Here is a 121,866-nt window from a genome sequence, read left to right as displayed (position 1 = left end):
GATCGAAATCCTATTTCTGAAGGTGTAATCATGCAAAATTCAATTGTGTGATTTTTGACCATGTGAGATGTGTTCAGTGTTTAGAAATTTTATTATAGGTATAATATTGTAGGTATAATATTGATATTTGAGTATCTCATTATCGCCAAGGTCCAAATAAAATATTTCTCTCAAGTCATGAGTAGCATTGCTTAGGAGAGCAATCCTCAATTCTGGGAGATTCCTGGACAATTAAGGAGGGCTGCCAATTCTAGATGAAGCAGAAAGAAAAGTAGGATTTTTTGTGGGCTTTATGCTTATCAAGCCTAATCAATGCAGATTAGAAATCAAAAAATTTTGAGTTATGTACAAACCACTAGAATACAATGTCAGAGGAGATAGTGATCAAACTCCCCAGTCCCAGACTGCACTTTGAATCTTGCGTTCAGTTCTGGTTGCCAAGAAACATGAGAAACATTTAAAAACAGTGATTGATGTCCAGTACCCGGGGTATGAGTTGTGACGAAAACCTCATCAAGGTTCTGCAGACTGGAAAGAAGGTGTCTGAGATGGTCTTCTTAAAGGCCTATAAGCTTATTCTGGGAATGGAAAACATAAATCCAGAATATTACTTTAAAATGCAGATGTAGAAGAGGAGGACGCAGGTTCAAAATAGTAAATAGCCATTTTATAACTGAGACAGGGAATTCTTTGCACTAAGTTTATGTGGTAAACTCCCAGATGGAATAGCGAAGGAAAAACCTGGAATCATTTAAAAACAAAGGTTGCCACAGTAGGAGAACATTTCTGCATAGGTGAATTAATCTGGGTCAAATGAGCCCTTCTTGTTTTGTAATTAATTATTCTGACAGTGGTCAGTGGACCTCAGTGTTCTGCCTCTTCCAAAAGGTAGGTTGAATTTGTCCTTTGCTCAGAATCCTCACATTATGGGATGGACAGAGGAAAGGTTGACTCCTTGTAATGGACTCCTGGGTAATCTGTTTCTATAAAGGTTTTCATGGAGAACTAATGAACTGCTCTTTTGTGCTGCTCCCATGAGAGGGACCATGCTCTGATATATGTTCAAGAGCTTCCCCACTCATACTAGTCAGTAAGTGTCCAGGGAAGAACAGAACTCATGGAATCATAATCGTCCAAAATTCTTAGAAGAGTTTCAACTGAAAATCTTTTAGTCCCTTCAAGATGCTGTCCATGCACTTTCTGTCTTGTTGACAATCACCACTCCAGATGGATGTTCATGAAGATCTATAGTATTTCACTCAGTGATTCCACATTGACTTTATTTGCTTGTTGGGCCTCTCCTGATGTAAGGGAATGTTTGCAGTTGCCACGTCCTCACAGTTGCCCTGCAATGATGGGGTACTTAACAGGGGAACATAGAACATAAGAACTAGGAGCAGGAGTAGGCCATCTGGCACCTCGAGCCTGCTCTGCCATTCAATGAGATCATGCAGGTTGTGCCCTTGCTCCACATCCATGCTGATTGTTGTGGAAATCCACTGCACACGGCCCTTTGTCCATCGGAGCTCCACCTTATCCTGCCATTATAATTCAAAGTGGATGACTCTGAGCGGGCCCAACTCCAAGCCACTTGTCAAACATTTTAGGAAAGGCCAAACAGAACCTTGAAATTTATGTGATGCTCCACCAGCATCCTTCCTTGAAACCAGCTGAGATCCAGCCAGGGAGATACTTCTTACAGCTCCTTTGTTTTATTAGGCTATATTTTCAAAGCTACTCTTTTATCACTCGGTGCTACAGTTGGTAAATAAGTCTTAAGAACTTCTGAGAAGTGCCTGTTACACGAGGAAGAGTAAATAGTTTGCCATTTTAGTAATTTGACATCCATGTGTTCAATGTCACATCACATGTGAATCACCACCTTCACCATATGCACTCCCTGGGCTGCGGAGCACAAGGGAGAAACTGAATGACAGACTGGTCATTACTGTTATCTAACCGGCACTTCCAAGGTGTTACTGTTCAACCATATTTTCTGCTGTCTCCCAACCGCTATTGTCTCCAGATCCTGTTCTTGGAATTAATCAGGATTCATAGAATTTATAATATATGGTTTTATGTCAGGAGACAAGGACATTTGGTTGTGAAATTTCATTGTACTAACATGTTAGGTGTTTCATGTTATATAATGTATAAGTGCTGCCAAGTGACTTGGCATCAGGAACAAGGATATAGAGTCATGCAATCCCCTCAAGGGCGATACATGATGATTGTTCTCGGGACTATGAATGCACCTCTTTGTGACGCAGTGAGCTGCCCTGCCATCCATTTGGAAACAAGCCACACCCATCCCTCTTCAAATGGCTCTTGGTGCTGCATATGATGAGTTTCACCTGAATATCCCCTTAATTTCATTTCTCTGTTCCTTAATTTGACATACCAGCATTTCCTTCTCAAAGGTAGAAGCTCCCTTTCTTCTTTGTTAACTCTAACCATTTTGGTCCCTCTTTCCAAGAACCTTTAAACCCAGGCATCTCATAGAATATGCAGGTTGTGCCCTTGCTCCACATCCATGCTGATTTTTGTGGAAATCTACTGCACACAGCCCTTTGCCAGTCGGAGCTCCATCTTATCCTGCCACTATAATTCAAAGTGGATGACCCTGATTTCACTGGGCATAGGCCCCACTGATATACTGATGCAAATGGGGTAGCACCCTAGGAATTTCCATGCCTGTCTACTTAATACAGATATGAACAAACACTGACACAAACCCATCCACACATACTCCCAGGAAACAATGGGCCTCTGTTTAAAAATAAGGGTTGCCTAAAAGGCAGAAATGAGGAAAACTTATTTAGTGTTTAGCACAGGGCTAAATCGCTGGCTTTGAAAACAGACCAAGCAGGCCAGCAGCACAGGTCGATTCCTGTAACAGCCTCCCCGAACAGGCGCCGGAATGTGGCGACTAGGGGCTTTTCACAGTTACTTCATTTGAAGGCTACTCGTGACAATAAGCGATTTTCATTTCATTTCATTTCATCTCATTCTCAAAACGGGGTGGAAGCAGAGTCTTTGAATATTTTTAAGGCAGAGGTTGATAGCTTCTTGATAAGTAAGGGGGTAAAAGCTCACCAAGGGTAGGAAGGAATATGGGGTTTTGGGTAAAATCAGATCGCCAGCCATGATCTTATTGAAAGTGGAGCAGAATGGCTTACTCCTGCTCCTTAATGCATATGTCCATATGTTGAGAAACTGTAGATCCCAAGGATTGATTGCACTAATTTATATGACAGAAAATCAGGATCTCTAGCTCCATCATTTTTCAACCAGGTTCTCTGTGATCATCATTTTTCGTCGGGAGTGTCTAATCAGGGAATCTATCCAAAGTTCAAGAAAGTAGCAATTATTTGCAAGATTTAAAAAGAGGAAGTAAAATAGCAGCTTGCAACCTCACTTCCTTTGTCAAATATAACTTAATTATCAAATGAAGATGATATCAGGAGCTGTACTTAGCCTCCTAAAGAATAAAATAACTTAGAACTTAGAACTTAGAACAGTACAGCACAGAACAGGCCCTTCGGCCCTCGATGTTGTGCCGAGCAATGATCACCTTACTCAAGCCAACGTATCCACCCTATACCAGTAACCCAACAACCCCCCCATTAACCTTATTTTTTAGGACACTAAGGGCAATTTTGCATGGCCAATTCACCTAACCCGCACATCTTTGGACTGTGGGAGGAACACGGAGCACCCGGAGGAAACCCACGCAGACACGGGGAGAATGTGCAGACTCCGCACAGGCACCTTGGATTAAAATTGTTCAAGGATATTTCTGAAATGTTTTGAATGCATTCTGAAATTCTGTCCTTAAACTTTAACTCAGTAGAACAACTACCTTTCTTGTGCACAAAAGGTGACTAATAATATACCACAGATTGCTCCTCTTATATTATAGCTTATCTTAATTCCGTGCCATTGTGTCGAGCTGATTTTCCCAGTGTATGTCTACATTAGCAAATTATGAAACTTCAACAGGAGCTTGTCTTTGGCTTGTTTATTCAGCAGGTTTCAGCCGTGGTGCAACTTCAAAAGAAGAAATTTGCTGTAGTCTTGATATTTTCCTGTGCATAATATTTACAGAATGATCGGTGAGTCATTTATGTTTCACATGATGGAAATGGTTTTGAGTCTAGTTCAGACTAATGTTTTAAAGGTCCCTTACTCTATAACTATTTGTAGTTCATACCACAAGCTGTAACATGTTATTGGGAAAAAAAAGCCAAAATCTAGGTGCGACTGAGGTACAATCTCTTATCCCTGAACTGTACCTATCAAGAATGTTCCAGTATTAGACCATTAGACCACAAGACATAGGAGCAGAATTAGGTCACTTGGCCCTTCGAGTCAGCTCCGCCATTCAATCATGGCTGATATTTTTCTCATTCCCATTCTCCTGCCTTCTCCCCATAACCCCTGATCACCTTATTAATCAAGACCTATCTATCGCTATCTATTTTTAAAATTTAGAGTACCCAATTATTTTTTCCAATTAAAGGGCAATTTAGCCTGGCCAATCCACCTACCCTGCACATCTTTTTGGGTTGTGGGGGTGAATCCCACGCAGACATGGGGAGAATGTGCAAACTCCACACGGACAGTTACCCAGGGCCGGGATTCGAACCTGGGTCCTCAGCGCCGTAGGCAGCAATGCTAACCACTGTGCCACCATGCTGCCCTTCTATTGCTATCTTAAAGATACTCAGTGATTTGACCTCCACAGCCTTCTACGCCAAAGAGTTCCATAGATTCACCACCCTCTGGCTGGAGAAGTTCCTCCTCATCTCTGTTTTAAAGGGTCGTCCTTTCAGTCTGGGGCTGTACCCCTGGTTCTACTTTTTTCTACTAGTGGAAACATCCTATCCACGTCCATTCTATACAGGCATTTCAGTTTCCTGTAAGTTTCAATAAGATCTCCCTCATCCTTCTAAACTCTTACGAGTGCAGACCCAGAGTCCTCAACCGCTCCTCATATGACAAGCTCTTCATTCCAGGGATCATTCTTGTGAACCTCCTCTGGACCCTTTCCAAGGCCAGCACATCCTTCCTTAGATCCAGGGCCCAAAACTGCTCACAATACTCCAAAAGGGGTCTGACCAGAGCCTTATAACAGTCTCAGAAGTACATTCCTGCTCTTATATTCCAAGTCTCTCGAAATGAATGCTAACATTGCATTTACCTTCCTAACTGCTGACTGAACTTGCACGTTAACCTTAAGAGAATATTGAACTAGGACTCTCAAGTCCCTTTTTGGTTCTGATTTCCTAAGCATTTTCCCATTTAGAAAATAGTCTATGCCTCCATTCTTCGTGCATAACCTGACACATTTCCACATTGTATTCCATCTGCCAATTCTTTGCCCACTCTCCCAGCCCATCCAAGTGCTTCTGCAGTTCCCGTGCATCCTCAATGTTACCTGTCTCTCTGCATATCTTTGTATTATCTGCAAACTTGGCAACAGTGCCCTCAGTTCCTTCTTCCAGATTGTTAATGTATATTGTGAAAAGTTGTGGTCCCAACACCGACTCCTGAGGAACACCACTGCCATGCTGAAAAATACCCCTTTATCCCCACTCTCTGCCTTCTGCCAGTCAGCCCATCATCTATCCATGCCAGTATCGTACCCTTAACACCATGGGCTCTTAACTTATTTACCAGCTCCTATACGGCACATTGTCAAAGGTCCCAGACTGTGCTGAGTTAGTCAATTGCAGTAAAGTTTTGGGTGCTACAAATGGCCTCAGGAGAGTAGATTCCTTGCTTCTGATTGCTGTGTGATGATACCAAGTGTATATATGTGGAGAAGAAAATAGACTGCCAAATAATGGCCGATTACCCCAAAAGGTAATGACCACCCATGGAACCACGTCCCTGGGAGAGAATCACTACCTTCAGGGTAAGGAGAAAGGGAATAGGAGCAGGAGTAAGCCGGTTCTTCAAGCCTGCTCCACCATTGAAAAATATCATTGCTGATTTTCTACTTCAACTCCACCTTCCTACACTACCCAAAAACCTTTAATTCAGTTAGTAACAAAAAAAATTGAACTCAATGACCATCCATAGCTCTTTGAGGTAGAGAACTGCAAAAATTCACAACCCTTTGAGTGAAGAAAGTGCTCCACGTCTCAGACTAAATAACTGACCCCTTATTCTCAGGTTGTGACCCCATATTCTACATTCCCCAGTGGAAGCCCCTTAAGAAATGTATATGTTTCAATTAGATTATCTTTCATTCCTTTAAACTCCACAGATTATGGACCTAGTCTACTCAATCTCCCCTCATCCCAAGAACCAGTCCAGTGAACCTCTGCAGCACTCTCTCTCAGGCAAATGAAAATGAAAATTGCTTATTGTCACGAGTAGGCTTCAATGAAGTTACCGTGAAAAGCCCCTAGTCGCCACATTCCGGCACCTGTCCGGGGAGGCTGGTACGGGAATCGAACCGTGCTGCTGGCCTGCTTGGTCGGCTTTAAAAGCCAGCGATTTAGCCTGGTGAGCTAAACCAGCCAAACCAGCTAATCCAGAATATCTGCCCTTAGGTAAGTAGGCCCAAACTGCACACAGTACAGGAGGTGTCACCTCACCAATACTTTGTATAATTGGGAGTAAGACTTATTTACTCTTATACTTGGTATCTTTGTAACAAAATCTAACATACCATTTGCCCAAGTCTGTTGTTGCCTACATGGCTCAGCCATTGGGGAACATTCGGAATGGTTCTTTACAAATAGGAATTTAACGACTAGTTCAAATTCAGATTTACAAAGGCAAATTTTTTCTTCCTCCTATGCACTTTTTGAATTTTACCAGACAGCAGCAAAATATTATTTTAAGGAACAAAGTTAATTATTTTGTTTAGAAAGAAACAGATTTTGAGGCAAGTACCAAGACTGGTTGATAGCTAAATTTGAGCATTACCAAAGATTATTTAAAATGCAAGTTGCTGACAAACCATCAAGCTTATCAATAAACGTACCATTCAATGAGGAGATTAATGACATAGAAAAATGTATTTCCTACTTACGGCGAACCAAAGGAGTTATGCTGAGCATTTATTTTCGACCATACAAAGGATGGTTAACATTGTGGATTTAAAAAAAAAACATTAACAATAATTAAAAATGCATGTCTTAGTGTAATCTGATTCTCCGCAAGTTAAAAGACACCTACTTATGACAAGTGCAGCTGTACCTTTCTTAGAGTTTTTTCTCCACAACACCTAACTGACAAAATGTAATCACCTATTGTAAATATTTTACTTTACATTTTGTTCTGAGATAATTGCGCTTTAGAACTTTCTTTGAAACAGTAAGATTTTCTTTTCAGTTTGAAGCATTTTTTGGGTTAGTTGTTCATTGAGGAAGAACCACCAACAACTGCATTACTGTAGACTATAACAAACAAATAAAATAAAAATATCAGATGGGTAATATTTTTAACTGGAGGCATTATCAAAATTTTAAAAATCTTCGCGCCAAAACAGAATTTCAGTTTACGTAACCAATCTGGAAAAATGATACAATTTGCTGTCTTATATATGGCCACTAGGGGAAGGAAATGAATGACCATCCTGCAGGTAACAATACATCAATTACCTAGGTCTTTAAAATATCTATTTGTAAATCAGTTGATAGGAGTTTTTTTTTAACAAAAAAGATCAAATAAAAAATACAGCTGAATTGATTAATCATCGTGGCTCACATCAATCCTTGCATTCAAGTATAAAAAAATATATATTTTAATTCCATAGCCAGAATTTGCTGTAAAAGTGTCAAGGTAGATATCAGTATTCATTGCTGTTAGCATTAAATTGGACAGCAATTTACAGCTCTGTATAAATGCCGTTAGGCTCAAAAACTAAGTCGCACCTCAACTGATTGCTGCAAGGCCGAGTGCTTACCGGGAAATTGGTAAATGGGGGAATTTGGTGCAGTGGTGCAGGGAATGCTGTTCTGGTCTTTTACATAGAGGAGTGTTCCGAGGTAGGAAACCAGAGACGGTGAGACCTGAGAGCTGAAGCCTGAGGCATTAATTAGATGAGCCGGTAGGTGATTGGCTGGTGAGCTCTAATTTTTTTTCTAACTGAACTGCATAACGCAACTATGCATAATGGTTGAATGATATTTCTGAATTTGATTCACAGCCGAACTCATGTGGGATTATGGGATTATCTACTTTTGACTCCAGTGGTTGTAATCAATCATGATTGCATTCTCTTTTTCTTTAAATTTAGAGTACCCAATTCATTTTTTCCAATTAAGGGCCAATGTAGCGTGGCCAATCCACCTACCCTGCATATCTTTTGGGTTGTGGGGGCGAAACCCATGCAACATGGGGAGAATGTGTAAACTCCACAAAGACAGTGACCCAGGGCCAGGATCGAACCAGGGACCTCGGCGCCTTGAGACAGCAATGCTAACCACTGCGCTATCGTGCTGCCCCTATAATTACATTCTCAAACAGAATATTCAGAGATAATATCTGATTTCCAAAATAAATGCTTTTTCACATAAATCATATCATAGGTAATTCAAAGTCCAAAGGCGCGATTCTGCAGACTTCAAGCTCAGTCTGCTGTCGGGTGCATTGAGTGGGGTGTTTCTCAGAGACTGCAGCGGCGAGAAACAGCCCACTATCCAATGGCACTTTGCTGTTTATTTTGGCCTCGGGAGATTCCGCATTTCGAGGGATTTTCTGCTGGTGAGCTGAACTTGCCAGCAGGAACAGCTGTTCACAGATCGGGGCACCATTTTAATCAGCAGCCCCGATCTCTCGCTCCCCCCCCACCCCCCCCCCCCCCCCCCCCCCCCCCCAATTCAGGCCCACCTCCCTTTATCGACCGCCCCTTCAACCCTCAACCTTGAGGAGGGCCCTGGAACCTCCCCTTAATCCCCCCTCCAAGTGGCAAGGCCCCCCCCCCTCCCCGGACCTGACCACTGGCAGTGCTAACCTGGCAGCCAAGTACCTTGTCACTGTAGGCCTAGCATGTGGCAGTGCCCCGGCACCCTGCAGTGCAGTCCAGTCATCCTGAATCACGCTCCAAACATTTTTTGTGTTAATGCTTAGAGGATTATAAAAACATTTAATAATCCTGTTTCTAAACTGCCAACACTGGGGAGCACATTCAAAAGAATTTATCAATGTCAGATGCATCGTTTCAACAAGAGCTCGAATTGTAGAAATATAGAATGATTACAGCACAGACATCGGCCTTTCGGACTGTTGAGCCCACTCACTGCATAGGAATCTTTTCCTCTTGTTAGCCTCAAGCCCTACCATGGTCATCCTAGCCAATCTGCCTATCAAGCAGGAGCAGGAACAGCCCCAGTTTTCAGTTAAGCTGGGAGTATCAACAGAAGAAGTTGATAAATACAAGCATAAATACATTGGCAAGAAGACAGTTGATTTGAGGAGCACAATGGCACCAGTTGTGCACAGGGGACAAGAACATTGGCAGACGGTCAGCACAGGCTGCTTTGAATTGTGTGGTATAGGAGGTACTCAAGCTGTGCATCAGCTGGTCGTTTATGAGGAAGATTATGAATAATTATCAATAATTGATGCTTTATTTTCTTCTGAACTTGAGTAAAGGAACAACTTTTCAACAAAGGTTAGGGTTAACATTTTAGGAACCATAAGTTAATGAGCATATGAAATGAAATGAAATGAAAATCGCTTATTGTCACAAGTAGGCTTCAATGAAGTTACTGTGAAAAGCCCCTAGTCGCCACATTCCGGCACCTGTCCGGGGAGGCTGGTACGGGAATCGAACCGTGCTGCTGGCCTGCTTGGTCTGCTTTAAAAGCCAGCGATTTAGCCTGGTGAGCGAAACCAGCCTCATAAACACATTGGTAAACGCATCCACATGTGCATTGATATTAAGGTGGACTGCCGTACATACACCACCCTATAATACAGTCAGTCGAAATTTCTTATGCTTTTATTGCAATCACAAATACAATCAACAATAGCATTCTTCCAGAGCTCAATGAATCTACCCAGTGGAAAGAAGGATCAGGATTTGATGCCTGGCATGAGTTGATTCAGTTGATCTAAGCCATGCTACTGCAGTTAGCCCCAGTGTTTCAGGTTATGGGTGCAAAATCAACTTGGGACTCCATCACCTGATCACATAATAATAATAATAATCATTATTGTCACAAGTAGGCTTACATTAACACTGCAATAAAGTTACTGTGAAAATCCCCTAGTTGCCACATTCCAGCGCCTGTTCGGGTACACAGAGGGAGAATTCAGAATGTCTAATTCACCTAACAAATGTCTTTCGGGGCTTGTGGGAGGAAACTGGAGCACTCGGAGGAAACCACGCAGACAACGTGCAGATTCCGCACAGACAGTGACTCAAGCCAGGAATCGAACCTGGGAACCTGGAGTTGTGAAGCAACTGCGCTGACCACTGTGCTACCGTGCTGCCAAGATAGTTCCACACAGACAGTGACCCAACCCGGGAATTAAACCCGGGTCCATGATGCTGTGAGGCAGCAGTGCTAACCACTGTGCCACCACGCCGTCGAGTGATAGGTGCAAGTGTGAATACAGCATAAGAACAAGATGTTATGCAGATTGACTATCCAACCTCTCAAACGCCCTACACAGCAAAAGTCACCAGAAAGCAATCAGGACTCTGGACACTGCCTTATTTTCCCTTCCTTAGTCTAGCAGCATCGCTCCCAACTTTACAGCATCTCCTGTTGCCCGCCTGAGATCAGCAAAAGAAAAGCATTGAGGGAGCCATTCCCTCCTTCCCATCTCCTGAGTAATGCTAAATTCATAACCTGGCTTTTCGCCAGAACCTCATTTTGTCATTGAAAATGCAATTCGGATTGTGAACTTGGATCGGTTTGAATTTCACATTTGGGCCTCATCCCTAACACTGATGCATACTTCAAATCATTTCATGTCTATGCTAACATTATTTTGTTCCCCTCAGCACCACCCTTAAAGATTCAGTATACATTTCCAGAAACATACATGTTTACACAATACGGCTTTTCAAATAGTGGGCTAAAAGATGCAGGTACATCCTATAGCAATATTCTATCACTGCTTTATATTGCAGGATACATTTAATCTTTTTTCTTCTGTACTGTTTATTGGCTTTCCAACTTTCACATAATAGTCATTTCACTGGAACCTTGCTGTAGATGAGAATGCCAGGCATTGTTGTCTCTACTTGTATTGACACCTTCTGCTCACAGACAGGCGGTAACAGGAAATCAGTGCAGTTTGACTGTCTCTCTCCTGTTAAATCTGGCCCGGCTAGTAGACCAAATGATGGATGATTTTCGGAGATGGGACGTGCTACCGTTGTCATTAGCTGGGAAGGTGCAGACGGTGAACCTCCCGAGATTCCTGTTCGTGTTTCAATGTCTCCCCATCTTTATTCCGTGGTCCTTTTTTAAAAGAGTCAACAAAGTCTGGCTTTGTTTGGGCGGGCAAGACCCCACGGGTAATGAAAGTAATGTTTGAGCAGAGTCGGGAGAGGGCGGGCTGGCGTTGCCAAATTTTAGTAACCATTACTGGGTAGCGAATATAGCCATGATCAGGAAGTGGGTGGTGGGGGAGGGGGCAGCATGGAAGCGTACGGAGGCGGCTTCATGCAAGGGCACCAGTTTGGGGGCGCTGGTAACTGCGCATCTGCCGTTCCCGCTGGCACGGTACTCCACCAACCCTGTGGTGGTGGCGGCCCTGAGAGCCTGGGGGCAATGGAGGAGACATGTGGGAGCAGAGGGAGCATCGGTCTGGTCGCCAATCTGTAATAATCATCTGTTTGCCCCGGGACATACGGATGGGGAGTTCCAGATATGGCGGAGAGCAGGGATTGAGAGGATGGGGGATATGTCTATAGAGGGGAGCTTTCCGAGTATGAGGGCGCTGGAGAAGAAGCTTGGGTTGGCGAGGGGAAACAAATTCAGGTATCTGCAGGTGCGGGACTTCCTACATAAACAGGTGTCAACCTTCCCGATCCTACCGCTAAGGGGGATTCAGGACAGGGTAGTTTCCAGAGGGTGGGTAGGAGAAGGGAGCGTCTCAGACATTTACAAGGAACTTATGGGGTCAGAGGAGACCAGACCGAGGAGCTGAAGCGCAAGTGGGAGGAGGAGCTGGGAGGAGAGATAGAGGATGGTCTATGGGTGGATGCGTTGAATAGAGTCAACGCATTCGCAACATGTGCCAGGCTCAGCCTGATTCAAGGTCGTTCACCGGGCTCTCATGACAGTGGCCCGGCTAAGCAGATTCTTTGGGGTGGAAGACAGGTGTGCAAAATGTGCGGGAGGACCAGCGAACCATGTCCACATGTTCTGGACATGTCCGAAGCTTAGGGGATTTTGGCAGGGGTTTGCAGATGTCATGTCCACAGTGTTAAAAACAAGGGTGGCACTGAGTCCAGAGGTGGCGATTTTCGGAGTGTCGGAAGACCCGGGAATCCAGGAGGAGAAAGAGGCAGACATTCTGGCCTTTGCTTCCCTGGTAGTCCGGAGACGGATACTATTAGCTTGGAGGGACTCAAAGCCCCCGAAGTCAGAGACCTGGCTATTAGACATGGCTGGCTTTCTCTGTTTGGAGAAAATCAAGTGCGCCTTGAGAGGGTCACTGTTTGGGTTCACCCGGAGGTGGCAACCGTTCGTCGACTTCTTCGCGGAAAATTAATCATCAGCATAAGGGGTGGGGTTAGCGTAGCTTAGAGTAGGGGGTTAATAATGGTGGGACCTGTAAGGGAGGGAGATGACTTTTGCACTATGTTTATAGTTTCATGTACATTGTTTGTTGTGTTGTTATAATACCAAAAATACCTCAATAAAATGTTTACTAAAAAAAAACCAAGCTTCTAAAAAAAAATTGGTATTCAAGGCTTTCCAACAAAAATGTAAATATACAAAATATCCAAAGAACATCACACCAACTCAATGAACAACCACAGCCGTCCAGCCGCCCGACAACTATCCCCAGTCACGCCTCTCCTTCTTCCCCCTTACTCCCCTCCTGAAAGCACCCCCCCCCCCCCCCCCCACCCTGTTGACCTCTCAGTTCTCCTTGAACAAATCAATAAATGATTTCCACCTCCTGGTGAGCCCTTCTACCAACTCCCGCAGATCAAACTTAATCTTCGCCAACCTGAGGAATTCTTCCATGTTGCTCACCCACACCCTTGCCTTCAGCTCTGAGTCCCGACACAACAAAATCCGTCTCCGGACTACGACACCGTGGGCTAATGCACAATCAATTCCAGCCTCACTGCCCCGGAGTCACAACACAATTGAATTAACCAATAATTATTATAAAAATACCCGATGTCTGTGGCCCTTGGCTGCCCAATAATCACAGTCACCAGGTTTGCAAATGTAAACATGATTACTGTTTATTTATAACAAGAACTTTTATGAAATATGCAGTAAATACAACTGGTTAATGACAAGCTAATACCTCATACTTTAACTTGCTCCCACTGTCTACACACACACAAGACAGACAAACACAGAGGGGTGGAAAGGGGTAAAAATCATAAGTGGAGGGAAGAAGGAGTCTTTGTTCCAGATGATAGTCTTCAGCACACCTTTCCTCACAGCCAGCTGCCAGATTAATGTCTTTGGTTTGTAGCCAGTAATAGTCTTTTTTGCAGATTCATTTATTTAGGCTTTCTGTAGTTTAAAAGGGCATTACTGGGCAGCACGGTAGCGCAGTGGGTTAGCCCTGCTGCCTCACGGCGCCGAGGTCCCAGGTTCGATCCGGGCCCTGGGTCACTGTCTATGTGGAGTTTGCACATTCTTCCCGTGTCTGTGTAGGTTTCGCCCCCACAACGCAAAGATGTGCAGGGTAGGTGGATTGGCCACGCTAAATTGACCCTTAATTGGAAAAAATGAATTGGGTACTCTAAATTTTTTTTAAAAGGCACTACTCACAGCTTTTTCCAGAGGGACATCTTGGGCTGAATTCTCCGGTCGCCGATGCCGAAATCGCGTTCTGCGAACGGCTGGAGAATCACATTTCCTGACTGAGCCGGGGGCTGCGCCGCTTCTGCGATTCTCCGCCCCTTCCAAAATGGCGTACTCTCCAAGTACACCGCGCCACATATTGTCGGCCTCAGGCCATTGCCTGAGGCCCTCCCCCGATGCGCCGGCAGTGGCCGCTGACGTCACTGCCGGCGCATGCGCGATGTGGGGTTCTCTTCCGCCATGGCGGTCGTGGAAGAAAATAGTGCACCCAGGGCACTGGCCCGGAGTCTGAGCGGGAGGCCCCGATCGCGGGCCAGGCCACCGTGGGGGCACCCCCCGGGGTTCGATCGCCCCCAGCACCCCCAGGACCCCGGGGCCCGCTCGCGCCGCTGATCCCGCCGTTCCAGAGGTGGTTTAAACCTCGGCGGCAGGAGAGGCCTCCCAGCGGCGGGATGGGCCGGGGAATCACCGCAGGGGCCTCTCCGATCGGAGTGGCGAGATTCCTGCCACCGCCAATTCCCGGGTGGCGGAGAATCTCTGCCACGGCGGGGGTGGGATTTTCGGCGGCCCCAGACGATTCTCCGACCCTGCTGGGGGTCGGAGAATTTCACCCCTCGTCTTTTCTGAGTGATCAAGATTATTTTTTAAAAACAAGTCACACTTTATAGTTACGTGAATAAAGTTTGCAACACTGATGCCAATTAAATGGCTTATTGAGAATTGTTAAAGGCTCATTCTTGTAGATGCAGTTTAACTGATTCCCACTGTAGTAATCACCTGACCAGAAAAATATATGAAAAGCAGCTTTTTCAGCAGGCTGGAAATAATCAGGAAAGTCACAATCCTGGGGGACCTTGTTTACAGCTGTCAAATAATAATACTCGAACACATATCTCAACAATTCATTAAAACATTTCTGCAAATCCCTGATGCTTCCACGAATTAAGCTTGGTGTCTTAGGATGACTCTTTATGTGCAGTTCCAAGTCCAGCGAGCGTTCTATGGGGTTCAGTGAATAAAATGGTTGTAGCCATGTTATTCTTCTAGATTAATCCTACCTTCAAGCTGTTTTGTTAAGCACCAGCAATTGGGAATGATCCCTCCTTATGTAAAATGGCCAAGTTAATCAAGATTTATTGCAGCAACTGATTTGTAATTGCTCAGCTAATGTAAATTTCAATACTTTGAAGACTGTTACAAATGTCTTATTGCAACATAAAAACACAACATTTAAATATAATATAATAATAACTGAATAACATTATTGAAGTAAAGAAAAATATACTAATATACAACATAAAACAAAAAAAAACTGATAAGTGTATTTTACAAATCTTGTTATCATGCCCTGAAACACATTTATGAATTTCTAGAGACAGCTAAAAGCTTGTGGCGGAGGGCACATTTCCCATTCTAACACTTATGGCAAGGTCAGAACCATCTCCAAGGTAACAGCATTTTATGACACCTCAGAAAGTTAGCAAGGAGACACCATTGTGACTTATCAAGATCGGATGGGGCTACTTCATTGCATACCAAGGTTACTGCATTTTGTGATACCTCAGAAAGTTAGCAAAGGGACATCAAAGAGACATCATTGTGTGGTTATCAAGATTGTAATTTACACGTCAAAAACAGAATAGACAGAACAACCATTATTCCCTTTCTTAACTTTTACAGTCAGAAACTAAGATTTAGAGTGTTAGCAATTACTTTATGTATTAAACTATACACAAATCATCGATGAATGCATTCTTCCGGCACTGATCCACTGTCCTAGGCACGACATTGATTGCTGTGCGAACTGCCATAATCTGCTTCCAAGCCATAGACTGAAGTTTTCATGGAGGTTTAGATTTTCCATGCCATGGAACATTAACTTGCCCCTCCTCAACCTCATTCAATACGGTACCCAACTCACCTTCTGTAAAGTTTTGACTTCTCTTCTTCATGAGGTTCATCGAGAGCTTCCAGGTTCTGAGAACAAAGAGAGAACCTTTTTCAAAAACTACAATTTAAAAAACAACTGCTCCTCTGAGTTGATGGATTCTACAGAGCTATATAAATGAACAATCTTTTTAAAAAAAAATTTAGAGTACCCAATTATTTTTTCCAATTAAGGGGCAATTTAGAGTAGCCAATCTACCTATCCTGCACATCTTTTGGGTTGTGGGGGTGAAACCCACGCAGACACGGGGAGAATGTGCAAACTCCACATGGACAGTGACCCAGGGCCGGGATTCGAACCCGGGTCCTCAGCGCCGTAAGCAGCAATGCTAACCACTGTGCAACCGTGCTGCCCTTAAATGAACAATCTTAGTACGCCCTTTGAAACTGTTTGGTCTGTCAATCAGAAAGATTATAAAGATAATCGTCTGTGAAAGTGAATGTAAATAATGCAGTTGTTTAGATTTAAAAAATAAATTTAGATTACCCAAATCTTTTTTCCAAAGTAGCCAATCTCCAATTAAGGGGCAATTTAGCGAGGCCAATTCACCTACTCTGCACATCTTTGGTTTGTGGGGTTGTGACCCACGCAGACATGGGGAGGATGTGCAAACTCCACACTGACAGTGAGCCGGGGCTAGGACTGAACGCGGATCCTCGGTGCAGTGAGGCAGCAGTGCCAACCACTGCGCCACTGTGCCGTCCTTCGCCTTTAAACTTTTAAGCATACAATCAGGCTCGAAAAAGTTAAAGGGCAATGAAATGGACTGTGAAAATATAGCACTTCAAAGGTTTCCACCACATTAAAGGGAATAATTTTACCCTAATCTTACAGATCTTTGAACTTGACAGACTGTTTAAAGGGTTCAGGGGTCAGAATGGAACACTTTCACTTTATTATCAACAAATTGTATTTTTGCGATACTGGGGGAACTTCTCTGCCTTGCGACACCATAAACGTGAACTGTGATCGGGCAGCGAATTGAGAAACCAGGCAAAATCAAGATCAGTGCCCGGCAATGTTTCGGGAGCCATATTCCAATCCCTCCCTGGTGGTAATAATGGGGTTTGCACTCGAGGCCTGCGGGATCATGCAAAACCGGCATTTGCATGCATATAAATATATTTAGCGTTTTTGATCCACTATGCTCCTGGCCTCCGCGATGCTTCCCCTCTCATACAGAAGTCACGCGGGCACGATCTACTACAGGTATTTACAAATGGGGACTGTGTCCAATGGAGCAGAGAAGGTAAGCAAAGTTTGAAAGACGGTTAAAAATGATAGCGCTTACTGGGGAGTGGCTGCCAGGGCTGGGGGGAGGGGGGGAGTAGCGGGGAGCGACTTGGTGACAGCTCCCAAATCGGGATGTCCCCTCAGGATCGGGCTGGCCTGGCTCAGGCTGCCATTGCTGCAGTATTTGTTTTAAATGTACCCATTGTGTACAAGTTACAGGCCCCTGGTTGCTCACTCTGCTGACTGCTCACTGTGTCCTTTTAATGTTCTCAGAACCTCTGGTCATTTTGAAGCCCCCCCCCCCCCCCCCCCCCCCCCCCCCCCCCCGGGCCCCCGGGGGAAACCCTCAGATCAACTGACCATCAATGGTCAGTGCTTAAACTTAATTAGTGGCCCACCAGGTGCTGGAAATCCTCAGACCCACTACAGGGAATAGCAGAGCTCAACCCAAACAACGGACACATGCACCATGGAATTTGCCACCCTCCTTGGCATACTGCCCCTCTCAAGGCAGAGGCCTCAACAGTTACACTATCAGCTAGCCCACTCTTCTGGACCACCAACTGGCTCCAAACCCTGCCTGTCCACTGTGCCCCTGCTTCCATCCATCTTCGCCCCGGACAGGTTGTCACGACATGTGTGTCCACCCAAGACCCACATCACACTGCAGCTGGGGTCCCAGCAGGCGCACACATCCCTGCCTCTCCCCCATCTGGAGGACCTGCCCACACACAAGCCTCTCAGCATGGAGGCGATGTGCCACCCTGCTGGCGGGATAACACGCAGCCCACCCAATGAGGACATACACAGTAGATCCCACTGGGGAAACAGGACAGGGCCACAGAACCTGACACGGGTTGCAGCAGCCACTGATACACCTGTTGACAGGGCAGGGTGGTGAGGATAGAGGCTCTTCGGTGCCACTCACTAATGGGGTGAGGGGTACAGTTTTGAAGACAACTTGCTAGAGGGAACGGCTGAGGGATGGGGGTGGGTTGGGGGGGACATGCGGAAGGTGCAGCTGAAGTGCAACTCAGGGTCACCATGTAGTCTGTTGGATTTGGATGGGCAAGGGAATACTCATCTTGCTAACTGGTCTTCTCTTTTCCCCTCCTGCAGAGTGAATTTCGGCGTACAACCAGCAATGCTCGCTATCTACCTGGCCATGGCTGCCATTGCGGATGCACGGAGGCTGGAGGCACAGAGCCTTCTCTGGGAGGACCATTCCTCAGAAGAGCAGGGGCCAGCCAGTAAGGCTCGACAGTCAACCATCCAACGGGCCAACAGGAGGTGAGGAGGAGATGCCACTTCAGGCCATTGTATACCGTCAGAACCTGTCCTTCAAGAAGCTATCAGACCACCTGTGTTGCCAAAGACTTTGGCTAACCGGCGAGACCGTGCGCCACTTGTGCCAAATGATGGTGCACCTGGCATCGCAGGGGGTATGGAGGAGGATACCTGCTCTGGGTGGCCATCAAGTTGACAGTCGCTCTGAACTTTTATGCCTCTGGATCGTTCCAGGGGACCAGTCTTGGATCTCTGAGACATCCACACACAGACGCATCTGAACTTTGATGAATGCCCTATACAAGCGGGCAGCATACGATATAAACTGCAGTCTGGACCAGGCACACCAGAATGCCTGGACAGCAGGATTTGCTGCCATCGTTGGCGTGCCCAGGGTCCAGGGGGTGATCAATGGAGCATTTGTCTCCTTATGAGCACAGGCTTGTAAGGGGTGCCACCCATCAATAGGAAGGGGTTCCAGTCCCTGAATGTGCATTTGATGTGCAACCCAATACCCAGGCAGCAAATGCAGAGAAAGTGAGACGATGTTGGGAGGGGGCACATTGGGTCAGGTTAGAGGAGTCTTACAAGCATATGAGCCTGAGGGAACTAGTGGCAGCCCCGCTGCTATTCACCCCGAGGAAGTACACAAGGAATCCGGTCGTGGAATCGTCTATAAGAAAAACTGGAACCAGTTGAGGAGGCACTTTAAACTGGGTCACATGTTGATGATGACTCCACTGTGTGGGAACCACAGGTTTACGCCGGGGGTGGTGGATGGGAGATGGATGGAGGAGGGGTTAGAGAGAGTCAGTGACATGTTTTCGGAGGGGGCAGTTTGCTGGGCTAGAGGAGGTTCAGGAGAGGTTTGAGCTACCAAGGGGGAGTGAGTTTAGATACTGACAGGTGCGGGACTTTGTGCGAAAGGAGCTCCCTACAAAATGTCTGCCACCATGCCATGGCTTGCCGGTCACGAGGACACGGCCGCTGGTTGCCCTGTGGCTTACGGCCACAGGCCACTGACGCACCGGTGAGGAGGACGTAGTTGACTGCCCGTTGGATGCAGAAAGTGACCAGGGGTTAGGCTGACTGCGTGTCAGCAACGCGACCAGGCCACCGGGACACACAGGTATCCCGTGGCAGGCGGCTGCCGAGGTGTAGACTAACCTCCGTCTAACATGTCCCGTTTCTCTGCCCCCCACCACCCTTCTGTAGGTTAGCACAATGTCTGTGAACAGAACGCCTATGTTCTGCGCAGTGGTTCGCGCCGCTGCACTGCATTTGGCGATGCAGCAGCATCCACAGCCACAACCCGCAGTGGATGCAGGGCCAGCTGCAGCAGCAGAGGGAAGGGCCGAGGAGTTGCCAGTCGTCGAGCAGCATGGGGGGGAGGAGGAGGAGGAGGGGGAGGAGGAGAGAGTGAGGGTGCAGCCACGGCGCCAGAGGCGACGACCAAGGCCGAGGGTGTACCGTGTCCGGATCCCTTTCCCAACAATGACGGACATCACCTGCAGGAGGAGACTCCGGCTGAGTAGGGGGTGTGTGACACATATCTGTCACCTCATGGCGCACCTCGCCCCGCGTGGAACGGGGGGAGGACACGCGATCCCGGTTGCCATCAAGGTGACGGTTGCTCTTAACGTCTATGCGACCGGCTCCTTCCAGTCTCCGAGCGGGGACCTCTCCGGGATCTCCCAGTCATCGGTGCACAGGTGCATCCGGGATGTGTCCGACGCCCTCTATGCCATCGCCGATCGCTACGTCACCTTTCCCGAGGACCAAGCAAGTCAAGACTCACGAGCTCGTGGATTTGCCAGCGTGGCCGGGATACCGAGGGTGCAGGGGGCAATCGATTGTGTTCACGTCCCCATGCGCCCGCCCGCAGGGGACAGGGAGGTCTTCACAAACAGGAGGGGGACATACTCCATGAATATCCAGGTGGTATGCGACCCCCACATGACGTTCATGAACGTCTGTGCAAGGTTCCCAGGGAGTGTGCATGACTCCTACATACTGGCGCAGTCGTTCATCCCTGCGATGTTTGAGGGACGTCCCCCCCCGGCTGAGGGGCTGGTTGCTGGGCGACAGGGGTTATCCGCTGAGGTCTTGGCTGATGACGACTATACGGAGGCCTCAGACCAATGCGGAAACACGATACAACGAGGCCCATGCAGCAACCAGGGGTGTGGTGGAGCGCTGCCTTGGGCTCCTGAAGATGAGATTCAGGTGCCTGGACCGCTCCGGAGGGGCCCTGCAGTACCAGCCCGACAGGGTCGCTCGCATCGTTGTGGTCTGCTGTGCGCTGAACAACATCGCGATGCAGAGGTGAGATGACCTGCTGCAGGAGGCGGAGGGAGAAGCCAGTGGCAGTGGTGCCAGCACAGAGGAGGAGGAGGAGGGGGAGGAGGAGGAGGAGGAGGCTGGCGGAGTGGCGGGCGCAGCACGCAGACGCGACCCAGGTGCTGGTGATGCCCAGGAGGCGGCACGACGGACCCGGCGAGGACGGCGGGCACACGACGCCTTGGTGGCAGCACGGTTCACGCGTCGCATGCGACGTCCCCGCTGAACACCAAACCACCACCTGCATCGCTAGTCGCGCAGAGGGTCAACACACAACTGCCACCCCCCCACCCCCCCCCACACCCCCTCTCCGTGTACACTGCTCCACTTCGACACCACCCTTACCACTGCGGCACAACGGTATGGCACAACATTGATGTGTCAGCGGGTGTGATCAGTGCCATGTGGAATGATGACAGCCCGCTCTGCGAAGAGCTGTGAGCTCAGAATCGTTAGAGAGAGTCTGACCCACGGCAATAGCTGAACCATCCACGTTGGTGGCCGCTGAGTTCATCACGGACACTCCATCACGTGCCCGCGTGGGCTAGCTGTGGGAGGGGGTGGGGGGGGGGGGGGGGGACTACACACCCGGCACCGAAGTTTCACCGCTCGTCAACCCTAGCGACACTCGGTCACCATCACGATCCCTGTGGCTGTGGAACAATCACACGGTATTACAAGTGAGGTGGAACAGTGCGTTTAATGTTAACAATAATTTACAGATGCCCTAGCCGCTACAACTAGACTGTGCCCTTCACCCGTGCCAACTTACTCTGTGTCTCTCTTTGTTGCCTTACGGGCCCTACCACTATGTCTAAGTGATTCCCCAGATGATACAGCAGGAGTGGAGGAGGATTGCTGCGAATCGCCCCCTTCGACTTGTTTCTCCTTCGGCGAGCGTTTCCTGGGGCGACCCGGCCTTGATGGGCCAGGCTGCTCCGCGGGCGTCTCGGGTGACGTTGTGCCACCCTGCTCTGCCCGCTGCCCACCCGATGCACCAGGGATGGGACGGGGGGAGGCCGAGAATTCCGGGACGTCCCGTGATGGCCTTAATGGGACTCACCCCGAAACCTCCTCCTCCCTCGGGGAGCCCGGTGGCCCCCGGTGCTAACTTTGGGACAGAGGTGCGAGCGGGGAGGTGCCCCGCCGCGCCACCGACACCTGGCGCTGCCAGTCTTGGAGGCCTGCAACGGTATCCACCAGGATCCGAAGTTTGTCCGAAGAGTCCAGGGAGTTAGACATTCCCGCCAGGGACTGTGCGATCTCAACCTGTGAGTGCACGACGCCATCCAGCACATGTGTCAGGCGGTTGATGCTCTCCGCGACTGACTGCTAGGACTGTGCCATGGCGTGCTGCGACTGGGCCATGACCTGCTGAGACTCGGCCAAGGCCCGCAGCGCGCCAGCAATGTCGTGTTGGCTCTGGCGCATTGCTGTCTGTGAGAGGGCAACCCTTTCCAGGGCCGAGGATGACGCATGCACATTAAGCCCAACGCCTTGCAGAACCTGACCCATTGCCTCCACTGCGGATGCCACCCGTGTGGTGTCGGCCTGGGTGGCTGCGATGAGCGGCACCATTCCCTGCTCCTGGACGCGGTTCGACTCCTCTAACAGCGTCTGCAGCTGCTGGAAGACGGCCCTCATCCCGTCATTGTGTCCCTGGGTTTCTTGATGCATCGACTGTGCGGGTGGGTTGAGTAACTCCAGGAACTCGGAAAACGTCTGGGAGCCAGCTGCATGCTGGGCCTGGCCTGCCCTCCGCCAGTCCGGGCCCTCGGCAGCTCCGACCTCCACCTGCTGTACCTGCTCAGCTGTGATGTGCGACCCAGACTGTGACCCAGGAGCCTCATCACTAAATAGCCCAACCGGGGTGAGTGTCTCCGGGATGGTGGATGGTGTGGGAGATAGCTGTGCCGCAAGCTCGAGGTCGTCTTGGGTTGACGCCTCCTCTATGTCATCGGCCCACTGAGAGGCCGCAGGGCGTTCGCGGGCCATTTCTCTCTCTTGCTGTGTCGCCGCCCTCTGGGCGTCCTGCTCCACAGATTCGGTTGGGGAGGATGGGACTCCCCGCCGATCGGGCACCCTCTGTCGTGCGGCCCTGGGTGCGGTGGGGGCAGATGCCTGTCTCCGCCTGGAGGCAGAATGCCCTGGTCGTACGGCATCACGTCCTAGGGAAGAGAATGAAACGGGTTATTTAGAGACGCTCGGCCGGGCGCTGGACGGTCCCAGTGGGCAAAGTGTGAAGGGACAGAGGATGGGGGAGGTGTCCAAGTGGGCAGGGTGTGAAGGGACAGAGGATGGGGGAGGTGTCCCAGTGGGCAGAGTGTGAAGGGACAGAGGATGGGGTGGGGGGGGGGGGTGTTTGTCCTGCAGGGTTGTCTCACTTGGTGCAGCTCCGCCAACCTCGCATTGCGCGACCTCCCGGGTGGCAGATCCCCCAACAAGGTCCAGTGCCCTCTGCTCGAACGTGGTGAGGGGGTGTAGAATGGACGAACCCCCTCCAGTCTTGTTCCGCTCACGGTTGTTGTGAGCGGTCTTGTCCTGTTGGGGGAGGGGGCATAGGTAGATCATTACAATACGGCAGGTATCAGCAGGCCGTTCAGATACTGGCACAGGTTGGGGGTCAAGTTGTAACAAGACCATTGCATCTCTCCAGGGGGGCCAGAGTGCTGGGTCTGTGACTACTCAGTGAACCACCTTCCACTCACTCTGCCCCAATCCCCCTCCACCCCCCGTGCCAGGGGGGGAGGTGGGTGATTAAGTAAAGGGGGAGGGAGGGATGGTTGTGACCCGGGGGCACCCTCTTGGCACTTACCCTGGCAGCCCTGGTGTGGTCGTGCATCTTTTTGCGGCACTGCTCCCCAGAGCGAGGGGTCTGCCCCACAGCACTCACAGCAGCAGCCACCTCTCACCAGGCCTGGCGCACCACGCCTGCAGGGTGGCGATGCCCTCTTCTCGGGCGGAAGATGCCCCTCCTCTGTTCAACTTCATCGAGCAGCGCCTCGACGTCAGCCTCTGTGAACCTCGGGGCTGCCCTCCGTGGCTCCGACACCTCTGGCCTCCTGTTGCTGTGCTCGCCCGCGCCTTGTTACGACATCGGGCGGCATTACATGGACGTGTTCGTGGCGTCATCTGGCACGTAATTGCTGCGGCCCCGTTCCTAGCCCATTTCCCGGGCGTGAATACCTCGGGAACGGGGCCGTGTCGGGCCGTCGGCAAAGTCGGCCGTTTTCACAGCGGACTTCGCGATTTTCCGCGGGTGTGGAGAATTGCGCCCAGGAACTAGGAGCAGGAGTAGGCCATATGGCCCCTCGAGACTACTCCGCCATTCATTGAGATCATGGCTGACCTTTTGTGGACTCAGCTCCACTTTCCGGCCTGAACACCATAACCCTTAGTCCCTTTATTCTTCAAAAAACTATCTATCTTTATCTTAAAAACATTTAATGAAGGAGCCTCAACTGCTTCACTGGGCAAGGAATTCCATAGATTCACAACCCTTTGGGTGAAGAAGTTCCTCCTAAACTCAGTCCGAAATCTACTTCCCCTTATTTTGAGGCTATGCCCCCTAGTTCTGCTTTCACCCGCCAGTGGAAACAACCTGCCCGCATCTATCCTATCTATTCCCTTCATAATGTTATATGTTTCTATAAGATCTGCCCTCATCCTTCTAAATTCCAATGAGTACAGTCCCAGTCTACTCAACCTCTCCTCGTAATCCAACCCCTTCAGGTCTGGGATTAACCTAGTGAATCTCCTCTGCACACCCTCCAGCGCCAGTACGTCCTTTCTCAGGTAAGGAGACCAAAGCTGAACACAATACTCCAGGTGTGGCCTCACTAACACCTTATACAATTGCAGCATAACCTCCCTAGTCTTAAACTCATCCCTCTAGCAATGAAGGACAAAATTCCATTCGCTTTCTTAATCACCTGTTGCACCTGTAAACCAACTTTTTGCGACTCATGCACGAGCACACCCAGGTCTCTATGCACATCAGCATGTTTTAATATTTTATCATTTAAATAATAATCCCTTTTGCTGTTATTCCTACCAAAATGGATAATCTCACATTTGTCAACGTTGTATTCCATCTGCCATACCCTAGCCCATTCATTTAACCTATCCAAATCCCTCTGCAGACTTCCGGTATCCTCTGCACTTTTTGCTTTACCACTCATCTTAGTGTCGTCTGCAAACTTGGATACATTGCCCTTGGTCCCGAACTCCAAATCACCTATGTAAATTGTGACAATTGTGGGCCCAAGACTGATCCCTGAGGGACACCACTAGCTACTGATTGCCAACCAGTGAAACACCCATTAATCCCCACTCTGCTTTCCATTAATTAACCAATCCTCTATCCATGCTACTACTTTAACCTTAATGCCATGCATCTTTATCTGATGCAGCAACCTTTTGTTTGCCACCTTGTCAAAGGCTTTCTGGAAATCCAGATATACCACATCCATTGGCTCCCCGTTATCTACTGCACTGGTAATGTCCTCAAAACATTCTACTAAATTTGTTAGGCACGACCTGCCCTTTATGAACCCATGCTGCATCTGCCCAATGGGACAATTTCCATCCAGATGCCTCGCTATTTCTTCTTTGATGATAGATTCCAGCATCTTCCCTACTACCTAAGTTAAGCTCACTGGCCTATAATTACCCGCTTTCAGCCTACTTCCTTTTTTAAACAGTGGTGTCACGTTTGCTAATTTCCAATCCGCCGACAGGAACCAAGTCCCGAAAGTGCGTGATGAACAAACCCCAAAAATTGTAGAACCCCTCCTTCACCCCCCTCAGCTCAAATTTCACCATTTCCAGGGTCAAAAGCTCCAGCAGGTCCCCCATCACGCAGAGGCACAGGGCGGAGAAGCTGACCTCCACCCCAATAAGACCCGCCTACAAGCAATCAGCGAGGTGAAGGCTAAGACATCCAATCCCCCCCATCTGCAGCTTGGGCCGGTCCCACACTCCGAATATGGCTTATGGGGGACTGAGCTCCACAACCACATGTAAGACCCCTGAGATTGAACTAAACACCGTCCTCCAAAACCTTTCCAGCTTCAGGCAGGACCAAAACATATGAACATGGTCCATGTGGCTCTTCCCACATCGTTCACAGACATCCTCCACCCCTTTGAACAGCTGGCTCATCCTTGATTTTGTGAGGTGCGCCCTGTACACAACCTTCAGCTGTACCAGCCCCAACCTCGCACATGAGGTTGAGACATTCACCCAACGTAGCACCTCCACAGTCCCTCTTCCAGCGCCATCCTCAGCTCTTCCTCTCACTTCACCTAAATCCCCTCCATGGACACCATATCCTCCTTCAGAATCCACCTGTAGATCACCGAGACGACGCCCTCTCCAAACACCACCCCCCCACCCCCCCAACTGCTGACAGCACTGCCTCCAGCAACGAGGAGGCCTGCGCTATCGGGAAGGTTGGGAAAGCCGTCCTCCCGATGTCCTGCACCTCCATATAGCTGTTTGGGAACTTATTGAGGATTGTACAGGATGAGGTGAAGCCGGACTCTGTGGTGGTTGTGTTGTTCCTCGTGTCTTAATAAAGTTCGTAGTCTCAAATGTGGAGAAGATGCTTTATTGTGAATTCGTTCTCTCTTCACAGCTTAACTTACGGCTGCCTCAAATGCTGCCTGCCTGTGTGTCTGTGTCCTGCTACGAGTTCTGCCTTCCGTGAAGTGTGTCGTCACTTCCTGTCCCTGTGTATATATAGCTCTCCCGTGCTCCCTCTAGTGCTTGCTCAGTTGTATTGCATCTAGTCAGATCTACAATCACCACATCCCCCCTTTTTTCTTTACATATTTTCTGTACATCGTTAAAGAAAATTGTACAAAACAGTTAGATTACTTACGGTATGTGTATCTATACAAGAGATGGTGCTATTGCATATTTTACAAAGCCAATTTATATTTATGAATCCAATCTTAATAAAAACATTCATGAGTCCAAACGTGATGAATTTGTTCACTGAGTTTTTTCTTTTGTTGTTGTTGACGTGGTGAATGTTGTCGGTGTTCTTGTTAATTTAAGTAACCAATGCGTCACCCCGAGGTGTTTGCATGGTCGAACCACTGATGTTGACTGACATGGACTTTTTTCTGTGCTTGTGGTATCGATTTATTATGTCATCTGCCTTGAAAGCTGGTATGCTTGCTTGTTCTGGAGCAGATGTGAGTTTGTGCGATTCGTTGTCATCCCATGGTATGTTTGTAGTCTTGTCATTGTTTTGCAGTGTGCCGTGGCATTGTCCTTCATGTGCATAGTTGTACCATTTTGTACAAGTCGTTGTTTCATTGCTGTTGTTTCTGTCGTTCCTGTCTTTGTTGTTTTCATTGCTGTTCTTGTTGCTGTTTTTGTCATTTCTGTCTTTATTGTTGTCACTATCTTTGTTATGCTTCTTGTTGGTTTTGTTGTTCTTATTGTAGTTTTTGTCGTTGTGCTTGTAGTTTTTGTTGGTGCTGTTGTTCTTGTTTCTGCAGTGCTTCTTGCGATTTTTGTTGTTCTTGTCGCGCTTCATGTTGCTTTTGTTCTTGCTGTTGTTGTTCTCGTTTCTGCTGTGCTTCTTTTGGCTTTTGTTTTTCTTGTTATGCTGAATGAGTGTCCCGTGTGGATAATTTGAGTCATTGAACGTTTCGTCTCGAGAATGGTGAGAATGATCTGATGTTGCATCGATGCTGGTGACATCAGCATTTGTGGTGGATTTGATTCCTCGTCTTTGCTTTCTTGGTGCTCCTCTTCTGGAGTCAAATTCTTCGCGATTTCATTTGACGCGGTCTCTCTGGATTCTTGGTGCTCCTCTTCCAGAGTCAAAATCTTCATGACTACAATTGACGTGGTCTCTCTGGACTCTTGGCGCTCCTCTTCCGAAGTCAAAATCTGCATGATTTCATTTGACGTGGTCTCTCTGGACTCTTGACGCTCCTCTTCTGGAGTCAAAATCTGCATGGTTTCTGTTGGTGTGGTCTCACTGGACTCTTGGTGCTCCTCTTCTGGAGTCAAAATCTGCATGGTTTCTATTGGCGTTGTCTCTCTGGACTCTTGGGTGGCCCAACTCTGTGCTTCTGTACAGACAAGCTGAGAACTGTCAGTCTCGCTGTGATCCTGTATGTCGAGTGTAATCACCTTGTCACTGTTTTCGCATGCAGTGGGTGGATGTACATTGTCTTTTTCTTGTTTATGTGAGCTTGGTAGACTTTCATAGTCTGCTTGCGGTTGCTCAGATACGGCGGGTTGACCTTCATGGTCTTGTTCATGCATGGTGTTCGCCAGGGAGCGTTTGCGTGCTTCCCTTTTGGAGTCTTTCATCACTCGCACTGTGGAGCCTGTCATCGCTCGCTCTGTGGAGTCTTTCTGTGCTCTCTGTGTGGCGCCGTCTTCTTCTTGGGTATTGCTGTCATCCAATGTATCGACGATCTGCCATGGCACCATGGTGTTGGATTCATCTATCACAAGTAGATTCGTGTTGAGCTTTGCGACCGTGTCGCTGATGCTGTGATCAGCATATCCGAATAACTCAGCTATGTCTGAGTAGTATTCTTCAAAAACCAAATCATCTTGGTTGGATTCATCTACCACGAGTAGATTCGTGTTGAACTTTGCGACCGTGTCGCTGATGCTGTGATCAGCATATCCGAATAACTCAGCCATGTCTGAGTAGTAATCTTCGAAAAACAAATCATCTTTTGTTGTTTTTGATTTATTTTTGTTCTCTTCACTTTGGGTGGTGCAGACTGCTTTTTCCAGGGTGTTCTGCGAGTTGTTTTTAACTGCTCGTTTAAGTTCAGGCTTTTTTTTGTCTTCTGAGGCAAGAAAGTTTGGTTTTACCGCTTTAAGTATCTTGTTTTCAATTTGCGGGCATTTCCCTTTTAAGTAGGCGTGGTCCGGATGTTCAGACGTCATGACGCTCGTGACATCATGCGTAGGAATCAATTGCGCATGCGCAAATCGGCCTTCCTTTACTGTCTGGTTTTGTGCCCATTGCACATGCGCGGCTTGCGCATGCGCATAACGATCTGCGACCAAAACGTTTTGATACTGCGCATGCGCGCCTTGCGCATGCGCAGAACGCAAAATGGGTGATTGTAACTGCGCATGCGCGGCTTCCGTTCCCTGCCCATGCGCAGACGCAGTTTGTAGTTCTTTGTCTGCCCGAGACTGTAAAATGTGGTCGGACGCCATTTTATCGCGGATTTCAGCGTTTTTTCTTTCTGAAAGTTGTAAATTACCTTTTCCTTTCGATCTGGACTGGATTTCAGCATTGTGGCTGTGTGAAAAATTCAAGTTATTTCTTCTTTTTGATCTGTACTTTTCACTCGCGATTTCTTGTTCTTTTAGTGATTGTTTGAGTTTTGCATCACTCAGTTTCTGTGCAGTTTGGCCTCTGAGCATACCGTGCTGTTCAAATTCCTTACAGTACTCTTCAAATTTGTTTAGTATTGTTTGTAAGCTGTTGCTGTCTTCATCTTTTGAGTATTTAAATCCATTATATACTTTCCTAGCTTCATGTCCTGCGATGAGCATTGCTATTTTAATTTTGTCTGAGGCTGCTGCTGCATCATTAGCTATGATATATAATCGAACATTTGTTTAAACATTTTCCAGACATTTCTTACATTGCCAGTCGTGTCCAGCTGAGGTGGGTATCCAATCAACATCCTCGAATTAGCGATGTCTTCCCAAGTCGAATGTCCAGTAGGAGATTTCCATGCCATTTTGTTCTTTCTGTATCTGCAGCTGAGTTGTCCTGTAGTAAGCGTCTGAAGCCACTCTTGGTACCATGTGTTGTTCCTCGTGACTTAATAAAGCCCGTAGTCTCAAATGTGGAGAAGATGCTTTATTGTGAATTTGTTCTCTCTTCAGAGCTTAACTTACGGCTACCACAAATGCTGCCTGCTTGTGTCTCTGTGTCCTGCTACGAGTTCTGCCTTCCGTGAAGTGTGTCGTCACTTCCTGTCCCTGTGTATATATAGCTCTCCCCTGCTCCCTCTAGTGCTTGCTCAGTTGTATTGCATCTAGTCAGATCTACAATCACTACAGTGGTGATCTTTGGGGTGTCAGAGATGCCTGCTGGGGGGAAGGAGGCCAAAGTCATGGCGTTTGCCTCTCTATTTGCCCACCGATGGCTACTTTTTAATTGGAGGTCGGCCACGCCATCGGGGGTTGCGGCATGTTTGGGAGACTTGTACGAGCTTCTCAGGTTGGAGAAAATCAAATTTTCCCTAAGGGGTTCGGAGGTGGGCTTTGAAGTAGGGTGGAGGCCATTCATGGCTTTATTTGAGGAGCTGTTTGTTGCGGGGAAGGGGGTGGAAGTAAATAGGGATAAAATGTACAAACTGTATACTCGGTTAGATGTTAAGTAGCGTTATTATGTTGAATATGTTTGGAATATAATTTTTTTTAAAAAGAACAGATTAATCTAGCATCATGATCATAACTTAATTTCTTACTAGTATCAAAATAAATTCTCACCATTACGAGTGTGTTTTGATTTGTAACATGCAACATAAACAGGTTTAAAGTATTATTTGTCCGTCTTCCTAAGTTAAGGTGAATTACAGCTTTAATGTAGGTTAAATATACAGGTGCACAGTCAGAGTTAGATCTTTAACATGCCATCTCTGCTTTAAAATGTGACACTGTTACCATATTTTAGACAATCATTCTGCATCTGGTAAAATAACTATAAGCACTTGATCATTTTAAAAATGTGGTGCAAATCAACGCTTTGGATGGTGTGTTGCACATGGCACAGAAAAGATTCTGACCAGAATTATCTGGCCTTTCCGATTCAAGTGCACCCCTGCCAGCGGGTTTCGTGACGGAGCAGGGTGATTGCAATGGGAAATCCCAATGGGAAGACTGAACGGCGCGCGGCTGAGGAACACGCGGCTGGCGGACCGGAGAATCACGGCAGTTCCCTGACATAGGCAAATTCCAAATCTGTTCCTGGAATATGCAGTTTGTTTTAGGACTAAGTGTGTGTATTGTTTGGTGATTATTGGACATCTCAGTTAAGGTTGATTATAATTACAAACAGAGCATTCTCAGCCAGAGTTTCACTGTTGGTAGTTTCAGGTAGTTGAGACAAAATAAAATCCTTACTTTCTTTGAAGCATTTTATCTAACATCCATAATAATGTTTCCAAATACAGACAGTAAGAATCATGAACACAGTCCAGTCCACCACGTAAACCCGCCTCCCATCCATTGACTTGGGAACGCGGGCAGCATTATCAAAGACCCCTCCCACCTGGGTTATTCTCTCTTCCATCCTCTTCCATTGAGCAGAAGATGCAAAAGTCTGAGAACACGCACTAACAGATTCAAAAACAGCTTCTTCCCCACTTTTACCAGACTCCTGAATGACCCTCTTATGGATTGAACTGATCTCTGTATGCATCTTCTCTATAGTTTTAGCATTATATTCCATATGCTTTGCCCTGTATCTGTGTCTATGTATTTACATCGTGTATCTATCGTATGTCCTACGTTTTTCATGTATGGAACAATTTGCCTGGACTGTACACAGAACAATACTTTTCACTGTACTTCAGCATACATGACAATAAATCTAAATCTAAATTAGAAAACTGGAGGGTAAGCTACAAGGCTGTCAGCACGCAGGGAAATGCTGGGGGTATAAATCTGAATCCTTTCACCCCTGTCTTGGAATAGCAAAGTATTACCAACTGGATATTCAATTTTTAAACATCCAATCTTTACAGTAGTCTGAAAATGTAGCTTTCAAGATGATTGAAGCCTTTGGCGGCACAATGGCCCAGTGATTAGCACTGCTGCCTCACAGCGCCAGGGATCCGTGTTTAATTCCGGCATTGGGTGACTGTGCAGAGTCTGCATGTTCTCCCCATGTCTGCATGGGTTTCCTCCGGTGCTCCGGTTTCCTCCCAGAGATGTGAAGATTAGGTGGATTGGTCATGCTAAATTGCCCCTTAGTGTCCAAAGGTTAGATGGGGGTTACTGGGATAGGGCAGAGGAGTGGGCCTGGGTTAGGGTGCTCTATTGGAGGGTCAGTGCAGACTCGATGGGCTGAATGGCTTCCTTCTGCACTGTAGGAATTCTATGATTCTATAATTTGTGTAACATTCATTTCTGTAAAGTGACGAACATTGCTTTTCATAGGGCATGCAATAACTTTGCGTTTTATATTGCTATATAATAGTTATAAACAGGTGACAGACTTTAGATCTCAAAGTATTTTGCATTTTAAATATCCTGGCATTGTATATATCCACTATCTGTCAAGTGGGGTAATCCAAACATTTAGGGCTGGTTTCTCCGGTGGCGGGATTCTCTGTTTTTCCGGCGCTGGGGGGTTTCCACAATGGGAAACCCCATTGACCAGCTGGTGTAATTGAGAATCCCGCCGGTGGGTCGATTCAGAAATGTGGCACTGCGGGGCGGAGAATCCAGCCCGTAGTATTTTGAATAACAATATTTTCTTAATGCTGTATATTCTTGAATTAATTTAACATTGCCCCTTGCAGCAAAGAGCACCAGTTGTTAGCACTGCTGCCTCACGGCGCCGAGGACCCGGTTTGATCCCAGCCCTGGGTCACCGTCCGTGTGTAGTTTGCACATTCCCCCCCGTGTCTGCATGGGTCTTACCTCCACAACCCAAAAAGATGTGCAGGAAGTGAATTGTCCGCGCTAAAATTGCCTCTTAATTGGGGGGAAAAAATTGGGTTCTCTAAACTTTTTAAAAAAATTACAATTCACCAATTTAAATTTTATGTTTTCTTTTCTACTTCTTTGACTTATTTTGCTGTATAATTGTGTTCTGATGGAATCTATCTCACTTATCAGTTTAGTCCTCAGCAGGACGTGAAAATGTGTGATGTAGAAGATGCTTTTTAAGGACTGAACAAAATGCAGCAGGCAAGAGGAACAGGTAACAAAAGTCAGGATTTAAATCACAAAGCAGGGGTTAACATGCTTAATATTAAATCAATGGATATTGCCCGAGTGGGTGCGTGTTTGCCAGCATTTTCTGTTTTTATTTCAGATTTCCAGCATCTGCAGTACTTTACCTTTGCTTCAGTTAATATGTTGAATAGTCCTGGATTGGGATTTTCTAAAAAGCTGGAAAGAGATGGAAAAGTGCTGAATAATGTACAAAGGTGATACCAGGCAGTGAAAACACAATATAGAGACACTGTCCTTGACCTGGAAGTGCTAGTTTGCCCCTTTGTGTTCACTTTCTAACACCTTTGCAGAGACTCATCAGTATGTATTCATAGAATTTACAGTGCAGAAGGAGGCCATTCTGCCCATCGAGTCTGCACCGGCTCTTGGAAAGAGCACCCTACCCAAGGTCAACACCTCCACCCTATCCCCATAACCCAGTAACCCCACCCAACACAAAGAGTAATTTTGGACACTAAGGGCAATTTAACATGGCCAATTCACCTAACCTGCACATCTTTGGACTGTGGGAAGAAACCGGAGCACCCAGAGGAAACCCATGGACACACGGGGAGAACGTGCAGACTCCGCACAAACAGTGACCCAAGCTGGGATTCGAACCTAGGACCCTGGAACTGTGAAGCAATTGTGCTAACTACTATGCTACCGTGCTGCCCAAAGTTCCTGATATTAGATGTTAGTTCCTGTAATAATAATATGAATATAAAGAAAGGTCCTACTGATTAAATATTGAATTTAAATACAGAATCAATACCCATAGAAGTCAGAACACACTAGATTATAATACTATTGAATTGAAGTTCAGCTTCCATAGAGGGGAGCACAGCTGGTTGTTATGATGGAGCACAGTAAAATGAATTTGGGTCAGTTTTCATAAGGCTAAGTAGAAATTCAGCGTTGATGCAGCAAGAGTGAGGATATTTTACTGACATAGGGTGGTCCTGAAATGTACAGGATGGTAGGGAAGGAGAAGTGGAGACCTTCATCAAAGATTATGGACTGGGCACGGTTTGAGGAGTGCAGATGGGCTGTTTGGTGGTTGGGGTTTTACTGTACATGTTTATGTTGCTTCAAGTTGGGTTGGGGTAATGGTAGAAATAGTTAGATTGGGGGTGTATCCTCTGTTCTGTATTTATGTTTATTCTCTTTTTCGGGCTCAGTAGTTGCCGGGATAGTGGGGGATGTTTTTCTTCTCTTCTCCTAGCGTTGGGTTTTATTCAATATGGAGATAAAGGACCATGGGGGAGGGACGAGCCTAGGGCAGCTGGTTGCCACTTTAGGAGGGTCTGTGGCTTGGGAATCATCGGTGAAGCTATGGCCTATCGCAATGGTAATGGCTGACTCAAGATTGAGGAAGGATGAGACCCCTGACAAGGGTGGTCACCTGGAATGTGCAGGGCCTGGTGGGGTCCAGTCGAAAGAGCATGGGTTTTTGCTCATTTAAAAAGTCCGGGGGGCCAATGTTTCTGCAGTAGACCCACATGCGCGAGAGGGATCAGGTGCTTCTTCGGAAGGCTTGGGTGAGCCACTTAGAGTTCAACAACAGGCCCCAAGGGGTGGCAATTCTCATTAATAAAAGTCTGGATTTGTCAGAAAAGGTAATAGCAGACATGGGCGGGCGGTATATTATAGTAACGCGGGTATTAGAAGGGAAACAGGAGGTATGTGGATATGTATACACCCCGAATTGGGACGTTACAATGTTCATGAATCAGTTGTGTTGGCAGCAATAACAGATCCATCCAAGACATCCAGCAACTTATTTTGGGTGGGGATATGAACTGTGTTCTGGACCCGAGAGTAGGCCGCTCTAAGCCAAGGTTGTTGATCCCTGGGGGTATGGCAAAGGTGTTACTTGCATTTATGGAGGAAATGGGGAGGGGGGGGAGGAGGAGGAGGAGGGGGAGGGACAGACTCTTGAACGTTTGGTTATCAGGGGAGAAAGATTTTAAATTTTTCTCCTCTATACATACATGGTCTCCAGGATTGATTATTTTCTCATGGGCCAGGCACTGTTGACAGGGATGAAGAAATCTGAGTCCTCAGCGGGGGTAATTTGTACATGCCCCACATTGGGTGCTCCTGGAGTTAGAGGTAGTCCAGGGGCATTGTAAGGGATGGTGGATAGCTGTAGGGCTGCTAGCAGACCTGGACTTCTCAAGGGCTATCCAGGATTATATCTTGAACAATGATAATGGGGATGTCTCACCTTCGATACAATGGGAGATGCTGAAGGTTGTAATCAGGGGAGAAATTATATCTTTTAAGGCACATGTCGATGTAGAGGCGAGGAGGGGGCAGGGAAAACTGGTAGATGACATAGAGGTGGATCGCAGATATGCAAGCAGTCCATCCCCAGAATTACTAGCGGATAGGAAAAAACTACAATTGCAGTTCGATTTAATCTCCATGGATGGGGCGGTGCGACAGTTGATGTGAGCTAGAGGGGCATTTTAGGAGTATGGAGAGAAGGCAAATCGGCTCCTTGCATTTCAACTGAGGAAACGGGAGGGGAGGGAGATTGCCCAGATTAGAGCGCAGAATGGGGGACTGGTTTCAGCTCAGGAGAAGGTGAGTGGGGTATTTAGAGCCTTCTACAAGGAATTCTACAGGTCCGAACCAGCTCTGGATGAGAGTATGGCATTTCTGAGGGAGTTAGATTTTCTCAAGGTGGGGGAAGACCCAGACTCACCCGTGGGTTTGGAGGAGATCAAGGAGGCTTTGAAGTTGATGTAGTCAGGGAAGGTACCGGGGCCCGATGGGTTCCTGGTGGAATTTTCTGAAAGGTTTGTAGATCAGTTGGGCCCTCTGTTGTTGGTGATGTTCAGGGATTCCCATGTGAGAGGTGCCTTGCCACAGTGACTAAGGCAGGTGTCAATTTCTCTGCTCCTGTAGGACAAAGACTCCACAGATGGTGGCACAGTAGCACAGTGATTAGCACTGTTATTTCACAGCTCCAGGGTCCCAGGTTCGATTCCTGGCTTGGGTCACTGTCTGTGTGGAGTCTGCATTGGTTTCCTCGGAGTGCTCTGGTTTCCTCCCACATGTCCCGAAAGACGAGCTGCAGGGTAATTTGGACATTCTGAATTCTCCATCTGTGTACCCGAACAGGAACCAGAATGTGGTGACTAGGGGCTTTTTCACAGTAACTACATTGCAGTGTTTAATGTAAGCCTACTTGTCACAATAAAAATTATTATAGATTGCGGGGCATATCGTCCGATCTCCCTGTTGTCATGTGAAAGTACCTTTAAGAAATGGATGTTTAAGCAATGTACCTTTAATAGTGATGTCAGAGAGTGGGTGGAGCTGAGCTCACTTCTGCTTTTTTGGGATTTTTTAGTTTCAGTTTGAAAAAAGCTTGGGTGTGGCTGTGAGCTGCATTGCTGGTGATCTCTGCCATGAAGGACTATCTCTTAATCCTTTGGTGAAATCGGAATTGTAAAATGGTCTCAGTATTGAATATAAATCAATGTGCTTCTGTTTGAAGGATTTGTTAAGTCTTTTGGATGTGTAAAGGAACAGTTTGCAGGATTGGGTAGTATTGTATTATTTTCAGAGTTATCTTTGAAGTAGGGGGTGTTAAGAGATCCAATGTTTATTTAAAAGGTTAATTTGAGTTCATGGAATAAACATTGTTTTGTTTTAAAATCTATGTGTCCATAATTGTAAAACTACACCTGGGGAACAAGCCGTGTGCTTCAAAAGCAACAATCCATTAAAGGTCGGGGTTGGTTGAACACCATGATACATTTTGGGGTTCTGAAAACACCTCTTCCATAACTGTTAAACATAGACGCACAGCTCTTAGCTAAAGTTTTTGGAGTTAAGACTGGAGCCTTGTCTCCCAGAGAAGGTGGGAAAAGACCAAATGGGGTTTGTAAAGGGGCAGAGGTTGACGGCAAACGTGAGACGGTTGCTGAATATGGTTCTTACCACTGGGAGGGTTTGGTTCTAGAGATCATTGTTTCCACTTGATGTGGAGAAGGCGTTTGACTAGGTCGACTGGAACTGCCTATTCGTGATACTAGAGAAATTTGAGTTTAGACCGGGCTTTGTAGCGTGGGTGAGGCTGTTGTATGAGGCCCCATTTGCCAGTGTGTGCACTAACAAAGTGACTTCTGAACCTTTTCGTCTATACAGGAATGTCCGATGTCTCCTTTATTATTTGTGTTAGCAATAGAGCCACTGATCATGGGGAGGGCTTCAAAAGCTTGGGGAGGGCTTCGAAAGTTTGGGAAGGGACAGTCAGAAGATGGGTGGAGCATAGGGTCTCGCTGAACGGCGACAATTTGCTATTATGTGTTAAGAATCTGGAGGCGTCAGTGGGAAACAATATGGGGACCTTGCAGCCTTTTGAAGTATTTTCTGGCTATAAGCTATATATTGGAAAGAGTGAGTACTTTGTGGTTGTGACACTGGGGCGGAGAGGGGACCATAGGGCGTTACCACTCCAATTAGCAGGGAGTAGTTTTCAGTATCTTGGGGCCCATATAGCAAGGGACTGGGCGAAACTCCGGAGGTTGAACTAGATAAACCTGATGGGGAAAGTCAAGGTGGACCTGCAAATATGGGATGGTCTCCCATTATCCCTGGCGGGCCGAGTACAATTGGTTAAGATGAATATCTTGCCAAGATTTTTATTTCTATTCCAGTGCCTCTAGGTGTTCCTTCCCAAGGCGTTTTTCAGGGAGATTGATCGGATGGATATTTGGGCGGGTAAGGGCCGAGGATCGGGAGGGTGGTGCTGCAGAGGGAGAGACAAGCAGGGGCTTGGCCTTGCCTAACTTTCAATATTATTATTTAGGTTCAGGGAGTGGAAGGAGAAAGGGTTGGAGAAGGTGGGAGATTTATTTTGAGAAGGTCAGTTTGAGTCTGGCATAGTTGAAGGACAAATATGGGCTTACGGGTCAAGGTATTTCCAAGTGCGTAGCTGGGTCAAAAAGAACTTTCTGGCTTTCCTGGTGAAGCAGCCTTCCTACTTCGAGTGGATTTTGTCCTGCTCGGGGTCGGAGATGGCCTACGTGTCAAGCTTGCATGAGTGGATGGCGGGGCAGGAAATGAGCTTGGTTGAGGAAGTGAAGGCAAAATGGGTAGAAGAGCTCGGACCAATTGTGGAGAAGGTTTGGAGTGAGGCACTGAGGAGGGTAATAATGATCTCATACTGTGTGAGGCTGAGTCTCATTCAACTAAAAATGGTGTATTGAGTGCATATTTTTCCCCAATGGTGGAGAATAGTTGTGGTCGGTCTTTGAGGGGGCCGGCGCAACATGTTCTGGTCGTGCTTAAAGCTGGTGGACTTCCGGAGGTCCTTTTTTTGATACCATGTCGACAATCCTGAACATGGGTTGGAGCTAAGCCCACTGCTTGTGATATTTGGGATCTTAGATGTACTGGAGCACCAGTTGGGGGCAGGCGCAGACACTCTGGCCCTTGCATCACTTTTGGCAAGGAGACGGATTCACTTAGGCTGGAGGTTGACTCCACTGCCAAGCGCTTCTGCGTGGCTGGGTGACCTGATTGAGCTTTTGCATCTCACGGTCAAGTTCACTGTGAGAGGATCAGTGGGTTTTACCGTTGGTGGCGGCTGTTTATAATGTAAAATGTTGGTCACTGTTAGCTATTGGGGGGGAGAATGGGAAGGTTTATATTGTTGTGGGGAAGGGGGAGGTGTGTGTGTGTGTGTGGGGGGGGGGGGGGGGGGGGGGCGTTATTACTGTTTATGTGTTAGTGTTTGATTTTGTGTAAACTTTGTATAAAAATAAATCAAAGATAAAATAACGTTGTGTCAAATCAATAAAAATATTTCTTTCAAATCAATGTCTCTATTTCAACCCATTTCTTCCATATCTAGGAAGACAGATGAATTGTTATCAGGCATCTGCGAAAGCCAATTTATAATCAACTACTAGGAGGTATACAGGCTGGGACTATCCGATTCTCTATTTCTACGATTTTGCCAATATTGTGTCCTCTTTGTTTTGCTATACACTAATTAATTAAAAGCAAATTTTATTACTTTCAAGTCATGAAAACTATATCAGATGTTCATCCACTCTTCTTCAAGATCTTTGAAACATTTTTAATGTTTAAGTAACAGCAAATATTGTCCACAATCTCCATCATCTGGTCAAAAGAGGAATTGCAAAGCATTCATTATCTTTTGTAAGAGATCCCCATCAGCTCGTTTTACTCATTAAAATGCGAACATTTTTACTGGGATTTGTTCTCTTTAAATTTAGTCTAAGACATTTTTAAAAAATTACTGAATTGTAGATCCATGCCATTTTCTAGGTGGTCAGTGGGTAGGCTGCAGTTACAGCAGGGAGCTTCCGTCTCACTCTTGATATCTTCAGAAAATGTTTGAATGGCAAACTCTGCAAAGGGTTTCTGGGGAATGTGTCGATTTTTGCTTCTGAACACTGGTATGCTGGGTTGCTAGGGACTGGACTACCATCAGTTCAGTTGGAAGTGGATTCTCCTCCCTGCCCCATCTTAATTTGGAGACAGGACACAACATCTGAAAAAAGTAGTGAGTAAAGATCTCTGTGTTCATTGACCCGAGACTCATACAATTGGTTATTTCACTTAAGAATGCAAAAAGAGTAGATCATTCAGCCTTTCCGAGTCTGCACCACAAATAAATAAGATCACGGCGATGTTGAATATTAGATACTTTCCTGCAAAATTCCAATAACCAACAGTCTATTGATTTGTGTCTTGAACATACTCAATAACAAAGAATGCATTGCTATCTGGGATAGATAATTCATAACCCTAGTTAGTGAACATATCCTTTCATCTCAGTCCTAAATCATGACCTTTTATTCTGAGACTGTGACTCCTCAGACTAGATTCTTCAGCAAATGGAAACAGCTTCCCTGCATCAACCTTGTGAGTAGTAATGAATTGGGTGCAAAGCACACAAGAGTGGAAATTTGGTGAGACTTAATTCTTTTGAAGATGTTAATTTGAAATTTAGTTAACACATTTCCAGGCAAAATTATCATGTCCATTTGAACTATGAATAACTTTTGAAGGTTTATATCTAGGTTATGCTTCCTGCACTTTGATTATGTTTAAGAAAAGGATCAAGTATTAATGGTTACATATGGCACTAATGGAAGTATTGAGATGTGACTTACATCATTAAAATTACTGGCAACACTTGAAGATCTGCTTAAGCAAATTGGTAATAACATACTATGGGCACGATGTACCCAGAAAGTGATTGTGTCATTTTGGCCGGGTGTTTCCGCCGGCTTTTTGGGTGAGATCCAGACCTGGATTCAGCCATACAGTCATTCTTTTGGGCCTAGGAGTTTCTTTCAGGTCTAGCCCACACTTTGAAACTTTGTCAGCAGTGGGGAGCTGAACCCAGCGGCGAGACGGGCCCCACAGAGATCGGGTGTCCTGATCGTCTTGAGGGTGTCTCACCCATGGGCAATGCCACCACCCCTCCTCTGCAGACATGGGCATTAATGCCCTCCAAATGACACCCCGCTATGGGGTGCCCGTTTTGGGCCTCCCCATGTAATGCACCTGGCACACCCAGTTTGGCACTGGGTGCAACACGGGAAAATCGCTGCCGAAATATGCCTAATGATGTCAACTATAAATAAAATCGGTCACCAACACATGGATTCTATATTTAAATATGCAATCTATTTTAGCTATTTAAAAGCAACAAATAAAAAAATCAAGATATATTGTACATTATCTAACACTGATTTTATTTGGTTATGCAAAAGGTTTGACAATGAAACAGTTTCCAGTAAAAATGCATTTAAAATCAAAATTCCACAGAATACAATCAGCACATTCCTTAGAAAGATATAAAACCAAACACAGATGTTGTGAATGCATAATGATGGTACTATTTTAATGCATAATACATGTTTTAATTATACTCTGTGGCACTAAATTATAAAACTAAATTCAGAAAATAACTTTTTTTGGCAAACAAATTTCTTTAGTTGGAGCATTCAAAAGCAGCTACAAATTAAGGAATTTCCCGTGCACTCTTATAAGTAACTGCTGTTTTACAAAGACTATTACTATAAGCATTTCTCCTCAGCTAAGAAAATGCAGAATCAGCTCTAGGTGGACTAAAACAGTCTGCAACTATACTGTTTTTGAGTTATATTTACCAGGATCTATATACAACCTCTTTCTCCACAGTCCTCTCAATATTGCATGTATTCAGACTTCCTGATTTTCCTTAAAAGATAAAAAGCAAGGTCTATTAAGATCCATATTGAATGAAATCTTGAGAAAACCTGTCTCCAGGTGTCTTATCGCCAATTTAATCAGAAAATTGGTCAGTGATGAAACCCATATAAATAGAAATGCAAATCTCTCAACTTCCACCATGTCATTTCATAAAGCACTCAAGTTGTTTATCACGTTTGATTATTGAAAATTCTACATTACCTCTTCATTTTAGCACAGCCACAATATGTAAATAAATAACAGCTGGAAATATTAAAGGAAAATACTAACTCTGTTAAATAGAAATCTACCCAAACCATAAAGATCAACAAGGTCCTACAAGGGGCTGTGCTGACCTCAGTGAGTTAGCAGTATGGAGGCTCCAATTGGATTCAGCGCCCCAGGTCTTGGAAATAGGAAAAAAACGTCAGATTTTTAACCCAGTGGCCAAAGCTGGAAAGTGCATGTTAAGTTAGGGAAGCATTGGATTCAACTCCAATATCCTCCATGGGGAAAAGACCAGCTGACACCTATTATCAATATTGGCACATGAAGAACTGCTGCATGTGTGAAGTGCCAGTACTCCTTGAACTATACGCAAACATGAATTACCACCACTAGCTGGGAAAGGAAAATAAAATTGATCTTCTTTCCCTCCTCCCCCCCCATATGTTTTTCTACACAATAATAAGACCATGTAGCGTTTAAAGATCAACTGTAAAATACAAGAAAAATTTAATAAAAAGGCACTAAGAAATTGTTACTGAATATGGTTCAAGTATAATAATGAAAAAGAGGAAAAAGCTTTTATAAACTTGAACCAGAATTATAGGTTTGTACATGCTTGAAAATGGTCCTCAGCATGAATCTTATCTTTCCTGATGGAAGACAAATAAGCACCACTGTAAGTATGTTAAATAAAACAAGTATGGGCACTTATTAGTTTGAGACGCACACACACACATCATGCCAGGTTCAAAAATTACAATGACCCTAGTTTTTGAATTAAACAGGAAGATACTATATATTTGTGGGGCATGATTACTTATGCCAAATAATTTGGATTTGTGAAGAACATGCTACAAACTATATTGGCAACTCACTGCGTGATTACATGCAAAATAAAGTATAACGGGTATGGGATTTAGAGATACCCAGTCATAAAATTCCTCACTCTTCTCGTCATACAATGAATGCCAATGTATGAACAACAAGATAGGGGGTGCTGTGAAACATCTGAGCCCAATCTACAGTTGGGCTCATGGTTTAATTAAGTTTAGAAAGGCTTTAAAAAAATAGCTACAATAAAACTAAACAGGTGTGATACCACATTATCAAGTATTTTTAATCCAGTCACACAGAATGTTTGTTGGCTACTGAAACACAAATATAAAAATATTACTCAAATGTAACCTAGATGCAAATGACAAAATATGTCACAACACACTTAAAAATACTAATACAAAGTAAATATTTTTGTTTTACACTTTAGAGCCAGCAAATGACTAAAAGATTTAATTAATTCACTTTCTCTTTATTTAGTACTTACAGAAATATATAAAAGGATAATATACTTGTGACATTACAACATGAAAGCTTTTGCAGGAAGTGTGAAAGATTCATAAATCATAATCACAACAAGCCAGGGTAATTACAGATGTCTTTTACACAACTGAGAACACTTATAATGCACTTAGAAAGATGCGATATTCTGTGGGTTTGTTTTTAAATACATTTGAAGCATCTTGTGGTGCAACTGTTAAGTAATAATTAACCATCAGATTTATTCCACTGGGGTTGATGGTCAAAATTCTTGGGACTGTGGAATTATCACAAAGACCCATATCATGAAGCTCAATGAATCTACTCCCATAGATACAGCTAATAGTGCCAAGTCAATTTAAACTTTTAAGGCCTATACAGCCCTAATGAATAAAACAAGTGTCAGAATCTCAGCTACCGAAGAAGTTTTGTAAGAAGTTGACACAGATTTTATAAATTATAGCACACATTCTACTTTTAAAGGGGAGAAACCTTATGAATAGATAATTTGATCTGGATCCACCAACTCCAGCAAAAACGCCTCAGTGTGCAGCAAAGTGAACTCAGTTTTTCATCACTGATACATAATCACACTGTTCAGAACTGCATCATTTGAAGATTTTCTAAGAAACCAAAGTAACCCTGTACAATACAAGCAGTTTTCTTGAACCAAAAAGGCATTCACTTTATTGGAAGCTGTTTTTTTTCTGGTGGGCAAAATAGCAAACCAATTTGTAACTTTATACAACCAGGGTTTTTCTAATGTAGCCCTATGTTTTACAATCCTTCACACTTTTGCACATTTTTTGATCTGTTCTCCGGTCCTCTGGCCCAATATCGGTTTCATTAGGCTTTGTAAGCTGGAAGAAAATAGAAGGTTGTTAAATTTCCACTAAAACAGTTTTACATAATTTCTAAAACCAGAAGATTCAGTTTTAGGGGTTAAAGCCTCCAATCCATGGAATCTTGCCAAACAAAGTAGGCCATTTAGCCATAGCTTCTGGGGCAAATCCTGAACACATTGGCCATTGTTATGTCTAGGCATGGGTACAAGCAAGATAATTGCATTATAGAACGCTTGACAGCTATGCCCAATCCTATTCTCATTTAACATCAGCCCAAGGACCACTGGACATTTGACAACTGAAGGAATACTTCTGCAAACCTCATGGGCACAGATCTAGGAGCAATATGCATCTCAATTTTCTTCCAGCTCTGATCTGCTGACAGTACGAATCAAGAATTAAATGAGACTAGTTGCTGGTGTTGTCAATATTACATAACCAGATGCATTTGGAACCATCAGTAAGAGTCAATATGAAGTTTTGAATTTTTATGAAATTATCCTGGGCAATTAATGGGCACTTAGTTAAATAGGTAAGACTAACCAATTCCCCATTTTGTGCTGGACAGCCATTGTTATCATTTTAATGCTTTATCCATGTGACTGGTTTCAAATCCAATATTTTTTTTCATTTTTTATTCATTTACGGGATGCGGGCATCCCTGGGTTCCCAGATATCTGCCACTCTTGTCCTTCTAGATGGTAGTGGTTGTGGGTTTGGAAGGTGTTGTTGAAGGAACCTTGGTGAGTTACTGCAGTGTATCTTGCAGATGGTACACAAGGCTGCCACTGATCATTGGTGGTGGAGGGTTTGAATATTTGTAGGAGGAGCAATCAAGCGGGCTGCTTTGTCCTGGATGGTGTCGAGTTTCTTGAGTGTTGCTGGAGCTGCACTCATCCAGGCAAGTGGAGAGTATTCCATTACACTCTTGACTTGTGCCTTGTAGACGGTGGACAGGCTTTGGGGAGTCAGGAGGCGAGTTACTCGCCGTAGGAATCCTAGCCTTTGACCTGTCCTGGTAGCCACAGTATTAATGTGGCTAGCCCAGTTCAGTTTCTGATCAATGGTAACCCCAGGATGGTGATTGTGGGGGATTCAACGATGGTAATTCCATTGAATGTCAAGGGGTGATGGTTAGATCCTCTCTTGTAGGAAAGTCATTGCCTGACACTTGTGTGCATGGATGTAACTTGCCACTTGTACTTTGCATTCATGCATTTTTAGAAGTTTTAAATAAGATACTAAGTAAAATAAATTGGACCTATAATCCAAGGTAGGTATACATTTTAGGCACAGGTTTAACGGCAAAAATATTTTGAGAGGATTTCAGACTTACCATTTGTTGATCTTCATGTGCAGAGGGATTAGCATCTATGGATGTTACCCGAATAGTGGAATTTCTGCAGCATAAGGAATCTACATTAAAGAAAAATAACAATGTTAAAAGTACTGCATTCTCTCCCTCAACCCTCTCGTGAAGATGTTAACCTTTGGTGCAATGCAGTCTCATGGGTACAAGAACTGTTCAATTGAAACCTCTGGTATCTTGCTTGAGTAAAACATTTTCTGGCGTGAACTTAGGCAGTGAGTGCCAGCAAACCTGAGCATTAACAGCATTGCAGTTGAGCCTGAACCATATTTGTACACTCACTCGCTTTCAAACAGTGGTCAGAAGATAGCAATTTTGCCAATGTTTCTCTGATGAGAAATAGCATCCCAATACCTTCCTTGCCAAACTCAGCTATTTTAGCACACTCGGAATTTAATCAGAGACCTGGTCTTTTTAACATAGTACTTCATGCAATTATTCATTATGCCACTGAAGGAAACTATTGACACAAAGTAGTAAACAAAATATTAAGCCAGTAAATGTCATCTTGGCTCAGTTGGCAGCACATTGTGTTCTGAGTTCGAAGGCATGGGTTCAAACCGCACACCAGCCCCTGATGTAATTGTATCAAGTGAGTTTAAATACATACAGGTGGAGCTCATTGATTGGATGGTTACTTAAAGACATATATAAAGAGCACCCATGGAGATTGGGGTTTCTTATTGACCCTCTTAATCAAGTTTTGGTTCAAAGTATTAAGTTTCATTTGTGATTTGCTTTTTGTTTCAGGCAGTATCCCTTTAAGGGGCTGCCCCATTAATTTGTCCCTCAGTTAATTTGATTTTGTTTAATTGGTTTTTTTATGTTTTACAAAATAAGGAGACACTGACAAAGGAGTAGAGCTAGGAGATATATATCTGTTAATGTTTCACTCTGAATAAATCTATTCCAAGAGTGGCTTTGGTTTTCCCCTTTAGCCGTTGGCTATCAGGATTATAACATCGGACTTTATTGTCAAGGTGGACACTTCAATGCAGAGATGAGCTGCCATAGCAAAGGTATTAAACCACGACACTGTCTTGATTTTAAAAAAGGCACTACATGTATATACCATTTAAAGCAGGCTTTTTCAAGGTCTGGGTCGAGACCCTTGGGTGTCAGAAGGGTCGCGGAGTTTGGCGTTGCTCTCTGCACTTTTGTTTAACAGGGAAGTGTGGGAGATTCAGGTACACAGACTTATTCTTCGAACAATCCAGGAAAAGGGAGTGAGAAACAGAACTGGAAGGAAAGAGATGGGGAAAACATTGGAGCAAAGGATAGTCGCTGAGTTCAGTTATTCAACCTTGTGCAGTGAATGTCTTGTGCTGGTTGCGCGCCACCTCGTTCGCTGCCCTTAGCCACACTCCTTTTAAAATTTTTTTTAGAGTACCCAATTCATTTTTTCCAATTAAGGGGCAATTTAGCGTGGCCAATCCACCTAGCCAGCACATCTTTTTGGTTTGTGGGGGCGAAACCCACGCAAGCATGGGGAGAATGTGCAAACTCAATACTGACAGTGACCCAAAGCCGGGATCGAGCCTGGGACCTCAGTGTGTGAGGCAGCAGGGCTAACCCACTGTGCCACCCTGTTAGCCCACTCCTGACTTGTTGCAACTGCTCCGTGTTGGGTGTAAGTTGCTGTCACCAGAATCTATTCACCTGCTGTTTTATTTTGACCCGCACTAAAGTATTGGTCCCTCAACACTTTGAACCATACCAGAAGTGAAGCCTACAAATATTTAGTGACAGAGCATCCCAAATCTGAGATCGCCACCTTGCAGAATGATAATGGCGGCAGGTGCATGGTAACTTGAAGATTGCCCTCTAAATCTCATGTTTATCCCTAACTCTACTTTTGGAATGGTGGCATGAAGGATAATGTTTTGAGCACTCAAATAGGAAGATAAGAGGTTCTGCAATTTTAAAAAGTATTAATTTGTAAATATTTCATAACCTGTAATGAGTTTTCTGATATCTGAGAGCGCAGTCTTTCAACCTTCACAAAAAAAGGTTTCCTTTGGTTTCTCACAATTGCTAGGGGTGTGGAAATGCACAGATCTCCTCAAGTTTTGTTTGATTACCATTGGAAGTCATGAGGAAATTTTGCAGAACTTTCTCTATTGGGTTTAACTTTGAGTTCATCATGCAGTTGTGTTTCTGAATCTTCCTTCATAGCTACTGCATAGTGATTATGAACAGGAAATCCGATGATTTTGTTTCGGACCCATGCCTGGGGCAAGAAAATTTTAGTGCCCCAAAAACTGCTTTGACTCAGGATAGACCAAGCAAACAAACATGGCGTGGGTCTCAGGATAGACCAAGCAAACAAACATGGCGAGGGTCCCAAAGGTCGGCCAGTTGGCAAAAGTAGGTCCCGGGAAAAAAAGTTTGAAAAACACGGATTTAAAGAATCATTTATTTTAAGCCCCATTTGGAAATTTCGGATATTCCCAGATTTACGCTGCCTCCATTCTTGTTTTAGAAGCTACTGTCAATCCAGTCTATTTGAAAACCATACTGCTACCTTGCAGCTTCCCTCCCTCAGCCCTCCGGCTTGGCATTTTCCTCCCTTGGACTCTACTGCCCATTCCTTCCCTCCCTTGGGCTAGCCAGCCGCACCCTCTCTCACACCGGCCCAGCCGCCCCCTCCCTCACCCCAGCCCAGCCGCCCACCCCTCCCCTGCCCAGCCACCCGCATCACCACTTCTCTCCTGCACACTGCATCCCGATTAAAATTATGTCTTTACCGTCTTTGCACTGGAGCTTTAGGACTTCTTGTGGGTGGCTGAGGATTGTTCAGCAAGTTTACTTGTATAAACAATTTGTATAAAAAGCAGCTTCCACTGCAAATTAGTTCCTACCCTAGGGGGCCTCACGGTAGCATGGTGGTTAGCATCAATGCTTCACAGCTCCAGGGTCCCAGGTTCGATTCCCGGCTGGGTCACTGTCTGTGTGGAGTCTGCACGTCCTCCCCGTGTGTGCGTGGGTTTCCTCCGGTTTCCTCCCACAGTCCAAAGATGTGCGGGTTAGGTGGATTGGCCATGCTAAATTGCCCGTAGTGTAAGGTAATGGGGGGATTGTTGGGTTATGGGTATCGGGTTACGTTGGTTTAAGTAGGGTGATCATTGCTCGGCACAACATCGAGGGCCGAAGGGCCTGTTCTGTGCTGTACTGTTCTATGTTTATACCGGTGATGAAAAGTTCTAATTAGAATGGCATACATTTCTGGGCAATGTCAGTCCATTTGGCCCAACTCTACAATGACAGTGTCCGAGTTGGAAGCATCCGTGTTCAAATCCACGCAGTGTACCTCTGCTCACTGAAAATCTGTAGTGGCTTCCTCTGGGTCTCCGTTTTCTATTGGAATGTCCAGCCCAAAATAAGCTTTATCCATGTTAGTTAATCGATTAATGTAGTTTAATGTCATCAAAGCTGTTTACAGTATTTTACAATATACATTAATTGGGTAACGTAACCGCAATGCTCAAACCTCGATTAATGTAGTTTAATGTCATCAAAGCTGATTACAGTATTTTACAATATACATCAATTGGGTAACGTAACCACAATGCTCAAACCTCGATTAATGTAGTTTAATGTCATCAAAGCTGATTACAGTATTTTACAATATACATCAATTGGGTAACGTAACCACAATGCTCAAACCTCGATTAATGTAGTTTAATGTTATCAAAGCTGTTTACTGTATTTTACAATATACATTAATTGGGTAAAGTAAACACAATGCTCAAACAACACCTCAAAAGTAGGTGAAGTTTGACAACCCTCTGTGTGCACAAGCACCATGCGACAAAATATTATTATTCTGCCAGATCTCACATAAGTTCTTAAAAGTAAAAGGTCATATGCACATTTGATCACGTTGAAACATAAAAACGTTTTGACAGCCATATCAACATACAACTTTACACAAAATAGACCATCTTGCAGTGTAATTATGAAAGTATTATTTCAGGAGTGTATGGCAACATAAGACAGGAGATCCATTCCGATACAACAGAAATGCTATGGTTTGGTTCTACAATTGTTCAGATGTCCACCTTTGATAGTAATATTTAAAATCATCACAGTTCGAACAGGCATCTTTGAAGGAGACTAATGATACAGTAGAATTACCATATCTACACCCCATAAATTAAAAAAAGATCAAGAACCTGCAAGATTTACTGACCTGTATTTGTTGAAGAAAGGCAGTTGTCAAGGAGCACGCAATATGTCTCTTTGGGACAATTCTTGGGGTTTTCTGCTTTGGGTAGGAGAACCTGAGTGGAACAAATTCATTCTTCTTAGAATCAAGAACCTCTACAACATTCTGACCATACAAATCTATAGCAGAGGAGGCCACTTGGCCCACAGATATGTGCTACCCCTCTCAAGCACAATCTAAAATTAATCAATAGTCCCGTATCATTTTATGCTTCAAATGGTTATCTATCATTAACTGAAAAAACGAAATGTTCTCTGCTGCGGCTATTGCCAACTTTTCCAGTTCAATAAAGAATTCTGAAGATACCACTTGGAACATGTAAAGAAGATATAGGCATCTGGCCTAATTTTTGATTCTATCAGTATCTGAGAACCCTGAAGGATGGCAAACTCAAGTATGAACTGCAGTTGGGATAACTAGATGAAGGGCAAAGGATATTTTGATTTTACACATTCAGTGCAGACTTACTTATGGATTACAAAGGGTGAAGATGAACGATTCAGTACTGCTGGTTTCCTCCAGCTAGTGTGAAAACCACAACCAAGCTGCAAACTAGATTCTTGGCAAAAAGGAGAAAGATGTAGGGAGGGGAGGCTCTGGCATATAATTCCCTATTACAAAGTACATTGGAAGGGGAATCAGCATTATAGCAGCATTCCAAAATCACTTACACAAGGACCTGCATTAATCTGCTCAAGGTAACTAAGCCTGACAATGTACTTGGGAGTCTGGAGTATGGAGGTTGTTGGCAGACTGCAAGCTTCCCTGCACAGGTTTTTCAACAGCAATGTTGGCAACCCTTCATACAGTCAACAAATAGGAATGACAACAGCTGCTGGACAGTGTTATTTGGAAGCTGCACATGAGAACACTTACATATAAAGAGTTCAGTGCCGATTATAAACCGATTTGCAGCAAGCAGAATCTGCTGAATTCTTCAGCACCATAAGCTGCTGGAATCACTATTTCTGCTAAAATCAGAATAGACTCCCATTTTATGTCAAGGTGTCCTGATTGTGAGGAGTTCTGGGCACTGTTATCTACCCAGTGAGGGCTCAATACCAGAAAAATTGTCAAAATTAGTGACTGTACCTATGGGTGATGACAGCTGTTTTTGGGCTTCAAGTTGATTCAAGATGACTTACTTGACAATGGAAGTCAGAACCAAGTCACACGCTTTGGTAGATAAGCCCCCGAATGCTCCTGGGCCAGCCAGACTGGCTCTTCAATGGAATCTGCAGGAGTAGGCCCAGGAAATAGAATACTTTCCACTCAATTGCAAACAATCGTTATAGCCAATGACTAACCCTCCTGCAAGTTTGAGCTACTGCCAAATCTTCACTTTTGTCGACCTCTGTTTATGTCCTAAATGGACTGTGTTCTGATAGGCAAATTGTGCAATGTTTGGTAACTTCCAGTGCAGAATTATCAGCAGCTTGGTTTGGAGACTTAAAAATGGAGGCAAGTCTTCAAGACTGTATGACACATAGCTGACTGAAAGAAATGAACAACTTATTTAAAGAAATGGAAAATGTCTTGCAGAGTAAGGAGTATCCTTCTGAAACAGGGACAGAATGGAGAGTACCTTACACTTCACTCAACTAGCTGATATCTGACTTGAGTGATTAGTGCCAACATGGAAGTGAAAAGTGTTGTATGTATTAGGACAGGTCGTTCTCACTTCTAGCAATCAAATAAAAAAATTAAACATTTTTTTAATTTTGTGCAATTAATTCTGCTGTATAAACTACCAATACATGGTGGCTATAGAAAATTCCTGAATTTATATTATGCAATGGAAATAATCTTGCAAAGCAAACTTTGTGCTAGAATAAATTTAAATCAGTAAATTTTAATTGCATACTTTGAACTGCATAGAATACACTAAACTTAAATTAGATAATTATGCAAAAATAATTTATCTATAATATTTTACAAACCTCTGGATGTCTGTGACAGAAAGGGCAACTTTCCGTATATAATTCAAGCTCATCTTCATTCTTGTTTGCTTTGTTTTTCCCCAATGGCTGTTGGTCATCTTCTTTCTTTCTTGTGCTGGAAGCACAAACCTTACAATCGGCGGTTTGCTGAGAAACTTCAAGAATCTGCACGTCTTGCTTCAAGTTGATGTGGGGAACTCTGTGGCATTCAAATTTCTCTGTACCAAATGTGGAATCTGAACTGCCAGATGTAATTTCAGATAATCCTTGTTGATTACTGCAGAAGCTACATTCTGTTTTTTGGACAGGAATGTCCTCCAATCTTGTAAGAACCACTTCTTTTGAAAATAATTGTCCAGTGGTGGGATAAATATTGGACTGCGCTGACAATGTCATACATTCTTGTTGTATTGAACTCAGTAATTTGTCACTGTGGGGAATTATTAAATCTGAACTGAGTTTTGGTATAGTCCTGGACTGTTGGTTCATTTCGCCAGTATTAGAATCCAATGGACTGGTTACAGTACTCATTTGCGGAATAGGAAAACTGAGTTCAAAGGGCAGATAGGAACACTCCCGTGGCTCTGTGGAGTCATTTAGATAATCAGTTAAATTTCCCCACAAATCTTCAGGTAGGTCTATAGAAATGTCATCAATTACATTTTGCTCTTCTATGCCTTCTACATGTACATTTTGTTGCAAACCATCCTTTATCAAAGACTTTGGATAAACACTAAAGTTGCTGGACTCTGATGTATTATGAATGGATGCAGCTTTCAGAAGGGTATTCTTTGTAGATAAAAATTCATGCTCTTTCTTGTCACTTTGAGTCATTAAGCGTTCACTGCATTTTGTAACTGAACCATCTGTCTGCTCGGAACCAATTTCCCACTCACTACCATGCTTTGTCATAGCAATGTCCACTGAATCCAAAATTTGAGATTTTCCCAGTTGGTCCTCCCAGAAATTATTTTCTGATTTCTGGAGGGGGCATTTCTGAAGTTTTTCAGGAGCCACTTGTTTCATAGCTGTCTCGGTTCCTATAGAAGAGCCTTGACATTTGGCGATCCCATCTTCTGAAAATGTTGTTTTATCCTCTTCTGGTGTGGCTTTCCAAATCTCTTCAATTACTCTGGAGTTTAAGTCATCCTTCTTTTCAGAAAGGCTCTCTTGACAAATTCCAAAAATTGGATTCCACTTTCCTGCTTTGATCTCATCTGTTTGAATACCATGTTTCATTATCTCTAATTTTCTTTTGCAGCCATGACCGGGAGTTCAATTAAAAAGCTTTCATCCAGCTGTAGATACTCGCTGCCAGGGAGCAAACTAAGTAGGTCATCTTCTGAGCAAGCAGTTGGGATGTCTGTAGCCACATTTAAACTCAGCTCAATTGGATAGGTTACTGTGTCAATATCGTTTAAATTACCAGATTTACATAATGAAGACCAGGAATTACAGTCTTCTCTAAATATATTTGAAAAACCGGATGTATTTTCACCAGAGTCTTCACCTTTGGGAGCAACTGACACAGAAGATGGAGATGGTTCTAATGAAACATTCTCACCATGTGAATTATTTTCCCAATTAGTTGTTTCACCAGAAAATGCAATGTCATTTTGATCTTTTATAACGGAAAAATAGGAATCTTTTTCACTGGTGTCTGAATGATCTTGCCAACCAACATCTTTATCCGACAAATCCTTGCAATGTGGTTGTGCTCCTGTCTTACCAATTAAAGACAAATCAGAAGTGGATGACAACCAATGTTTAACTTGATCTGAGCCGAGCTGATTGGTGTAGGATTTACCTGGAGAACTTGAGGCTTCCACTCCACCTGCTGTTGGGCCATCCTCCCAAATATTCAAAGGTACTACATCTAATGCTGCGCTATATTCCCCTTCAAATCGAGTTAGATCTTCATCTTTGCTTCCAATAAGGTTAAGGATTCCACTGTCTTGTTTCAAATCAAAAGCACCAGAATCTGGCATAGATTGATTAATATCTCCTTCACAGATGAGGTCCACTGATTTCTGAAGATTATCCAGGGAATCTGAATTTGTTTTAGAACAATCTAAAATCTCAGTCAACTCTCCTTTATCAAGCAATGCTGGAATATCAACAAAATGACCATCAACGAATGCACCTGTCCAGAGGTAATCAGTAGGACAAGTGTCATCAATGCACAGATCCCTAATGGATGCTGGCAGCTTTTCTAATAGGTCAGTATCAAATGAAGGTAAACTACTCTTGTAAGCAGTTTCTAATTTACTTTTTAAATTATTGGAAATTACGTTGTCCGAAAGAGGCTCAGTATACCACTGAGGTTCTTCTTTGAACTCCTGTCCATTGTCTTTAAACTTCAAATCTGCTGGAGTGCTCAAATCTGCATTTTTTCTACTTCCAACTTTTGTAGACCTCTTCCATCTTTTATTATTTCGTTGCTTGTTCAACCCACCACCTTTGCCAGTACTTTTTCTTAATGAGGGTTTGTCAGTAGAGCACAGAGATGCTCTAACCTGACTCTCCTTTGGTGTTTGGTTTCTCTCTGCCACCCATCTCTTGCACTGGGTTTGTGGAATTTTAGTTTTAATTTCCTCAGGATTTTCAAAAAAGTCATTTTCAGCTTCGCTGGAGTCAGAGGAAATAGAACTTGAATGAGTTGCTGTCTGGATTGATTTTGTTTTCTCTAAACCAAAGATACTGTGCATCATTTTCGTTACGTTTTCTTGAAAAATGACCAAGCCTTAAACGCGTTGAAAAAAAATCACGATTGTTTCTCGGAGATTTGTTCAATTCTGATGCAAAGTTACATAAGCACTTGTATTAGGGAAACACGTCAGATTTTCCCAAACTGCTTTCCCTTGCGACAGTGAAGAAATTTTCTGTCAGTCTTGAAAAGGCTTTAATACACCTAAAAATAAGTATTTAATAAATATTAAATTGCACAGCAAAATTTTTTGTATAACTCTTCAGAAAGAGTGGTAGCAAGCAATAAAAAGGATTGTGTCCGTTTCCCAACTTCAGTCTTTGTGGTATTTGTATGGAACAGACAGGTACCGTCATTAGTTCAATGTTCTAGCATTAGAAATGTGGATATTGCAAAATAAATCAGTTGGTGTTCCGGCTCCTGATTGCTGTCCATTAAGTGCAACTAAAAAAAGTGGACAGATGAATGCCAGATAAGAACTGAATTATGTTTGATTGTGATCAGAAAGCTTATAAATGGTTCACTGTTCAGGGTATACAAGAATAGCTGTTTTGTTACCCTTCCAATTTTAGTAGGTCAATGCAGCCCAAGTCAGAAGTCCATTAACAATCTAGATTAAATCACTGAGTTGGCTAATGTAAATATAAAGCTATGCTAAATACTGAAGTTTAAATGTAATACCAATTTATTGATATAGAATTGGTCAAATGTATCAACAAAATATAACCTATTCAAAGAGGCCCATTTGGGTATAAAAAAGCAATAAACAAACCTGTTAGAAATAGTGGAATCTTAACAGACTGAAGTCCAAGTCCACCAACAAATCTCAAAAAGACATTTGCTCATGACCAGGTTTTGTTCTCTTAAGGCTCTCCAGTTGGTATCCCATTCTCCATAGAATCCCTCCAGTGAAGGGGAAAATTCAGCCCATCAAGTCTGCAAGGACCCAGGCCCTATCCCAGTAACCCCACCTAACCTGCAAATCCCTGGACACTAAGGGGCAATTTTATAATGGCCATTCCACCTAACCTGTACATCTTTGGACTGTGGGAGGAAACCGGAGGAAACCCACGCAGACACAGGGAGAACGTACAAACGCCACACAGTTACCCAAGCTGGAATTGAACCTGGGTTCCTGGTACTGTGAGGCAGCAGTTCTAACCATTGTGCTCAGTGATCCGAAATATGACCCAGTTCATCTGGCACAAGTTTTGGGAACCTCAGATTTACTCTCCAAAACCTTATGCATTTCTCTCAATGATGGGTCCATGCAAGGGGAGAGATCAAACTGTCAGTGTCCTCTAATTTCCAAGCAATAATGCTTTTATTTAATCACATCTTTAACTTCAGTGTGAAATATCACAATGTATTGAATTATTGACATTACAGCCCAAGTTTTAAGTGTGATTCCTTTCAAGCTATTAGAACCAAATTTGAAGTCCAATATACCTACAGAAAGTGCTGCCCAAGACTTAGAGTAGGAAGCAAAAAGCCAGAAGTCCGATGCTGTAGAGTTAGATATTCATTTATGCCACAGGAGCCAAGCCAGATTTTAAAAAACGCTGCAAGTTCATGTAGCAGTATGACAGAAGAGTGAAACGTGGCCAGGACTAGATGGGGGAGGGGGGCAGCAAAATTCTTCACAATATCAAAATGTGCTCAATATAATTAGGTTATAATGTCAATATGAAATGAAAATGAAATGAAATGAAAATCGCTTATTGTCACGAGTAGGCTTCAAGGAAGTTACTACAAAAAGCCCCTAGTTGCCACATTCCGGCGCCTGTTCGGGAAGGCTGGTACGGGAATTGAACTGTGCTGCTGGCCTGCCTTGGTCTGCTTTAAAAGCCAGCGATTTAGCCCAGTGTGCTTTGACCTAAAAAAATGAATACAAGGGTCAATTTGCATCTGTAACACAATGGAGTTAATTTTATTGTGCTAGGAGCCAGCAAGAATGAGTGTAAATTTCATTCCATCATGATGGACAACAGTGGAAGGGAAGTTTTCATCAGGCCCTGCTTACATTTCAATTTGGCCAGCTTTCCCACAACTAAAAAAAAATCTGCAATGAAGACAAGAGGGGCAACAGATCTCCAAAATTAAAGACATCCTATGCAAACATTATGCTGTTCATTGCGATTTGATGCAAATATCATGGCCAGCAATTTCATGGAGTGAGTAGGAAAAGAAAGAAAAGGACATGGAGATAAATAAATATGGTGCAAGTTTTATGTACCGGAGAATATGAGAGAATGTGCTCACTCCACAGATCACAGTGACATGGTAAAACCAGTTCAACTATGATTCTGCTGAAGTTTACAGTGTATTCACAATTTGTTTACACTACCTGAATTAATTTGCTGAGATCCATCTTCATAATACTTACAACTAATATTTGGCTATCTACTGTATTCTGTTCTTGTATCAAAATTGCGAAGCTCTCAAATATCGTTTCCTCTCCTTAAATTATAGGTATAAGGCACAACACAAAGTGACATGCATCAAACCAAGTGCTCCATACAGCTGCGAGGAAGCACAATGCTCTAGACCCATACAACTTTAGTATTAACAATTGAAAAATACTTCAATGCAGTAACATGATCACATAAGGCTTTCTTAGTTCAGGACCCCATCCTACACACGTGTGCTATTAACTTGTAACATACTCCTACGGTTTAATCTTATGTAATTGCTCCACCATTGGAACAAGTGGCTTCTATTGTTGAGACCTTAATCTCCAATTGTTTCCCAATCCTTTCTGCCTCTCAGCCTACTTTTTCTCCTCTAAGGCACTTATTAAAACTTCCACTGTCTAACTGTTAAGAGTTTTTGTCCAACATCCAGTATTAGATAAGCAGAAAACACCTCCAACAAAACTTTCGGACGATCAGATATAATGTTCAGTGTCTATCATAAACTCAGTTTTTTAAAAAGACAATTACTCTATCTCTCACTCGGGCAACTGTGAGGCTTTGTCAGACTTTTCACAAACAATGTAGCATATCCTGCCCAGGTTTGAGCTTCGGACTATAAAAGCAACATCAGTAAGCTATCTTTTCACCTCTCCAACATCACCCAACTCCACCCTTTCTCAGCTCATCTGTGGCTGAAAGGTTCATGCAAGCTTTTGATACCTCTATACTTGACATTTTAACACTTCTGGTCTATTCTGCCCATTTATAATGTGAAAAAATGCAAACTTATCCACTTTGGCAGGAAGAATGGAAAACCAGCATACAATTTAAATGGAGAGAGATTGCAGAACTCGGTGGTGCAGAGGGATCTGGGAGTCCTGGCACATGAATCATAAACTTTACAATGCAGAAGGAGGCCATTCGGCCCACCGAGTCTACACTGGCCTTTACAAAGAGCACCCTACTCAAGCCCACGTCTTAACCCTATCCCCGTAATCCAGTAACCCCCACTTAACCTTTCTTTGGACACTAAGGGCAGTTTAGCATGGCCAATCCACCTAAGCCGCACATCTTCGACTGTGGGAGGAAACCGGAGCACCCGGAGGAAACTCATGCAGACACGGGGAGAACGTGCAGACTCCGCACAGTGACTCAAGCCGGGAATTGAACCTGGGACCCCGTAGCAGTGAAGCAAATGTGCTAACCACTATGCTACTGTGCTGTCCCTGAATCATAACAAGTTAATATGCCGGTACAGTAAGTGATTAGAAAGACAAATAGAATACTGTCATTTATTGCAAGGGGAATGGGATATAATAGTAGGGAGGTTTTACTGCTGCTGTATAGGACCTTGGTGAGACAACATCTGGAATACGGCTTTGTCTCCTTATTTGAAAAGGATATAACTGAAATAGAAGCAGTAAAGAGAAGGTGCCCTCTCAAGTCTACTCCTTTCTTTCTCATCCAACTATCATTATAACTCTCTTTTCCCGTCTCCCACGTGAGGCTTATCTAGCCTACCCTTAAATGTGTCTATATTGTTCACTTTAACTAATCCAGGTGATAGTGCACTCTACATGCTTACAACCCCCGTAGTAAAGATATTTGTACTGAATTCCTTTTTTGATTTCTTGGCAACCACCTTACATTGACAGCCTCAGTGTTTGCTCTTTACCATAAATGGAAACGGTTCCTCTGTGTCTACTCAGGACTTCCGGTGACGGGATATGCTGAATTGTCACACATCAGGTGGCTCTCCTCAATTCGACAGAAAAATAGGCACTTTTGGCCAAATTTAACCCACAAAATTAGACTTAAATATCCCTCACCCTCAACAATAGTAGGAACAACAAAAATGCCAGAAAGCAACAGTTTGACGGGCTGTAGGGACGTCAGTAATTGCGGCAAGGGACAGGAACAGCGAGCAAGCAGGTCGGCGGACGCACAAGGCGAGATATCCCCGGCCTCCCCCGAGAGAGGGAGACCGGTGACCCTGAAAACAAGCCCCTCACCCCCCAGCGATGGATGATTTTCCTAACCAAGGAACTAAATGCAATGAAAGATGACGTTAAGGCTGAGATAAAAGCAACAGTCAAGGTGGCAGTGGCGCTAGCTGACATGCAGCCGCCACTCAGCGGCATGGGAAGGCGATGGGGAGCACAATACGAGGGCTGGAAAAGGTGTCGACGGATCAGAGCGACCAAATCGTTGCCGAGATCACGAAGTTGGTGGAAACCCAGGGGAGCCTGAAGGGGAAGGTTGAGGACCAGGAGAATCGGTCGAGGGTATGGACCCAACTGACTACGTGGCCCAAATGCTGGGCAAGCTGGTTGGGAAGGACAGCTTCCCCAAACCGTCAGAGATCAATAGGGCTCACAGGTCACTCCGACCAAAGCCCAGGGCCGGGAAGCAGCCGAGGGTGATAACAGCCAAGCTGCACCAGTATCAGGATCGAGAAAGGATCCTTCACTGGGCTCGACAGACAAAGATGTGCAACTGATAGGGACATAAAATAAGAGCGTACCAGGTCATTGGGACAGACCTGGCAAAGCCGACCTGGCCGAATTTAACCATGCAAAGGCAGCCCTGTACAAGAGCAAGGTCAGATTCGGGATGTTATTCCCTGCCAGGCTCTTGGTAACTTACCTAGGCAAATAACATTATTTTACTGCCACAGCAGAGGCAGATGAGTTTGTCCGTAAGAATGTAAATTCCGTAAATTCTATGAATCTATGATCTATACTGGTCTAGACAGGCAGCATGGGAGGCAGCACTGAGGAAGACTCGGAGAAAACAAAAGGAAGAAACGAATACTTTTGCACGGGACTGCATGGCCTTGCTATGAAAGGGGAACCAGCGCACAGGAACAAGGGGGCAAGGGCAACAGAGTGGAGGAGACAGTAAGGACACTAGCAGAGCAGGCTAGGTGGGGATCAGATTGACCCTGGGAGAGGGCTCTTACACTAGCGGGAAAACTAGCTCCAGGAGGTATGAGACGGGCCGTGGCGGATCTCCCACTGGGGAGATTGCATCTGGCCGGGGAGGTGGGAATCCCTGAATAAACGGAAACCTCGGAGTGCAGGGGCTCACCCACATGGCGTACACATAGTTGCTGGCCATGCTGCGTGGCCCCATGACAAAAAGGAAACACTAGAGTGCAGGGACCCAGCCTCATGGTGAGAACGATGGCCACAGCCATTTTGGACGGCCCCCTAACCAAGGGAAACCCTGGAGTGCAGGGGCGTGTCCAACAGGCAAGTATGGTTAATCCCGCAGGTTGTGGGGGGGGGGGGGGGGGGGGGGGGGACAAAAAACCCCCATCAGAATAGCCACCTGGAACGTCAGGGGACTTAACAGTCCAGAGTCTTTGCCCACCTGAAAGGCATGAAAGCTGACATAGTCTTCCTCCAAGAGATCCACCTGAGGGAGAAGTACTTGCTGCGGGTAAGTAAGGGCTGGATGGGACAGACCTACCATGCCTGTTACGGGACAAGGGCCAGGGGGTTAGCTATACTGCTAAGTAAGAGGATGATGTTCATTGCGACCAGGACGGTTACAGACCAAGAGGGACGGTACATCATGGTCAGTGATGTCCTGGACGGGGCACCGGTAGTCTTGGTGAACATGGGACAACAGAAAGTTTATAAAAAAAGACCATGGTGGAAATCCCCAACATAGCCACGCACTGACTGATCATGGCGGGGGACTTCAACTGTATACATGACCCACGGATGGACAGGTCGAACCCCAGAATGGGAAAAACGGCAGGCATGGCTAGGTAACGAGTAACGTTTATGGAGCAGATGGATAGGTGGACCCATGGCGGTTCATACACCAGGGAGAGAAGGAATTCACGTTTTTCACGCCAGTACATAAGGTCTACACCCGCATTGACTTCTTTGTAGAGAGGAAATCGGTGCTTCCAGAATCAGTAAGAGCGGAATACTCCTCGATTGTAATCTCAGACCATGCTCCACATTATGGTTGGACACGACCCTCTTGTCCAGCAAGGTCTTCTGCCAGAAACTATCACAGATCATAGGAGAGTATGTCACTAACAACCGGATCAGGGAAGTCTCATCTTCCACGTTCTGGGAGGCACAGAAGGCTGTCATTAGGGGAGAAATTACCGGCTATAAGGATCGAAGAGACAGGGAAGAGAGGGAGGCTTGGCAACAATTCATCGACTCCATCCTGGAGGTTGACAAGACAGTACTTTGAGGCACCGACTGAACAGCTTCTGATGGATTAACCAGCTATCCACCAGGAAAGCAGTGTACCAACTCCGCCAGACATGGAGGACCTTTTACAAGCATCGGGACAGGCCAGCCGCCTGCTGACTCATCAGAAAGCAGGTAGCCACAAGGGAAATATCCCAGGTAAAGGATAACAGAGGAAGACTGGTAGCCAAACCAAAAAAGGTCAACAAAGCATTTGAGGCCTTCTGATTGATTGATTGATATTTGTCACGTGTAGCGAAGTACAGTGAGAAGTATTTTTCTGCGGTCAAGGGAATGTACACAGTACGTACATAGTAGACAAAAGAATAATCGACAGAGTATATTAACAGTGGTGCATCAACAAATAGTAATTGGTTACAGTGCGGAACAAGGCCAAACAAGAGCAGCATAGGGCGTTGTGAATAGTGTTCTTACAGGGAACAGATCAGTCAAAAGGAGATTCGTTGAGGAGTCTAGTAACTGTGGGGAAGAAGCTGTTCCTATGTCTAGATGTCTGGGTCTTCAGACTTCTGCCTGATGAAAGGGTCTGGAAGAGGGCAAAGCCTGGTTGTGAGAGGTCTCTGACAATTCTGTCTGCCTTTCTGAGGCAGCGAGAGGTGTATACAGAATCAATGGGAGAATAGCAAGCTTGTGTTATGCATTGGGCTGAGTTCACCACACTCTGTGGTTTCACGCGATCTTGGGCCGAGCAGTTGTCATACCAAGCTGTAATGCAGCCGGATAGGGTGCTCTCTATGGCATCCTATCCGGATTACTGTATACCAGGGACTGTATACCTTGGAACCCCTATGACGTGGAATCGGGGAATTAAACTGTTCCTTGATGGACTGGGCATACCAGTCGTGGAGGATGATAGATGGTGGGAGCTGGAAGCACCACTAGGACTGGGAGAGGTCATGGACAGCATCGACTCCATGCAGGCAGGGAAGGTGGCGCGGATCCAATGGGTTCCCAGTGGACTTCTACAAAAACATTTGCGGCCCCGCACCTGCGGGAAATGTTCACAGACTCACTATTGAGGGAACCCTGCATCCAACACTAACACAGGCCTCCATATCACTGACACCCCAAAAAGGACAAAGACCCAAAGGAATGCAGATCAATCAGACCCATTTCACTGCTCAATGTGGATGCAAAAATATTTGCAAAAGTTCTGGCCAAGTGGCTGGAGAACTGCGTACCAGAGGTGGTCGCAGAAGGCTTGACAGGCTTTGTTAAGGGTCGACAGCTAACTGCGAACATCAGGCTCTTGCGGAACATGATAAGACCCCTCAGGGAGAGAACACCAGAGGTGACCATCTCCCTGGACGCAGAAAGGGCCTTTGACAGAGTCAAGTTGAAATGCCTCACTGAGGTACTAGAGAGGTTTGAACTAGCGACAGGATTCACCTCATGGGTGGAACTCCTACACAATGCCCCTTAGGCGAGCGGATGGATCAACGCCACCAGCTCTGAATACTTCCAGCTGCACGGAAGCACATGGCAGGGATGCTCGCTGTCCCCGCTCCTGTTCACCGTGGCAATCGAGCCGCTGGCGATTGCCCTGAGAGCAGCAAGAGGTTCGACTAGGATCTGAAGGGGGGCTGGGGGCACAGAGTCTCACTCTATGCGGATGATCTGCTGCTCTATGCGGATGACCTGCTCCTCTATGCGGATGACCTGCTCCTCTATGCGGATGACCTGCTCCTCTATGCGGATGACCTGCTCCTCTATGCGGATGACCTGCTCCTCTATGCGGATGACCTGCTCCTCTATGCGGATGACCTGCTCCTCTATGCGGATGACCTGCTCCTCTATGCGGATGACCTGCTCCTCTATGCGGATGACCTGCTCCTCTATGCGGATGACCTGCTCCTCTATGCGGATGACCTGCTCCTCTATGCGGATGACCTGCTCCTCTATGCGGATGACCTGCTCCTCTATGCGGATGACCTGCTCCTCTATGCGGATGACCTGCTCCTCTATGCGGATGACCTGCTCCTCTATGCGAATGACCTGCTCCTCTATGCGAATGACCTGCTCCTCTATGCGGATGACCTGCTCCTCTATGCGGATGACCTGCTCCTCTACACCGTGGGCCTGCAAGGCGCATGAAATAAATTATGAAGCTCCTTGGAGAGTTCGGACCCTTCTGGGGCATTCAATCTAGGCAAACGCAAAGTTTACCCAGTGAACTGAAGAGGGGGAGGGAGAGAGCTGGAGGGTCTAACATTTACAATAGCCCAAAACAAATTCCGCTGCCTAGGGATCCAGGTTGCCCACGACTTGACACGGATCCACAAGTGGAACCTGACCAGTCTGGCCAAGGGTGTGGGGGTGGAGAGAAGAATCCAAGATATCGAAAACAGCACTGCAAAGGAGAAGAAACATGGGAAGCCTGGCCCTCCTGAACTTGCAATACTGCCACTGGGCAGCTGCAGCGGAAAGAGTGAGGGGATGGGTAAAGGACCCAAACACGGATTGGGCGAGGATGGAAGAGTCCACATGCACAGGGTCAACCCTCTGGGCCCTCGCCATGGCAGCGCTCCCATCCCTACCAGCAAAACACTCATGCCCAGTGGTGGTAACGACCCTGAGATCTTGGAACAAGATGAGGCAACATTTTGGCCCGACTGATACGTCCATCATAGCCCCCACCTGCGCAACCATAGGTTTGCACCAGCCATGCTATAAGCCACCTTCAAGAGGTGGAGACAGGATGGGGGACAAGATGGCTAGGGACCTTTACACAGGTGACAGCCTAGCGACCTTAGAGGAGCTGACAAAGAGACTGGACCTCCCAAACGGGAACAAACTCCAACATCTGCAGGTCAAAAACCTTCTCCGCAAAGAGATGGCTACATACCCACGAACTCTGAAAAGCACAATGCCAGAGGGGTTATTGAATGGTGGACAGTCTGGGGAGGAGAAACTGTGAGGACCTGTATGGACAATGTTTAGAGAGGATGCGCTCCCAAACGGACAAAACACTGGAAAAATGGGAGGAAGAGCTAGGGATGTTTTGTGAGGGCCACGTAGAATGCAGCACGAGTTGAAGGATAGAAAGAAACAACATTTATTTACAATAAAATAAATATACACAACTCCCTTACTGCTCACTCCTCTCCAGCTGGTTCCAAACTGGCCAGCTTTATTTATGCAGGGAATCTGCTAATTATTTCTCCGCACCCCCCCCCCCCCCCCCCCCCCCCCCCATTGGGGAAGCTGATACACCCAAAGGATTGTGGAATTGTCATTAGTCCCCAGCCAATTGTAAGCAGGCAGGTTATAACATCCCTCCCCGCCCCCCAAAGTCCAAGGGATCCACCAAAGACCCTGGTGAAGGAGGGCGTCAGACTCGTTTTGCCACAGGCCAGCCACAATTTGCACGAGGAGCTGGATAGGGTGGCATGTAACGAGAAGGAGAACGGCACTTCAGTGATGAACGGCGTAATGGTTGTACATCAACGGCCCGTGGGCCAGAGGACACCCCTCTGAGGCATCCTGTGTCTCCATCTCGGAGTCAAGAGTTCGCTGCCTCTCTATCTCCACACTGTTCTCCAACGACCTGCGTAGGCTTTGAGTGCGGCATCAGAAGAAGATTGTGAGGAATACTCTCCACTGTGCCTGGTCTCGGTGGCTGTAGAAATGAGCTCCGAGAGCAGGGAATCTTTGGAAGGGATGGTCTTCTGGACCGAACGTGATCTACATGGAGACAACCCTAAGCTTTCACCTGGTAAGAGATAGGGCCCCTTCGGCGAAAGATAACGCCAGGGACCCACTGGGCACCACCAGCAAAATTTCGAATGAACACTGGGTCACCGGGTGCAAACTGCCGAATCAGCCAATGCCGAGAAAAGCCATGTCCCTGCCGTTCTCGAGTGCGGCGTACTTTTGCGCCAATGTCAGGGAAAGCCATGCTAAAGCGTGTGTGAAATCTCCGGCCCATTAGGAGTTCAGCTGGAGCTACCCCAGTCATCGCATGTGGAGTGGTCCTGCGTGAAAACAAAAAACTAGCCAGTCTCGTGCCCACAGACCCAGAAAACTGCTTCTTTAGAATGTCTGCACTGTGCGCTCCGCCAACCCATTGGAAGCCGGGTGCTATGGAGCAGTGCAGATATGGCGTATGGCGTTCTTCTTCATAAACCTCACAAACGCCTCACTTGTGAACAGAGTGCTGTTGTCCTTGACCAGCACCTCGGGGAGGCCGTGCACACTGAAGGCCAAACGCAACTTCTCGATTGTTGCGCAGGACGTTGTGCCTACCATCTAACTATTTAGACTGGGCATCGATTAATAGAAGAAACATGGATCCTTGAAAAGGGCCGGCGAAATCCACATGCAAGCACGCCCGGCGGAAGCTTCTGATGCTCCTGGCAAATGGAGCAATTTTGGACTACCTTTTCAATGTTGGTGTCGAGACCTGGCCACCAGACATAACTCCAGGCCAACATTTTCATTTTGGTCACACCCAGATGCCCATTATGCAAGTTCCTTAGTATCAGCTCTTGTCCGTTTTCCGGGACAGTCACATGCGCCCCCCACAAGAGGATGCCGTCTTCCACGCTAAATTCTGACAGCTTGGAGGAAAATGCCAGCAACTCGCCTGGGAGCTGTCTATGCTGCCCACTATACAGGACTACGTGCCGAACCTTTGACAGGGCTGGCTCTGTCTGTGTCCACTCACGGATATTTGATGCCGTGACAGGCAGGGAGTCCATAAAATTTAGGATTGCAACCACCTCACCGGTCGTGGGGGTCGACATGGGGCCGGTCGATAAAGGCAATCGGCTCAGTGTGTCGGCATTTGCTATCTGGCTTCCTGGTTTGTGCTTCAAGAGAATACGCGTAGGCAGAGAGCACCAAAGCCCAGCGCTGGATCCGTGCAGAAGCAATGGGCGGTTATTGGCTGATCCTCTCGGAAAAGTCCCAGTAGAGGCTTATGATCAGTCACGATACTGAGGTGGCGGCTGAACACATACTGGTGGAAGCGTTTCACCCAAAGACCACCGCCAGGCCCTTCTCGATCTGCGCGCACTTCATTTCCGCTGCAGTCAATGTGCAAGAGGCGAAAGCTATCGGCCGCTTGGCCCCGTTCTCCATCTTGTGGGACAGGACAGCCCCAATACCATACGGGGATGCATCACATGTGATGAGCAAAGGCTTTCCAGGATCATAGTGGGTTAGTAACCCAGACGACGACAATTGTTATTTTATCCGCCGGAAAGCGGTTTCTTGCGGCTGACCCCAAACCCAGGTGTGATTCTTCTTTAGCAGAAGGTGCAACGGGGCCAGCGTAGTTGCCAGATTGGGGAGGAACTTCCCGTAATAGTTTCTAGAGGTCTAGAAAAGAATGAAGATACGAAGTGTCAGTCGGGCGGGGGCCCGTTGAATTGCACGCACCTTCTCTGTGCTCTGTGCAAACCTTCGCGGTCCACCCGATAGCCCAGGTAGACTACTTCCTTCGCCTGAAAGACGGACTTTGTGCTGCGTAATCAGACTCCAGCCTCTGAAAAGCGTCTAAGGACAGCCTCTAAATTTTCCAAATGTTCCTGCTTAGTCGTCCCTGTCGTCTAAGTAGACAGCGACACGTGGTAAACCTCTCAAGATTTATAGAGAATTTACAGTGCAGAAGGAGGCCATTCGGCCCATCGAGTCTGCACCGGCTCTTGGAAAGAGCACCCTACCCAAGGTCAACACCTCCACCGTATCCCCATAACCCAGTAACCCCACCCAACACTAAGGGCAATTTTGGACACTAAGGGCAATTTATCATGGCCAATCCACCTAACCTGCACATCTTTGGACTGTGGGAGGAAACCCACGCACACACGGAGAGGATGTGCAGACTCCGCCCAAGCCGGAATCAAACCTGGGACCCTGGAGCTGTGAAGCAATTGTGCTATCCACAATGCTACTGTGCTGCCCTCCATGACGCGTTGAAAAATAGCACAGGCAGAGGATACCTCAAAGGGCAACCGTGTATATTCATACAGGCCTCGGTGTGTATTAATAGTTACATATGGCCGGGAGGCAGGGCCCAGCTCCAACTGTAGGTAGCCTTGACTCACATCTAATTTAGTGAACGAGAGTTGCCTGCAAGCTTCGTGTAGAGATTGTCTATGCGAGGCATTGGATATCGATCGAGCTGGAAAGCCATAATCACTGTACGTTTATAGTCAGCGCACAAGCAAACTGTGGCACCTGGCTTCATTACAGGTACAATTGGTGCTGTCCAGTCAGCGAAATGGACGAGCCTGATAATACCCAAGGCCTCCAAACGAGTGAGCTCCCCTTCTACCTTCTCGAGCAAGGCGCAAGGTACCGGGCGCGCCTGGAAATAGCGCGGCGTGGCTCCTGGTTCGACTTGGGATACGGGCTACGGCCCGTTTCATTTTCCCCAAACCGAGCTGGAATACATCTCAGTACCGTCCTAGCACTTCAGTCAACCCTCCAGAACCTGTTTGGAGGATGTGCTGCCACTGCAGCCGCAAATGGCGGAACCAGTCAGACCAAACAGGCTGGGCCCGTGGCCACGCGCCACGATAAGTGGGAAATGCCCCTCCTGGCGTCCATAAACAACAGGGGTCATCGTAGTTCCTGCAATGTCCAATGGTTCCCCCTGTGTAGGTGGCCAACCTGGCCTGTGTGTCGGTTAATGTAAGAATCTGTATACCCTGCTTGATGCGCTCGAATATCCTCTGGGCGATCACGGAGACTGCTGCGCCAGTGTCCAACTCTATCTCAAGCGGATGACCATTGACCTGCAGTGTCATCTTAATGGGGGCCACACGGGGAGCTGCCACACAATGCAGCTGCAGGCAGTCGTCCTCTGTCTCCATGTCCTCAGGGGTAGTCGCTGCAGGTTCATCTAAATGGAAGGTACGGCCCCTGGGCTGGCCCCGGTCGGAACCACGACACCTCTGCCACCCCCAGGACTGGCGTCCGCGACAGGGTTGGCGACCTCAAGTCCGACATGGACATGGCTCCACATCCATTGGTTCTGAGAGGAACGTCCGACGGCCACTGGCGTTGATCCAGACATCGACTTGCCCAAGGCACCGTAAGGATGCGGGGAGACGCTTTTGGACGGACGGGGTTGCACCCCAAGGCGTGCACGTCCATTCCCTGTAACTCCTGCACTCCCCGTTCTGCACTCTCTCGGGACAATACTATTTGAATAGCCTGTTGAAAAGTCAATGTTGGCTCAGCTAACAACTTTCTCTGGGTGGCCGCATTGTTAATACTGCGAACTAAACAGTCGCATAACATTGCAGACAAGGTCTCACCAAAGTCACAGTACTCCGCAATCCTGCGTAGCCCGGATAGAAACTCTGCAAGGGATTCTCCTCGGGTCCTCTCCACAGTATTAAACCAGTAACGCTGGACTGTCGTTGACGGGGTTGGATTGAAGTGTTGCCCCTCTCAGTTCACAAGTTCATCAAACGCCTTGGTGTCCGGTGCAGCTGGGTCCGTAAGGCTCCTAATCGCCCCAAATATATGCGGGCCGCAGGTGGTGAGCAAAATGACCACCTGGCGCTCGTTTTCAGTGATGTTGTTTGCCCGGAAATAGTAACACATCCGTTGTGCGTACTGGTTCCAACTTTCCAGCGCAGCATCAAAAACATCCAGATGTCCATACAGAGGCATGGTGAACAGAAAAAAAAAACTTCCAACCTGTATCCAACAAAAATCCAGGGAGGTGGCTTCAGCAGCATAGACAGCTATCCACTTTAACCCTCGTCGCCAGTTTTGTGAGGGCCACGAAGAACCCAGCACGAATTGAAGGATAGAAAGAAATAACATTTATTTACAATAACATATTATACAACAGCAGCAGTAACTCCCTTGCTGCTCACTCATCTCTAGCTGGTTCCAAACTGGCCAGCTTTATTTATGCAGGGAATCTGCTAATGATTTTTCCGCCTCTCTCATTGGGGAAGCTCATACTCCCAAACGATTGTGTGAGATTGCCATTAGACCCAGCCTGTGGTAAGCAGGCAGGTTATAACAGGATGGAAATAGGGCAGGGATTCTGGAGCGAAGCACTGTGCAGGGCCAACTCCACCTCCCCACTTATGCAGCTGAAAGTGGTGCACAGAGCACACCTGACAAGAACATGAATGAGCAGGTTCTTTCTGGAGGTGGAGCACAAATTTGAACATGCGAGGGTGGTCCGGCCAACCATGCCCACATGTTCTGGGCAAGCCCCCGACTGATCGGGTTCTGGACAGCCTTCTTTGAGGCAATGTCCATAATTGTGGGGGTGAGGGTGGAGCAATGCCCAAAAGTGGCAGTCTTTAGGGTATCGGACCAGCCAAAACTATTCATGGGGAAGAGGGCCGATGCCCTAGCCTTGGCTTTTCTAATTGCCTATGGAAGAATACTGCTCGGCTGGCGATCAGCAGCACCACCCACAGTTTCAGACTGGCTGGCAGACCTATCGAAATTTCTCCACCTGGAGAAGATCAAGTTCATCATCCGAGAGTCAGAGGGTGGCTTCCACAAAGCGTGAAGGCCATTCACAAATTTTTTCCAAGACCTATTTGAAGCCAACAACCAATAGAACGGGGGGGAGGGGGTAACGCACAGGAGCCAACAGAACCACAAGCGAGCAGACAGGAAATGGGAGGGGGCTACCGGGTAAAGGAGTGGGGAGGCCAGAAAACAACATACACGGAGGCCAGAGAGCCTAGAACAAGAACATAGGAAATGGAACCACAAAGGGAAGGCCGGAAACAGGACCCGGGGGAGGGGACACCACCCACTTGAAAACAACGAATAACTAATCATTGAACAGTGAAGGGCCTGGGAAAGCACCCTGAAACGAGTGAAGGGGCGGGGCAGAGGGATGGGGGGACCGACACAAAGGAAATTGATATGTACGTTGTAATCGGCAGTTGCCCTTACTGCTTGTATAGTGTCTAATATGTTAAAAAAAATTCAATAAATTTTTTTTAAAAAAAAGTTACCCTCTCAACCTTTCCTCATAGACAGAACCTTGCATTTCTAGTGTCATCTTTGTTGGGGCATTTGGTTCCAAACCACAGTATAACCGTCCAACATTACAACTACGGTCCAAACATTCCAGAGATGAGGTGGGAGTCTACCCTTGATATCACAACATTATCGGACAGAATGTTTCACCAAGGAGCTATAACAAAATTGAAATCAATGGGAATCTGGGGGAACACTCTCCACTTATTGGAACCATATATTAAAAAAAAATACATTTTGAGGACCCAATTATTTTTTTCCAATTAAGGAGCAAGTTAATGTGGCCAGTCCACCCAGCCTGCACATCTTTGGGTTGAAGGGGTGAGACCCATGCAAACACGGGGAGAATGTGCTAATTTCACATGGGCAGTGACCCAGGGCTGGGATCCAACTATTGTGCTACAGTGCCGCCCTTTGGAGCTATACCTAACACAAAGGAAAATAGCTGGAGGCCAATCATCTCAGCTGCATGGCATTGCTGCAAAGGTTCCTCGAGTAGTGTCACAGGCCAAATCATCTTCAGCTGTTTCATCAATTATCCTCCTTCCACCATCAGGTAATAAGTGGGAATGTTCACTGATGACTGGTCAGCGTCCAATACCATTTGCTACTTTTCAGATACTGAAGTAGTCAGTGTCCGTATGCAGCAAGACCTGAACAACGTTCAAGTGTAGGTTGATAAGTGGCAAGTAACATTCATGCCACACAAGTGCCAAGCAATTACCATTGCCAAGAGAGATTTCAACCATGTCCCAGTGACATTCAATGGCATTAACGTCATTAAATCCCTACCATCAGCATCCTTACCACCGACCAGAAACTCACCTAGATTAGCAACATACACCTAGATTAGCAACATAGTGTCCACAGGTGCAGGTCAAAGGCTGGGTATTCTGTGACAAGTAACTGACCTTCTGACTCTCCAAAGCCTTTCTACCATCAACAAGGCACAAATCAGGAGTGGGATGGAATATTTTTCATTTTTCTATAGTGTGTAGCTCCAGCAACACTCAAAATTTAATGCCATTCCGGACAAAACAGCCTCTCTGATCTGTACCCCATTCACAACTGGCGCACAGCGGTAGCAGTGTGCACCATTGACAAGATTCACTGCAGCAACTTGCCAAAGCTTCTTTGACAACACCTTCCAAACCCGTGACCACTACCACCTCGAAGAACAATAGCAACAGGCGCATGGAAATACCACTACCGACAAGATACCCTCCAAGCCAACAGTATCTTGATTTTGAACTTAATCTCTCATTAATCACAATGACTGGGTCAAAAACCTGGAACTCCCAGCGACATCGTGGGTGCACCAAAAGCACATGGACTGCAGCGGTTCAAGAAGGGGCCTCAACACTACCTTCTCAAGGGCAATTTAAGGATGGACAACAAATGCTAGACTTGTCAGCAATGCTCAGATCCTATGAACGAGTAAAACAAAATCTTTCTTATACTTTCCTCCACTACCACTTTGAAGAAGTCTTTGGATACCTTCCGGTTACCTTCCTTAATATCCTCTTTAGTGACTTGGTGTCAAATTTTGTTTTTAAAACACTCCTGCATGCAGCTTGGAACATTTTTACCAGATTATAGGTGCTTTACAATGGCAAGCTTTGTTGTTGTTCATGCTAAGCTTTAAAATCAGTATGAACATTCATCAAATAGAAATCCAAAATTATGAATAGCATGAGCATTCTAACACGTAGAATGATTTATGAAATATGAACATGCAATGTAATATTTGCTGTATTTTGATTTGGAATGAGAAGCCAAGCCATAACAAGCTCATTAAAGAGCGGAGAGACAGGGGCGAGACTTCATTAAAGAGCGCGGAGAGACAGGGGCGAGACTTCATTAAAGAGCGCAGAGAGACAGGGGTGAGACTGCATTAAAGAGCGCAGAGAGTTTTTCAGCGGTAGCAGCAACAGCAGTAACCAGGATGCTGTTGGGAAGGTAAGTTTCCCATTTTTAAAACTTACCTTGCATGAGTGGTGAGAGGGAGGAGCTGAGTGGGAGCGGTCGAATTGCGCTCTGACAAGGTGAGTGAACTGATATATTTGGGCAGCGGCTGAACCCGAGACACTACGCGTGTAGTGTCTCCCACCCGCCCTCCTCCTCTAATCAAAAAAAGACTAGTGATAAGGAGCAGCGGCCTTCAGATTTTCGGCTGGAGAAGTGGCCAGGGGTCTGTCGGGAAGGTAAGTTTACCTCTTTAAAAACGTACCTTGCAGGAGAAGCGGACTTCAGATTTTCGCCGGGGGCAGTGGCCAGGGGTCTGTCGGGAAGGTAAGTTTACCTCTTTAAAAATATACCTTGCAGGAGAAGCGGCCTTCAGATTTAACTCTTCGTGGGTTGGTAAGTATTGTGATTGGTAAGTAAAATCCTTATTCCTTTCACTTATTCATTATTCGATATTATATTTGTAATCAGTTATGGTAAAGTGTAAAAATGGCAGGAGATCCCAGATCCCTGTTCTGCTCCTCGTGCTCAATGTGGGAGTTCAGGGACGCGGCCGATGCCCCGACTCCTTCGTGTGCGGGAAGTGTGTCCAGCTGCAGCTCCTGTTAGACCACATGACGGCTCTGGAGCTGCGGATGGACTCACTTTGGAGCATCCGCATTGCGGAGGAGGTCGTGGATAGCACGTTCAGTGAGTTGGTCACACCGCAGATTAGGATTGGTGAGGGAGAAAGGGAATGGGTGACCAAAAGGCAGAGAAAGAGCAGGAAGGCAGTGCAGGTGTCCCCTGTGGTCATCTCCCTCCAAAACAGGTATACCGTTTTGGATACTGTTGGGGGAGATGACTCACCAGGGGAAGGCAGTAGTAGCCAGGCTCATGGCACCGTGGCTGGCACTGCTGCACAGAAGGACGGGAAAAACAGTGGCAGGGCTATACTGTAGTCATAGGGGATTCAAGCGTAAGGATAGTAGACAGGCGTTTCTGTGGTCGAATACGAGACTCCCGAATGGTATGTTGCCTCCTGGGGTGTACGGGTCAGGGATGTCTCAGATCGGCTGCAGGACATACTGAAGGGGGAGGGTGAACAGCCAGTTGTCGTGGTGCATATAGGCACCAACGATATAGGTACAAAATGGGACGAGGTCCTACAATCAGAATTTAGGGAGTTAGGAGATAAGTTAAAAAGAAAGACCTCAAAAGGTAGTAATCTCAGGATTGCTACCAGTGCCAGGAGAGTCAGAGTAGAAATTCAAGAATAGTCAGAATGAATACGTGGCTTGAGAGGAGGGAGGGGTTCAGATTTTTGGGACATTGGAACCGGTTCTGGGGGCGATGGGACCATTACAAATCGGATGGTCTACACCTGGGCAGGACTGGAACCAATGTCCTAGGGGTGCTTTTGCTAACATTGTTGGGGAGGTTTTAAGCCAATGTGGCAGGGGGATGGGAACCAGATTAGGAAGTTAGAGGCCAGTAAAGAGGCAGCAACTAAAGCCAGTAAGGTACTAGATAATAAACTCAATGTGACTAAGGGGAAGAGTAGACAGGGAAGAGATGATGAACGTAAAGGGACAGGTGGTCTGAGGTGCATTTGTTTTAATGCTAGAAGTGTAGCAGGTAAGGCAGATGAACTTAGGGCTTGGATTAGTGCCTGGGAATATGATTTATTGGTATTACCGAGACTTGGCTGAGGGAAGGGCAAGACTGGCAACTAAATATCCCAGGGTATAGATGCTTCAGAGAGGGAGGTAAAAGGGGTGGAGGAGTTTGCATTACTGGTCAGAGATGATATCACAGCTGTGATTAAGGAAGGCACGATGGAGGATTCGAGCACTGAGGCAATATGGGTAGAGCTAAGAAATAGGAAGGGTGCAGTAACATTTACTACAGGCCTCCCAAAAGCGAGGGTGAAGTAGAGGTACAAATATGTAGACAGATTGTAGAAAAATGTAGGAGCAATAGGGTGGTTGTGATGGGAGATTTTAACTTCCCCAACATTGAATGGGACCCATGTAGTGTTGGAGGCATAGATGGAGCAGAATTTGTAAGGAGCATCCAGGAGAGTTTTTTTAGCGCAGTATGTAAATAGTCCAACTCGGGAAGGGGCCATACTGGACCTGGTATTGGGGAATGATCCCGGCCAGGTGGTTGAAGTTTCAGTCGGTGATTACTTTGGGAACAGCGATCATAATTCCATAAGTTTTAGAATACTCATGGACAAAGACGAGAGTGGTCCTAAAGGAAGAGTGCTAAATTGGGGAAAGGCCAAGTATAACAAAATTCGGCAGGAGCTAGGGAATGTGGATTGGGAGCAGCTGTTTAAGGGTAAATCCACATTTGAAATGTGGGAGTCTTTTAAGGAAAGGTTGATTAGAGTGCAGGACAGACATGTCCCTGTGAAAATGAGGAATAGAAATGACAAGATTAGGGAACCATGGATGACGGGTGGAATTGTGAGATTAGCCAAGATGAAAAAGGAAGCATACATAAGATCAAGGCGACTTAAAACTGATGAAGCTTTGGAGGAATATCGGGAAAGTAGGACAAATCTCAAACGCGCAATAAAGAGGGCTAAAAGGGGTCATGAAATATCTTTGGCGAACAGGGTTACGGAAAATCCCAAAGCTTTTTATTTGTATGTAAGGAGCAAGAGGGTAACTAGAGAAAGGATTGGCCCACTCAAAGACAAAAGAGGGAATTTATGCGTGGAGTCAGAGGAAATGAGTGAGATTCTTAATGAGTACTTTGCATCGGTATTCACCAAGGAGAGGGACATGACGGATATTGAGGCTAGGGATGGATGTTTAAATACTCTAGGTCAAGTCGGCATAAGGAAGGGGGAAGTTTTGGGTATGCTAAAAGGCATTAAGGTGGACAAGTCCCCAGGACCGGATGGGATCTATCCCAGGTTACTGAGGGAAGCGAGGGACAAAATAGCTGGGGCCTTAACAGATATTTTGCAGCATCCTTGAGCACGGGTGAGGTCCCGGAGAACTGGAGAATTGCTAATGTTGTCCCTTGTTTAAGAAGGGTAGCAGGGATTATAGACCTGTGAGCTTGACGTCAGTGGTAGGCAAATTGTTGGAGAAGATACCGAGGGACAGGATCTATTCACATTTGGAAGAAAATAGACTTATCGGTGATAGGCAGCATGGTTGTGTGCAGGGAATGTCGTCTTACAAACCTAATAGAATTCTTTGAGGAAGTGACAAAGTTAATTGATGAGGGAAGGGCTGTAGATGTCATATACATGGACTTCAGTAAGGTGTTTTATAAAGTTTCCCATGGCAGGTTGATGGAAAAAGTGAAGTCGTATGGGGTTCAGGGTGTACTAGCTAGATGGATAAAGAACTGGCTGGGCAACAGGAGACAGAGTAGTGGTGGAAGGGAGTGTCTCAAAATGGAGAAAGGTGACTAGTGGTGTTCCACAGGGATCTGGGCTCGGACCACTGTTGTTTGTGATATACATAAATGATCTGGACAAAGGTATGAGTGGTCTGATTAGCAAGTTTGCAGATGATACTAAGATTGGTGGAGTTGCAGATACCGAGGCGGACTGTCAGAGAATACAGCAAAGTATAGATAGATTGGAGAGTTGGGCAGAGAAATGGCAGATGGAGTTCAATCCAGGCAAATGCGAGGTGATGCATTTTGGAAGATCTAATTCAAGAGCAGACTATATGGTCAATGGAAGAGTCCTGGGGAAAATTGATGTACAGAGAGATCTGGGAGTTCAGGTCCATTGTACCCTGAAGGTGGCAATGCAGGTCGATAGAGTGTTCAAGAAGGCATACAGCATGCTTGCCTTCATCGGACGGGATATTGAGTACATGAGTCGGCAGGTCATGTTACAGTTGTATAGGACTTTGGTTAGGCCACATTTGGAATACTACGTGCAGTTCGGATCGCCACATTACCAGAAGGATGTGGATGCTTTAGAGAGGGTGCAGAGGAGGTTCACCAGGATGTTGCCTGGTATGGAGGGTGCTAGCTATGAAGAAAGGTTGAGTAGATTAGGATTGTTTTTGTTGGAAAGACAGAGGTTGAGGGGGGACCTGATTGAGGTCTACAAAATTATGAGAGGTATGGACAGGGTGGATAGCTTTTTCCAAGAGTGGGGGTGTCAATTACAAGGGGGGTCACGATTTCAACGTGAGAGGGGGAAAGTTTAAGGGAGATGTGCGTGGAAAGTTTTTTTACGCAGAGGGTGGTGGGTGCCTTGAACGCTTTGCCAGCGGAGGTGGTAGAGGCGGGCACGATAGCATCATTTAAGATGCATCTGGACAGATATATTAACGGGCGGGGAACAGAGGGAAGTAGATCCTTGGAAAATAGGCGACAGGTGTAGATAAAGGATCTGGATCAGCGCAGGCTGGGAGGGCCGAAGGGCCTGTTCCTGTGCTGTAATTTTCTTTGTTCTATAACAAGTCTAATTAGGAAAATTTCTAACAAGACTAATATTTTTTGCTGCTTTTTTTAAAACACTGCTCCTCAAAATAATTGCTTCAACTCGAGGAGAAATTAAAATGCCTAAAAAATGGTCAGTGCAACATTAACAGTTGCTGGAAAAGTAAGATGTAACTTTTGGTTGACATAGCTAGAAAAGTTTATGTTACAAAGTGCATTATTTGAATTAAAAATTATACATACGTAAACTCAACTTTCTCCTTTTCACCTTACTGGACAATGTTTGATGGAACTTTTTTTATGTTCCTCTGTAAGATAAAAGTCAAAATTCATACATTAATACTTACTTGTAATCCTACTGAGAATTTTCTGAGTTATAAACAAATTATATTACAGTAGAAGAAATGACAAGCATATGGAGGGGAAAATAATATAATTATTATTAATAATATTAAAATTTGAAAGCTTTTGTACTTAATACTCAAGAAATTACTAAATACAATATATTCTCGAACACTTGGGGCAAAGGAGATCAGACATGATCATAATGAATTGTGGAGCAGGCTCGAAGGGATGAAAGGCTCCAATTTTCTATGTTTCTAAAGGTGCACTTATAGCAGCAGAGACTCAACCACTACTGAAAACACCAAAGACAAGCGTAATTTTTATTTTATAAACAGAACACGATTTACCATGGTTAATTTAATTGAGATGTCCATTTAACAGATTACCTATTACATGCATCTTTCATTACAGATAATATGCATATTTCATTACAGATAACTTGGTATCTGAAAATTTGGAAGGATCAACTAACTGGGAGCTAAATATAATCATGCTATTCACTTCAGCAACTGCATGAGATTTTCATTTCAATTGAGTCAATGTGCCACCAATTTTTGTCATCAGGATGCCACCATTACATATAAATTTTAAAAAGCAATCTTTGAGAACTGGTACAGTTCAGCTTATTTTCAAGTACATGAAAAACCTGACCTAGAATTGAAAATGACCTAGAATTGAAAATAAAGTAAAATCTAACAATACACTTCCTGAGAAGAAAAGGCCAAATCAATTTTGAATTTATTGCCAAGAAAAACTAACAACTTAAAAAGGAAATACCTACTTATCATGTTTAAACTGGTGAAGTTTAGGTGTCACAAATCTGATACCTTTTCTGGCTGCTTTAAAAAAAATTGCAGCAGTCAGCTGACAGTGCACGGATTAAATGTCAAATGAGTGCGTTCAGCCCTAGTAAAAATAAACTTCCAGTGTTTGTGCCAAATATGAGGATACACATCTCTGCTTCTGTCACGAGGAACTCAAATGCTGTTCTTATAGCTAAGGTAACATACAAGTTGATCAGACTTTCACTGTACCTTACAAGTAGTGAATCTGTGATAGCGACATATTGTTTTGTGGGACAAATATAGCAAGGAAAAATGCAGTCAACAACTCAGTTGCACATGTACAACGTGCATGCTGCTTTTGCAGGCTCCTTTTGCTGGTTTTGGAACTTACATTCTTGTTTTGCTTGTTTTTCAGACCTTCAGCCCATTTTCTGGAGCTGCTCAACCATGTTGGTCCAATTATAGCCTCACTATTCCAACTTGCAGGCAGTTGCTTCCCTCTCATTCACCAAGTCCCACCCAAGTTACCCAAGCTCGTTTCCCTTCAAAACAACACTTCAGTCCACTCTGTCTTTCATTGCTGTTCCCAGTGTGATCACAATGAGCATGATCATGCCTCCCCTCAGCCAAATTTCCACACTACCCAAGATCATCCTGGAGGGCAAGGATAGCCCACAATTGTTTTTCTCACAACCAATGATCCCCTCAAACCAATTTTCCACCGTTGGTACATTAACTACAAGAATTAACAGTTCAGATTTCATTGTTTCTAAGGTGAAGTTGCACTGAGAAATTTAGCAATCTGTGGCAAGAACATTAACTCTCAAAGTGTCATTTATTGTAATGCAATTTAATGGGAGTTCCCAGTGTGGAGCTGCAGTGATGGCACCAAACTGCCTGAACAGTCAATCACACAATCCTTTTTAAAACAGGGTGAAATAAAGATTGGGACAATATGGAGATAAGATAGAAACTGAAATATCATGAACTATATTTAAATTTGTTTTTAATTATTTAAAAAAAAAATCTAGTATAAATAAACAAGTAACTAATCATTATAGAGATATTTAGCAACATTCCAAAATATAATTTGCTTTTAGGACCAGATCGGTTGTTCTGTGCCAGCTGTTGCTCAGATCACAGTTAAAATCGAGTTATAGGTCATTACGGCTCATGACAATGGTAATGTATAACTGTATCAAAACAGCACTTGACCCCCACCATCACCAAAGCTTCTCTTTTGAAATCCACAAATGGGAAGTACTCACCAAGAAGAACAAGCAAATGGCCTGCGGGGTGGCACATTATTCCAAACTATACTCATGCGAGACCATTATCTCTCTACCCGTGCTTGATGATCTTCTGCAGCTAATTGTTTTGTATGGGCTTGATGCAGAACCCTTATTATGACTTGAGATTGAAAAGGCTACGGACTCCCTAGCAGAAAGGAAAGCACCTGGAAAGAATGGAATACCGCTCAGCTACTCATGGACAGAAAGCTTCACCTGTTACCATGCCTCCACAATCTCCACTGCGGGAGAGATATACATCATCACATTATAAACAAAAGCGATCGATGGATTTCAAGAACTTCTGGGATAAATCACTCCTCAGCACCACCAGTAAGGCCATTGTCAGTGTAATTCTAATGAGGCTCCATCGAGTGGCCAACAGGATATATCCAGGGGCACAGTGCGACTTCAGAGCAGGAAGATGCACGGTAGACATGATCTTCTTCCATATCAGGTTCAAGAGGACTACAGAGAGCAGCAGCAAACACCACTCGTAACTTGCTTTTGTAGATTTCATAAAAGGAATTTGGTAGCTTGAGCAGGACGGGGGTCTACCGGATACTAGAGAAAATCAGCTGTCCTTTCAAGGTTCACTGTCTCATACGGTCCTTGTATGATAACATGCCCGGCAGCTTTCAGTTTAACGGCTCTACCGTTGACAGCTTTGACACAAGAATGGGATGAACCAGGGTTGTGACTTAGACCGACTCGGTTTTACATTTTTTTCTCTATCTTCCTGACCTGTACAAATCATTACAAAAAACGTCCAGTCAAATAATTGTGTCATTCAGTTGGGAAATAAGACAAAGCTAAAAAGAAGTTTAATACTACCATACAAAGTAATGGATTAATAAAGTTCAACTTTAACCGTTCACATTTACAAAATAAACATGATTGGGGGGATACAATAAAGAGTGCATATTTATTAAAAAATTACTCTCTGATCTGAAATCAGAGTCAGATTATTAATTTCCAAGGTAGATTGCAGTCTATCTTTTAAAAAAAATTTAGAGTACCCAATTTATTTTTTCCAATTAAGGGGCCATTTAGTGTTGCCAATCCACCTACCCTGCACATCTTTGGGTTGTGGGGGTGAAAACCACGCAAACACTGGGGGAATGTGCAAACTCCACACGGACAGTGACCCAGAGCCGGGATCGATCCTGGGACCTCGGTGCCGTGAGGCAGCAGTGCTATCCACGCGCCAGTCTATCTTAAGAACACAAGAAGTGTAAACAGAATTATTACGTGGCTGCAACCTTGTCCACATACGGCTCAACATTCACAGCATCAGAAGCAATTTAAAATCAGATCTTGGAACCTTAGACCCTACTTCTAATCTCACAGCAACATCTGCGTAAACGGAATTAAGTCTCCATTCCTAACCACAATTCCTTTGGCACGATTTGCTTCTCACCTATGGGCAGTGAGGTTGGTTCTGTAGAAAATCTTGTGTATAGATTGAGCAAGCATTAGAAGATACTAAATAAGTATCCACTTTCTATTGTAATCTTAGTAACAGAGCATTGTTAATTTTCTGTGGTCTCTGACTTTTTTTTTGACAGTGATGCAAAGAATGTGGCCTTTAGACAAAAAAATGCATTGTGGCAATTTTATTTCCAGTAAATTTCTAAAAGCTGAGGAATCCTGGTTGAAGCATTCCCTCAAACAAAATTATCCCAAGCACCTCCTCTTGCCTGTAGACACCACAATGATCTTGGGCAAATTATTGACAGCGAATGTCTAAAGAGGATTTCAGAACCCTCTTTCTGCAATTACTAGCATGATTCATGCTCAGGTCATTTAATAATTGATTTGGAAAATCAAAGGGTAATGAAACCAAAGCACGGCAAGGCTGGTGCTCTAGAGTCATCCTGTTTATACTGCAGGACAGATTCAGCACAATGGTGTAAAAATGCATTACATGCAAAGACAACAAGTATTGTCCTGAAGTCATTGCTAAATATTCCTTGATGTCACAATAGTTCCACACCATCTAGCAACCTAAAATCCACACAAAAGTAGCAAATTAGGTTCAGATGCATATTCCTTAATGGACATTCATCTTGGATTAAACTGCATACTAAATATATAAAAGACATATTAATTAATTAAAAGCATTGAATTATCATTAAAGCCTTCAGCCTCCTTCATCTTTTATCTGTCAATAGGAATATTTTAAGTGTTGTCATGAAAGCTGAACTTTACAAGACAGTTGCGTTTTGAAATGTACAGAGAATTCAAGATAAACACCTTCTCTTGGAGACATGCCCATATGATCCCCTTGCCATCGGAAGAGAAACCCAAACAGGAACCCAATGAAGTATCGGGTGCCAGTTTTAATACCTTTTCACAGCTTCCCACTGCAAAAAGGCAGCTGTTGTTTGAGACACAGACGCAAAGAATCTACTGTTGTGGGGAAACCGGTGGACTGTTTTGTGCTACCGACTAAGCAGGATTTTGTTGAGTGTTCAGTTTCCATTCAGTACAAAGGAAACAGAACAGACAGGATTCAAAGATTTCAGTAACAGAGAGTTGCCAACGTCTGCCTTGCCAATGGTAACCATATTTAGGAAAACCTGGGCTGAGGGGGACAATTGTGGAAGAAAACTGGAACTTTTGATCTGGCAAGCTGGTGAGAATTGAAAGGGCTCAAGAGCTGGGAGTGACATTGGGACTGTTCCTGTAATGCTACATATCTGCCAGAAACATGGCACACAAATGAAAGGCTTTGTATGGCATATTTCAGTTACATCAGTTAAATTAAAACTTACCTTTGATGTTTGATGCATTAGTTGCCCGTTAATTAACGTTTGATCCTCTGACGATTTTAGTTTGTTTGTTACAATAAATGTTTAAAATGCGAAATCGTGTCTGTTAGTTTTTTTCTGTTGGGTGCTGGGAAATTCATCACTTTTTAAAATTTTAAAAGCGATCAGTCTCTATGGAGATCATAACTTGGGGATCTTAGAGAATCTAACCGGGAGGCTATAAAATGGAATTTTATAGCCATGACACGTTAACTCTGTTTCACAATCCATTGATGCTGCCAGACCTGCTGAGGTTATCCAGCATTTTCCGTTTTTATTTTTAAAATAGTTCGGCTTCAGTTACAAATTAAACAACTTTTATTAGAATCAGAAAGAGCAAAACTTGAATGGGAAAGAGATAAATGCAAACTTGAATTCGAGAAAGAAATAGAAAAAGTCAGAAAGAGAAAGGGAAGAAGAGCAGGAAAACCTTGAATTCTAGAAAGGCCAGTGAGAATATTTGAACTGGAGAGGGGCAGGCTTTTGATTTCGCAGAGTGGTGGTAAAATTTGAGGATGACTCCGAATTCACTCTTCATTTTGATGTGGCAGAAATTATTTGCTTAGTGCCGAAATTCAGTGAGGAAGGAGTTGAAATACATTTGAGGAAACTGCCACAACGCTGCAGTGGTCGAGGGAAAATTGGTGTTTTATGGTGGTCTAGGTTAATGAAGATTATGTTTTAAGGTGGTCTAGGTTAATGAAGGTTGAACAAGATTTTGAAAACTTTTGAAAAGCGAGGTGATTCTAATGGAAGAATTTTAAAATATTGTCCTTTTGGGAATAAGGTTCCACCTGGAAGACCATAACATTTCTAAGATAAGGATGCTGCAGTAATGGCAGATGACTGCAAATTGTCTCACCCGCATTTAGTAACAGACCTTTGTTTAGGGACTCTAGAGTCACTGGAGAGATAAAAAAAAACCTGATTATGGTGGGGAAAATGACCCAGTAAGAGAAAATTCAAGGTTTTCCTGTTCTTCTTCCCTTTCTCTTTCTGACTTTTTTTCTTTCTATCTTGATTCATGATTTTGCCTTTCTCTATTGCTTTCTAAATTAAAGTTTTGCTTGAGATAGAGTGCGGAGATAAATTTGATTAAAATAGACGTTATCCTGATCATAAAAAAGTACACATGAAGGCTGAATTTTGGAATGCAAGAAGCAAAATTGTAGCATTTGTGAAGCTCCTCTGAAGAGGAGTCCCAGTGAGTAAAGCTTATCTCAAGCCTGAGAGTTCTCTTGCGTTTACCACTAAACACAGAATCAGAATGTAGGAAATTATTGACATGAGGCAGGGAAATCAATTGTTATTCTTAGAGATACATGATCAGCATTATAGCTGGCATTAGCAAGTGGCAGGAATTTCTCCCCAGAAACTTTGCAAAATAAAAACATATTGATACAGTATATTGATGGAAATTGTTTACCTACTCTTTTAGAATGAATTTTAAATATGGCAGATTTACTGATCCTGTTATTGTTGATGCTGTTCCTAACTGCCTACTGATAATGTAGATTTCTTATTAGGAAATTACTTGGCTGGTGATCAGGTATCGTGTTCTCCAGTGGTTTTGGGAAAGCCTGCTGAAACTAAAGTTTTACAGGAAAAGCTAAGTGACTTAAAAGAATCAATGATTTTCTGTAAACTTGCTGTGTGAATGAATGTTTCAAATAAATGTGTGTCCAAAAGTGACAGAAACAAGCTAAAAAGGAAAAGTTAATGGCAGTTGAGACGAGTCAAAGTCATACGAATTAAGAACGCAGGAAAAATATGAGCAAGGTGTGGCAAAGGAGAATGGAAAAATTGAATCTGGTTCTTGCATGTAAATTAAAACTTCAAACTACAGGGCAATTGTGCTTTCTAGAAGGGAATTCGACTAATGTTTCCCAAACTTTTCCAGCTATGAAACCCTTTTTACCTCCCAAATGTATTGATGGAATCCTTAAAAACAATATTACATGAAAGAGTTATACCACAGAAAATGTATTATTTTTGTGCAATAGGTACAAACATAAAAACAGATTAAGAGAAATCTTTTCTATTTGTATACATTTATTATAATTTTTAAAATTATTTTATTCAACAAGAGCATCAGTTTTAATGGGCGGACTGATGCTGTTTCTTTTGCTCACAAGCTCGTTTAATATTAGGAGTAGTGGAGCGCTCCACTCTCGTTCACTCACACTAAAAGCCCTAGATATTTTGAAGCTGAACTTTATGAAGGTTATGCTTTAGAATACTCCTTTAACACAACGCAAACAGAGAATTCCAGATAAACATCTCTGCTCAGAGACATGCCCACGTGATCCCTCTGTCATGGTAAGTGAATCTCAAAAAGAAATTCACTGAAGCGATAATTGCTAATTTTTAAAAACATTTACAGTAGCCAATTCATTTTTTCCAATTAAGGGGCAATTTAGCATGACCAATCCACCTAACCTGCACATCTTTGGGTTGTGGGGACGAAACCCACACAAACACGGGGAGAATGTGCAAACTCCAAACGGACAGTGACCCAGAGCCGGGATCGAACCAGGGACCTCTGCGCCGTGAAGCAACAGGGCTAACCCACTGCGCCACCATGCTGCCCATGATTGCTAATTTTAACCTTTTCACAGTATCCCACAGAAGGAGGACAGTTGTTTGAAACGGAGAGACATAAAAGCTACTACTGTAGGGAAACAGGGTTGATTGTTTTATCTGACCAAACAGGATGCTGGTGAGAGTCCAGTTTCTGTTCAAAGGAAAGAAAATAGAATAGACTAGGTTCTTGCAGATTTAAAGAACGGAAGGTTGCCAAGATGTGACTTGCTTGCTGATGTATCCGGGGAAACTCAGGCTAAGTGGAATAATTGTCGAATGACACTAGATGTTTTGGCCTGGCGTGGTTGGGAGAATAAAACCTAATCGAGAACTGGGAGTGACTCTTGGCCTGTTGCGTAGCATACAGCAAAAGGGTTTTGCAAAACGCATTTTGTTTGCATTGATACAAAACTTACCTTTGTTGTTAGTTTGATGCATTAGCCGCATGTTATCCATATTGATTTATTTATTTATTATAGTAACAGTCTTAAAAAGTGTAGTCTTGACAGTTGATTATTTTCATTGGCTGATGGAAAATTAATCTTTTTAAAAGTGATTGGTCTCTATGAAAATCATGAGTATTATTTAATCTTTATAAGTCCTAATTACACTATAGCCACAAATAAGAAGAAAAAATATTTGCCGTTAGAGAACACTAGACTAGAATACGAGAAGAGTTAAAGATTCTTGCCTTTCCTTGCAGTTTGACCAAGATGTTAGTTGGTTGCAAGTAGCCACACTGCATCATAATCAAGTCTGGGCTACTGTTTCTGAATCATGGCAATAAGTTACAAGAAAAAGAATGTGGATTCTTGAATCGTGAATATTTTCCAATTTCCTTGCAGCAATCTTTGTTTTATTAAACCTGAGCAATTTCAATAGAGTTCTGGAATTATTGGAATGGAAATGCTATCATCAATTTCGAACAGAGTGAATTCTAGTGAGCTCATTTTTGTAGATGACAAACCCCATTCTTTCCTTTCTACCTCTTCAGTCCACAATACACACCAACATGAAATTTTGCAGTGAGTTACCCAGCAGAGTTATTAATCCATTTACGTTGGAGATTAATATCACCACCAGACAGGGCAGCATGGCGGTGCAGTGGCTAGCACTGCTGCCTCACGGCACCGAGGTCATATGTTTGATTCCGGCTCTGGGTCATTGTCCGTGTGGCGTTTGCATATTCTCCCTTAGTTTGCGTGGGTTTCGCCCCCACAACCCAAAGATGTGCAAGGTAGGTGGATTGGTCACGCTAAATTACCCCCTAATTGGGAAAAAATGAATTGGGTTCTCTAAATTTAAAAAACAAATGCCACCACCAGAGAAGAGAGGGATATCAAATAAATGCATCAACACTCATCTACTACTATTGCACGGCACAGGTTCAAGATTATTATTTCTAAATAGACTCCAGATTTTCCCTGTTCCAGGCAGCCTGCTCTGGTCTCCAGTAATGCCTTCAAAATCTTATCCTCTGTGGTGGGTCTTGGCTCCAATTCAAAATGTTTTTTCAGTCAACTTTAAGTTCAACTGTTTTCTAAAGAAAATAGAAGTTAATATTCCTGTTATTAAAGCATTTTTAAGCACGTAACTGCCTCAGAGTGGCAATCTCAAGAAAGTGTTGAAATTACAAAGCTCCAGTCTCACACAACCTTCTGCATTCAGGCTGGGTGTAACAAGTGCAGCGAAGCATGCTCCAGCTGCATCGGTGAGTCACTGCGGCACCGGGAAGAAAGACAGGTCTCGTTTTAAAGGGAGGGCTGGGGGGTGACTGGAGTAGCCACCTGGGGTGGCCACGTCCCGATTATAAAATGGACACTTTGTAAAGAATGAAGGGAAAAATGGACAATGCTGAGAAAGCACGCAGGTGCAAGGTTTGTCTGTTGATTGGAGCTCTAGCTCCCAGACAAGACCGATACTGCAAAGCCATTACCATACTAATGAGCCATCTCCGGGTACAAAGAAGAAACATTTAGGTAAACGATACAAGAGCAGACACCCCGTCGCCAGAGGAGACTAGAACAAAGCAGGCCAACGGCCATCTAGGGCCCGCCCCGCAATCAGGGCAGCCACCCCTTTATTTAAGGAAATCGATACCAATGATCAGGATACGGTCCAATTAATTGGGACCAAGTTCAAGGGCCGCCCAAAAGCGCACGAAGCCCCCTTTGGGTATAAGAAGAAGCCCCAAGAGAGAATCGTTCTTTTGGCCTTGGCTCTCAGCGACGAGAGGCCTGCCTAGCAGCTGCACCAGAACAAGTAAGTCCAAAGTCAACGCACGCTACGAGATAGACGCTCCTAGCTACTATTCCGTACCAGCTCGACCACAGCAGCCTCAGAACCGGACAACAGCCATTGTTCCGCTGACTGAGTGGGCGCCCGAAGCCAAGTATAGGCTTTAGTAGTAGTGATAGTTTAGTTGGTAGAGTTTGTGCATGAGTATATTTGACTGTGTGTAAATAAATGAGCATTGATTTCGAACTTACTAACTGGTGTATCGAGTCTTTGATCAGTATTTGGTTTTGAAACTTGTGGCGGTATCGAAAGATACCTGGCGACTCTTGAGCAAAACGTAATTAGAATTAAGGAAGGCGACCATATTAACCGCCATAAACAGAGCCAATTAACGAGAACACAACGAGGAACACTGGGAAGGGGCGGGTTGTGGTGGGGTATCTGCTGGAGGGTCATATGTCTGTGGGGCTTCCTGTGCGGGGTTCGGTCTGGCTGTTTAAATAGTTACTCTGGAATTACAAGTGATTTTTTTTCTCCCTTCTAACCCTTTCAAAGTAACTATCAGGATAAAATTGGCAGAACCATCTGAAGTTAGCAATTTAAAATCGCTTCCAGAGGAAGTTAGCTCTTCTGGGCAACTAATGGGTAAATGTCCTAGAGGGACTCCCCAGCGCAACATTGTGGGACCCCCTAATAAGTGCGACCTGGGGAACCAGAAAGTTATGTGCCTTTGTGTCTGACAACTGCAACATCAGAAATCAGGTGGCTGATTGCCCAATGTCTCACATGTCTGAAACAATTGAAGGATTTTGTCAGTTTTCTTTCATCTTTTTTTTCTTCTATCATTTTAATATAAAACCTCCTGAAAAATTTTTTTCAAAGGATTTTCAATTTTTACAAAGAATTCACAAGAAGTAAACAAACAAAAGCAGAAAGATAGCTATAGGTGTCAATGTACAACAGGTATGGCACAACACAATAATCATTACCTAATTGGGAAAGAATAAGGCCGGTTGATTCAAGAACAGAATCCCCAAAAAGTTCTTTCCACGGATAAGTGACGCATCTGCACCCAAGCAGGCTACAGATAATATTACTGACCTACATTTCACTCATACCTACAAAACAAAATGTGGAGATGCCGGCATGGGACTAGGGTGGGCACAGTAAGGGGTCTCACAATACCAAGTTAAAGTTTAACAGGTTTATTTGAAATCACAAGCTTTCACAAGCACCTGTTGAAGAAGCAGTGCTCCGAAAGCTTGTGATTTCAAATAAACCTGTTGGACTTAACCTGGTGAGACCTCTTACTGTACAAAACAAAATGACAGAAGAAGACAACAATAGCCCGAGAACCCAATGCTAAAGGGAAATCGACCAACTCCTACAGTGCAATTTAAACTCCAGATCCAGATGGGAAGAGGAAACCATCCAACATCGCCGAGATGGCAAAATGACAATAACAAAGACAAAGAGAGGACTGGACACAACTTATTACTCAGCTCAGGGTCTCCCATAGAAGTAATAACAAAAGAGCAAGCACAGGAGGAAGAATATGCACCTCCACAATCCCCTCTCCCATCCTCAGATCAAAGGGTAAAACAGATAACCAAATCACCAGCGCCTGTATCACGCTCTAAAGGTCAACAGGATATCTAGGGGCCAAGAACCAAAAGCAATATAAACTAATCCCAATCAGAGAACAGAGGAAGGCCCCTTCCATGACAGGAGACGCATCAGAGCAACCCCCAAACTAGGGATCACCCAGGGATTCCCCCACTACACCTCAAAGAAGCAGCCCAAGTCCAAGGAGCAACAGGATATTAACCGCGATGCTGAGCCTGGCCTAGCCCAACTTGACCACAAAGAAAAAATAAAGAGGATCTGAGAATTGGCCGCAAGGACTTCCTTGACACCCCAATCCCTACAAAGCTCCGAAGCCAGTTCAGTTGATTACAGGATACGACACCCTTCCTCCCCCTCAACCCATCAAATACACATACCAACAACAGGACCAACATGCCCCAACAGGTTCAGAGAAGAGAAAAAAATAAATCTTCTTGGGAGGGAACAGCCCACTAAACATACCACCGGCCATTAGATAAAGGACATTGAGACCGGCCACATTCATAAGAGCTCTGACAGCAGTAGAACAGACAAAGAGGGAGACTAACATCAGAAGAAATTTGGATTATATACAATCTGCCTGGGCCTGAAGAAAAAAGTGCAGCCAAACATTAAAATAAAAGAATGATTATGGGGGCCTTCCTTGAACAAATAGAGGATAAATCTAACCATACCACCTGCACCCTCCATCCCCCTCCAGCTCTGCTCATCCTCCCCTTCCCTCCCCCCCCGCGCAAAAGCATATAAATAATCTGTGTGTGTGTGTTTGGGGGTGAGGGGAAAGATGGGTTGCAATGACATGAACAATGGTATTAATCTCAATGATAAACACCTCCATGAGTCTGTCAGATTTGCTGTTGAAGTTAAGAGTGAAGGAAATGGAGAGTGTTTACAGATGCTGAAGGATAGCGAGAGGATATCTTGGTAAGAAACTCAGCAAGGCTTGGTGGGGGCAGCACACAGATTATAAACTGAGGAGTAAGTACACATGGCATAGTTGATAGCAATCATTTAACTGCCAACTTGTGAACAATTTTGATTTTATTAAAGCATATAAATTGCAATATACTTTCCCAAATACATTTGATATTTCAGTGTTTTTACCTAATAACTATGACACCAGTACTCCTTCCTCCCCCACCTCTTTCCTGTGAATTAATGTTATTCCATTTACAGCTGAGTACATCTTCACTAAAGCATATTATTGTTTTCAGACTGTGGTAATTCATAGCTGATGGGCTATTTTAGACAGGATGTCATCACATCAGCATCCAAATTAAACTTTTCAATCCTGTTATTTATATTAAAGCAATGTGTTCAACACAAACACTCCAGAAGTTGATCTCTCTCTACTTGTGAATACAATATCCTTGTGACTTGGTTCACGAGAAATTCCTGGAAGGCAGTTAATGTTATTACTGGAAAGAGTTCAGAGTTGTAAGGAGAAAAACCCATATAAAGAAGAACTGCAGATAGAAATGCATAAGCCAATTCAAATTTGCTAAAACCTTCTCACTTCCTCACACAACTGTAACCCCAAATTTGCTAAAACCTTCTCACTTACTCACACAACTGTAACCCAAATCTTCATATTGAAATATGGTGTTGAAAAGTTGTTTTAACTGGATGAACTCATAAGAAAACAGTTTAGTAGCTCTGAAAATTCTATTTCATTTGATGCTTTAGAAATTTGTTATAATAAAAACTAAATGAACAAAAATCTAGTGTATATTCCGGATTTTATCGTGAGGAAGTTGTTCCAGTTTGAGATAAATATGAAAAATTAAACTGCTGCTGGCATTAAAAAATTCTAATTTATGAATTGCGATATGACAAACATAAATGGACTTGCGGTGACGGCGGGCGGGAGGCAGCCGCACGCTGGAGGGCTCCCGTTCGGGAATAGAACTTTTGGAGTTGTAACGCCAGTCCCGGGGGCAACGGAGGCTGAAATAGCTGTAAGAAAGCACAGGGAGGAGAAATGGCAAGTTTGGCCAAAATGGCCATGAAAAAGGGGGTCAATGAAAGTCCACCGGTGAGTGAAAAGGTCAGCGCAGGAACTGTAAGGAAAGCAGAGGCTGGAGCACCAGGGGAGGCCGCATCGCTGTAGCCACCTGGGGTGGCCACTGCCCAACACAAAATGGAAGATCGCAAGGAATGCAGGGAAAATGGACATGTTGTAAAGCAAGCAGCTTGCAAAGCGATTATATATTGGGACGGCTGCAGAAACCAGTTTTGATTGCTGCAGAAACCAGACAGCACTGTGAAAAGAAACCAGTTAACATACTAATGAGGCGATACCGGACGATCCCCAGATACAATGGAAACAAGTTAAACAGAGATCGATACATTGAATGGGAGGCCAGACTATCGGCGCCAGAGAAGCCCAAAACAATAAGTCCCAAGAACCGCCCCGGTGACCGAGGAACTGCCCCATGATTGGGGGGTTCAAACATATCGATTGGGAAGAGACCCAATCGATTCCAAGCAGGTAAGGGAGTCCGCCCAAAGGGGCGCGGATTCCCTGGGACCTATAAAAGACAGGTCCCACACATGGTTCAGTCTTCTGATCCAGCCTTCGGACAGCAGCCACCAACAAGTAAGTGCCTCACAACGATCGCTACCAGAGATAGGCACTCCTGACCCCTTTTTAATTGATACCAACCTGAAGTCTGCAGACCAGAGCAGAGCAAGAGGCCTTGTTCCCTGACCCAGCAGTTCCTTTGAGATAAGTATTAGTTTTAGCGGTAGGAATAAGTTTAATCCTTTTAGCGTGTGCATGGGTAGTTATTATAATTGTATTATAATAAACTCAGTTGTTTGGACTTACTAATTGGTGTATGGTTTTATTGCTTTGAACTTCACCTTGAAGCTTGTGGCGGTGTCTTAACAACACCTGGCGACTCCAGAGCTTAGAAAAGAAACAGAGCCAAATTGAGTGTTAAGCACACTCTACTGTGAGTGTCGCAACACGCTCACAGTAGAAGAAATGACCTGGCTGTGGAAATTGAAAAACAGTTCACAAAACACACGCAAGTGATGAAGGAGATGGGGACGGAATTGAAAGTACTGGTGGAGGAGGCGATTGCCCCGGTGAGGGCAGCAGTATCAAGCGCAGTGGCGGAGGTGTGGGAGCAAGGCGAGACACTGAAGGAAGTGGAAGAGGCATTATCGCAGTACAGTGATCAACTCACCTCGATGGGGAAGGAGTTGCGGAGGGTGATAAGAGACCAACAAGGGCCTGTGAGCCAAAATGGAAGCCCTGGAAAACAATCCAGGCGACAGAAACTGAGGATTGTGGGTCTGCCCGAAGGGCTGGAAGGCCCGAGGCCGACGGAGTATTTTGCCACAGTGTTGGCGAAGCTATTGGGACACACACACGATCCTTCCCGATAGGAACTGGATCGGGCTCATCGGTCGTGGAGGCCTATACCAAAGGCGAGTGAGCCGCCAAGAGTAGTAACTGTGTGTTTCCATAGGTATAGCGTGAAGGAGAAAGTCCTGCGGTGGACAAAGCAGAAGCGGGTGGTGCAGTGGGCTGGAGCTGGTATACGCATATACCAGGACTTTACAGTGGAGCTGTCGAAGAGGCGGGCTGCCTTCAGTCGGGTGAAGAAGGAACTGTACATCAGCAATGTGCAGTGTGGCATAGTATATCTAGCTAAGTTGAGGTTGTCCTACAAATCCAAGGACATTTATTTTGGGACAGCGGAAGCGGCGGAGGAGTTTGCGAAGGCAGAAGACTGTGGCAGAATTGAGAAATGGTCGTGTACCAATGTAGCCTCATGTAACTTTCTTTTTTCACTGCGTGTTGGTGTATGTACTAAATGAGCTGATGCTGTAAATATTTGGACAAGGGAAGAGATGGGACTTTCATTTGCAACAATTTTTCTTTGGGGTTTGGGTGTGTATGCTGGGGTTGTGTGCTAAAGGGGATTTCTTGGTTTTCCTGGGACCGGGCAAGGGGGAAGGAGACACGAGCGGGGGCCTCCACGCTGGCCGGTTTAAGCCAGCCAGTGAACGGAAGTGAGGTGGGGGGAGGGGCTGCGGCCATCGGAGCCTGGTAGAACAGGTTTCGGTGAGTCTAGCCGGGGTGAAAAGTTGAGAGAAGGAACAGAGATTGGGGGGAGAAGTTTACAAGAGGAAGTGGATGGGAGGAGTCTGGGGGGAGGGGGGGTTTGACTACAATTCATGGGTGTCATTCACGGTACTCTTTCGGGGATTGGATGGCATTGAATATTTGGGGGGGGGGGGGGGTTTGACTACAATTCATGGGTGTCATTCACGGTACTCTTTCGGGGATTGGATGGCATTGAATATTTGGGGGGGGGACGACGACTATATATGTCAATGGTGACCATAGGCGATTCCTGATTCCTTTTTTTTGACAACCTCGGGAGGGTTTATTTTATTTGATGCTTATACGGTTGTTTGGGGTGGTGGGAAGATGGGATCGTTGTTGTTAATAAGGGGATTTACATTGTATTTGTTACTGTTTACTGTTTGTTGGTGGGGTGTAAATTCTGAAGAAAATGTGAAAATGGAGAATAAAAATAGTTTAAAAAAATGACAAATTTAAATGAAAGCGAGTGATCCTGACTAAGAATAGCAGTGGACATCAGGACAAGAACAGCTAGAATCAGCTGAGATGATCAAACAGCTCACCTTTATTTGCTTTCTAGACAGATTATGTAGAGTAACCACCTGGCATGATATCAGAAAACAAAGAAAGATTGGAAAAAATAAAACACTTTGAAGTTAACCAACATTTATTAAGCCACCATGTTTTTTAACTTTTAAAAATGCATCTTAGTGAACTGCCTATGGTTTATCATCTTAAGTTGGGTGAAGAGCAATTTTACAGCAGGTGCATACATCATGCACCATTGTGTCAAAGTTGGCTTCATCCTTCAGGACCACACTAATTGCTGAACATAACAGCCTGACATTCTCAAATCAAATTTAGTTGCTGTTTGGTGAGGAAAGTTTGTAGAATTAAACGTACTTTAAATTTCAAGCTCAATTTTGTTTAAAAGCATAAAACAACGCTTATTTTTCTTTTTGCACTTAAGATATAGTCTGAACTACAATTTCTTCAGCATGACAGATGACAGTAAAATATATCGTTATACCATACATGTGGATTTTTTCTAAGAGCAAGCAAAGAACATTTAAACCACAATCCCAGGCTGCATGTCTGTGGTCTACAAGAAGTCATTCAACAATGAGATAATCCTCTTTGACTCACAGCACAAAATCAATTCACTGGTTTATAAAAAGATATTAGAAAAAAAACTGTGCTTTAGTCAACTGACACTGCACTTTGGTCAACTGACATTGCATAAACACGTTGCCATAGGATCTAAGATATAGAACATTTACCTATCTCTTAGGCTTGACCAAAATCTATATACTTTGAAACTTAATTGAGTGATAAATTCAATAAATATCACCAATTTGGCACAGCTTGTTCAGAGAATGTCTTTCTTCATTTCACACAAGTTTATCTTTCTAAAAAATTCTGAAGTTAATTACACCACCTGTACTTGGCTGACAGAATATATCAATGTTAATACACTAGTAAGACAAAGAAGCTTTAACTTCTACAGAGAGCGGGATAAAGAAAGGAAAATCGGAGAAGCCCAAATGTTTTTTCTTCTAAATTTTATTATTTCTTCAGTTGAATTTTCAAAGCAATATTTTTTTTAAGAGAAACAATTGAAGGAAGGGCAAGTAGGAAACAATTCAAGGATGAGGAGTGTCTCAACTTCTGCCCTCAGGCACAGCATGGTCAGGTGACAATGTAGAAAGGAAGAAGGGGACATAAGAGTTGAGTGGCAGATTTTTAAAAATGAGTGTTGCCGGCAAGGCCATCATTTATTACCCATCCCCAATTAATCTTTGCAGAGTGGTGATGAACCATTCAGTCCATGTGGTGTAGGTAAATCCACAGTGCTGTATAAGTAGGAAGTTCCAGGGCCGCTTCGTGCAGGGGCACCAGCTTGGCAGCCCTGGTTACGGCGCCCCTGCCACTCCCGCAGGCACGGTACACGACCAGCCCTATAATGGTGGCGACTTTGCGGGTCTGGGGCCAATGGAGAAGGCACGTGGGGGAAACGTGAACATCGGTTTGGTCCCCAGTCTACAACAATCACCGGTTTGCCCTGGGGTATATGGACGGTGGGTTCCGAACATGGCGGAGGGCTGGGATTGAGAGGATGGGGGATCAGTTCTTGGAAGGGAGCTTCCCCAGTATGAGGTCATTAGAGGAGAAATTTGGACTGGCGAGAGGGAATGCGTTCAGGTACTTGCAGGTGCGGGACTTTCTGCGCAGACAGATTCCATCCTTCCCGTGCCTGCCACTTAGGGGGATCCAGGACAGGGTAGTGTCTAGTGGATGGGTGGGGGAGGGGAGGATCTCAGATATATATATAAAGAACTTATGGGAGCAGAGGAGACGCAGATCGAGGCGCTGAAGCTTAAGTGGGAAGAGGAGCACGGGGGTGAGATAGGACAGGGCTTATGGGTGGAAGCGTTGAGTAGGGTCAACACGACCACAACATGCGCTAGGCTCAGCCTGATTCAATTCAAAGTCGTCCACCGGGCCCACACGACAGTGGCACGGATGAGTACATTTTTTGGATTAGAGGACAAGTGCGCAGATGTTCGGGAGGACCGGCGAACCATGTCCAAATGTTCTGGGCATGTCCAAAACTCAGGGGGTACTGGCAGGGATTTGTGGACGTTATGTCCCTGGTACTGAAAACAAGGGTGGTGACAAGTCAAGAGGTGACTATTTTTGAGGTTTCGGAGGACCCAGGAGTTCAGGAGGAGGGAGAGGCTGACGTTCTAGCCTTTGCTTCCCTGGTAGCCCAGTGTCAAATTCTGTTGGCATGGAGGGACTCAGAATCCATGAAGTCGGAGGCCTGGCTATCGGATATGGCGAGCTTTCTCGGTCTGGAGAAAATTAAGTTCGCTCTGAGAGGGTCACTGTCAGGGTTCGCCCGGAGGTGGCAAACCATTTATCGACTTCTTCGCGGAAAGTTAATCGTCCGGGGGCGGGGGGATATAGGCTGGTCCTTGTAGGAGTGGAGCTGGTTTTCTTGCACTATATTGATTGTTCTTTGCACACTGTTTTATATTGTTGTGTACTATGCCAGAACGTCTTAATAATAGGACATTCCAGGTTTTTGACTGAACAAATGACAGACCAGCAATATATTTCCAAGTCAGGATGGGGAATGTGCAGGTGGTGGTGTTCCCATGCACCTGCTGCCACTGCTTTTTGAGATGGTAGAGGTTGACGATTTGGAAGATATCAAAGGAACTTTGGTGAGTTGCTGCCTTACTCCATGTTGATGGTGCACACTGTTAGCACTGAATGGTGTCCTGGATGGCGTTGAGTTTCTTGAGGTTTGCTGGAGTTGCTCTCATACAGGAAAGTGGAGAGTATTCCATCACACCCCTGCCTTGTAGATGGTGTACAGGCTTTGGGAAGTCAGGACGTTAGTTACTTGTCACCGAATTCCCAACTTTTGACCTGCTCTTGGAGCTACAATATTTATATAATTGGTCTAGTTAAGTTTCTGCTTAATGGTCAGGATGTTGATGGTGGGATTGAGCAAAAATAATGCTGTTGAATGTCAAGGAGAAATGGTTAAGATTGTCTTTTGTTGGAGATGGTTATTGCTTGGCACTTGTGTGATATGAATGTTATTTGCTACTTATCATCCAAGCACCCGCACAACAGCAAAAGCAAACACTTTTGGAGCCTTTAATGTGGTGAAACATCCTAAGATGCTTGACAGGAACATCATCAACCACCGTTGTCAAAAAGCCATATCTGGGTTCCTCCCCCAAGTCCCGAAAGATGTGCTGTTAAGTAATTTGGACATTCTGAATTATCCCTCAGTGTATCCGAAGAGGCGCTCGAGTGTGACGATTAGGGGACGTCATTGTAGTGTTAATGTAAGCCTACTTGTGACAATAAAAAGAAAGATTATAAGCTTCAATGTTGTCCAGATCATGTTGCATATGGAATGACTGCTTCAGTATCTGATGAGTTATGAATGTACTGAACATTGTGCAATCATTAGCGAACATTCCCTCTTCTGACTTTGAGGGAAAGCCATTGATGAAGCAGTTGAAGATGATTGCGCCTTGGACACTACTCTGAAGAACTCCTGAAGCAATGTTCTGGGGCTGCAATGATAGGCCTCCAACAACCACAACCATCTTCTTTATGATAGATATGACTCCAATCAATGAAGAGATCCCCATTTCCCATGGACTTCAAATTTTGCTAAGGCTTCTTCATGCCACAGTCAAATGCTGCCTTGATGCCAAGGGCAGTCACTCTTCACCTCTGGAATTCAGCTCTATTGTCAGTGTTAGCATCAAGACTCTAATGAGGTCAGAGGCCACGTGGCCCTGAGCATTGACGGGCAAGTGGCATTGATTAAATGCTACTTTTAGCACTGTTGATGACACGTTCAATCATTTTGATGATGCTGGACAGTGGACTGATGGCTGGATTAGATTTGTCCTCCTTTGTATGGGCAGGATTTTGCACATTGCAGGGTAGATGCAGTGCTGTGTCTATGTAACGGTTTACCCAGCGGCATAACCAGTTCTGGAGCACAAGTCTGCAGTGCTACAGTCAAGATGTTTTCAGGGTCCATTGTCTTTGCTGCATCCAGTTTCTTCAGCCATTTCTTGGTGCAACACCGAGTTAATTAAAGTTGGTTGTAGATGGGCATCTGTGATGCGGGGTCATCAGGAAGATTAAAGGGGAAGTGGTGATACTTCTGACATTTTCCATTCTGCTGTTCCCGATTGCCATTTGGCTAGTCTCTTCACATTTCCACCATCACTCCCCTCACTACGAAGGGCAGCAGAAATTTGGAACCCTTTCTCCCACCACCACCCCCAACCCCACAAATCCGAATTAAAGATTTCAAGGCTGAGATAGATAGATTTTTCTTAGGTAAGAATGTCAAGGGATATGGAGCAAAGGCAGAAAAAGAAAAGTGTGGTTCAGATCAGCCACAATCTAAATGAGTGGTACAGTGGCAAAAAGAGCCATATTAGTCTGCTTCAATGTGGTCATCAAATTAAGTTCATTTCATTATTGCACTAAATAAAATATTTTTTATGAAGGTACAAAAAGCATAAGAGACAACCCGATTGGTAAATTAAAATCATATTGTTGGTCAATATTTATTTTTAAAAACATTTTGGGTAAACCCTTGCTCTTGAAATGAAGAAATGTGTTACTGAAGAAAAAATATTTAGAAAACATTGAGCAACTGGTGAGAAACTAATGGCCTGATTGTGCAGAGTAGCAAACCAACACTCATGTCCATTTGGTGTATAAATTCATAGCAGAAAGAAATGACAGAAAAATATTATCACAAGGTGCAAGTTAAGCAATGCCGAAAGGGAAATAATTTTAACACAACACAGAAAATACTGGACAGTCTCAGCAGGTCTGACAGCATCTGTGGAGAGAGAAGGGAGCTAACGTTTCGAGTTTGGATGACTCTTAGTCAAAGTATTTTCTGTTTTTGTTTCAGATTCCAGCGTCTGCAGTAATTTGCTTAAATAGTTTTAACAGATGGTTTCAAACTTTAGTTCTCTTTCTTATTTACAGTAACTTCCCTTTTTATTTTTGTTCTGCCGCCAGTATCTTTCTCTAATTTTCCATAATTTACATTAGCTTGCGGGAATTTAATTGTGATCAAGCTCGAAATACACTGCTATTCCCACAACGTAAGGGGAGTCAACGCAGAAAGTTCTAAACTTGATCACTCTTTTAAAAGCACTATTTCCCTTTGTACTCATTTTATGTTTTAAAAAAAAACAAATAGCCCAGACTATTTATAACAAAAACGCTAAGATTAAGTCTTTGTGACATGGACATTGTTTTTTAGATATTGTCCCGATGCAGGCTGGCCATATCCAACATTCATCACAGAAATGCAGCTGAAGATCAAAAATCCTTTCTAAATTCCAATGTGTTAGTTTGGAATAGGTGGAAAAAATGGAAATGAGCAAATATTTTTAACAATGCTGCGAAAAGTAGACATTGATGGAACTTAACTGATACAGCAGTACTGGAATTATGCAACAAAACTGACAACAAGAACACGCATAAATGAATCGTTTTATCCCTCACAATTATTTGAAATGTGGACCTTTATCCCTCACTCAATATCTAAAATCAGTTACCTTTTATTTATTTAGTTGTGGTTTCTCGTTATGTGTACATATGTTACATTTTCCCTGCATCTTGTACATCACCTATTATTAGTTTTTTGAGCTGTAACTAGTAGGGTAGATAGAGGGGAACCAATACATGTAGTATACCTATATTTCCAAACGGCATTTGATAAGGTGCTATATGAAAGGTTAATAGGCAAGATAAGGGCTCATGAAGTTGGGGGAATATATTAGCATGGATCGAAAATAGGGTGGGCATAAATGGGCTTTTTCAGGTTGGAAGGCAGTGAATAGCGGAGTGCGGCAAGGATCAGTGCTGGAGACTCAGCTATTTACAATCTATTAATGAATTAGACGAAGAGATAGCAATGTATCTAAGTTTGCTGATGATACCAAACTAGGTGGAAAGGTAAGCTGTGGAGAGGACACAGAGACAGCAAAGAAATACAGCAGGTTAGGCGAGTGGGCAACAAGATGGCAGATGGAGTATAACGTAGGGAAGTGTGAAGTTAATCATTTTGGTTGAGAGAATAGAAAAGCAAAATCTTTTTTAAAACTTAAGTGTTCATGTTCAAAGAGACTTGGATGTCCTTTTATAAGGAACGCAAAGTTAGTATGCAGGTGCAGCAAGCAGTTAGGAAGGCAAATGGCATGAAGGGGAATGGAGTATAAGAATAAAGAGGTATTGCAGGGTTTTGGTGAGAGCACATCTGAAATAGTGTGCGCAGTTTTGGTCTCCATATTTAAGAAAAGATCTTGCATTTGAGGCTATACAGTAAAGGTTCACTGAATTGGTTCCTGGGATGGGTTGTAGTCCTATGGTGAGAGATTTAAATTGGGTTTATCTTCTCTAGAAGAATTGGAAGTGATCTCATGGAAACCTACAAAATTCAGAAAGGACTTAATAGGGTGACCGTTGGTTAGGGAATCTAAAACAGAGGGTTACAGTCTCAGGATAAGGGGTCAATCATTTAGGACGGACTTGTGAAGAAGTTAGTTCATTCAAAGGGCTATGAAACTTTGGAATTCTCTACCTTACAGGGTTGCAGATGTTTCATTGTTGAATAAATTTAAGGCTGGGATCGACAGATGTTTGGTTTCTCAGGAATTAGGGATCTGGGGTATGGGTGGGAAAATGGAATTGAGCCCCAAAATCAGCCTCGAGTGTACTGAATGGTGGCATAGTCTCACGTTTGGGGGAGGGGGGGGGGGGGGGGGTCTTCTCCTTTTCCTATTTCTTTGGTTCTTATCACAAGTGGCTACACTGCCCCAATCAATTACTCTTTTTTTAAAAAGATAAATGCTATCAGGTGTCCCGTGGTTGTGGAAAGCACGATATAAAAATACAAATTCCTTATTTCTTTAGGTAGATATTAAGGCACTGTGTTAAGCAACTGATACAAAACCTCTTGTTCTCTATTATGCTCCTTTTTCCAAACAAAATTAATTTGTTTTCGTGCTGCGGTAATATATTTAATCATTCAACTGGTTAACACAAGCTATTGTACCCTCTGGTTGCATTCTGCTATCAAATATAACTAAAAAAACTATTATCCTTTAATTTGAACATTCCTATGGCATGCTCAGCTCAAATGAAAATGCTTACTTGACTGGAAAAGTTTAAAAAAGCAATTCAATTTATAGTGCAGGAAGTGGGAGTTTGTGCACATGTGTTTCTGTAAGTACTGCATGTTTGCGTGGGTGTTGGGGTGGGGACAAAGAAAAAAGAAGTTATGCTGTGCATGTGCTTGCATTTGCAGGATGCAAAGGAGAGCCAGAGGGTGAAAAGGAATGCATGTGCATCAAAGATAGTGTATGTCAAAGTGAATGAGGGCATGCGTGGACAAGATGAGTTGTTGGAGTGTATAAGTTGTGGAGGGAAACTGTATGTGATGGAATCCATTCAGAAATTGTTCTGTAGGGACACAGAAGCAAATGATGAAATACATACAAAATGTACAGAGATACACAATGTGTAGGACAGACAAGAGAAGGAATTCAGGAGAGACTTTCACAAAGGTAGAGTTAGAGACATTCAAATTGTAATCAACAGCAGGATTGAAAATGTCCCTAGTCTGTTTCTCTTAGCCAGCCTAACACCCAAGTATTTTGACAAATGGCTAGTGTAACCGCTGGCCATGCAGACATCAAGCAATCGTCCCAATCATGATTTAAAATTAGATTTTAGTTCAAACTGCCAATAAATGGACCAAGAATTGATTGGAGTGCTGCGAGAGTAATGTGTCAGAACTCAAGAATTCAGAGATTTAAAAAATAAAAAAACAGATGAATTACAATTGAACTTTCATAGTATGACTCCTGTTGTTATAAAACAGTTAATCCTCTGATCAATTCAGTAATTCTATGGGAGATCTATCAGGAACATTCAAAAAAGTTTAACTATGCACATACTTCCTATCAATCATGGTTCCTCTAACACTTTATAATAATAATCTTTATTATTTCACAAGTAGGCTTACATTAACACTGCAATGAAGTAACTGTGAAAATCCCCTAGTCGCCACACTCCGGTGCCTGTTCTGGTACACAGAGAATTCAGAATGTCCAATTCACCCAACATCACGTCTTTCGGGACATGTGGGAGGAAACTGGAGCACCCGGAGGAAACCCACGCAGACATAGGGAGAACGTGCAAACTCCGCACAGACGGTGACCCAAGCCGGGAATCGAACCCGGGACCCTGGCACTGCCAGCAACCGTGCTAACCACTGTTACCGTGCCACAACTGTCACACATAAATGCATGAAACATATATTTACGCACAATGTGCAGAAATTAGTTCCAGCGACACAGGGCACTAAATCTCTCTCCTACAACACTGGTTGGTGAATCAGAGGGTGCCCCACTTCACTTCCGTGCTTGAGGCCCAATTCAGACACTTAATTGGCCAGCTTTCGGCCTACCATATGATTAAAATTGTTGGAGAGTGCAAATCCTGCCCATGAGAACTGCCAGTCAATCCCAGGCTGGCAGCTCTCTACTGCTAGCAGCACCACTGAGAGCTGTGGCTGCCCCCTGCAATGCGCCAAGACCTACTCAGAGGATAAATGCTGGATCCCAAGAGACGGCTGAGTGGGGTGGTACAGGTGGGAGGGTCACAGTGATGGGGATTTGAAGAAAGGACAGGAGGTTGACTGTTAGCAGCCCTCCTCCTTCCTGATGCCAGGTCCCTTGATCGGGTGCTGACTGCCACTCAATGAAGTTCGATTCCCGGCTTGGGTCACTGTCTGTGCGGTGTCTGCACTTTCTCCCTGTGTCTGCATGGGTTTCCTCCGGGTGCTCTGGTTTCCTCCCACAAGTCCTGAAAGACCCCAACAGGGGTTTGCTGGGCAGCCTTTGGGAGCCACAAGACCCAAGCAAAACCTATTAAATTCCTGAGCCACCATTAACTTCTGGTTTTATGTAGCTCATTTAACAGCAAGCAACAGGATTTCCACATTGATCCTTCCCACTCCCGAATTAAATTGGGGACAGTTCACGATGCCAGAAATTGGACGGGGTCCTCCCACCCAATTCCCCTGGAAGCAGTTGCAAGACATTCTTGGGGGGAGGGGGTGGGTGTGTGTGTGTGTGTGTGTGTGTGTGTGTGAACAGTCAGCTGTCGTGGTGCACATAGGCACCAACGATATAGGTAAAAAACGGGACGAGGTCCGACAAGCTGAATTCAGGGAGTTAGGAGTTAAACTAAAAAATAGGACCTCAAAGGTAGTAATCTCAGGATTGCTACCTGTGCCATGAGCTAGTCAGAGTAGGAATGTCAGGATAGATAAGATGAATGCGTGGCTCGAGAGATGGTGCAAGAGGGAGGGATTCAAATTCCTGGGGCATTGGAACCGGTTCTGGGGGAGGTGGGACCAGTACAAACCGGACGGTCTGCACCTGGGCAGGGCTGGAACCATGGGGGATTTTAATCTACATGTCGATTGGTTTAACCAGGTCGGTCAAGGCAGCCTTGAGGAGGAGTTTATAGAATGTATCCGCGATAGTTTCCTAGAGCAGTATGTAATGGAACCTACGAGGGAACAAGCGGTCCTAGATCTGGTCCTGTGTAATGAGACAGGATTGATTAATGATCTCATAGTTAGGGATCCTCTCGGAAGGACTGATCACAATATGGTGGAATTTAAAATACAGATAGAGGGTGAGAAGATAAAATCAAACACTAGTGTTTTGTGCTTAAACAAAGGAGATTACAATGGGATGAGAGAAGAGCTAGCTAAGGTAGACTGGGAGCAAAGACTTTATGGAACAGTTGAGGAACAGTGGAGAACTTTCCAAGTGATTTTTCACAGTGCTCAGCAAAGGTTTATACCAACAAAAAGGAAGGAGGGTAGAAAGAGGGAAAATCGACTGTGGATATCTAAAGAAATAAGGGAGTATTAAATTAAAGGAAAAAGCATACAAGGTGGCAAAGATTAGTGGGAGACTGGAGGACTGGGAAATCTTTAGGGGGCAACAGAAAGCTACTAAAAAAGCTATAAAGAAGGGTAAGATAGATTATGAGAGTAAACTTGCTCAGAATATAAAAACAGATAGCAAAAGTTTCTACAAATATATAAAACAATAAAGAGTGGCTAAGGTAAATATTGGTCCTTTAGAGGATGAGAAGGGAGATTTAATAATGGGAGATGAGGAAATGGCTGAGGACCTGAACAGGCTTTTTGGGTCAGTCTTCACAGTGGAAGACACAAATAACATGCCAGTGACTGAAAGAAACGAGGCTATGACAGGTGAAGACCTTGAGATGATTGTTATCACTAAGGAGGTAGTGATGGGCAAGCTAATGGGGCTAAAGGAAGACAAGTCTCCTGGCCCCGTTGGAATGCATCCCAGAGTGCTAAAAGAGATGGCTAGGGAAATTGCAAATGCACTGGTGATAATTTACCAAAATTCACTAGACTCTGGGGTGGTCCCGGCGGATTGGAAATTAGCAAACGTGACACCACCGTTTAAAAAAGGAAGCAGGCAGAAAGCAGGTAATTATAGGCCAGTGAGCTTAATTCGGTAGTAGGGAAGATGCTGGAATCTATCATCAAAGAAGAAATAGCGAGGCATCTGGATGGAAATTGTCCCATTGGGCAGACGCAGCATGGGTTCATAAAGGGCAGGTCGTGCCTAACTAACTTAGTGGAATTTTTTGAGGACATTACCAGAGCGGTAGATAATGGGGAGCCAATGGATGTGGTATATATGGATTTCTAGAAAGCCTTTGATAAGGTGTCACACAAAAGGTTGCTGCATAAGATAAAGCTGCATGGCATTAAGGATAAAGTAGTAGCAAGGATAGAAGATTGGTTAATTAATAGAAAGCAAAGAGTGGGGATTAATGGGTGTTTCTCTGGTTGGCAATCAGTAGCTAGTGGTGTCCCTAAGGGATCAGTGTTGGGCCCACAATTGTTCACAATTTACACAGATGATTTGGAGTTGGGGACCAAGGGCAATGTGTCCAAGTTTGCAGACGACACTAAGATGAGTGGTAAAGCAAAAAGTGTAGAGGATACTGGAAGTCTGCAGAGGGATTTGGATAGGTTAAGTGAATGGGCTAGGGTCTGGCAGATGGAATACAATGTTGACAAATTTGAGGTTATCCATTTTGGTAGGAATAACGGCAAAAGGGATTATTATTTAATTAAAATATTAAAACATGCTGCTGTGCAGAGAGATCTGGGTGTGCTAGTGCATGAGTCGCAAAACGTTGGTTTACAGGTGCAACAGGTGATTAAGGCGGCAAATGGAATTTTGTCCTTCATTGCTAGAGGGATGGAGTTTAAGACTAGGGAGGTTATGCTGCAATTGTATACTGTGTTCGTGAGGCCACACCTGGAGTAGTGTGTTCAGTTTTGGTCTCCTTAGCTGAGAAAGGACGTACTGGCGCTGGAGGGTGTGCAGAGGAGATTCTATAGGTTAATCACAGAGCTGAAGGGGTTGGATTACGAGGAGAAGTTGAGTAGACTGGGACTGTACTCGTTGGAATTGAGAAGGATGAGGGAGGATCTTATAGAAACATATAAAATTATGAAGGGAATAGTTAGGATAGATGTGGGGAGGTTGTTCCACTGGTGGGTGAAAGTAGAACTAGGGGGCATAGCCTCAAAATAAGGATAAGTAGATTTAGGATGGAGTTTAGGAGGAACTTCTTCACCCAAAGGGTTGTGAATCTATGGAATTCCTTGTCCAGTGAAGCAATTGGGGCTCCTTCATTAAATGTTTTTAAGATAAAGATAAGATAGTTTTTTGAAGAATAAAGGGATTAAGGGTTATGTTGTTCGGGCCGGAAAGTGGAGCTGAGTCCACAAAAGGTCAGTCATGATCTCAATGAATGGCGGAGTAGGCTCGAGGGGCCATATGGCCTACTCCTGCTCCTAGTTCTTATGTTCTTACGTTCTTAACTCCTGCCATCATGTCTGCTCTGGCAGTCACCACTATATTCAGCCTATTGCCTCAAATTTTGTATTCACAATTCCAACATTTAGGCATCACAGCAACCAAACTTAACAAAAGCAGGTAACAAGGCTTCCAATGAGAAACTACTAAAGACATGAAAACCAACAATCTTCAAAGGTGAGTCAAGAGATTGAACCAATCAAATTTCTTAAACTGAATTTTTATCCTCCCTCAGATTGCAGTCTCAAGTGAATCACAATTAAAAACCTCCACCTGCAAATAATTATACATAATTAATATACAATTAACAAGTCATACCAAGGTAAAATAAACTGAGGCAGATTATAAAACACTTCTGAAAAAATGTCACGTTACCCACAACATTGCCCAAGTCATGTTCGGAAAGTTCTGTTCTGCCCCAAAGTCTAACTGCTGTCAGGTGCCTGACGCTCAGTTTTCACTACCGCCAATGTTTGTGCAGCTCAAGTAACTGAGTTATTCCTGTGTCCATGTCAGTGGCAGCAGAGAGAAAGGTCCTTTGTTTGGAAAATCAAGGTGTAAAACCATTTTAGAATTCAGCAAAAGGCGATGAATGAAGAAATTGATAGAGAAAAAAGAACTAAAGTAAACTCGCAAAAGATATTTAAAAATTAGAAAGGCTTCAGGAGGTATGCAGAAAGGGATCAAAAAGCAAAACTAAACGTGGGCCCCTTTGAGCTGAGACAGGGATATAAAGATAAATAAAGGAATTGCAGAATCACAAAGCAAATACTTTTGTATGTCTTTGCTGCAGAAAAGGATTCTGGACATAGTGGCAAACCAAGGATCTGGTGAAAATGGAGATCTTAAGGGCAATATAGTAAAAAAAAAGTGCTAGAGAAATTAATGGGACTTTAAAGTGCACAAATCCCTTGGACCTGACAAATTGCACCCTAGAGTTTTTTTTTTAAAAAAGAGGTAGCTGCAGAGAAAGTGCAAGCACTGGTTTTAATCTTCAAGAATTCCCCAAATTCCAAAATGTTTCCCATAGATTTGAAGGGAGCAAGCATAGCCCACTATTCAAGAAAGGAGAGAGAGAGAGAGAGAGGAAACAGAACTATAGAGCCAGTTAGCCTGACATCATTGGTAAGGAAAATGCTGGAATCTATTAAGGCAATGGGAACAGGGCATTTGAAATATTGTAATCACATTAGGTACAGTTAACACAGACTTATGAAAAGGAAATTGTGTTTAACACGTCTATTAAAGTTCTTCGAAGGATAGCTAATAGGTGCACATAGAAATAAAACCGGGGGCCAGTTTAGTTCAGTTGGCTGGACAGCTGGTTCATGATACAGAGCCAGGCCAACAGCGTGGGTTCAATTCCCGTACCGGCTGAGATTATTAATGAAGGCCCTGCCTTCTCAACTTGCCCCTCGCCTGAGCTGTGGTGATCCTCAGGTTAAATCACCACCAGTCAGCTCTCCCCCCTCAGAGGGGAAAGCAGCCTATGATCACCTGGGACTATGGCTTTTTCTGTAAAAAAAAAGAATGATTTGATAGCCATGGCTGCAGGGGGACTGGCACCCGAATACTGAAGGTTTCAGCTTATTTAGAAAGGAAACGAGGAAACGATAGAGGGGTGACTCTGTTAGTTAATGATGGTATTAGTACAACAAAGAGTGATGACTCAAGTTCCAGAAACCAAGATGTGGAAACAGTTTGGGTAAAGATGAGGAATGGTAAAGGCAAGAAATTACTTGTGGTAGTCATGTACAACCACCCCAACAGTAATCATATGGTAGGGTGGGGCATAAAGGAAATTGGGAGTTTGTCAGAAAGGCATGCCAATAATCATGGGAGATTTGAATCTTACATAGTCTGGAAAAGTCAGATGGGCAAAGATAGCGTAGATAAGAAGTCCACTGGAGTTTTCAGGACAGTTTCTTAGAAGAGCATGTTCTGCAGCCAACCGGAAAGCAGACCAATAGACCTGGTATTGAAGATAGGAGTAATGAATGATTTCATAGTGAAGGGGCCCCTAGGCAGCAAGAGACCATAATATTGAATCTTACATTTAATTTGTTTGGAGAGGAGTGGATCTGAGACCATGGGCAGGATTCTCGATTGTCGACGCCGAAATCACGTTCAGTGATTGGCCGGTAAATCCGTTTTTATGTTGAAATCGGGGGAGGCTCCGTTTTTCGGATGCTCCGCCCCCTCAAAAAACGTGTACTTGCTGAGTACGCCGCACGTCATTTGGACGGCCTCAGGACATCACCTGAGGCCCGTCCCCGATGGGCGACATCCCGACGGCATCAGTTGCATTTCCTCAGTTTCCGGGGACCTCACATGGTGGCTGTGGACTGTGCCCAGTGCCGCCACAGTCGGGGGGGGGGGGAGAAGAGAGGAGGAGGAGATGGCCGAGGGGACTCATGTAGTGTTCGAGGCGTAGATGGAGCAGAATTTGTGAGGAGCATCCAGGAGAGTGTTTTAGAGCAGTATGTAAATAGTCCAACTCGGGAAGGGGCCATACTGGACCTGGTATTGGGGAATGATCCCGGCCAGGTGGTTGACGTTTCAGTCGGCGATTACTTTGGGAATAGCGATCACAATTCCATAAGTTTTAGAATACTCATGGACAAAGAAGAGAGTGGTCCTAAAGGAAGAGTGCTAAATTGGGGAAAGGCCAACTATAACAAAATTCGGCAGGAGCTCGGGAATGTGGATAGGGAGCAGAAGTTTAAGGGTAAATCCACATTTGAAATGTGGGAGTCTTTTAAGGAAAGGTTGATTAGAGTGCAGGACAGACATGTTCCTGTGAAAATGAGAGATAGAAATGGCAAGATTAGGGAACCATGGATGACGGGTGGAATTGTGAGACTAGCCAAGATGAAAATGGAAGCATACATAAGATCGAGGCGACTCAAAACTGATGAAGCTTTGGAGGAACATCGGGAAAGTAGTACAAATCTCAAACGCACAATAAAGAGGGCTAAAAGGGGTCATGAAATATCTTTGGCTAACAGGGTTACGGAAAATCCCAAAGCTTTTTATTTGTATGTAAGGAGCAAGAGGGTAACTAGAGAAAGGATTGGCCCACTCAAAGACAAAAGAGGGAATTTATGCGTGGAGTCAGAGGAAATGAGTGAGATTCTTAATGAGTACTTTGCATCGGTATTCACCAAGGAGAGGGACATGATGGATGTTGAGGCTAGGGATGGATGTTTAAATACTCTCGGTCATGGCGGCATAAGAAAGGGGGAGGTTTTGGGTATTCTAAAAGGCATTAAGGTGGACAAGTCCCCAGGACCGGATGGGATCTATCCCAGGTTACTGAGGGAAGCGAGGGACAAAATAGCTGGGGCCTTAACAGATATCTTGAAATGAAATGAAATGAAAATCGCTTATTGTCACGAGTAGGCTTCAATGAAGTTACTGTAAAAAGCCCCTAGTCGCCACATTCCGGCGCCTGTCCGGGGAGGCTGATTCGGGAATCGAACCGTGCTGCTGGCCTACTTTAAAAGCCAGCGATTTAGCCCAGCGAGCTAAATCAGCCCCATTGCAGCATCCTTGAGCACAGGCAAGGTCCCGGAGGACTGGAGAATTACTAATGTTGTCCCTTTGTTTAAGAAGGGTAGCAGGGATAATCCAGGGAATTATAGACCTGTGAGCTTGATGTCAGTGGTAGGAAAACTGTTGGAGAAGATACTGAGGGATAGGATCTATTCACATTTGGAAGAAAATAGACTTATCAGTGATAGGCAGCATGGTTTTGTGCAGGGAAGGTCATGTCTTACAAACCTAATAGAATTCTTTGAGGAAATGACAAAGTTAATTGATGAGGGAAGGGCTGTAGATGTCATATACATGGACTTCAGTAAAGCATTTGATAAAGTTTCCCATGGCAGTTTGATGGAAAAAGTGAAGTCGTATGGGGTTCAGGGTGTACTAGCTAGATGGATAAAGAACTGGCTGGGCAACAGGAGACAGAGAGTAGCGGTGGAAGGGAGTGTCTCAAAATGGAGAAAGGTGACTAGTGGTGTTCCACAGGGATCCGGGCTCGGACCACTGTTGTTTGTGATATACATAAATGATCTGGACAAAGGTATGAGTGGTCTGATGAGCAAGTTGCAGATGATACTAAGATTGGTGGAGTTGCAGATAGCGAGGCGGACTGTCAGAGAATACAGCAAAATATAGATAGATTGGAGAGTTGGGCAGAGAAATGGCAGATGGAGGTCAATCCAGGCAAATGCGAGGTGATGCATTTTGGAAGATCTAACTCAAGAGCAGACTATATGGTCAATGGAAGAGTCCTGGGGAAAATTGATGTACAGAGAGATCTGGGAGTTCAGGTCCATTGTACCCTGAAGGTGGCAATGCAGGTCGATAGAGTGTTCAAGAAGGCATACAGCATGCTTGCTTTCATCGGACGGGGTATTGAGTACAAGAGTCGGCAGGTCATGTTACAGTTGTATCGGACTTTGGTTAGGCTACATTTGGAATACTGCGTGCAGTTCTGGTCGCCACATTACCAGGAGGATGTGGATGCTTTAGAGAGGGTGCAGAGGAGGTTCACCAGGATGTTGCCTGGTATGGAGGGTGCTAGCTATGAAGAAAGGTTGAGTAGATTAGGATTGTTTTCATTGGAAAGACGGAGGTTGAGGGGAGGCCTGATTGAGGTCTACAAAATTATGAGAGGTATGGATAGGGTGGATAGCAACAAGCTTTTTCCAAGAGTGGGGGTGTCAATTATAAGGGGTCACGATTTCAAGGTGAGAGGGGAAAAGTTTAAGGGAGATGTGCGTGGAAAGTTTTTTACGCAGAGGGTGGTGGGTGCCTGGAATGCTTTGCCAGCGGAGGTGGTAGAGGCGGGTACGATTGCATCATTTAAGATGCATCTGGACAGATATATGAACGGGTGGCGAACAGAGAGAAGTAGACCTTGGAAAATAGGCAACAGGTTTAGATAAAGGATCTGGATCGGCACAGGCTGGGAGGGCCGAAGGGCCTGTTCCTGTGCTGTAATTTTCTTTGTTCTTTGTTGAGGTGGGGGGGGGGGGGGGGGGCCTTCGGCAGGGACTGATGGGGGGTGGTGAGGGGGGGAGAGTTACTGGGGGGAGGGGGCACTAACTGGCAGGCCGGGTCCACACGCGGCCGGCACCATATTGTACGGCGCGGCTGCCATAGGTCGCCGCAGTGCACATGCGCGGCCACGGACCCGGCAAGTCTCCATCCATATCTGTAGGTAAAGCCAGGGGCTTTACGTGGCGCGGCTGCTAGCCCCACACTGGGTGGAGCATCGTTGCAGGGATGTTGCTGACTTTTTCATTGTAAAACTAGATAATTCCTCCGGACATAGCCTCAGAATCCAGTCCTGTGTTTTTAGACCTTTAATAACGGCAATTATGAGGGCATGAAAGCTGAGCAGGCTAAAGTGAATTGGCAAATAAGGTTAAGGGATAGGTCAATAGAGATGCAGTGGCCAACATTTATGGGGACATTTCAGAACCACAGATTAGATGCATTCCAACGAATAAGAAAAGGTTCAAGGGATGGACCCACCATCTGAAAGGTTAAAGATAGTACCAAACTTAAAGCAAAAGCATATCATTGTGCAAAGACAAATGGAAGGTCAGAAGATTGGACAGAATACAAGGAACAGGATGACTAAAATATTAATAAGGAGGGAAAAACGAGTACAAGAGAAAGCTAGCCAGAGATAGAAAAACACTTAGTAAGAATTTTTATAAAGATTTAAAAAGAGTTAACAAAGTGAGCATTGGCCCGATAGAGTCAAGCGAATTGATAATAGAAAACAAAGAGATGGTAAATGAATTGAACAGGTATTTTGCATCAGTATTCACTATAGATACAAGTAACATCCCAGAAGCAGCTATATCCCAGGAAATGGAAGGGAGGGAGGAATTCAGGAAAATTACAATCACCAGAGAGTTGGTACTGAGTAAATTGTTGGAGCTAAGGGCTGACAAGAGCTCGGGTCTGATGGGCATCATGTTAGGGTCTTAAACAAAGTGTCTAGTGAGATAGTTGATGCATTGGTTTTGATTTTCCAAAACTCCCTAGATTCAGGGAAAGTCCTATTAGATTGGAAGATAGCAAATCTAATTATTATTCAAAAAGGGAGGAAGACAGAAAGTAGGAAACTACAGGCCAGTTAGCTTAACATCTGTTGAACAGAAAATGTTAAGAAGCTATTATTAAACAAGTTATAGTGGCACACTTGGATAAGTTTAAGTTAATCAGGCAGAGCCAATGTGGTTTGGTGAAAGCAAAATCACGTTGAACCAACTTATTGGGGTTCTTTGAGGAAGTAACATTTGCTGTGGATAAAGGGGAACCAGTGGATGTACTGTAGTTAGATTTGCAGAAGGTATTTGATAAAGTGTCACATCAAAGGTTATTAAAGAAAAAAAAAGCTCATGGTAGGGGCGGCACGGTAGCACAAGTGGTTAGCGCTGTTGCGTCACAGCGAACAGGGACCCGGGTTTAATTTCTGGCTTGGGTTACTGTCTGTGCGGAGTCTGCACGTTCTCCCCGTGTCTACGTGGGTTTCCTCCGGATGCTCCGGTTTCTTCCCACATGTCCCAAAAGACGTGTTTGTTAGGTGAATTGGACATTCTGAATTCTCCATTCTGAATTCTCCCTCAATGTACCCCAACAGGTGGCGCATGTGGCGACTGGGGGATTTTCATAGTAACTTCATTGCAGTGTTAATGTAAGTCTACTTATGACACTAATAAAAATTATTTAATGGGGGTAACATGTAGGCATGGAAAGATGATTGTCTGGATAAGAGGAAGCAGAGTGTAGGCATAAATAGGTCTTTTTCATGTCAGCAAGATGTAATGAGAGGTGTGCCACAGGGATCAGTGCTGGGACCGTAACTGTTTACAATTTATATATATGGCTTGGATGAAAGGATTGCAGGGACGGTTGCCAAATTTGCTAATTACACAAAGATAGGCGAAGAGGACATAAAAAATCTACAGAAAGATTGATAAGTTAAGTGAGTGGGTAAAGATCTGGCAAATCGAGCATAATGTGGGCAAATGTGGAATTGTCTATTTTGGTAACGAGGAGCAATTTCAGAGCTCTAAGGTGCAGAGGGATCTGGCTGTCAGAGTGCATAATACCAAAGGGTAATATGCAGGTACAGCAAGTAATTAGGAAAGCTAATGGAATGTTATTATTTATCACAAGGGAAATTGAATACAAAAGTAGGGAGATTATGCTTCAGTTGTAAGGGCACAAAAACCATAGTCATAGAATTCCTACAGTGCAGGAAGACAACATTTGGCCTATTGCATCTGCACCAACCCTCTGAAAGAACACCCTATCTAGGCCCCTCCCCCATAATCCCACCTAACCTACACACCTTGGACACTATTGGACAATTTAGTTTGGCCAGTTCCACTTAAACCTGCACATCTCTGGACTCTGGGAGGAAACCGGAGCACCTGGAGGAAACCCATTCAGACACAGGAAGGAAATGCAAACTCCACATGACAGTCATCCAAGTCGGGAATTGAACCCGGTTCCCTGGTGCCGTGAAGCAGCAGTGCTAACCCGTGCCGCCGTGCTGCTCTAGTGAGACCATAAGTGGAGTACCATGTACAGTATTGGTCGCATTATTTAAGGAAGGATGTAAATGCTTTGGAAGCAATTCAGAGAAGGTTTACCAGGCTAATATCTGGGATAGGTGCATTGTCTTATGAGGAAAGGTTGGATAGGCTAGGCTTGTATCCATCAGGGTTTAGAAAAGGAAAGGCGACTTGACCGAAACGTTTAAGATCCTGATGTATCCTGACAGGGTGGATGTGGAGGACATCTTTCTTCTTGTGGGAAAATCTAGAACCGGGGTCAGTGTTTAAAGATAAGGAGTCATCCATTTGAAATGGAGATGAGGTCCTATTCCAAAAGCAGTTTGAATCTGATGCCAAGTGCAAAAAGAGATTGCCAGGTATCCAGCAATAGTGATATCATCAAGCAATATATGCAGCCAATCATATGGAAATATCTTCACAGACAAGAAACCAAGTAGTAAAATCTTGCTTGCGTTTAAAATTTTAAGAGTGAAAAAAAATGATTGGGACCTGACAGAAGAGGCCATCGACAGCGTTATCAAGCACCACTTGCTTAGTAATAACCTGTTCACTGATGCTCAGTTTGCTCTGCCATGAGCACTCAGCTCCGGACTTCATCACAGTCTTAGTTCAAACATGGACAAAAGAGCTGAACTCAAGAGGTGATGCAAGTGCCCGCCCTTAACATCAAGGCAGCATTTGATTGAGTATGGCATCAAGGAGCCCCAGCAAAACTGGGGTCAATGGAAATCAGAAGGAAAACTCTCTGCTGGTTGCAGTCACATCTAGCACGAAATAAAATGGAAGTCAGTCATTTCAGCTCCAAGACATCATTGCAGGAGTGCCCTAGGCCCAACCATCTTGAGCTGTTTCATCAATGACCTCCCTTCCATCATAAGGTCAGAAGTGGGTTGTTTGTTGATGATTGCACGATGTTCTGCACCATACGCTACTCCTCAGATACTAAAGCAGTCCACAACCAAATGCAACAAGACCTGGACAATATCCAGGCTTGGGTTGACAAGTGGCAAATAACATTCGCGCCACCTAAGTGCCAGACAATGACCATCTCCAACAAGAGAGAATCTAATCATTGCCCTTTTGACATTCAATAGCATTACCATCACTGAATTCCTCCATTGCCAACATCGTGGAGATTACCATTGACCAGAAACTGAACTGGACTAGAAATACTGTGGCTACAAGAGCAGGTCAAAGGATAGGAATCCTGTGGCAAGTAACTCACCTCAACTCCCCAAAGCCTGCCCACCATCGACAAAGCACAAGTGTGGTGGAATACGCTCCACTTGCTTGATGAGTGCAGTTCCAAGAACACTCAAGAAACTTGACACCATCCAGGACAAAACAATCTGCTTCATTTACACCTCATCCACAAACATCCACTCCCTCCCCACTGACGCACAGTAGCAGCTGTGTGTGCTACAAGGTGCACTATCCACAGGTGTACTGCAGGAATTCATTTAAGGTTCATTAAACAGCATCTTCCAAATCCTTAACCACTACCATCATAGACAAGGTCTGCAGACACATGGGAACCCCACCACCTGGAGGTACCCCTCCAAGCCACTCACCATCCTGACTTGGAAATATATCACCTTTCCTTCACTGTGACTGGGTCAAAATGCTGGAACTTCCTCCCTTACTGCGCTGTGGGTGCATCCACACCACATATACTTCAGCGATTCAAAAACGCAGCTCACCACCACCTTCTCAAGGGCAATAAATGCTGGCTTAGCTAGCTAACACCACATTCCATGAATGAATAATAAGATTAAGGTAGAAGCCGAAATATCATAAATGACCCTATTTTAAACATATTGAAAATATGAATGTTTATCATAATGGAGCAATTTGACTGTCCTCAAATATAAATGTAAGTAATTAGGAACTCAATACATTGTTAAAATCTAAGTTAGAGTTCATTTAATAGAGTGCAACTTTTTCATGGGTTTTAGAACAAGACCTAATAGCACCAAAGAGGCAAGTCTCAATTAGTTCAGTGACTTTTATTTGAGTGCAGTCTGGAAGGGTTTCAACAATGCACCCTATAGAATCAATGATCGCATCACATGGGTTTTCTGTATTTAACTGTGCATGTGTGGACTCTAGAGAGTTTCAGAAGAGTAACAATGGCAAATGTTGACAGTTTAGTTCTCATTACCACTGCAAAATCAAGGCTGTTATTTACAGGTTAATTGCTATGGGGAATTTCTATAGATTGAAATTATTCACAAATTACTGGCTTTTTTCACTTTTGTTAACTTTTTAAAGCAATTACACAGTTGTGTTTTGATGCTGTATCCATCTGCAACAAGTTACATTTTGAAGTTACTCATGACGAAATGGAAGTATATGGTGTTTTATAACACACAAAACATCAGTACTACTGTGGCTGAATGTATCAATTTCTGTTTTTCATGCTATGGTAGTCCAGAATTTTTATCAGTGTCTTAAGGAATTACATTCTACATTTTTGTCTATTTTCCCCATTAAAAAAAACATAAAAGATTTAGCTTGATTGCTATAGGTTAAATTTATCCATGTATTTTTATCAACTTTTAAAAAATTTCCAGGATGCGCAGAAGGATGGGTCGACAACATGTAGCAGATTGAAAGTACTTATTTTTATCAAAAACCATTCCATTGAAAACAAAAACTCAGCTGGAAATATCCACCCGAGTCTGATGGAGGAAGTTAGGGATAGTATTGGGTGAAAAAATAGGCGTATAATGTTGCAACGGATAGCAGTAAGCCTGAGGGCTGAATGTGTTTTAGAAAACAGCAAAGGGCGAGCACCACGTTGATAACAAAAAAGAGAATCGTAGAATGAAAATAATAAAAATATAAAAATAGGTGAGAAGAGTTTTACAAATATATAAAAAGAGCAGCTGAATTAAATGTTGGTCCCTTAGAGATAGAGACAGGAAACTTCACCATGGGGAATGAACAAATAGCACAGGTGTTTGTCAAATATTTTGTCTTACACAGGCAAAGATACAACTTACATATTGGAAATAAAGGGTAATCAAGGTGCTAACAGAGTGGGGAAATCAAGGTAATTAATATCAGCAGACAAAGAGTAGTCAAGAAACTTAAGGAACGAAAATCCAACAAATCCCCAGGACCTGATGGTATACATCATAGGTTCTAAATAAGGTCATTACAGAGATAGTGAACACACTGGTTATAATTTTCCAAATTCTCTAGCCTCTAGGGTGGTCCCAGGAGATTTGAAATGAGGAAATGTAATATGCTAGTCAAGAAAGAAGGGAGAAAACAGAGAACCACAGGATTCTTATCCTGACATATCATAGCACAGGAAGCAAATGACTAATACAAAAAGATATAGTAATGTATCAAAGTTTTCTGATGATACAAAGTTAGGTGGGAATGTAAGCTGTGAGGAGGACACAAATAAGCTGCAAAGAGATATTGACAGATTAAGTTAGTGGGCAACAAGTGATAGGTGGAGTATAATATAGGAAACCGTGAGGTTATTCACTTCAACAGTAAGAAAAATAGTACTTTTTAAAAGGTGTGAAACTTCTAAATGCTGATCTTCAGAGGGGCTTAGGTGTACTCTTACAAGGAACACGAGTTAGCATGCAAAGATAGCAAGCAATTTTGAAGGCAAATTCTATGTTCATCTTTATCGCAAGGGGATTGGAGTACATAAACAAAGAACTCTTGCTACAATTGTATAGGCAAAACCATGTCTGGAACTCTGTGCGGTTTTGGTCTCCATCGACAAGATAGATATATCTGCACTGGAAGCAATACAGCAAAGATTCACTAGATTTGTCCCTGGGATGAGAGGGTTGTCCTATAATGAGGCTGAGTAAACTGTGCTAATGCTCTCTGGAGTTTAGAAGAATGAGGGCGATCTCACAGATTTCATAGAATTTACAGTGCCGAAGGAGGCCATTCGGCCCATTGAATCATTGGAAAGAGCACCCTACTTAAGCCCAGGCTTCCACCCTATCTCCGTAACCCAGAAACTCGACCTAACATTTTGGACACTAAGGGGCAATTTAGCCTGGCTAATCCACCTAACCTGCACATCTTTGGACTGTGGTAGGAAACCGGGACACCCGGAGGAAACTCACGCAGACATGGGGAGGAAGTGAAAACTCCACACAAACATGATGTGGAGATGCCGGCGTTGGACTGGGGTGAGCACAGTAAGAAGTCTTGTAACACCAGGTTAAAGTCCAACAGGTTTGTTTCAAATCACGAGCTTTCGGAGCACTGCTCCGAGGAAGGATGCATAGGTTCAGAAGGAACTTGTATTATATGGCAGCGCTTTTGGAGCAGGACATGTGTTTGATAGCACTTTTGTTTACTGGGAAATTCTGTGTCGTTGACAGAAGTGACAGGAATCTTGTGAAATGACATTCCAGGATCTGTCAGAGCTGCAGAGTGGGGGTGGGGAGAGACAAGACAGCAGCTCTTAGGAGGATACCAGGATTTAGGTACTACCTGGGGGTTAGCCACTTAAGCAAGTCTTATTGGGGTTGCAGAACAATTAGTGAGTAGCTTTACAACTGGGATGCGATGCAGAGGGATTGCAGGGTCCAATGGGATTTTGAGGGGATCAAATAGTGGGATAGGTCGCTGGGGTGGAGATGAAAGTTGGTGTGTAATCTTTCAGCAGTGGTAGGAAGATGTCCGAGGGTAATCTGTCCCAACCCATCCCATACTTGGTTGCACCCAGCCTTCAATGCACACACAGTTGGCAAATAAGAGTATTAGCTTTTTGCACTGAATGAAAACCAAGAAATAGAGAGGTGGATCAACGTGTTTGACAACTTGTGGGCAAATTAAGATAAATTTCACTTATTTTTGTGCACCCAGTTATATTGTAAATTGTACATTTTATCCTGGCGTAATGAAAGTCTGAGGGGGGGGGGGGGGAATGTACTTAAGATTTTTAAATGATATTTTCATAGTATCATAGAATTTACAGTGCAGAAGGAGGCCATTCAGCCCATCGAGTATGCACTGGCCCTTGGAACGAGCACCCCACTTAAGCCCACACTTCCAACAAATCCCCGTAACCCCACCTAATGTTTTTGGACACTAATAGCAATTTAGCATAGCCAATCCACCTAACCTGCACATCTTTGGACTGTGGGAGGAAACCCATGCAGACACGGGGATAAAGTGCAGACTCCGCACAGACAGTGACCCAAGTCGGGAATCGAACCTGGAACTCTGGAGCTGTGAAGTAACTGTGCTAACCATTGTGCTACCATCTTGCCCATTGAGAGAGTAAACTTGTGCATTATTACCTTGCAGAAGTTTACATATCACTAAATTATAAACAATAGATTTGAAGTAAAATTAATAAATTTGTAGGAGTGAATTCGGGTCTCGAGATTTGCCAACTCAACAGTGCTATCTTGGAAGACACAATCAGCGGTGAGAAAAATGTAAACACTGGTGTTAATCATTAGAGGGGCATGACTGAAAGGCTTGGTGACATGTGCAGGACAAGACAATGTGTCAGGACATCCAAATGCAGACAAGCAAACAAGGGCAAGAAGAAATAATATTTAATGAACTTAACTATATAAAATTAATAGCAGTTAGAAATCTCGATGATTGCTCTAATATTTGTGGATTTTTAAAATGTTATAATCAATAAAAGAGCTGGCACAAAATCTCGAATACGATTTCCTGAACCTGATGACAGCTCAAGAACTTACACAGCACATTACATTCAATCCAAGTGTGGCTTAACTAAGAGTGAAAATCATTTTAAAAAATACTATTATTCAAAAACTACTCAACCTCTGGATATCAGGTCACTGATGTCACACTAAGTGTATGATTTTATTGAGCTTAACTTACCACAAATCCAGTCTGAAAAGTATACTCTGTTGTCTTGCTTGTTGTGGCAGAAGCTTGAAGTTACACAGGTGTAATTCTTTCTCCTAGATTGAAGGAAGACAAAAATAAGAGTAAATAATATGTCTCACACAAGAAATAAGACCCGTTTTAATATGTAGTAAATAGTTTAACATTCTGACAAAATTCCTAATACCTAAAAAGCATCTTTTTAAAGTTCAGAAATTAAAATGGAATGTGCTAACATCTAATTTCAATGGCTGAAAACATTGAAATCAAAGTGATCCATTCATTTCATCCACAACAGACTAAGTACAGATCATCTAGTGGAGAAAGACAAATACTTTCTGCTACCATAGCAGGATATCCCAATTTTAAACAGCAAATTGTGACGTTTGCAAAGTTACAGAAGTGAAACACCAGGCACAATTCGATCACTGTTGCCTTCTCACAGCTACACACTCGCTGACAGGTGCTCAGCTGCTCCCTGGATATATATTTGTTTTCCTTTTTGGATCAAATCCTTTCTTTGCACCATCGGGCATGTCCACCATCAACGCTATGGTGATAGTTAAAGCTTTGGAAAATGTAAATTTTGTCTTTATTGTAAAAATAGAAGTTGCAAAATAGCCTGAAAGAAACATTGAATTTGGGATGGGGGCAGGGAGGAATACGGAGAGATCACTTCATGCCTTAACTCAAGTGCATGTTCTGAATTGTGCCACTCATGCTGCCTCAACATTTATTCACCTTCAAATATAATTATGAATACCTCAATTATAGAGCTCCTAAGATAAAATCAACAGTACCAATGCAAAGTTCCTGTCAATTCAAGATCAAAAATCTTCCCAACTCCAGAACATGAATTTATTCAATACAATATCATATGGAGACAGTAGAACTGCGTGCTCTCCTTCAAATAAACCAGTTTTGTTTAATAAACTTTTCAAAATTCACAATGATATAGGTTTTAAAAAATATATGATTCTTCTTCTGTTAGCCACGCTAAACCAAGCATAATTTTGTATTTTGCAAAACAACATTAAAGCAGTTATTTTGATATTGACAAAAGAAAAAAACATTCCAAATAGAATTTTGGGCAAACTGTTGAAAAAAAATTAAAAGAATTTCAAAGAACTCAGCATATCAAAAACACAGCATCAAGAATTTTCCTCACTCCTCCCAAAAGACTGAACTACTCACAAGGCCAGTAGTAGTAGTCATAAGTGCCACCTGAAGATCAACATAGATTTTGAACAAAAGCTTCTTGCTAAAAAAAACTTAAGGAAAGCATGGGTTAGGAATGCACCTACATACAAGAAATAAGAGAAGAAATGTGCGATCGAAGTGATTCAAGCAAAAGACAAGATTTATAGCATTAAGTTCCACAAATTTGGGAATCAGTTAGTATACGATGTAAACAGGGTATATTGAGAAAGTTCTGCTACTGACCAGAACTCTGGACCCTGGATTGCCTGTTCAGATCACTTAAGATTAATTTGCATTTATACACTATCTCTCTCATAGAAAGATTTTAAAAAGTGATTTATTGCCACCAAGCAGGAGAGGGGAATGATTGATTGGATATAGTGATTTAAAAGGTCTTCGAAAGAAATTGTAGAGCAAAGTAGCTGAGGGTGCAGTTGAACAGTGCAAGGGTGTAATCAGTGAAAGAATTTTGGTCAATGGTACAGCAGAGAATGAACACAGTTGAAGGGACAGAGGGTGTAGGTGATGACATAAGGCTGGGGAAGATTTCATAATGAAACCATGTGACTAAAATGAAGTTTGTTGAAAATGATCTGGACTGGTACAATGTCTCAGGTTTTCTGCAATTGAGAATTAAGGATACAGCAATGGATTTGAGGGTCTCTTTCCAGCAATCATATCTAGGTATGTATGAAATTTGGACTTTTGATACACACAGTGATAACCATTTCCAACTGCTTGGGATGTCAAACTGATTCTTAATAGATGTTGCTGTTGGTTTCAGGAACTTTGTTGTGCAAGGAACTTCGAAAACAGGGAAGAGTAAGTGGGGAAGCTATATAGATCCTTTCCGCCCCTGCAAATTCTGGCAGGAAAATGTAAAGAAATCCCAATGATTTTTGATAAAATTGGCCTCCTGCAAGAAACATTGGGGTGAAACAGAAGCCGGTTTTGGGGGGAGGCAGATAAAAATGATATGGGGGGACAAAGCAGATGATGAGGGGGGACAAAGCAGATACGGAGGGACAAAGCAGATACAGAGGAGAGCTGATACGGAGGAGGGGGGGGGGCTGATAAATGGGGGGGGTGATAAATGGGGGGGGCTGATAAATGGGTAGGGGGCTGATAAATGGGTAGGGGGCTGATAAATGGGTAGGGGGCTGATAAATGGGAGAGGCTGATAAAGGGTGGGGCTGATAAATGGGGAGGGGGTAATAAATGGGGAGGGGCTGATGAGGGGGGGCGCTGATAAATGGGCGGGGGTGGTTGATAAAAGGGGGTGGCACCGGGTGCTGAACAAAGCCCTGGATGTCTCCCATGCCGCACTCAGAGTTGTCTCGGGAACTGATTGAAAGTTCTTGTTGCGAAGGGGCGTGGGGGAAGCTGTCTGTCATCGCAGTGAGTGAGCGGCCCCGGCGCCGCCTCGAACTCTAACCCAACACCGGGGGTGGGGAGGAAGGGAGGGCGGCGGCTTCCACCGTCCCGCACCCCGGGGACGGCCCCGCCCCTACTCCCGCGAGCCGGGGCCCAGCCGGAAGGGGGAGGCCCCACCTTCTCGGCCCCTGAGACCGTTAGCCGTCCCGGCCTAGCCGCCCCCTGCCCGGCTGGGCTGACTCGGAGCTGGGCCGCTGCCCGCTGGATTGTCCGCCCGCTTGGCCCGAGCTCACGCACCCTCCGCCTCTCCCTCCCGCACTCACTCTCTATGTCTGTCTGTCTGTCTGTAGCGCTCGCTCCCTCCGGCGGCTGTCCGTTTGCGGCGCGCGGATCCGGTGATTGTGGAACGCGGCGGGGGAATCGTCCGGCGCAGCACGTCACAATGCCCTCCGCTCCTCGGCCAATGGGGGACGAGCTCCAGCAGCCCGTCCGCCCCCTCCCCCTCCTCACGTCAACATTCCAGAGGGCGAGGCGCGTGAGGGGCGGCAGCGCTTTGTGCTGCTGGGCGGCTCGGAGCCGACAGTGGGAGCAACATGCACAAGCACACAGGCTGCAGCGTCCAACTCACCAATCCTTGCACATTTCCGTGCCAAACAGCTCAGAAAATGTCTCATTCATTTCTAAAATAATGAAGCATTGTACAGTGTGCATGCTGTGTTTGGCGGAAGACATTTTACTGGATATATTTACATTTAAATTATGCTATACGGAAATAAACTTTTGGTAATATATCTAATGGTTTAGTGTTGCTGAAGCCATATTATACTGACAGCTGAGTCGGGACATTTTTTTGCGCGAAGGATAAAGCCGTCACATTTCCTGAAAAGAATATATTTCCCTCAATCAAGGCTCCATAAGTCTGCATAACAATATCCAACAACTGGTGCTCTTGCCACAGAAGCAGGTCTTTCAGCCAGTCATGTCCTTTCCAACCCTCTTCAAGAACTCAGAATCACATAACGCTGAAGAGGTCCATTGAGTCTACACCAACGTGAAAAACATCTGACCTGCCTGCCTCATCCCATTTGCCAGCACTTGGCCCATAGCCTTGAATGACATGACCTGTCAAGTGCTCATCCAGGTACACTCTAAACCAGTGTTCTTCAAACTTTTTTCCAGGGACCCATTTTTACCAACCGGCCAACCTTCGGGACCTAACCCGGCTGTCCTTCGCGACCCACGCCGGCCGACCTGTGCGACCCACTCCGGCCAACCTGTGCGACCCACCATTTTCTCTTACCTTGTTTGCTGCTGACAAAAATGGAGGAAATGGTTTTAGGTCCCTTTGGCCCTCGTACACGCTCCTCCAATGGAACCTGTTGGATGAAGGTGAAGCCTTCCTGTGTCGGAAAGTATGGAGTCTCCATCTGTTCAAAGTTCTGAAATTTTTCCTGTAAAATTTGATCAAATATCCCCCCCCCCCCCGAACTTGTAAAAAATAAAATGAATAAAATAAATGAAAAAATTAATAACCCCCCCCCCCGAACTTGTAAAAAAAGAATAAAACAAATGAAAAAAATAAAAATTAAATGAATAAAATAAATAAATAAAAACCACGACAGAACTTGTAAAACAAAAAGCTGCAACTGTTTAAAAAAATAGCGGCTGCACTGTGCATGCATGCCCAATTACTGGCACGCATGCGCGCCGATCATCGTGCGCGCATGCGCAATGCGGCCAAATATTTTAACATATTCACGGAATGCACATGCCCGCCGATCATCATAACTTAAATGTTCATACCAGAAAACATCCTGGCGAATCTCCTCTGCACCACCCCCAGTGCGATGACATTATTCCTATAATGGGGTGACCAGAACTACACATAGTACTCCAGCTGTGGCCTGACC

General features: G+C 44.5%; 1 protein-coding gene across 2 annotated transcripts; it reads right to left on the bottom strand.

Annotated features, from left to right (window-relative positions):
- Positions 1-40,472: 40,472 nt before the first annotated feature.
- LOC119965151 (uncharacterized protein KIAA0232-like) lies at positions 40,473-120,436 on the bottom strand. 2 transcript variants are annotated; one of them, XM_038795499.1, is made up of 7 exons: positions 120,280-120,435; positions 117,377-117,459; positions 75,852-75,916; positions 50,899-53,809; positions 48,923-49,013; positions 44,698-44,777; positions 40,473-43,376 (listed from the first exon to the last, which is right to left on the bottom strand). In XM_038795499.1, exons 4-7 carry the CDS (start codon positions 52,135-52,137, stop codon positions 43,287-43,289), a joined length of 1,500 nt encoding a protein of 499 aa, XP_038651427.1. In that variant the 5' UTR covers positions 52,138-53,809; positions 75,852-75,916; positions 117,377-117,459; positions 120,280-120,435; the 3' UTR covers positions 40,473-43,286. The 2 variants fall into 2 exon arrangements, with proteins under 2 accessions (XP_038651427.1, XP_038651428.1); XM_038795500.1 differs by lacking the exons at positions 40,473-43,376; positions 44,698-44,777; positions 48,923-49,013 and having other exon boundaries at positions 52,142-53,809; positions 75,862-75,916; positions 120,280-120,436.
- Between the last annotated feature and the right edge of the window lie 1,430 nt (positions 120,437-121,866).

Source organism: Scyliorhinus canicula, chromosome 4 (genome assembly GCF_902713615.1).
Source record: "Scyliorhinus canicula chromosome 4, sScyCan1.1, whole genome shotgun sequence".
NCBI classification, from domain to species: domain Eukaryota; kingdom Metazoa; phylum Chordata; class Chondrichthyes; order Carcharhiniformes; family Scyliorhinidae; genus Scyliorhinus; species Scyliorhinus canicula.
Note: the sequence above shows the minus strand (reverse complement) of the source record. Positions and strands in the feature narration are given on the sequence as shown.

What these genes read in the sequence shown, in the direction of transcription:
- LOC119965151 (XM_038795499.1), bottom strand. Translation starts at nt 52,137, where the DNA reads ATGAAACATGGTATTCAAACAGATGAGATCAAAGCAGGAAAGTGGAAT. An exon ending in TCTGTCACAGACATCCAGAG is followed by an intron (nt 49,014 to 50,898) that starts GTTTGTAAAATA and finishes TGTTCCACTCAG; the next exon opens with GTTCTCCTACCCAAAGCAGA. An exon ending in CCTTTCTTCAACAAATACAG is followed by an intron (nt 44,778 to 48,922) that starts GTCAGTAAATCT and finishes TCTTTAATGTAG; the next exon opens with ATTCCTTATGCTGCAGAAAT.